The sequence below is a fragment of the Pseudoliparis swirei genome, chromosome 16 (assembly GCF_029220125.1).
Source record: "Pseudoliparis swirei isolate HS2019 ecotype Mariana Trench chromosome 16, NWPU_hadal_v1, whole genome shotgun sequence".
NCBI classification, from domain to species: Eukaryota; Metazoa; Chordata; class Actinopteri; order Perciformes; family Liparidae; genus Pseudoliparis; species Pseudoliparis swirei.
The window spans coordinates 23,468,825-23,613,003 of NC_079403.1; the positions used below are offsets into that span (position 1 = coordinate 23,468,825).

The 144,179-nt window shown below is 44.9% G+C and overlaps 8 protein-coding genes across 13 annotated transcripts in view; 3 read left to right on the plus strand and 5 right to left on the minus strand.

Annotated features, from left to right (window-relative positions):
- Nucleotides 1–2,556: 2,556 nt before the first annotated feature.
- Nucleotides 2,557–7,362, minus strand: fam210ab (family with sequence similarity 210 member Ab). Its single transcript, XM_056433410.1, has 4 exons — nucleotides 7,268–7,362; nucleotides 5,021–5,466; nucleotides 4,121–4,232; nucleotides 2,557–3,191 (listed from the first exon to the last, which is right to left on the minus strand). The coding sequence occupies exons 2-4, from the start codon at nucleotides 5,407–5,409 to the stop codon at nucleotides 2,877–2,879; spliced, it is 816 nt and encodes a 271-aa protein (XP_056289385.1). The 5' UTR covers nucleotides 5,410–5,466; nucleotides 7,268–7,362; the 3' UTR covers nucleotides 2,557–2,876.
- Nucleotides 7,363–18,347: 10,985 nt separating this feature from the next.
- On the plus strand, nucleotides 18,348–26,502 carry mc5ra (melanocortin 5a receptor). The gene is given in 5 exon segments (XM_056433403.1): nucleotides 18,348–18,442; nucleotides 18,444–18,513; nucleotides 20,021–20,127; nucleotides 22,293–22,481; nucleotides 24,841–26,502. Coding segments are annotated over 5 exon segments (1,032 nt in total). The 3' UTR covers nucleotides 25,412–26,502.
- Nucleotides 26,503–27,279: 777 nt separating this feature from the next.
- Nucleotides 27,280–46,070, minus strand: mc2r (melanocortin 2 receptor). Of its 3 annotated transcripts, none has more exons than XM_056433406.1 (4): nucleotides 45,982–46,070; nucleotides 30,054–30,227; nucleotides 29,418–29,813; nucleotides 27,280–27,945 (listed from the first exon to the last, which is right to left on the minus strand). In XM_056433406.1, the coding sequence occupies exons 3-4, from the start codon at nucleotides 29,768–29,770 to the stop codon at nucleotides 27,387–27,389; spliced, it is 912 nt and encodes a 303-aa protein (XP_056289381.1). In that variant the 5' UTR covers nucleotides 29,771–29,813; nucleotides 30,054–30,227; nucleotides 45,982–46,070; the 3' UTR covers nucleotides 27,280–27,386. The 3 variants fall into 3 exon arrangements, with proteins under 3 accessions (XP_056289381.1, XP_056289383.1, XP_056289382.1); XM_056433408.1 differs by lacking the exon at nucleotides 45,982–46,070 and adding an exon at nucleotides 43,624–43,705; XM_056433407.1 differs by lacking the exon at nucleotides 45,982–46,070 and adding an exon at nucleotides 30,364–30,422.
- Nucleotides 46,071–57,021: 10,951 nt separating this feature from the next.
- On the plus strand, nucleotides 57,022–72,985 carry zdhhc3a (zinc finger DHHC-type palmitoyltransferase 3a). Of its 4 annotated transcripts, XM_056433862.1 has the most exons (8): nucleotides 57,031–57,100; nucleotides 57,651–57,727; nucleotides 57,814–58,374; nucleotides 60,387–60,511; nucleotides 61,227–61,323; nucleotides 61,482–61,563; nucleotides 62,075–62,205; nucleotides 72,189–72,985. In XM_056433862.1, the coding sequence occupies exons 3-8, from the start codon at nucleotides 58,033–58,035 to the stop codon at nucleotides 72,393–72,395; spliced, it is 984 nt and encodes a 327-aa protein (XP_056289837.1). In that variant the 5' UTR covers nucleotides 57,031–57,100; nucleotides 57,651–57,727; nucleotides 57,814–58,032; the 3' UTR covers nucleotides 72,396–72,985. The 4 variants fall into 4 exon arrangements, with proteins under 4 accessions (XP_056289840.1, XP_056289837.1, XP_056289836.1 ...); XM_056433865.1 differs by lacking the exon at nucleotides 57,651–57,727 and having other exon boundaries at nucleotides 57,022–57,100; XM_056433861.1 differs by having other exon boundaries at nucleotides 57,651–58,374.
- A 496-nt stretch (nucleotides 72,986–73,481) lies between these two features.
- On the minus strand, nucleotides 73,482–75,007 carry LOC130206249 (transmembrane protein 42-like). Its single transcript, XM_056434121.1, has 3 exons — nucleotides 74,727–75,007; nucleotides 73,846–73,992; nucleotides 73,482–73,778 (listed from the first exon to the last, which is right to left on the minus strand). The coding sequence occupies exons 1-3, from the start codon at nucleotides 74,937–74,939 to the stop codon at nucleotides 73,635–73,637; spliced, it is 504 nt and encodes a 167-aa protein (XP_056290096.1). The 5' UTR covers nucleotides 74,940–75,007; the 3' UTR covers nucleotides 73,482–73,634.
- Nucleotides 75,008–75,263: 256 nt separating this feature from the next.
- kiaa1143 (KIAA1143 ortholog) lies at nucleotides 75,264–78,697 on the plus strand. Its single transcript, XM_056433749.1, has 3 exons — nucleotides 75,264–75,620; nucleotides 75,847–75,988; nucleotides 77,537–78,697. The coding sequence occupies exons 1-3, from the start codon at nucleotides 75,507–75,509 to the stop codon at nucleotides 77,794–77,796; spliced, it is 516 nt and encodes a 171-aa protein (XP_056289724.1). The 5' UTR covers nucleotides 75,264–75,506; the 3' UTR covers nucleotides 77,797–78,697.
- A 748-nt stretch (nucleotides 78,698–79,445) lies between these two features.
- Nucleotides 79,446–105,626, minus strand: LOC130206050 (dolichyl-diphosphooligosaccharide--protein glycosyltransferase subunit STT3B-like). The gene is given in 17 exon segments (XM_056433750.1): nucleotides 79,446–80,285; nucleotides 81,094–81,303; nucleotides 81,385–81,498; nucleotides 83,173–83,346; nucleotides 83,571–83,742; nucleotides 84,708–84,895; nucleotides 85,497–85,708; nucleotides 85,804–85,958; nucleotides 86,246–86,294; nucleotides 86,492–86,638; nucleotides 86,729–86,827; nucleotides 91,969–92,068; nucleotides 94,406–94,471; nucleotides 95,570–95,777; nucleotides 95,779–95,855; nucleotides 97,081–97,189; nucleotides 105,280–105,626. Coding segments are annotated over 17 exon segments (2,469 nt in total). The 5' UTR covers nucleotides 105,588–105,626; the 3' UTR covers nucleotides 79,446–80,204.
- A 2,795-nt stretch (nucleotides 105,627–108,421) lies between these two features.
- tgfbr2b (transforming growth factor beta receptor 2b) overlaps nucleotides 108,422–144,179 on the minus strand; it is a 39,334-nt gene continuing 3,576 nt past the window's right edge. Inside the window, exons 2-10 of the mRNA XM_056433741.1 lie at nucleotides 126,945–127,089; nucleotides 125,928–126,121; nucleotides 119,177–119,475; nucleotides 118,839–119,087; nucleotides 118,237–118,350; nucleotides 117,813–117,950; nucleotides 116,518–116,659; nucleotides 110,315–110,442; nucleotides 108,422–109,629 (exon numbers count right to left, since the gene is read on the minus strand). Coding sequence (XP_056289716.1) covers nucleotides 109,369–109,629; nucleotides 110,315–110,442; nucleotides 116,518–116,659; nucleotides 117,813–117,950; nucleotides 118,237–118,350; nucleotides 118,839–119,087; nucleotides 119,177–119,475; nucleotides 125,928–126,121; nucleotides 126,945–127,089 — 1,670 coding nt within the window. The 3' untranslated portion in view covers nucleotides 108,422–109,368. The remainder of the gene's footprint in view (nucleotides 109,630–110,314; nucleotides 110,443–116,517; nucleotides 116,660–117,812; nucleotides 117,951–118,236; nucleotides 118,351–118,838; nucleotides 119,088–119,176; nucleotides 119,476–125,927; nucleotides 126,122–126,944; nucleotides 127,090–144,179) is intronic.

A 144,179-nucleotide genomic window follows, 5' to 3' on the forward strand; every position in this document is an offset into this window, starting at 1 on the left:
CTGAACACAGGTGAACATGAGGCCCTGAACACAGGTGAACATGAGGCCCTGAACGCAGGTGAACATGAGGACCTGAACGCAGGTGAACATGAGGACCTGAACGCAGGTGAACATGAGGCCCTGAACGCAGGTGAACATGAGGACCTGAACACAGGTGAACATGAGGACCTGAACACAGGTGAACATGAGGACCTGAACACAGGTGAACATGAGGACCTGAACGCAGGTGAACATGAGGACCTGAACACAAGTGAACATGAGGACCTGAACACAGGTGAACATGAGGACCTGAACACAAGTGAACATGAGGACCTGAACGCAGGTGAACATGAGGACCTGAACGCAGGTGAACATGAGGACCTGAACGCAGGTGAACATGAGGACCTGAATGCAGGTGAACATGAGGACCTGAACGCAGGTGAACATGAGGACCTGAACGCAGGTGAACATGAGGACCTGAACACAAGTGAACATGAGGACCTGAACACAAGTGAACATGAGGACCTGAACACAAGTGAACATGAGGACCTGAATGCAGGTGAACATGAGGACCTGAACACAGGTGAACATGAGGACCTGAACGCAGGTGAACATGAGGACCTGAACACAGGTGAACATGAGGACCTGAACACAGGTGAACATGAGGACCTGAACACAGGTGAACATGAGGCCCTGAACGCAGGTGAACATGAGGACCTGAACGCAGGTGAACATGAGGCCCTGAACACAGGTGAACATGAGGACCTGAACGCAGGTGAACATGAGGACCTGAACGCAGGTGAACATGAGGACCTGAACGCAAGTGAACATGAGGACCTGAACACAGGTGAACATGAGGACCTGAACGCAGGTGAACATGAGGACCTGAACACAGGTGAACATGAGGCCCTGAACACAGGTGAACATGAGGACCTGAACGCAGGTGAACATGAGGACCTGAACGCAGGTGAACATGAGGACCTGAACACAGGTGAACATGAGGCCCTGAACGCAGGTGAACATGAGGACCTGAACACAGGTGAACATGAGGACCTGAACACAGGTGAACATGAGGCCCTGAACACAGGTGAACATAAGGACCTGAACACAGGTGAACATGAGGACCTGAACACAAGTGAACATGAGGACCTGAACACAGGTGAACATGAGGACCTGAACGCAGGTGAACATGAGGACCTGAACGCAGGTGAACATGAGGACCTGAATGCAGGTGAACATGAGGACCTGAACGCAGGTGAACATGAGGACCTGAACGCAGGTGAACATGAGGCCCTGAACGCAGGTGAACATGAGGACCTGAACGCAGGTGAACATGAGGACCTGAACGCAGGTGAACATGAGGACCTGAACACAGGTGAACATGAGGACCTGAACACAGGTGAACATGAGGACCTGAACACAGGTGAACATGAGGACCTGAATGCAGGTGAACATGAGGCCCTTAACACAGGTGAACATGAGAACCTGAACACAGGTGAACATGAGGACCTGAACACAGGTGAACATGAGGACCTGAACACAGGTGAACATGAGGACCTGAACACAGGTGAACATGAGGACCTGAACACAGGTGAACATGAGGACCTGAACACAGGTGAACATGAGGACCTGAACACAGGTGAACATGAGGACCTGAACACAGGTGAACATGAGGACCTGAACACAGGTGAACATGAGGACCTGAACACAGGTGAACATGAGGACCTGAACGCAGGTGAACATGAGGACCTGAACACAGGTGAACATGAGGACCTGAACGCAGGTGAACATGAGGACCTGAACGCAGGTGAACATGAGGCCCTGAACGCAGGTGAACATGAGGACCTGAACGCAGGTGAACATGAGGACCTGAACACAGGTGAACATGAGGACCTGAACACAGGTGAACATGAGGACCTGAACACAGGTGAACATGAGGACCTGAACACAGGTGAACATGAGGACCTGAACGCAGGTGAACATGAGGACCTGAACGCAGGTGAACATGAGGCCCTGAACGCAGGTGAACATGAGGACCTGAACACAGGTGAACATGAGGACCTGAACACAAGTGAACATGAGGACCTGAACACAGGTGAACATGAGGACCTGAACGCAGGTGAACATGAGGACCTGAACGCAGGTGAACATGAGGCCCTGAACGCAGGTGAACATGAGGACCTGAACGCAGGTGAACATGAGGACCTGAACGCAGGTGAACATGAGGACCTGAACGCAGGTGAACATGAGGACGTGAACGCAGGTGAACATGAGGACCTGAATGCAGGTGAACATGAGGACCTGAACACAGGTGAACATGAGGACCTAAACACAGGTGAACATGAGGACCTGAACACAGGTGAACATGAGGACCTGAACACAGGTGAACATGAGGACCTGAACACAGGTGAACATGAGGACCTGAACACAGGTGAACATGAGGACCTGAACACAGGTGAACATGAGGCCCTGAACGCAGGTGGACCCCGTGACGCCCTCCAGAGGCTCCGATGGAACACGCAGGTAAACCAACCTGGAGCTTCATGTTTTATTCTCCTGACAACCAGAACTCTCGAGTACCGCTCTCTCCCAAACACGTTTATTAGTATTTATTGATCTTTAATCTCTCCGCTCACACGCCGCTCGTCTCCGTCATGCATCTGTGTCAAGAGAAATAAGAACGCAGCTCCTCTTCTTCTTTTCTTCTGGCCCCCGAATCACTCGAGATCCGGACCGAGCCGGACGAGATCGGATCGGTCCGCCGAGCCGACGTCAGACAGACGGTTGACAACTTGAAATGTTTAGGGGACATGTTTAGGGGACGTCTCTCTTCTCTCAGAAAAGTCTGACAAGTGCCGCTCGCCGCCGCCGCCCCCCCACCGACCAATCGGGACGCCTCACTCTTTCTTCTTCCTAAAAAACGACTTGCCCTCCGTGACTCTGTCTTTGGTCTCCTGCAGCTTCTCGGAGAGCTTGTCCTTCGTCACTTCCATTTTCTCGGAGAAGAGTTCTTTGGTTTCCTCCATTCGCTCCGAGAACCTCTCCTTGGTCTCCTCCATCTTGCCCGACAGCTTCTCCTTGGTCTCCTCCATGCGGTCCTGGATGTACTCTTTGACCGGCGGCGGCGTGGACAGGTAGCCGTGCTTGCGGAGGTACTGCACGGACAGCGACGTGCCGCCCAGGGTCACCGTGTAGCGAGCGGGGGTCGCGATCTGGGGGAGGGGGAACCCCGAGGAAGAGGTCGGGAAATTAAAACAAAGCTTTTGATGCGGATCGACTTCAATAATAAAACAAGCAGAACGTTCCTGGAAGGAGAGACATTTACATATTTTTTAGGGGGCAATTTTTTTCCCCCACCGACTGAGATCCAGGAGCATTTAAAAATAAGTTGGGGGCATTTTTTAAAACTTGTGAAATAACATTTAACCTTTGTTCAAAAATAATAAATATACTTATTTAGTAATTGTCATAAAAATGGCATTAATAAGATTATTAGGCGATAATAAGACTATTAGGCAATAATAAAACGATTAGGCAGTAGTCTATCAGATTAAAATTGTATTCTTATTTCTTTGTGTTTGTTTCTAGTTATGTTTTTTTAAATTTGAACTCATTTATTTGTTTATTTTAATAATAATAAATATACTCATTTAGGCTTACAGTATATGAGCAATTGTGATAAAAATGACAATAATCAAACTATTAGGCAATAATCAAACTATTAGGAAATAATAAGACTATTAGGCAGTAATAAGACGATTAGGCAGTAGTCTACAGATTCAAAGTGTTTTTAGATTTTGTTGAACAAAATACAGAAAACATAAATCAGACAATAATAGTTAATTATATTCTTATTTCTTTGTGGTTATATAATTTGATTACAAATATATTTTTTAAACTATTAAGTATTTAAACATATTTCTTAGTTTTTTAATTATAAAAAAATTATATCTATTGATTTATTTTGTGTATCTACCTAGTACAGGCAATACGGATAGGACCCACACAACAAGGAACAAATAAGACACTATTAAATTATCATAATTATGGGCCAATTTTTGCATCAGGGGCAACATTATATATTTATTGGGGGCGGTTTCGCCCTGGTGTGTTTCCAGCGCTGCTTCCTGGGTTAAATTACCTTGTACATGGCGTACGCCGTGAGCGCATAGCCACTCGTCGAGTCTCTCAAAGCGCCGACCAGCGACTCGGGGAGACCGACCATCTCCAGGAAGGGCACCACATTCACACCTCTGAGGGGAAGACGGTGGACCACGATGAGATTGTGCAGCACATAAAGTAAACTTGGTCTTTCTCACAAAAAGACATGATATACACGACCGGTCAAAAGTTTTAGAACATCCCATTTCTCCAGTTTTTGTATTGAAATATAAGCAGTTCAAGTGAAGAATCTTAAATGGTACAAAAGGTCAGAAAGAGGTGAAACAAAAAAAGTTACGGTTACCAAAAACTGAAAAATAATGCACATTTCAGTTCTACAAAAAGGCTTTTTTCAGGGAACAAGTGATGAGTTAACGACTTGCAGCTGTTCAGTTAATGAAGCCTTTAAAGTTGACGCTAACGATTCCTCCAGGTGTCTCAACTTAAGTTGATTACTTACAAACCGTCTGTATCAAAGCAGCGTGGGAACAGACGGTCACTACGGCCTCTTCAGCATCATATGGACATTGTTGTACTGCAGGAAGTCGTATATTTCTCTTATAATTTTAAGAAAAGGGCAATTAACAAATACAGACAGACCACTATAACCCTTAAAAGTGAAGGTTTTTCCTTTAGAGAAATCGAGGCGTTCTAAAACTTTTGACCGGTAGTGTATACATATATAAATATATACACACATATATAAATATCCACATATATAAATATATACACACACATATATATATATATACACATATATAAATATATACATATGTGTATATATATACACATATATAAATATATGTATATATATATATTTTTTTTTTCCAGGGACAAATGTTGATCTATAATAGAAAGCCATGAAGACAAGACGACTCACTTCATAGCAGCGTAGTAGAAGGTTCCTAACCAGACTGAGGACGTGACGAGGTGCACAGGGATCATCACCTTCCCGTACTGTTTGAAGGTCCTCTTGAACCTCTGGACTAAACCAATGGAATTGTCCTGCAGGGGGTCCAGCTCCTCCACCACTTCAGGCCGGGCGTCCTTCGTCTGGACCTCCTGAGCGTGTGGCGTGGAGCCGGACGGCGGCTCCTGGTGTTTCGCCTTGCCGGGGGCCGAGGACGACAGCCAGCGGCGGCCGGCGGGCGCCGGGCGGAGGACGCAGCAGCAAAACGCCGCCGTTGGTTCGGGGACGGCGACGCCCGCCAGTAGGGGGCGTGCTGCCGCCAGACGCCGAAGGGTCCCCTGATTCAGGATGCGCTGCATGGTCACCCTCCTCGACTTCCACGCCGCCTCCCCTCTGCCGATGTGTTCAACCACAGGCTGAAGAGGACGAGACAAGGAAGACATTTATTTGTTGAATGTGGCAGATCACAAAAGTATTTAATCATCAATTAATCTCCCAATTATCGCATTGTGTAATCGATTACTCGTTTTGAGTCTGTAATATGCAAGAAATACAATATGAAATGTTCATTAAGAGTTCCAGACTCAAAGGAAACATCCTAAAGTACAGTAATATGTTATTAACACAGACCACTAATGGTGCGTTCACACCAAAAAGTGAATTTACACGCCGGATTATATCTGGTTTATTCGCTTTATTCGAGCCAGAGAGGGGGCGTGGCTTATCTCCGTGGAAACAGTTATCATCCACCATCGAAAAAATAGCCACGAAAACGTCGGAACACCCAACGCCCTCGTGTTTGGGTTCATAACATTAATAAATATATAGAAGTGTAAAGTAAGACAGATGAGTTTGAATCAAGGACACACAATCGAACGTGAAAAGTCTCTCCGAGGCCCCACTGACGTGTTCTCATAGACCACAGGCGTCAAACACAAGGCCCGCGGGCCGAATGCGGCCCACCACGTCATTTTATGCGGCCCCTGAGGCCTTGAAAGACACACTATCGCCTTTATATCCTGTGCTTTTATTTTGAAGGTTTCAAATGAAAAGGATTTGTGTTATAATACTAGAGAAATATCCATGTGTAGAATATTTCTACTCTCGAGTAAACAACAATCAAATGCAAAGAGAGTTTTTAACAATGTGTTCGGGAGTAGTTTAAGCAGCGCTTCAGTTACACTGGCCCTTTAAGAGGCGGCCATGACGCAGATGTGGCCCACAGTGAAGATCAGTTTGACACTTCATTAAAGTGGTTTGGATTAACTTCAAACTGTGACTAACTTTCCTGTATAGATAGATACTTTATTAATCCCCAAGGGGAAATTTGTCGTTACAAGTAGCAGCACCAATAAACCAAACACACAAGAATAAAAACAAAAACAAAACACAAATATAAAAAACAGGGATGAAAGATATAGAAGTAGACAAAGTAAACAAAACAAAATATATATGTACATATACAACACACATGCATACACAACACACAACATCAATGATACGGAGACAAAGCAGAAATATACGTTGATTGTTTTGCAAAAAAAAGCCTCTAAAATACATTTTAAATGCTCTGCAGTCGCTTCTATTTCAATTAGAACATTTTAATTATTAGCTTAATGGACGTAACTATGATCCAGTGGGACCACTCTTATCTTTAACCCAGCCTTCAATCACCGATACGGCTTCCGGAGCAGGTCGAAGGTCCCTGAACACACCTCGAGTTATTCTTTGTGTTTTAACAACAAGGAAACGTGACACCACTTCCGGTAAACGACTGGCTACCAACATGCTTGCTGGAGTCCAACAAAAGCGCCACAATTAAGACCGGAAGTCGTTCTTGTAATCTTCACAATAAAAGCACGGGGATGGAGATAAAGGGGCGTGGCTTATTTGACCGTTACCGACCGGAAGTGTCCAGCTAAATCGCCGCTAGCTTTACACGCGAATGTATTTTAGGCTAGTTGACATTGCCCCGCGTTCGTTGGAGGACAAGGAGGAAGCTGCGGGTTCTTTGGGGTTCTGGTCGAGCGGATTGGGTCTCAATGAAGTGGACGGAGTGTGTTCTGGAGGCTAGGGTTGGCAGCCGGCCCAGTTAAGACCACCACTCGGAACCGCTGCCAACTAGTAGCTTCAGACGTTAGCTTGTTAGCATTAGCTGTGAGTTAGCAGCAGTGCTCACGACACGTATAAATACAACATATTAAATAATGTACTCACGTGGACCGGTACCGCACGTCTAGCCCTCGGTGCGGAGCAGCCCTGGCTATGTGTCGTTCAATGACCACAGACTTGCGTGGAGAGCAGCATGTAACCCCGGCCGCGCAGAGGCTCATGGGAAATGTAGTTGGACCGTGTACGGAACTCATTTCCCAGGCTGCTTCGCGCAAGGTCAACTTCTTGAGTTTGTGTCCACTGCGTAGCGCTCGCGACCTTCATGTATAAGTTATGCTATAACCGTAACTATTAAGACACACACGTCTTAATACGTTGTGTTTTAACACAATATATATATATAAAGTGTGTTTGACAGTTCAAATAAAAACGTATTCATACATGTGTGTCTATATGTATATATATATTATGTGTGTATATGTACATATATATATATGTAAATATACACCCACACACGTGTATGTATATTTATGTGTGTTTGTCAGTTTCACTAAACAAGGCCTAACCTGTCTCTCTCCCCCCCCCTCTCTCTCTCTCTCTCTCTCTCTATATATATATGTATATATGTATGTATATATACATATATATATACATATATATATATATTGGTTACATATATATATATATATTGTCAATTGACAAACAGTTGTTTGACAGCTAAAACATAACTTATATACAAAGCACACTTTTGGACATAAACTTTTGCGCAAAACAAGGGTTTTTGTCCACTTTTTCCATCGATCCAGCGTGGCCGGCGGAGATCGTACGAGCGAACCACAACAACAACAGTGGAGCCGCTACTACGGGGAGACGACGAAAACATCGAGGGAAACGGAGCGGAATTCGGAACAGACTGAGAGTTCAAGCCCACCGTCCACCTCTGCCCAGCATCCTTCTTGCTAACGTCCAGTCTCTGGAAAATAAGATGGATGATGTTAGGCAAGGATCAGATTCCAACGGGACATGAGGGACTGTAACATCTTTTGTGTGACGGAAACATGGCTAACCCGCTGGTGCCGGATCGAGTCATATGCCCAACCGAGTCCTTCTCTGTTTTCCGTGCAGACAGAACGGAAGAGTCTGGTAAATCTAAGGGTGGAGGGGTTTGCTTCATGACTAACAACATGTGGTGCGACCCCAAGGACATTAAGACTCTTTCTCGTTCCTGCTCGCCGAACCTGGAACATCTGACGATCTCATGCCGTCCATTCTACCTTCCCCGGGAGTTCAGCTCGGTCATCACCACAGCCGTCTACATACCACCACAAGCGGACACCGACGTAGCACTATCGGACCTACATGATGTGTTATGTCGGCATCAGAACAAGTATCCCGACGCGGCTGTGGTGGTGGCTGGGGACTTTAATAGGGCAAACCTAAAAAAAGTCATGCCGAACTTTCACCAGCACATTACGTGTGCTACCAGAGAAAAGAAAGTTGGACCACTACTATACACCATACAAGAGAGGCTACAAGGCTGTCTCTCTCCTCCGTTCGCAAATCAGACCATGCCGCCATTTTTCTGCTTCCGGAGTACCGACAAAAGATCGCGGAAGCGGTAGTGACGAGGAACGTAGCGGTGGTCTGACCAATCAGAGGCTGAGCTACAGGGCGCTCTGCGTGTCGCCGACTGGGACATGATCCAATCCAGTTCCAGTGACGCCAGCGAGTTTTGGAAGTAGCAATGAGCCTCATAGCAACGCTTAGCGGACACCATCGTCCCCACGGTAAAAGTTAGGGTCTTTCCTAACCAAATGCGGTGGGTTGAGAGATCCAGCCGTGAAGCGGTGAAGTCCCGTACTGCTGCTTATAACTCCGGTCTTGTATCCTGCAACATGGACGAGTACAAGGCAGCGGTCTATGGACTGAGGAGGGCGGTGAAGAAGGCCAAGAGGAGGTACCGAGACAGAGTGGAATCACAGATGGAGCAGCGCGACACCAGGCGCCTATGGCAGGGGCTACGGACTATCACAGACTACCAGAGCAGACCCGCAATGGTGAGTGCCGACGCATCCCTAGCGGACGACCTGAACTCATTTTATGCACGGTTTGAGGCTAGCAACAACAGCGCTAGCTCGCCGGCTAACAACAACACCGTTAGCGTAGCCGAGGTGAGTTCTACCGCTGGGGATGAACACACACTCTCTGTGACCGAGCACAGTGTGAGGAGGGCTCTGTTGAGGGTGAACACCAGGAAAGCTGCAGGTCCAGATGGCATATCTGGGCGAGTACTGAAGACCTGTGCTAACCAGCTAGCTCCAGTGTTCACCACAATATTCAACCTCTCCCTGGCTGAGTCCGTGGTCCCCGCCTGCTTCAAGAGATCCACTATTGTCCCTGTGCCCAAGAATGCTTCTCCAGCATGTATGAATGACTACCGACCGTGGCCCTCACCTCGGTGGTCATGAAATGCTTTGAGAGGCTGATAAAGGACTACATCTGCGCCTTCCTCCCTTCCTCCATGGACCCGCTGCAGTTTGCTTATCGCCCAAACAGATCCACGGATGATGCTGTCTCCCAGGTACTGCACACCACACTCTCTCATCTGGACAGCCAGAGGGGGCTATGTGAGACTGCTGTTCATTGATTATAGTTCAGCTTTCAACACCATAGTCCCTCCAGACTGGCCGGCAAGCTGATTGAGCTGGGACTGAACACCCCTGTGTGCTTGGATCCTGGACTTCCTGACCGCCAGGCCACAGGTGGTCAGGGTGGGCAGACACACCTCCAAATCCCTCACCCTGAACACAGGATCCCCAGGGTTGCGTCCTCAGCCCCTACTGTACTCCTGTACACACATGACTGTGTGGCCAGGTTCAGCTCCAACACCATCATCAAGTTTGCGGATGACACAGTGGTGGTGGGCCTGATCTCCGACAACACGAGAAGGCCTACCTGGAGGAAGTTGCTGATCTGTCACTCTGGTGCCAGGACAACAGCCTCATCATGAATGTCACCAAAACTAAGGAGCTGATTGTGGACTTTAGGAGGGTACAACAACAGAGGACGACTCACCACTGGGGATTAACGGGACTACTGTGGAGAGGGTGAGCGAGTATAAATACCTGGGAGTCCACATCACCGAGGATCTGACATGGTCAACGAACACAGACACTCTGGTGAGAAAGGCAAGGCAGCGCCTACCACCTCAGGCAGCTGAGGAAATTTAAAGTTTCCCAGAGGATCCTTCAGTCCTTCTACTCTGGAGCTGTAGAGAGCGTCCTGACAGGAAGCATCACAGCCTGGTTTGGCAACTGCTCCGCTCAGGACAGGAAGGCTCTGCAGAGAGTAGTGCTCGGCTGAGCGCACTATTGGAACTACACTCCCACCCTGCAGGACTTGTACACCAGGAGGTGCAGAACCAGAGCCGGCAGGATCATGAAGGATCCTCACCACCCCAACAACAGACTGTTTCAGCTGCTGCGGTCAGGCAGGCGCCCGTAGTCACGCTGCAAGAACAGAGAGACTGAGACGGAGTTTCTTTCCTCAGGCCATCAGGACTGTGAACTCCGACCTCACCAGGACCCCACATAGACCCACACAACTGCCCTCTTAGGCACACACACACACACACACACACACACACACTTACTGTAAATATTGTGTTGTTTTTTATTGTAAATAGTGTGTACTTGTTGCCCTTGCACATTCCTGCTGAGCATTGCCACTTTCATTTCACTGCACACCCTGTGTGTGTATGTGACAAATAAAACATCTTGAATCTTGAATCTTGAATTTCCCCTTGGGGATTAATAAAGTATATATCTATATATATATATATATATATATATATATATAAGAAGATGATTTAACACCATTCACACGCGTAGAGTAGTAAATGCAGTACACCTATTCCACCAGCAGAGGGCAGGCTGGTTACATTCTCCCAACTACACTATTAATATTATGAACCGGGTTGTTTATGTTAATAAAGTAATATTATGAACCAGGTTGTTTATGTTAATAAAGTAATATTATGAACCAGGTTGTTTATATTAATAAATGCATTCTATAAACCAGGTTGTTTATGTTAATAAAGTAATATTATGAACCAGGTTGTTTATGCTGTTGATAATCAACACAGACACAGTATCTAAGATGATCTTTTTATTTTTCCATCTCCTGAATATTGTTCAGGATTTCCTTGAACTATTTTACAGTATTTATATTGCACAGGTTGAAGCTTTAGGGTGATTGTCTATATGGTTTATAGGTTTCAATGTGCATCCCGGGGACATGTTATGTGTATTAACTCCCTGTAGCATCTCTAAACGGACATGATGAAGAGCCCGTCTGGACCAATGGAGCCTGAGCGTTGAGGAGGCTCACTCTGAGGTGCAGCGCGGGGACAAGAAGAACAAGAAACATGGGATTGTTCTGCTGGTCAGAAGCCAACTGCTGATGCAAAGTGTGTTACTGTGTGCAGGGATTTGTAAAAGTGGACAATGAGGGTTCAGCTGAAGTCTGTTTGAGTGTTCATCCCTCCAGTGGAGGTCCGATAGGAAGCTGCACAGAACTGAACCGTTCAGCCGTCAGCATCTTCTAGTCTGGAGATGGTACGTCTGGCATCAGCTTACGTAAGTAAATATATATAAATCAATATGTATATGTAATATCTATAAATTTATATATATATATATGTCTATAGATATATATTTATATCTATCTATATATATTTATATATAAATATATTTATAGATCTATATCAATTTAGACCACTGAGCACCTCTCTCCTCTAGGATACACTGATCTCCTCTCTCCTCTAGGATACACTGAGCACCTCTCTCCTCTAGGATACACTGAGCTCCTCTCTCCTCTAGGATACACTGAGCACCTCTCTCCTCTAGGATACACTGAGCACCTCTCTCCTCTAGGATACACTGAGCTCCTATCTCCTCTAGGATACACTGAGCACCTCTCTCCTCTAGGATACACTGAGCTCTCTTCTCTAGGATACACTGAGCTCCTCTCTTCTCTAGGATACACTGAGCTCCTCTCTCCTCTAGGATACACTGAGCTCCTATCTCCTCTAGGACACACTGAGCACCTCTCTTCTCTAGGATACACTGAGCTCCTCTCTCCTCTAGGATACACTGAGCACCTCTCTCCTCTAGGATACACTGAGCACCTCTCTCCTCTAGGATACACTGAGCTCCTATCTCCTCTAGGATACACTGAGCACCTCTCTCCTCTAGGATACACTGAGCTCCTCTCTTCTCTAGGATACACTGAGCTCCTCTCTTCTCTAGGATACACTGAGCTCCTCTCTCCTCTAGGATACACTGAGCTCCTATCTCCTCTAGGACACACTGAGCACCTCTCTCCTCTAGGATACACTGAGCTCCTATCTCCTCTAGGATACACTGAGCACCTCTCTCCTCTAGGATACACTGAGCACCTCTCTCCTCTAGGATACACTGAGCTCCTCTCTTCTCTAGGATACACTGAGCTCCTCTCTCCTCTAGGATACACTGAGCTCCTATCTCCTCTAGGATACACTGAGCTCCTCTCTCCTCTAGGATACACTGAGCACCTCTCTCCTCCCCTCTCTCTACTTATGGACGCATTTTCATCTCTCCATCACACATTGTTGGAACAATGGAGCACAGCTGGAGAGGTTTCCTCCGTGTCGTGCTCTGAAGGAGACCCGACACCAGTCTAGAGGTCTCGTGCACAGAGAGCCGGCATCTCACACGCCGACATCATGCGTCATGCAGCGGCTTCCACTTCCTGTGATGTGCTCGCCGTGAACTCGTGACCACCTGAAGGCTGTGGGCCTGTATTAATGCACGCCATGCCGCTCGGCAGCCATCACTCAGGGTAATTGTGACGGGCCCCCAGGGCTCCTAGTTACTCACAGACGGCGTTAAGTGTTGAAGGCATGACTGCTCGACAGATGTTCTAGATGTAATGCACCTTTTTATTAATCTTTTTTTCTTCTTTTGTATTACTGTACTATCATAACGTGTGAAGTGATGTGTGCTTTCTATTTCACTCTGCTTGTATTCTTAAACTACATCAACCTGCCAAGGGACTACAGATGGAAACTAGCCTCCCGGCTATAATCTGGCATATTTACATGTACATTGTACTGTCTATCAATATGCACTGTCCCTTATTCTCTAAATAAATAAATAAATAAATAAATGTTTTAGTCTTGAAACCAAATTTCACGCTGGTCTCGTGGTGAGGAGAGACATAGAGATGACCTGTCAATCACCGTGTTCGCATCTGTAACCACGACATCGGAGCAGAAATCTAAAATCCACTCGAAATGTCGAAACGCCGTCCATAGAAGACGACCTCACCGCGGACCAATCACAGCGTGGCTCAGTGAGTGGAAGAGAGCTTTTCATTACTGCTGAGACAAAGGGGTCCAAAGTGCTCGGGGAAGACTCGGCATGATGACTCACCGAAGAACACAAAACAAAAAGACACAATGGGAAGTGGCTTTTAGATAATTAAATTGCTCCGGCGGCTCTTTTGGCGTTTAAAAAAAGAAGAATAGACAGATTAGTGGGAGCTCCGGCTGCAGGTCGCAGCTCTAATTGGCTCAGACGTGGTTACCGGAGCTCCCCGTGAGACTCCGTGAGACCCCCTCCCCGTGAGACCCCCTCCCTGTGCATCTTTCATGTCGGTGGGGACCACCAGTTGGGAGTGTTAACCTCTTAAAGTCGTATAAAACCCTCATTTTGGGCTGGTGATGTCGTCCGAAGGCTTTCATGCAGCCTCACTCCGTGTGGGATGAAGTGAGGCTGCAGCACACACACAGTTTCAGTTTATTACCCCCAATATGTAACAGAGCTGTTCCTCAACAGGAGGTTAAAGGTCACCGATTATGTAATTCACAGAGGAGTCGACGTCCTGGGCATAAATGACTTTTTCTTTCTTCCCGTGTCGAAATACAAATGTTTTTAATGCAGTAAAATCTTTAATACACACAGAACCATGAGGGGCCATCTGGAAGTGAACATAGTTCTTCAGAGTGACGTCCATAGAAGAACCATATCTGGTTCCTCAAAGAACCTTTCAAACCAGGGTTCTCTAATGAACCATTTCCCTAAAGAGTTCTTCAAAGAACCTATAAATGTGTCTCAAAGAACCTTCAAAAAATGTTTTTTTAAGGCACCATATCTGGTTCCTCAAAGAACCTTTCAAACCAGGGTTCTCTAAAGAACCATTTCCCAAAAGAGTTCTTCAAAGAACCTATAAAGGTGTCTCAAAGAACCTTCAACATGTGGTTATTTAAGGCACCATATCTGGTTCCTCAAAGAAACTTTCAATCCAGGGTTCTTTAAAGAACCAATAATGGTGCCTCAAACGAAAGAATGTTTCTTCAGTAGGCGACGGTTCTTCGTAGAACCACAAAGCCTTCTAAAGAACCATTTAAGAACCATTATTTATAGCTATGAGTGCTGAGGAAACACAACTGGATGATTCTGGCGTCTCGTCATGAAGAAAAACAACTGAATGATTAAAGTCACACGAGCTTTAAATAAATAAATATATAAATAAAGTCAGAGTTATTCTTTGTGCCCCTGAAGCTCGGCCTCCTTCAAGGGGATCATCACTTCATGTCCTCCCTTTCTTTTCTCAACAGAGTGACGTTTGTGTATCTCCTTCCCCCCCGACCCCCCCGGGCTGGACACGCGGCGCTTCTTAAAGGTCTGCGCGTGTTGCAGCCGCCGCCATGAAGTCCATTATTCATCCTCCATAATGTCTCCCTGGGGCCAACAGGTCGGCACAAAGAGCACAAAGAAGAACGAAAACGCCCAATGTATATGTGTGTGTGTGTGTGTGTGTGTGTCAGTGTGTGTGTGTCAGTGTGTGTGTGTGTGTGTGTGTGTGTGGAGCTTCTGAGGGAACCAGATGAATAGAAATAACCCACCGGCTGAAAGAGGCGGGAGTGGAGGACTCTGTGAGGATGTGTGGGCCTCGGTTCTTGTTGCTGCATGAGGGAGATACAGAACCGGAGGAGGAGGAAGAGGAGGAGGAGGTGGAAGAGGAAGAGGAGAACACAAAGAGAGCCGGTTGCCTCTGACTGAGTTAATTAGTTCACGCTGCAAAGCACCGACACAATGTTGTTTCTTTTGTGCATAACTTCCCCTTCATTTCATAAATGACATGTCGGCACGGTGTAGTTCCACTGCCGACCACCAGGGGGTCATCGTTCCATTGTTCTGAAGGTAAAACATGTTTGGTTGATCTGATGAAGATGAACTGGGAGGAGAGAGATGGTGACCCATGTGAGTGTGTGCGTGTGTGTGTGCGTGTGTGTGTGGTTTTGTTTGTGTGTGTGTGTACACTTTCAGAACAATAGCAAAACAGCTGGTATACTCTCAGTGGACTGACAGAAACATCGAGTGAGTTTACCCCAACACACACACACACACAGACACACACACACACAGACACACACACACACAGACACACACACACACACACACACACACACACAGACACACACACACACACACACACACACACACACACACACAGACACACACACACACACAGACACACACACACACACACACACACACACACAGACACACACACACAGACACACACACACACACAGACACACACACAGACACACACACACACACACACACACACACACACACACACACACACACACACAGACACACACACACACACACAGACACACACACACACACTACCGACGCCCAACGAGCTGAATTATTTTTAAACTCCAACATGAAACTTCATTGGGAGACGAAACACTGTCAGATCTGAAGGGGAATCCTCCCTCTTCCTTCCTCCCTCTCTCCGTCTCTCTCTCTCTCTCTCTCTGTCTTTCCTTCCTTCTCCCTCCCTCCCTCTCTCCCTCCTTCCTTCTCCTGCAATCCCTCCTTCCTCCTCTCCCTTTCTCTCTCCTTCTCTCCCTCCCTCTTTCTCTCTCCTTCTCTCTCTACCTCCCATCCCTCTCTCCCTCACTCCCTCCACCCCAACCCCCCATCGCTCCCTCTCCCTCCTCTCCCACTCTCCCTCCATACCACACACCCTCCCTCTCCACCCCCCTCTCTCTCCCTCCCTCCCTCTCTCTCCCTCTCCTCCTCCCTCCCTCCTCCCTCCTCTCCCCTCCCTCCTCCTCCTCCTCCTCTCTCCCTATCCTCCCTCCCCTCCCTCCCCTCCCTCCCCTTCCTCCTCCTCCTCTCTCTCTCTCCATCTCTCCTCCTCCCCATCCCTCCATCCCCATCCCTCCCTCTCCCTCCTCCCTCCTCCTCCTCCTCTCCCATCCTCCCTCTCCTCTCCCTCCTCTCCTCCTCTCTCTCCTCCCCTCCCTCCTCCCTCCCCATCCTCTCCCTCCTCTCCCTCCCTCCCCTCCTCCCTCCCTCTCTCTCCCCTCCTCCCTCTCTCCCTCTCTGTCCTCCTCCCCATCCTCCATCCCCACCCTCTCTCTCCTCCTCCCCTCCCTCCTCCTCTCCCTCTCTCTCCTCCTCCCCATCCCTCCCTCCCCCCCCCTCCCTCTCCCTCCTCCTCCCCATCTCTCCCTCTCCCTCCATCCCCATCCTCTCCTCCTCCTCCTCCCTCCTCCCCTCCCCTCCCTCTCCTCTCCTCTCCTCCTCCCATCCCTCCATCCCCACCCTCCCTCCTCCCCTCCCCATCCCTCTCTCTCCTCTCTCCCTCCTCCCTCTCCCCTCTCCCCTCCCTCCCCCCCTCCTCTCCTCCTCCCCATCCCTCCATCCCCATCCCTCCCTCTCCCTCCTCCCTCCTCCCCCTCTCCCCCCCTCCTCCTCTCCCTCTCTCTCCTCCCTCCCATCCCTCCATCCCCACCCTCCTCTCCCTCCTCCCCATCCTCCATCCCCCTCCTCTCCCTCCTCCCTCCTCCCCATCCCTCCATCCCCATCCCTCCTCCCTCCTCCCTCCTCCCCCTCTCCCCCTCTCCTCTCTCCTCCTCTCTCATAGAACCCACCGGTGCGATGCTCCTCAGAGTCTCAGCGGCTGCGTGAGGTGAGTCATTCTTTATTCTGTCTTCACCTCTTTTAAAAACATTGACTCAACATCTGAGGCGGCTGCAGCGCTCGACTCTTCCTCCTCATAACGGATTATTTATCCGGCCGCAGAGTCTCTTTGTGGTCGGTACATGTGGTGATATCTAGAAGGTAGAGTTCAAGTTTTTTTGAGGGGATATAAATGATTATATAATATGTCAAAATCCACTAACAGCGCCATATAAACCTGTAAATCATGTTATATGTGTATGAATATGTTTCTGTGATCAGAACCTTCTGGTCTCACTCTCGAGCCCAGAGGTTCTCAGATGGGGGTCCGCGTACCCCAGGGGGTATTTAAGATCTGTAGAAAATATATTTTAAATTAACATCCATCAAAAACATCATTTCAAATTAGAATACAAGCAGAAGTTCATGAGCAGAATTTGATATATTCTGTATTAAATCAGACAGCGATGCCACAGGTTGTGTGTTTAAACAAAAATGGTGAGTTAGGGGGTAGAAATATTTCATAGGGGGTAAATCACTGGACAGCAATAATTCATATGACAGTTTTTTAATATATTTTTCTCTGCATGGACTCGAAGCTGCTGCTGCTGGGACTCAAATGAGGGACTTTCTTTTTTTAAATTTAATTTAATTAAATTAATTATAAGACAAAAGACAATACATAGACATAACACCTAGAGGACGACGAAACAGTGGACACAACATCATAAAGTCAGAGTATTGAGAAAAAAAGAAAGAAAAAAGAAAGAAAGTAAGAAAGAAAGAAAGAAAAATGCATGTGTAGATGTGCGCTTGTGCGTGTGAGTTTTTTTAATTTGTTTTATTTCATTGAATTTTTCATTAAAAAAAATAAAATGCACTGATGATGGCAGATGTATATGTATGAGCGTATGCATGCACGTGGAATTGAATTGGTTTCCAGGCAAGGGAAATAAATAAAATGAATTATGATCAATGAACTAATCAATAAGATGAGTGGTGTTATGTTTGTAAAAATGATGGACTTAGAGAGACTATTGCCAGCTAAGAAATATAATATTAATACAAGCTTATTATATCTTCACAGAGTCTTTTTGTAAAATAAATGTTCCTGGAAGATGGCCTCCCCGGTGGAGCAGTGATCTGGACACAGCGGGATGAATCTGTCCGACGGCTCCTCCTTCCAAGAGGAGCTGCTGCTGGGTAACTTCACCCTGGCGTCCTCCTACTACCTCCAGAACTACACCCTGGCCCCCGCTGCACCCAGACAAGACCAGCGCCTCCAAACCGGCAGCATGCGAGCAGGTCCACATCGCTGTGGAGGTACGAACAACAACGTGTTTGTTTGTTTGTTTCTGACACTACAGGCGAACACAGTTGTAACTTATAAAGATCAACATGGAAGTATCAGTTATTATTTGGTAGTGCCGATTTCCAGAACCAAAATCTGAACATTGAATAAAGACAGGATGAAATGTTCGTTTAATTTTGTTGACATTTTGTTTTATTAGAGGAGCTTTTTTTTCACTTACATTTTTTTATTCGTTTGGACATATTAACATAAAACAAATACAAAAATGTCAGACATAAAAATATATATACACCCATATATACATATATACACATACATATATATACACATATACATAAATATATACACATGCACACACAAAACAGGAAACAATGATATATACACATATACATATATACATATATATACATATATATATATACATATATATACATACATACACATGCACACACATGAATACATACATAAAAACACACATACATACCCCAAAAAACAAAACAAAAACAATAAAAAGAAAACAGAAAAAGAAAAGCAACCGCTTAAATATGTATATACCACCCTGCATCTATATTTGCATTTACCTGACAACACAAATATAGATGCAGGGTGGTGTATACAAATTGTATCTTTTTTGTTTATCTTTTCATCACTACATACATCATGAGATACCATCAAACAGCCAAAAATAGAAGAACATAAATTGGCCATTTTTCAGAAGTAAAGAGTATAAATTAGGCTAAAGCTTCATAATATATTCATGAATGAAAGTGTAAAGTTTGGTGGATGTAAGAGTTGCTGAAGTAGAGATTTCTGAATCAGAGTCTGAGAACAAACTCTTTTAAAGAGATTAAAGGTGCATTACACACATGTTGAAGACTCCAAACATGACCTCATATCACCATGACACTTACCCAATCCAATAGTTAACAATCATTTCTCTGAAAGGTTATATTTAAATATGAAAGTTAAGCCCTATCTAATAGTAACTTATACGGTGCATTGTGGGGGGAAAGCAAATGCAAATAGACAACTATGTGTATTTTAAATGTTTTATTTCCACATGTCTTAAAGAAGACATATTATGGAAGCTAAATAACACATAATCTTAATTACAATGTCCCTTTCTTAAACTATTTAAATATCAAAAAATCAATTTCGTGCTCCATTGTAATCCATTATTTTCTGCTATACTCAATTATCCATTCACTATTCCCACACCTTTCTATTACCTTGATACTCCACTCATTGGTTCCCAGCCTTGACTTGGCCCTCTCATATTGATTATTTTTTACTAGTTTCAAAGGTCTGATGTAGTAAAACACTTCAGGAAAGTAGAATTTTCTTCTTTCCCGTCTTGCTAACCATCCGTCGTCCCTCAGATGTATCCTGTATGAATAAAGTGCATTCTGTGGGGCAGTGGCAACGTATTAATATTAACCATATCCAGGCCAACAGACTATTCTGCTGACCTTCACTCTTCACATTCTTCTGTCTCACTTGTAGTTCTGCTCTCCTCAGGTCTTCCTCATCCTGGGTATCATCTCCCTGCTGGAGAACATCCTGGTCATCACAGCCATCGTGAAGAACAAGAACCTCCACTCCCCCATGTACTTCTTCGTCTGCAGGTCAGCGGCTCAGCCGTGGGAACACACACCGAGGAACATATTATGTAATACAATGAAAACGGCTCACCAGGCAGGAGGCACCAGACACAGCCAGGTCCACCGGAGCCTCTGAGACGTGAAGGCACAAAGACTCCGGGGGGGAAGCAGAGTTAATAATGTGTGATGGAGAGATGAACATTCATCCATAAGGAGAGAGAGAAGAGGAGAGAGGTGCTCAGTGTATCCTAGAGGAGAGAGGTGCTCAGTGTATCCTAGAGGAGAGAGGAGCTCAGTGTATCCTAGAGGAGAGAGGTGCTCAGTGTATCCTAGAGGAGAGAGGAGCTCAGTGTATCCTAGAGGAGATAGGAGCTCAGTGTATCCTAGAGGAGAGAGGAGCTCAGTGTATCCTAGAGGAGAGAGGAGCTCAGTGTATCCTAGAGGAGAGAGGTGCTCAGTGTATCCTAGAGGAGAGAGGAGCTCAGTGTATCCTAGAGGAGAGGAGCTCAGTGTATCCTAGAGGAGAGAGGAGCTCAGTGTATCCTAGAGGAGATAGGAGCTCAGTGTATCCTAGAGGAGAGAGGAGCTCAGTGTATCCTAGAGGAGAGGAGCTCAGTGTATCCTAGAGGAGAGAGGAGCTCAGTGTATCCTAGAGGAGAGAGGTGCTCATTGTATCCTAGAGGAGATAGGAGCTCAGTGTATCCTAGAGGAGAGAGGAGCTCAGTGTATCCTAGAGGAGATAGGTGCTCAGTGTATCCTAGAGGAGATAGGAGCTCAGTGTATCCTAGAGGAGAGAGGTGCTCAGTGTATCCTAGAGGAGATAGGAGCTCAGTGTATCCTAGAGGAGAGAGGAGCTCAGTGTATCCTAGAGGAGAGGAGCTCAGTGTATCCTAGAGGAGATAGGAGCTCAGTGTATCCTAGAGGAGATAGGTGCTCAGTGTATCCTAGAGGAGATAGGAGCTCAGTGTATCCTAGAGGAGAGAGGAGCTCAGTGTATCCTAGAGGAGATAGGAGCTCAGTGTATCCTAGAGGAGATAGGAGCTCAGTGCATCCTAGAGGAGATAGGTGCTCAGTGTATCCTAGAGGAGAGGTGCTCAGTGTATCCTAGAGGAGAGAGGTGCTCAGTGTATCCTAGAGGAGAGGTGCTCAGTGTATCCTAGAGGAGAGAGGAGCTCAGTGTATCCTAGAGGAGAGGTGCTCAGTGTATCCTAGAGGAGAGAGGAGCTCAGTGTATCCTAGAGGAGAGAGGTGCTCAGTGTATCCTAGAGGAGATAGGTGCTCAGTGTATCCTAGAGGAGAGAGGAGCTCAGTGTATCCTAGAGGAGAGGTGCTCAGTGTATCCTAGAGGAGATAGGAGCTCAGTGTATCCTAGGAGATAGGTGCTCAGTGTATCCTAGAGGAGATAGAAAGACATAATAACACAGACCAACTAATTGGTTTCCTGCTTAAAACAATCTACATTTGTATTGTTTATACTGCATCCAATAATAGTATCTGTCCCTAATCGCATTTACAAAGTTTAGAGAGAAATAGAAACATATTTTGTCCCCAAGTCTGTGAACCATTAAACATTCTCATGGTTCTCCTTTAAGGGGCCGAAGATTGAGACACAGACAAAGTGAATTATTCACCCAGTAAAGATCTTTGTCTCACTTTATCTGATTCATATAAAATGAGCTCGCCGTTGTTGGATCAATGTGCCGCCCCTCCTAGACGGAGAGGTGATGTCTCTGGTTCATGCTGGTGACGTGGTCGACGGTCTACTCCTAAAAAAGATGACACATAAGAGAAAAGTAACCCTGGCAGTAAATGTAAAGAACAGTTATGACATTGTTTTTCAAAAATGTCACAAATGTCAGGAGATTAAATCCCATCAATAATCATATAATTGAGTTTACGTTAAAGGCCTTCGTTGGTATAGCCATAGAGACCCTCGTCTTATCATTCAAGAAGACTTTGACGTCTCTGTTGACCCAGACTCAAGGTCTGTTATCAGGAACACAGCTACAGTCTCAGTGAGAACAACTATATGTAAACATGGAAGGTCATGCACCCTCTTTATACTACCCTTGAAAGCATGACACCTATAGGGAGGGCTGGGTCAACTCCCTTTGGTTCTCCTGCACACATTTATGAGTCTCTATGCAAATGGTCAGAGCGTAACCTACCTTTTTTTTGGGTTGTTGCAGTCTGGCAGTAGCGGACATGCTGGTGAGTGTGTCCAACGCCTGGGAGACCATCATCATTTACCTCCTCAACAACAGGCAGCTGGTGGTGGAGGATCACTTCCTCCGGCAGATGGACAATGTGTTTGACTCCATGATCTGCATCTCGGTCGTGGCGTCGATGTGTAGCCTGCTGGCCATCGCTGTGGACAGGTAATGATGGAGGGAGACACCTGAATCGAGACTAAGGCCACATTTACACATAGCCGGGTATTTACAGAAACGAATATTTCTGCCCCTCCGTTTTCAAAAATAACGTTGTACACACAAGGTCGTTTTCAAAAAAGTTTCTGTTTATATGAACCCGCATAAATACGCCCCCGGGCGCCATCATAACTCTGCCAAACCTGTAGTCGGCAGTGTAACGAGAAAGATGAAGACATGCAAACCAATCTGAATTCTCAAAACCAACAACAACTACGAAAAACACGATCAACTTCCTTTTCCTTTAGAGTAAAAATACGGTTCGCCCTGGTCGGATCCAAAGCCGTCGGCGGCGACGTTGGCAGGCAATGTACATACGTCTTGGGAGTATAGAAAGCTGAAGAAGGACTGCTGACCTCCGTGCAGTTCTTCGCCTCTGCTCCTCGATGTAAAAAATCTGTTGTGTTTGTAAATACAAACAGGCCAAAAGGGTTTGCATTAATGCACAATTGAGCACTACCTTGACACCATCCATGATCAGCAAGCAAACTAACTGTAAACATCGGACGCTCACATGACGTGAAGCATTTTTAGTCGCATACTGTGACGTTTGACAACCTAAAACTCCGTTTGACTTAGTTCACACGCAAACACCAAAACAGAGTTTTCAGAAATCTCCACTTTGGCCGGAGTTTTTAGAAATGATCGTTTTCCGTGATAAAACCTCCGTTTTTGTGTAAATGAAAGGCCAAAACGCATGAAAATATATGCGTTTGCCCATCGTGTAAACGGGGTCTAAATCTTGCCCAAGACCAGAGCGTAGACCAAAAGTCTTGCGGGGTCAAGACCAAGGCAGTGCGAGACTAAGCCAAGGCCAGACCAGTACAATCCCACACTGCATGACAAACTTACAATAACATGTGGAACATGTCAACCTGAGGCACTCCTCAAAAAGGTCTTAAAGATCCACATTCCCATAAAAACACCCACAGAAAACAAATGAGGATTCAACTTCATTCACCTTTCTTATTGACATATAAACTGTCACTGTGTGAACCATGAGAACATATTCAAACGCCATTGCAAAGGGGAATTTGATGTGTGGGAATAACAAACATTTTATATTCTAAATAAATCAAGTTAGTGGTTGCGAATGAAAGAAAACATTTCATCCAATCACAGGAGCGATAATAAATACACACATATATATATATATATATTGTAATTTCAATTCAATTCAGTTCATTTTGTAGAGCCCAAAATCACAAATTCCAAGTTTGCCTCAGAGGACTTTACAATATGTACACATACGACATCCCTGACCTTTAACCTCACATCGGATCAGGAACAACCCCCAAACATTTCAGGCTGCCTTCAAAGAATCTTTCCAGGGACAACAGATGGAAAATTAGCCTCTCTGGCTAACTGTGGCTCACTTACATCCCCGGAGTTGTGGTCTTGAAATCAAATCCAGATGAATCTTTGACTGAGATCAAAACAAGACCAATCTCGAGTGACACGAGATTCATGAAATCCAACAAGAACACCCTTCAAAACAGTCGGTATGCATATTTGCATTGCTCACATAATCACTCACATAAGGTTTTCTAACAATAGTAGCTGTGCAGTGTAGTTAACTGCATCATTGATCTCTTTCAAACTTTCTTTTCGGAATTCTTTTCCACAAAATCCACAGGAAATCAATAACATCTCTCTCACCACTGCCCAATGAGAAACTACCATGTAATACACCAGTTAGTTCAGATATCAGGGTGAGAACAGCTCAGCCTGTGAATAATAAAACATCCCCCAGCAGCCTATCAGCCTATAGCAGCATCTCTAGGTCTGGACCAGGTGAACCTGATCCAGCCCTCACTATAAGACTATTAAAGAGGAAAGTCTTGAGTCTACTCTTAAATTAGGTGATAGGAGATAGGAGATAGGTGCTCAGTGTATCCTAAAACCGGAGCTTTGACATGTCTGGAAAAACAACCCTGAGGATATCATAGTATGACTGACTATATCTACTAGTAGTAGCTAGTATAAAAAACGGTACTCTAACCAGGAAGGGGATGGCGTTAAAAAACGATGCTATTGAGGGTATTATAGGAAATGTAATAGCAAATGTTCCAGAGATGGCCAACTGCAGTGCTAAAGTACCTCTGTACGACTGTAAGTGTACTGTAAAGTTATTTCCAAGAAGCTTTCTAGCAAATGAATAAGCAAAATGACAGAGATTCACCATAAAGCCCATTGACATCTTTACGGCCTCCGCCCTCATTGATTTCTGTAAAATTTCAGAAGCTATGCAAAGTTTCTAGAAAACCGTAGGGTACAGGTTACCTCAGAAATGTATTTATGTCTCCAGGTACGTCACTATCTTCTACGCACTGAGGTACCACAACATCATGACGGTGAGGAGAGCCGGATGCATCATCGGGGGGATCTGGACCTTCTGTACGGGTTGCGGGATCGTCTTCATCGTCTACTCGGACACCACCCCCGTCATCATCTGCCTGGTCTCCATGTTCTTCGCCATGCTGCTCATCATGGCCTCCCTCTACAGCCACATGTTCATGCTGGCGCGTTCCCACGTCAAGCGTATCGCCGCCCTGCCCGGCTACAACTCCATCCACCAGCGGGCCAGCATGAAGGGCGCCATCACGCTCACCATCTTGCTGGGGATCTTCATCGTCTGCTGGGCTCCCTTCTTCCTCCACCTGATTCTGATGATCTCGTGCCCGCGGAACCTCTACTGCGTGTGCTTCATGTCCCACTTCAACATGTACCTCATCCTCATCATGTGCAACTCGGTGATCGACCCGCTGATCTACGCCTTCAGGAGTCAGGAGATGAGGAAGACTTTCAAGGAGATCATCTGTTGTTACAGCCTGAGAAACGCCTGCACCAACATCTGGGCGATGACGGGTAAGTACTGAGGGACGCAGGCTCGGCAGCCCAGTGACAGCATTTGTGGGATGAACCATGAGAGACTCCGAGAACGGTTTCATTGCACTTTTCAGCCACGACCGCGTACGGTCCAGCACTTCTATCCATTATGAACTGGAAAAGAGACTCTCGCTGTTTGTAGGGAGGTTACGCAACGACCCCCTGATGTTGACGCCGTGTGCACGAAGCGGCTTGGTATTCGTATTAATTGTTCTGCTTTGACATATCTTTTTTTTTATCAACACTTATTGACAGGTGATTGACCTGATGAATTAGTTGGATAGTTGATGAGCATCTTTATGACATCTCTCATCACTCGGATGTTTTCATCGTATTTGGGCCGCTTTGATGTTCCTCCTGATATGTGATGTTTCTCATCTCGCCGATGGTTTGTAAAAAGTATGTAAAGATGTCATAAGTTTACACTTGAAATGTAAAACCTGGTGTACACACTGCTTCACAGTGCTGTGTGTGTGTGTGTGTGTGTGTGTGTGTGTGTGTCTGTTTTGCATCATCTCTTACTGGTAGATCGTAAACATTTGTTTCCCAGTGTTACATTGTCATATTTATTACACAGAAAAGAGCATAATTGTGTATTTAGACAGCGAGACAAGAAACATTCAGACAAAACATGAAGAAAACAGTTAAAGGATGTTTTGTGTTTGTTTAATCGCCTGAACGAACACGCTGATTGTATCAAGAACAGATCAAAACATATGGGAAAGTGTTTTTTTTAAATACAATGCTATTCTTTTCCCTTACAGGTTTATTTATTGGTAAAAACAACAACTGTGATTGTCATGTGAAACTTGACGGGGGGGGGGTGAAGGGGGGGAGGTGAAGCCCACACGGTGATTGCATGCTCAGCCCGATGTTCATGCACTCAGTCGCCATATTAACTGTCGTGTTGACATATCTTGGTAAAGTCGTGGCATGTAAAAAATAATGTGAGCTTCACGTTGCTTCTACTTTTTTTTCTACCATAAAAGCAAAAAAGATGAAGTGGTGAGATGTTTGTTGTTGTTGTTTAAGGAGGAGCAGCTGGAGGAGTCACAGCGTCAATAAATGAGACTAAACAGGTTCTGGGAAATGTTCCCGTGGTGAAGATCATTTAAGAAGAGATTGACACTTGGGAGGGAGGCGGATGATGGGGTCAGAGGAGGAGGAGGGGGAGGGGGAAGAGAATGACGAGGAAGAGGAGAAGGAGGAAGAGGAGGAGGGGAGGAGGAGGAAGAGGAGGGGCAGTCAAGAAGAGCAGGAGGAATAGGAGGAGGAGGGGGAAGAGGAGAAGGAGGAAGAGGAGGAGGGGGAGGAGAAGTGGGAATAGAAGGAGGACGAGGAGCAGGAAGAGGAGGGGGAGAAGGGGAAGGAAGAGGAAGAGGAGGAGGATGAGGAAGATGAGGAAGAGGAGGACGAGGAAGAGGAGGAGGAGGGGGAAGAGAAGGAGGAGGAGGAAGAGGAGGAAGGGGAAGAGGAGCAGGAAGAGGAGAAGGAGTAAGAGGAGGGGGAGGAGGAAGAGGAAAAAGGGAAGGAAGAGGAGTAGGAAGTGTGAGTATCACGGCCCCCAGGTGTGTGAGTACTGTTGGCCCCCAGGTGTGTGAGTATCACGGCCCCCAGGTGAGTATCACGGCCCCCAGGTGTGTATCATGGCCCCCAGGTGTGTGAGTACTGTTGGCCCCCAGGTGCGGATCACGGCCCCCAAGTGTGTATCACGGCCCCCAGGTGTGTATCATGGCCCCCAGGTGTGAGTACTGTTGGCCCCCAGGTACGTATCATGGCCCCCAGGTGTGTGAGTACTGTTGGCCCCCAGGTGAGTATCACGGCCCCCAGGTGTGTGAGTACTGTTGGCCCCCAGGTGTGTATCATGGCCCCCAGGTGTGTGAGTACTGTTGGCCCCCAGCTGCGTATAACGGCCCCCAGGTGTGTGAGTACTGTTGGCCCCCAGGTGCGTATCACGGCCCCCCTCTACCTGCACCTCTTCCACTCTGAACACAGCAGCATCTTCCTGAAGGTGCGCCTGAGCTCGGCGCTGCGGAAGGCGTAGATGGCGGGGTCGATGGAGGCGTGGCTCATCAGCAGCAACACGTGCAGCTGGAACAGCGAGCGGTAGCACTCGCAGTACGGGTTGGCGGGGCACACCATGATGATGACGAGGTGGAGGAAGAACGGCGCCCAGCACACCACGAACACCCCGAACAGGATGGTGAGGGTCAGGGCCCCTCGCGTGCCGCCGCCCCATCGCCTCCGACGCCGACACTTCCCGCCGCCGACGGCGGGCAGGGCCGCGATCTTCCTGGCGTGGATGCGCGCCAACATGAACATGTAGACGTAGAGGAAGCAGATGATCGCCAGGGAGACGACGAAGAAGACGACGAAGAGGATCATGATGAGCTTGGAGGCGAAGAAGCGCACCATGAGCACGGCGGACACGCCGCACGTCGTCCAGACGACGGCCAGCGCGGTCTTGGTGCGCCGCATCGTCATGATGTTGTGGTAGCGGAGGGCGTGGAAGATGGTGATGTAACTGGAGGGAAACAAATCATTGTTTACATCTGAAATGTCTGTTTCTATACAAGTAGCCAGCTACATTCGGTATATATACAAATATAATTTATATATATATATATATAATATATATTGATACAAATATATATATATATATATATATATATATATATATAATTTAAATATATAGAAAATATATATATATTTATTACAATATATATATATATGTATATATATCATTTAAATATATATAAATAAATATATATATTAAAATATATATATATATATGTATATGTGCATATATATGTATAAAGAAACTGTACATATAAGTATATATATATAGATTTATATACATATATATATACTGTTTATACATATATATATATAAAGATAGATATTTAGAAAGATATATACAAAGATCTATATATACATATATATATAACAATATTTATAGATAGATAGATATATACATATTTCTCTCTCTATATATATATATTCCTATATCTATAGATAGATATCTGTCTATCTATAGATATAGAAATATGCTGACATGACCTGACACGAGTGCTGCCGTGTACATGTCTTGCTAGAAAGCATTCGGAAAATTATTTTAATAATCTGTGGATCTACGAGTTAGAGCCCAGATAAAAAATGTCAGACGTTTTCAAATTCTCCCCAGAGTCCTAGTTAGTGAGACCTGATGCTTTGAATTTAAATATAAGCCGAGGATAATTAGTTATCGGGTCCACAATCTAGAGAGAATAACTTCAAACAGATCAAATAAATCCTTCAACTTTTTTGCTATACCCACCAGAATCGTTGTTTACTTCACTAGTCAGATTAAATGGAACCACATATAGCTTTAAGCATCATTATACCTGTGCTATGGGGATTCTGATGGATTGGGCTATGGTGGAATACACTAATAACATCACATTCAAAACTATCGCTGTAAATGTCCAGGTAAAACATTCCTGTGCTCCATGTACACTACCATTCAAAAGTGTGGGGTCACTTAGAAATGTCCTAACTTTTCAAAGAAAAGCAGTTTTTTTCAGTGAAGATAACATTAAATGAATCATAAATATACTCTATACATAGTTAATGTGGTAAATGACTATTCTCTGGTGTTTAATGAAGTCTCTACAGAGGTGTGTAGAGGCCCATCTCCAGTGTTCTAATGGTACATTGTGTTATCGCCTTAGAAGACTAGCGGAGGGGTAGAAAACCCTTGAAAGCCCTTTTTATGTGAGCGCAGCTGAAAACAGTTATTCTGGTGAGAGAAGCTATAAAACTGGCCTTCCTTTGCGCCACAAGCTTGAAGAATAACATTAATATTTCCAATAAAAATCATTATTTCTAAACTTTTCAATATCTTGACTTTATGTTCTTTTAATTTTTCAATTCATTTGATAAATAAAAGTATGAGTTTTCATGGAAAACACCAAATTGTCTGGGTGACCCCAAACTTTTGAACGCTAGTGTACGTACCGGTCTGCAGCAATGGCCATGAAACTGAAAATGGAGCCCACGAACGACATGCACAGCAGGGAGTCCATCACGTCGTCCAGGTTGGTCTCGGAGGGCCCTTTCTTCTCCAGGTGTCCCCCGTTGGCCAACACGATCATCAGGTTCTCCCAGGTCTTGGTGAGGCTGGCGATGGTGTTGAAGGCCGCCAGGCTGCAGATGAAGCAGTACATGGGCGAGTGGAGGTTCCTGTTGCGTATGACGGCGACCACGACCAGCAGGTTCTCCGCCAGGCTCACCACGCCGATGGTGAAGAAGAGAGGCACGGGGACCTTCACCTCGGGGCAGTCCGAGTGATTCGCCGCGGTGGCGCTCATGTTCACGTCCGGGTGTGGAATACGGTTAGCGTCGAAACCGCAGCTACCGAGACATCGATGTTCAGGTTACGTTCTCAAGACGCTCAGAGGAGTAACTTCTGTACTGGATGGCCTCAAGGTTAGAGTAGAGTAAGTTATCAGAGTATCTCCATTTTTCATTCATGCCTATAATCTGCAGTTGGACGATATGACCAGCAATGAACTAGCATGGTAGTGGAGGTGTACTTCCTCCACTTAGTAATCAGGAATGGTATCGTAACCTGTCACAAAATGTCCTTTTTACCTACTGCATGTCCTATTTCCACCTGGGGAGTGGGGGGGTTCAGGGTGTTGGCACAGCTCAGTCGTTATCTACAGCCGTCTGCCTTCCTGTGGCTGTTCCAGGCTGTGAGTTTGTCCAGGTCTGAGAGAAAGATGGTCAATTATTGCCCGTGAGATCTGGATTTCTGTTCTTCACCTGCGGAAAAAACGAAAGTGAAATTCATTAAATTCGATATAACCCGCAGAGTCAGTCACGCTGCTCTTGTTGAACGCTCACACGCTGATGTCGGTGTGACTCATAGAGCACTTGAAGTCCTTCGTTTGCAATGCACCTGTATTTTCTCTTTGATGAGTTTCACCTTTCCTCTCGCGTCTCACTGCTCATCTTGCCGTTCATTCAACTTGAACATGTTTGGTTCCTCCTTTGTAATTGGACAGTGATCAAAAAAAACATTTCGAAAGGAATATCATCATATTTATAGTGAACAGAACTACTCTGTGATTGGTGTTGGAGGACACCTGCCAGGCCACAGACTGAGCATGATTAGAATAATTATACCAAACTTATACCTAAACCCCTGAGCGGTCTCTGTGATTTCAGAACAATCACGGATTCGTTATTAAATCCAATGTTTAACTCCTCTGTCCCTTCATCTCCACATTTGACAAAAAACTTCAAATTTCTCATTATAGAAACGCAAAAGCAGAAAGTCTGAAATCCGTGGAGCATGAGACTCAAATGAGGCTAATTGAAGTGGTGAAGCTGAACAGCGTGTTCCTCGGCATTAGCGTTCACGAAAAAGCAAGAATCGGCTCAATCGATGAGTTTGTTGCCGACGACGCCGTACCCACCGCTCGACTTTCGCCGCGTACAGAATAAATAATGATAAAGAAGAGCAACAACCGAAGGTGTGAAAAGGCCTCTTCATTTCGCCATCCGCCTTGTCCAGAGTCTCAGAATGATTTATTGACCACATAATGACATGGAAGGGAATTATCTCCACCGGTGGTACAATCACTTCACTAAAGTACTAAATCATTTATTTGTGCCCGGTGTGTGTGTGTGTGTCTTTGTACTTCTGTGATATATGAGAAAAAAATCCTAACGGGTTATTTTTTAAAGTGCTCACGCTGAGAGGTTGAGTGGGCGATTAAAGAGCCAAGATGTCAAGCAATGATAGAATTATTTTTTAAATTATCGCTAAACACAACACATGTTGAAATAACAGAGACAAGTTTGAAGGGCTGGAAAATCCAAGAAACGTATATATGATGTGTTTACTGTTTCCTAGACAATGTGTGTTTGGCTGAACCCTTATCCCGAACCTCGTACTATAAATCTTCCCGACGAGCAATTCACAGACCCTATATGAATTGGCCAAAAAGGAGTTTTGCAGCACCTCGCCAGAAAAGGGAAAGGGAGGCCCCCCCAGACCAGGTCTCTCACCCTAGACCAGGGGTGTCCAAACTTTTTGCAATGAGGGCCAATTGTGATAAAGTCAAGATGCCCGAGGGCCAATAGTTCATTTAAACATTTTTTTAAACCACAAAAGTTACATGAATATAGACTGTTATAAAACAATGTATTTTAACTGTCACAATTACTTTTATTTTTTAAATGACAATGTAACCACATATAATAGAACCAAGTCTGCCTTTCATTCAGTCAGATAACAATGAAAACGCTGTATATAGAATACCTTACATTTCTATGAGTTACATAACGTTGCTTAATGAACATTTTAAACAGGAGTTATAAGTAATGCAAAGTGGTCTGTTATCATTACACTTACAAACTAATTAATTTTGCCCTTATCTTTGCCTAGATCTTTTCAGAAACACAATAGTTTGTCACATCTACAGGTTTTTCACTGTTAATGACATATGTTACCGTTCAACACACTTCACATTTAGCTTATTGTGGCTGCAATTAACCTGTTTTGCACTGAATACCTTTTCAAGATAATATCAATAAAGTGCAACCTGTGACAAATTAAACCAAATAAGATCAAGAATTTGGGCATTAAGAGTTTTACTGAGTGTTAATTACACTGCATATATTTTCAAAATAACAAAAACGCGCAACCTTTGAAAAACAAAACAAGTGCAGATATGTTTGAGTCATCACGTTTTACTCTGTGTGATAAAATGGGCTTTCCACTTCACCTCTTTTTAAAACGGGGTTGCAGGCTTGATACGGCCACTCTCAATCATGCTCAATGTTGAGCTCTTGTTTTGAAGGGCAACAGCTGGAACGCTGAGAGGTAACACCTGGCAAGTCGCCAATAATCTAGTATGTCACGCATGCGCAGCGTAACCGGTTAACGCTGTAACGTACACATTTACACGAAAGTAGGCGCCTGGCATTTCCCTCTTTATTTATGAATGACTTAGTTTTATGTCCGTGTAGTTTGTAATATGTGAAGTTCTCAAACAAGGTCTTGAAATAAAAGAATCTGCATTCACCCTCGCGCCCCACCTCGTCTCTGCTCTAGCAGAGAGCTACTCTGAGACGACGTGTCGGTCCGTGTACGTAATGTTATTTCGTTTTTTCGTTTCATTCCAAATACGGAATACGGAAATCACGTGGTTTTTTAGTTTTCCGTTTGAAAACCAAAAACGGAAAAACGGAATACCACCTCCGTATGTCCGTCTTCACCACCGTGGGAACGCAGAGGTATCGGTTTGCTGTTCCCGCGACATATTGGACGCTCTCTGCCGGCTGGTTGGAGCGCGCTCACCTGTATGTGCGCACCTGTCTGTGCGCATGGGGGCGGAGCTCCGCCGGGATACCGAGAGCCAGGAGAAGTGTGAACGCCACCACGTAGAGACAGAAATGACATGCCGCTGTGTCGATACGATCAATAATATACGACCGTTTAGTTGAATAAAACAACCTGACATTACTTATGTTGTAATCTGGCGCTATAGAGAACATGTCAGTGGGGCGGACCCCCACCCTGTTCTCATAGTATGGGAAACACTTGTAATTCCCACCGCTCCTGAAAGCGGCGGCCCTCACTGTCAACTTTTCTCCTTTTTTTTGCCGTCGCCATGGCAAATAGGTTTGGAGAAGGGTTCACGCCACGCAGAGCCAGATACATTAGAAAGGAGGAATTACGTCTTTCAAGTTTTTATGATTTATTTATTCTGACAGATCTGGCGGGCCACAAATAACACATTATATGACCGATGTCGCGGGCCATATGAAATCTGACCGCGGGCCACCATTGGCTCGCGGGCCGGACTTTGGACACCCCTGCCCTAGACCCATGGGGCTTGCTCGGCTCCTGGAGATGGAGAGGTTGGGGAGATGGAATCCAAAACATCATTTTGTGAAGGAGGCTGTCAAGCTGAAGACGGAAGCCTTTCTGGACTTGAATGGCCAACGGGGTCTTCCAGGTGCCAAGAGGGCCAGAAGGTACTGCATCTCTGACGGTTGCCAGAGCAAAAAACTGGGTGTGGGGGAAGTTCGGATAGACCTTTAGGATGTTCTTGGACTACTCAGAAAGGGAAAGCAGTGGGGTGTATTGTCCAGCGGTGGAAAGAGAACTTGGGCGAACTCCTGAACCCGACTGACACGTAGTCTGTGGAGGAGGAAGAGTTTTAAGACAGACGCTGGAGGTATTACAGTATATACCTCACCTGGCCTGGGAATGCATTGGTATCCCCCAAGAGGAGCTGTAACATGCTGCTGGGTGGAGGGACGTCAGGAATACCTTGCTCAGCCAGCTGCCTAAGCCCAAACCCCCAACACCCCGGACCAGAATCAGTACGTGAACAAAGGTGTCATTGGCTATATCGGGTTTTCTCCCTGCTTCATAACATAGGCCGACTGGATCACAGCTTCTATGGATCAGATGTGATATAAGACACATGTGACCAAATCAAACATGCCTTCATCTACACAACTACTTATGCAAACACTTTCTTCCCACCCCCGGCTTTTCTCTCCCCACTACACCGCACAGATCTGATCTCAACGGCCTTCCACTTCTCTGATTAAACATTTCGGCATATGTCTTCCACTTCATTAACTTCTGAGTTTCTCCTCTTTTTTTCATGTGCTGATGATCAAACAGCTGGCTTCACAAGGACGGACATTGTTATGCTATTGGATATGCCTCATGATTCTATAATCATCCTAATGAGGAAGATGAAGACCATTGGTATGCACACGGAGCCCTTCACTGATGTGTTTTTTGGCAGTGGCGGGCCATGCATTTTCTACCTAGGCCTTCAATGCCGTCTTTATGAATATATATATATATAGATACACTACTGTTCAAAAGTTTGGGATCACCCAGACAATTCCGTGTCTTCCATGAAAAATCACACTTTTATTCATCAAATGAATATAAAATATAGTCAAGACATTGACAAGGTTAGAAATAATGATTAATATTTGAAGTATTACTTTTGTTCTACAAACTTCAAGCTCAAAGGAAGGCCAGTTGTATAGCTTATATCACCAGCATAACTGTTTTCAGCTGTGCTAACATAATTGCACGGGTTTTCTAATCATCCATTAGTCTTCTAAGGCGATTAGCAAACACAATGTACCATTAGAACACTGGAGTGATAGTTGATGGAAATGGGCCTCTATACACCTCTGGAGATATTTCATTAGAAACCAGACACTTCCACCTAGAATAGTCATTTACCACATTAACAATGTAGAGAGTGTATTTCTGATTGATTTAATGTTATCTTTATTGAAAAAAACTGCTTTTCTTTGAAAAATAAAGTCATTTCTAAGTGATCCCAAACTTTTGAACGGTAGTGTATATATATATATATATGTATATATAGATACACTACCGTTCAAAAGTTTGGGGTCACTTAGAAATGTCTTTATTTTTCAAAGAAAAGCACTGTTTTTTCAATAAAGATAACATTAATCAAAAATACACTCTCTACATTGTTAATGTGGTAAATGACTATTCTAGGTGGAAACGTCTGGTTTCTAATGAAATATCTCCATAGGTGTACAGAGGCCCATTTCCACCAACTATCACTCCAGTGTTCTAATGGTACATTGTGTTTGCTAATCGCCTTAGAAGACTAATGTCTGATTAGAAAACCCTTGTGCAATTATATTAGCACAGCTGAAAACAGTTATGCTGGTGATATAAACTATACAACTGGCCTTCCTTTGAGCTTGAAGTTTGAAGAACAAAATTCATACTTCAAATATTAATCATTATTTCTAACCTTGTCAATGTCTTGACTATATTTTCTATTAAATTTTCAATTCATTTGATAAATAAAAGTGAGTTTTCATGGAAGACACGAAATTGTCTGGATGACCCCAAACTTTTGAACGGTAGTGTATATATTTATATATATATATATATATTTATATGAATGTGTATATATGTATGTATGTACATATATCTACGAATTTGTATATATATGTTTGTATGTACATAAATACTTATATGTCGGTGTATCGGGCATGTAATTCAGAGAATCTATATCTATTTTAAATATCGGATTTAACATCACATAAAATTATTGGAAATACGCCCAATATATTGATATCATAAAAAACTTGGCGATGTGACTTATGTGCGTGCACCTGGCTATGGAGGAGAGCCACACTGCGGCAGGGCTCTCAAGTTTTGAAGACAGGCAAGAGTGACATTTCCATCAGCACCCCCCCCCCCAGTTTAATAAAGACACTTACCCGTCTTCAAGTGGATCTCTCATCGAGAGTCCTTTCTCATCGAGCCTTCCGACAGCCCCTGGGCAGCAGCAGTTGTCATGGTTCTAAAAAAGATACGCAGCTGCCGACTCTGCGCTGACTATCGGCCTGTAAATGGGCTAACCAAGAAAGATTCATACCCACTGCCCCGTATTGATGAGTCTTTGGACCTGGTCTTGGGGTCCTCCTTGTTCTCTTCCTTGGACCTCCGCAGTGGATATTACCAAGTGCCTCTCGCCCCGGAGGCCCGGCCAAAGACTGCGTTTTGCACCGGACGGGGACTTTGGCAGTTCAAGGTCCTCAGTTTGGGATTTTGTAACGCTCCTGCCACCTTCGTAAGGTTGATGGACAAGGTATTGGAAGGCATTCCCCGTCAACAGTGTCTGGTATACCTGGACGACATCCTGGTTCATGGTAACTCATCCTGCATCACAGTAATCCACTGCTGTATATTTTTAGAAGCTCTCGGCCGCTGCATGCTACTGGTTCAACACACAGCCATGTTCTCTCGGTCAATAATTCATATGTAGGCCTGCAGCAGTGTAGTCACACAGCACGATTCAACATTTCCACAGACGCAGGACGCCAAATACCGCACCGGGTGAAACCACCGCGAGGCAGGACGACCAGCAGGCCGCACCATGAGGTGAGGGATCTACTCCAAATACGAGCTAGTTGATGACCTGCTTGTGTTTTAAAATGTCCTTCATATTGTTGTGTTGTTATGTGACCTGTCATTCTGTTGTTGTTGTTATTGTTGTTATTAATGAGGGAGTGGATGACATTAAACAATGTGTGATCAGGTTTACTACATGGGGGTTGATTTATAAATGATATATATGCTTATATAAAAAGTATATTTTCACTCAAACACAAATAATTTAAGGGGTTTCTGACAATATCTGTGACAAGTTATATTTCTTCATTTAATTTCTTCATTTCATTCGACCCGTTATATATGTTATCATTTATATAGGGCCTGGTGTTTCTTTCTGATGTAATTTGAATGTCCAGTGTAGATTGTGGCACAATTGCCTTGATGTTGAAAGTGTAAACTCAATGTCCAGGAAGTACTTCTGCTCTCCGAGAGCCCAGCCCTCCTTTACCACGGAGTACCAGGAGAGGTTCCTTCCCCCACACTGCCACACGACCCTCATCACTAGCTCCACCCAGAGGAACCCGCACCACGCGCTGAAGGGGCCGAGTGCTGAAATAAACACTCTGAGGTAATATACACAGTGATTGTCTTTGCCCACCTGGGTGCCTTGTGTCACTCTGGGAGATGTAGGAGACTGGCGTTGAGCAGCTATTTAAATCAGCACATTATTTCCAGAGAAGAAGGAGAATGAATATATTTGGACCTGTTTTTTAAAATAGAAAGAGAAAAATTCCCAACAATAACATGTGTTTCAGATCATTCGGTGTGACCAAAAAATGGGCAAAACAACCCCAACATAATGCCCCGCTGCGATCCCAATCACACAAACATCACCGGAGATGCAGCAGCATCACACACAATCAGATGCACTTTGGAGCGGACCAGATGGCTGCCATGGTGGAGGACTACACGTCGGTGTACAGAAGTAAGCACGCTTAACCAGCAGTAGTCGTTGTTTGCGGGAATAGAAAACAACACATATGCACACCCCCATTCAAATTCTCTCACACTCTCTATTTCTTCTCTCCATCCCTCCACCAGGAGATTTCCGGCGTGGAAAGTAAAGAAGCTTCTGCCATACAAGCCTGCTGAGAGCTTGACAGTCAACCAAGGATTAGCCGTCACAGGCCGTCCCTCCCAAAGTCCCTTCCAGAACACTGCGGTCCAAGTTGCAGCCGACTCTCTTAAATTCCCAGAGGTGCGAAAAGCACCGTTTGAAAGCGTCACCAGCTACAGATCAGACTACGTCACCCACCCGGTGCAGCCCAGACACAGGGTGAAGCTGACACGCCCGACCAAAGATCTGCTGGCGGAGCCCGATGTGCCTTTGAAGCCTCGGGTCGCCTGGGACCAAGACATTTGCGACGAGGCCAGCTCGTTCTTTCAGGCGTTCAAGGACTGGTCCATCGAAAACAAGATCCAGGGCAAAGGCCAGGCCAGAGAATCCGGTCCACCGCCAGACGACCGCGACGTCCTCTCCGCGGCACGTGCAGACGACACGGAACACGAGTGCCGGCGGGCCAAACTGGGCCCGCCGCCTCAGTGGAGCAGAGGCACAGCCAAAGAGCGCTCTGGTGCATGAGGATGCATATTTGAGCTTTTCCTGAATCCACTGTTGGATATGTATTAATACCTGGATGATTCCATCAGATACATTCTCATTCCACCTGTTTAACCCTCCTGTTACCTTCACATTTACTAACATATTTTACCCTCGGGCAATTAAAACCTCCAGAAAATTATTAGAATTAATATTGTTTTCCAAGTTTAAGTGTGAGGTACTTTATGTTTGTTTGTTGACTACCTAAATAGCCCTTTAAATATATAAAAAAGTTGATATTTCTTATATGTTTGACACAGTGAAAAACAGCCTTACGCCGTTCGCCTCCGTACGTTAGTTTATGGATGTCTTCGTCCAATTTGCTATGTGCCCCAAAACCTAACAAGCTAATGTGCAGTCACCTTCACTGGGCCACAATGGGGTTCCCCGTGTCCCGTCCCCGGCCGACTCCAGGTCCCCACCCTCCGCCCCGTCCGACGCCGGGTCCCCGCCGAGTCCAGGTCCCCGGCCCTCGTCACCGCCCCAGCCGACTCCGGGTTCCCCGTGTCCCATTGCCGGCCCAGCCGACTCCGGGTTCCCCGTGTCCCGTCGCCGCCCCGGCCGACTCCAGGTTACCACCCCCCGCCCCGGCCGACTCCAGTTCCCCGCCCTCCGCCCCATCCGACGCCGGGTTCCCGCCCCGGCCGAGTCCAGGTCCCCGGCCCTCGTCACCTAGAGTCGGCCTGGGGTCCTGGAATCGGCCGGCTGGCGCGACAACGGGACACGGGGAAGGGCCGGGAACCTGGACTCTGCCGGGAGTCCAGGTCCCCGGCCCTCGTCACCGCCCCAGCCAACTCCGGCTTCCGCGTGTCCCGTTGCCGCCCTGGCCGACTCCAGTTCCCCGCCCTCCGCCCCGTCCGACGCCGGGTCCCCGCCGAGTCCAGGTCCCCGGCCCTCGTCACTTAGAGTCGGCCTGGGGACCTGGAGTCGACCGGGGCGGCGACGGGAGGCGGAGACCTGGAGTCGCCCGGCTGGGGCGACAACGGGACACGGGGAAGGGCCGGGGACCTGGACTTCCAGCAGAGTCCAGGTCCCCGGCTCCCGCCCTGGCCGACTCCAGTTCCCCGCCCTCCGCCCCGTCCGACGCCGGGTTCCCGCCCCGGCCGAGTCCAGGTCCCCGGCCCTCGTCAGCTAGAGTCGGCCTGGGGACCTGGAGTCGCCCGGCTGGCGCGACAACGGGACACGGGGAAGGGCCGGGAACCTGGACTCTGCCGGGAGTCCAGGTCCCCGGCCCTCGTCACCGCCCCAGCCAACTCCGGGTTCCCCGCCCCCCGTCCCCACCCCCGCCGACTCCAGGTCCGCGTCCTGTCCGATGCCGGGTCCCCGCCCCGGCCGACTCCAGGTCTCCGCCCCCCGTCGCCGCCCCGGCCGACTCCAGGTCCCCGCCCTCCGCCCCGTCCGACGCCGGGTTCCCGCCCCGGCCGAGTCCAGGTCCCCGGCCCTCGTCACCTAGAGTCGGCCTGGGGACCTGGAGTCGCCCGGCTGGCGCGACAACGGGACACGGGGAAGGGCCGGGAACCTGAACTCTGCCGGGAGTCCAGGTTCCCGGCCCTCGTCACCGCCCCAGCCAACTCCGGGTTCCCCGTGTCCCGTCGTCGGCCCGGCCAACTCCGGGTCCCCGCCCCCCGTCCCCACCCCCGCCGACTCCAGGTCCGCGCCCTGTCCGATGCCGGGTCCCCGCCCCGGCCGACTCCAGGTCCCCACCCGACTCCAGGTCCCCACCCCCGCCGACTCCAGGTCCGCGCCCTGTCCGATGCCGGGTCCCCGCCCCGGCCGACTCCAGGTCTCCGCCCCCCATCGCCGCCCCGGCCGACTCCAGGTCCCCACACGACTCCAGGTCCCCGCCCCGGCCGACTCCAGGTCAACTCAAGGTTTTACCTTCTCAAAAGAAAAGGCGGGGAAGGAAGGATGTGGAGGGAAGATGGGAAGTGACACGACATGTGCTTTTCTGTGGTTTATTGGGGAGGGGGGGAAGCTTGGTGAAAGTGTGCAGGGAGTCATTGAAATTGTTCAACTGGACTTTTTCTTTTCTGATCCTTTGTGCCTTCAATTCCTTCTCCTCCAGGAATAACCTGTCGGCATCTTTCTGATCCTGAAGCCAGGCGGCATTGCTTTGACGCTCGGCCTCTTCCCTCTGCTCTCTCTCCTGGATCCTCTTCAACCTGTGGTCAGAGATGGACTGAAGAGCTTCAGCTTTCTTCTCAGCCTTTTTCTTCTGCTGCTTTTCCTGTTGGGCCCGTCTCTTTGCCAAACCGTTGACAACGATCTTCTCATCCCTCTCAGCTGTGGCAGCAGCTTGTTCCTTCTTTAAGAAGGCCATCTTTTCATAAGCAGTATGCGAAGACGAACTGTGTCTGCTGTACCTGACAGTTTCCTCAGCTTTTCTTTGAAGCAGTTTCCCTTCCATTTCAACGCAAGCAAGTTTGGTTTGCTCTTTCTCTGTCCTAAGTATCTCTGTGTTTTTCTCTCTGTAGGAGTTCATTCTGGAGATATCCTCAACAAGTCTTTTGTGTTCCACTTGCTTCAGCAAAGTGTGTTCATCTTCCTGCTGTATTTGTTCCAGTGGGTGAAGGCCATCCAGGTGTTTTGCCATTTCCATATATTTCTTGTTCTGCTGTTTTTTCTCTTGGGCTTTCTGCAGTTCCTTTTCTTTGATTTGTAGGAGGTGTTGTTTTGCTAAAACATTCCTGCAGAGCTGGGTCTGACAGTCCCTTTCCTGATCCTGTATAATAATTGTTTCCAATTGACTCTGCCTCTCCTTCACAATCCTACCGTCTTCTTCCGCTTCAGCCATTTGTTGTTTACAGGTCCTTAATTCAGCAAGCACCTGATTCTCCCTATTCAGATGACATCTTTCTAATCTGTGGTTGACAGACACAGCCTCAGGACTGCTGATCAACTTTCTAACCCGACTGGTTCTCTGGGAGTCTTTCTTCAGCTCTGCAGGTGGGGGAGTTGGACATAGATGCATTTCATGTAATTCAGGAATTATCAATGATTTTCTTTCCAGTCTCTTGCAATCCTGCTGCTGCTTCCTGTTAGCTCTGTCATCATGGATCAACAGGGTGGCAGCAGTGTCTGCATTGATGTCCCCCTTATTTTGGCTAAAACATACTCCTCCACCAACTGTTTTTCTTGTCGTTCTGCGGTCCTTCCTCATCGGTGTCTGCTGAATTTGAAGTTTCTCAGCGTGCAGGGAGTCATTGAAATTGTTCAACTGGACTTTTTCTTTTCTGATCCTTTGTGCCTTCAATTCCTTCTCCTCCAGGAATAACCTGTCGGCATCTTTCTGATCCTGAAGCCAGGCTGCATTGCTTTGACGCTCAGCCTCTTCCCTCTGCTCTCTCTCCTGGATCCTCTTCAACCTGTGGTCAGAGATGGACTGAAGAGCTTCAGCATTCTTCTCAACCTTTTCCTTCTTCTGCTTTTCGTGTCTCTTTACCAAATCAACCACTTCCATATCTGTCTTGCTCTGCCGTTCCTGTTGGGTTTTCTGCAGTGCATTTTCTTTCATTTGCACGCGGTGTTGTCCTGCTAAAGCATTCCTGCCGAGCTGGGTCTGAAACTTCCTCTCCTGATCTTGTATGATCATTCGTTCACATGTACTCTGCCCATTCTCATCAGTCTTACTGTATTCATCCATCTTTTGTTTCTTTTTCTTTGATTCAACCATCAACTGATTCTCCCTTTCTAGGTGACTCTTTTCAAAACTGTTGAATTTTCTGTCCATTCTGTTTGCCATCTGCATGCTGTCACAAGTAAATTGTCCAAATATCATAAATCCTTGAAGTCTTGGTTGGAAGTTGTTGAAGCACTGCGCCTGCGGTCAAATAGCTTTGAAAACTAGAGCTTCTATTGAGCCTGCTTAAAGACTGCCTTGTGACATCATCTGTGACCTCATCCATGCATGGATCAAAGGCGACATTCTGTAGGTCATGTGATCACTGTAGCTTTGTGGGGGCTTTGGATCAAAGGCGACATTCTGTAGGTCATGTGATCACTGTAGCTTTGTGGGGGCTTTGGATCAAGGGCGACATTCTGTAGGTCATGTGATCACTGTAGCTTTGTGGGGGCTTTGGATCAAAGGCGACATTCTGTAGGTCATGTGATCACTGTAGCTTTGTGGGGGCTTTGGATCAAGGGCGACATTCTGTAGGTCATGTGATCACTGTAGCTTTGTGGGGGCTTTGGATCAAGGGCGACATTCTGTAGGTCATGTGATCACTGTAGCTTTGTGGGGGCTTTGGATCAAAGGCGACATTCTGTAGGTCATGTGATCACTGTAGCTTTGTGGGGGCTTTGGATCAAAGGTGACATTCTGTAGGTCATGTGATCACTGTAGCTTTGGATCAAAGGCGACATTCTGTCGGTCATGTGATCACCGTAGCTCTCTTCTCTCTCTCTTCTCTCTCCTCTCTCTCTCTGTTCTCTCTTTTCTCTCTCTTCTCGCTCTTCTCTCTCTCCCTCTCTCTATTCTCTAAACATAACTAACGTCAGTAAACAGCTGGACGAGGCTTTGAAATCACGGATTTCGTGAGTTTTTGTTTATTTATTTTTTTCGGAAACGTCGGACCAGTTGTGACGTCATGTTTTCAGCAGCGCTAATGTTGTGGTTGATTCATCACAAAACAACGTTAGGGGACAAACGCCGTCATGATCTGTTTGTCTGATGCTGCGGGTCAGAGGAGAAGGAGGTGCAGCCGTTTCGTGGCGCGAGGAGCACTGGGCGGAGGAGGAAGTGGAGGAGGAGGAGGGAGGGGCACGGCGGGGGGAAGAGGAGGGGGGGGGGGGCTCGTGAGCGCCGCGGAGCATGTCGGGGCGAAATTCTCACAATAACTCGAATAAATGCCCCGTCGGATATTAAAACACATTTGGGGGGACTTGATGACCGAGAGAGAAACTTTTATTCTAAAATACGGATGAATGAAAAAAATGTGTCTCCAGCAAAAAGGGCATTTTTCTCATCCAGGGCAAAAGGGGAGGAGCTTGAGCACCACTAGGGCTCCATCTGTGCACGTGCCTGCTTGAGAGCCCTGCTGCGGTCTGTCCCCGGTCTCTGTACCTCCTTACATACATAAATACACACACATACATCGATATAAATACACACATACATGTAAATATTTATATCGATGTATGTGTGTGTATTTATGTATGTACATGTGTATATATCAGAGAATCGGCCCCCCCCTGAGACCAGTGCTTGAGCCTGCTCTATCCCCCCCCCCCCCTCCAGTCTACGAGTATCTAGGGTTCACATCCTGGTTTCCACCTTCTGGTACCAGGACTCTCCCAGATCCTCAAGTAGGCTTGAGACCAGTGCTTGAGCCGCTGTTGGATCTAATTGGCTGCTGCTGCTCTCGTGGCGCTGGATGCGGAAGTCATTCACGTCGTCGGAGTGACATTCACGGAGCTGCGTGCGCCTACGGGTGATGTCATGAACCCAGACACCAGGGCGCTAGGTGTTACGACGTGTGTGGCATTTCCACAAAAAGTAGAACGTAGAAAGAGTGGTTAATTATTCCGTGGCGGATGGCGGAAAATATTTTTCCACGGAGATAAGCCACGCCCCCTCACCGACGCGTATGACGCGGTTAAACCACAAACAGTCGGGCTAGTAAACTCACGCGAGTCAGCGCTGTCAGTCTGTTTGTGACAGGGTTCACACCAGGCCCGGGGTGGGTAATCGGGAGAATCGGGAGAGTTCCCGGTGGGCCGCTTCACTTCTGGGCCGGTCGAGAATTTTATTTGTTGACTTCTCTTAAAGTGGGCTACACACGTTCCGCATTCTGACAGCGCAGCCTCTGCATGGGTTGTACCATGCGAGGAAGTTCACCCCTCCCAGATATTAGAGTTGGTTCAGTCCATTATGGAACCAACCAACTCATTTTGGGAGAGGTGAACTTCCACGCATGGTAGGCTACAGCCGGTATACCATGCGAGGAAGTTCACCCCTCCAAAATAAAGTTGGTTCGGTCCTTAGCGGTCTTTTCCAAAAAGTTTTCTCAGCTACCGATAGCTGGGCCGGTCCAACCGCAACGATACGCGTCAGGGAGGATGGACGGGAGGAAGAGGGCAGGAGGGGCTGAAAAAGCCAGGTTGAAAAAAAGAAAGGCATTGGAGGAGGATGCTGCCAAATGTGCCAAGCTTACAGATTTATTTTCAAGAGGACAAACACAAGTGGCAACTGGTAAAGAGAGACAAAGGCCTAATGATTAGCAACATAACTATTCGGCTAACGTTGTAGCCTTGATTAATATCATTGTAGCGTTGTCAACCTATTCCCAAGCAAAATATTAAATTGAATTAAAATATTAGCCTTTTTATATCACCCAAAATATGGTGATCCATAGACTTTGCAAATATTATGCAAATATTGATATATACTATTGAAATTGAAATATGCAGTAATATGACTTAATTTTTCTTTGTAGCTTCGGAGCAGCAGATAAGACTGTCTCCTGCTGAAAATGATGAGCCCGACATTTGCAATGAGGAGGCCATGACTACAGGGACATGTAGAGAGGATAACAGAGGAAATTATATGAATTAAAGTTATATATTCTAAGAAAGAGCAGTACAATACTTGATGAACCAAGATGCATTGTTTGCTCAGAAGTGGGTGTAGTAAAGGAGTAAATCACCACTATATAATACTCATGCAGAAAAATGATAATGACCATGACAATGACCATGATAATGACCATGACAATGACGGCCCCCATGAGGTCTCACTCCAACAAATCTGGCCTACTGCCTAATCTGAGTCTGACACCCCTGCTACGCCCTTCTGCCTTTTTTAATGTTGTGCATATTTTGTTAACTTCTCATCTTAAGTGGATTATTATTGTTGTATTTAACCGTAACATTATTTGTTGGACCATGGTATTAATAAAAGAACTACAGGATAGTAAGAGCTGAACTGTTGCTTCATTTATCCAATTTCCACGATACCATGAAAAAAGTGGGCTGGTCTTGAGCCTGAAATTCCCGGGCTGAAAAGTGGCCCCACTCCGGCCCTGGTTCACACACATGCTGACCAGTGGATCTCCAGGACCTTTCCAGGACTTTAAATCAAATGTCCATGATGAAACATTTTGTGAAAACTGTGTATACATGACAAAGTGAGAAGATGTAGTATTTAAACTAACAATAAGAATTCCAAAGCAAACCGTATTGAAAATTACAGTTATTTCTTTTTTTATCCGATTAATCGATGAATCGAAAAAATTGTCAACAGATGAATCGATTATCAAAATAATCGTTCGTTGCAGCCCGAGTGTATATATGTAGTTTTTGGGTTATAGCAGCACCGACTGTCATTTGCTAGACCATATATAACTGTTTGTTCATTTAAATACAAACTTTCTGCACATTTACGATTGAAACTTTGTCCAGTTCTCGTAAAAGGGGGCAGCCGTATGAAAGCAATGTTACAACCATTAGAAATACTACAGTGGTTCAAGTGAGCCATGACGATGTAAGACCATCACTTATCGGTGAGTTCCCATTGAAAGATGATCAATGCCATATGAATCAGCCGGAGCTGCACACAGTGGGAGCGGCGATGGTAAAGTAAGAGTCTTTACTTCCATCCAGACGGAGTATCCGTCATATTCGCCTCTGCTTGCCGTCCTTTCATTACACGGACGACCTTTGTTGATCTGCTTGAATTTGAAGGTAAAATGTTACTTAGCGGTAGATTCTCCTCATGGTAACCCATGGTTTCTGTGATTAGTTAGCTCTCTTCTGCCCGTATGGTCAGATACAGCATTATGAGCATGGTATCATGTGACTACATCAGGCTTTAACCACTTAGAACCTCGGGTTCCTGCTGCTTACAGTGAGCATGCACTTACAGTAATGCACTCCTATAGTATATATCTATAGACAACACATAGACAAGTCTTTAGTTGGAGAGTCCCTTCCACATTTTTGATCAAACACTGTGAATGTAGAAGCTTGAATCATATAAAAAGCCTTACTTGTTCCTGCCAGCTGCTGAAACAACCTTCTGATTCAGAGGCCTTTCTCTTTAAAGATGATTCGTCATTTTTAGTTTTGTCATAATTCCCGACAAAAGGCTCTGAAGAGAGAGAGATAGATATAAATATAGAGTGAGCCTGTCCTCGAGGGGGGTTTGTGCTGGGGATTGGGTCCATATGGGAACACTGTTGCTGGAGCCTTGAAAGGCTGCCTCACCAAGGCTGTGACACATGTTTTTTCATCCATTTCTTTGTTGTTGTTCTTCCTTTTTTTGGGGTCAGTATGCTAATTTGAGACATCAGAACAAGGACACTGAACCTCCTCCTTTTTCTCTCGTTCTGGTACATTTGATTCATTCAATACGTTTATCAAAGAAGTGCAGCCTGTTCCTCCTTTTCTCTGCTGCACAGTACGGTCATCATAATCATCCGTGCGTTCTTCTGAAGCTCAAGTAAACAAAGAGACTTTCTTTGCCGTGGAAAGTTTGATCCGACATCCACCTATTTAATTGGTGCTGTGGAATAATTTGTTGCACGTCTATGGTTCGCAGACAGCATGTCCAGGCTGAATGTTATCAGCCTCATTCGGGTGTGTTTTCTTTTATATACCATTCAACAAAGATGAGTAAACATACAGCATAAAAAGCTCAATAGACGTGCCCTCTGTCCCCATCCTGCCCGGATAGGATTCACACAGCCTTGCTGAGTCTCCGTGGCGCTCGGCAGACGGATGTTATGACACGAGTAAATGCAAAAGAACTCACTGCTACATCAAGTCTCGCACCCGTCTGAGTGGACAGAAATGTAAAGCTACACTGCCATGTGGGAGCAGAGGGAGCTGTGTGTAGGTTTCCTCTTGTTGGCGGAGAATATGACAAATGTATTTGTGTTTTTCCCCGCTTTTAGCACCAGTATGGAGACTGTTAGCTTAGTTTGGGTGGTGCAGGTGCATATCAGTATTTTGCATAAAACAATAAGTGGACATACACCCACATGAGACAAAGAAAACATCGTATTTTTTAAAAATCTCATGGGAGGGGGAATACGTAAATTGCACTCATTCATTAATTAAACACCATGTCACCGAGAGACGGACGCACTTAGGTGGGAGGTGTAGAAAAAAAGACATTATGGTATCGGGGTGAAATGAAGGACATGGATGAAGAGAAATGCATATGGAAACTAGAATGGGCACTCGGTAGAGCGCATACCTTCGCATATCACAAGATTGGGCATTGAATTATGAACATGTTGGCATTAGTTGCATGCCAATTGGACAAAAATGTATTGTGCTATGGTAAAAAAAAGAGTTTGACCTTTCCATGACCTTGACCTTTGACCCGATTGATCCCAAAATCTAATCAAATGGTCCCCGGATAATAACCAATCATCCCACCAAATTTCATGCGATTCAAGAACATTTTGACCTGTTCATGACCTTTGACCTTGACCTTTGACCCGATCGATCCCAAAATCTAGTCAACTGGTCCCCGGATAATAAACAATCATCCCACCAAATTTCATGTGATTCGGTTCAATACTTTTTGAGTTCTGCGAAAACATTTGACCTGTTCATGACCTTTTATTTATTTATTTATTTTATTTATTTTATTTTTTATTCCTCACGAGTTTTAATATTGAAACAACCGTCTGAGTAAATTAGGCCAAAGTATAATTTTCTAATATAACTTGTGCGGTAAAAGGAGGCGATGGTTGTGTTGTGGGTAGGGCTGTCAATCGATTTTTTATTTATTTTAATTTAATTTTTTTAATTTCTTTATTTTAAGACAAAAGACAATACATAGACATAACACCTAGAGGACAATAAACAATGCAGACGACAAAACAATGGACATAACATCATAAAGTCAGAGTATTTCTGAAAAAAAAGAAAGAAAAAACAAAAACAACAACAACAACAACAAAAAAACATAATAATAATTAGAAGGAGAAGAAGAAAGAAAGACAGATGCATGTGTACATGTGTATATGTGTGTTTGTGTGCATTTATGAATTAACTAATAAATAAGAGGAGTGGTGTCATGTTTGTAAAAATATAGTGAATGATGACCAGATGTCGTGGTGTTCTGTTGTATTGTCAATGATAGATGAGGTGAGTTGTTCCATTGAAATATATTCTGACATTAAATTTTTCCAGTGTGAGATATGTGTGTTATTCCTTGATTTCCAGTTCACGAGGATTGTTTTCTTGGCGATAGTTAGGGCCACGAAGTATTTTGCAGTTTGTTTTGCTCAGGTTTATAGATGAGATGTCTCCCAGTAAACAGAGTGATGGGGATAATGGGATGAGGCAGCCCAGGAAAACAGACAGTGACTCAGTTATTTGTTTCCAAAAGTGTTGAACTGGTGTGCAGTGCCAGGTGGCGTGAATGTAACTATCCTGAGTATTTTGCATGCAATGTGGACAGATATCTGTAGTGAAACCCATTTTAAACATTTTGTGCCCAGTGTAGTGAATTCTGTGAAGTATTTTATATTGTATTAGTTGTAAATTTGTATTTTGGTCATAAAATATATATTAGTACAGATTTTGGTCCAGAAGTCGGCATCAGGAGTGATAGCCAAGTCAAATTCCATTTTATTATTGGTATGGTTATTATTTCAGAGTGTGATATTATGCTACATATTTTTGAGATTAATTTATTTGAGGAGGTGATATTAATTAACTGTGAGGTTGGGGGAGGTAATTCCAAATGTGTGGCCTTAATGTTGAATTTTGTTTGAAGGATGATTTAAGTTGTAGATATTCCAGAAAGTGATTTTTCCCGATGCCGTACTTCTGAACCAAATGGGGGAATGAAACCAGGGTATTGTGATTAAAGATGTGTTTCAAATGAGTGATGCCTTTAGTGGACCATGTGTGGAGATTTAAAGGCTTATTACTGCTTAGAATGTCCAGATTATTCCATATAGGGGTGAAATTTGAGGGTGCAAAAGTGACATTAGTGATTTTGTGGAATTTCCACCAGGCTGTCAGAGTTTCTGCTATTGTTACCATTTTGAAGCAAGGATGGCATTTGATTGATTGGCTGAGAAATGGTAGGTCTGAAATCTGGATGTCCTTACATACTGTCTGTTCTATGTCTAACCATGTGTTGTCTGAGTGAGTGGGGTGGATCCATTTAAGAATGTATTGAAGTTGGTTTGCTAGTGAGTAGTGAGAAAAATTTGGAGCTTCAAGTCCTCCTTGTTTTTTTTGTTTGTTGTAAAGTGGACAGTTTTATTCTTGGTGTTTTATTTTTCCAGTAAAATTTAGTAACGAGTGAGTCAAGAGATTTGAACCAGGAGTGGGTGGGTTGAGATGGAATCATTGTGAATAGGTAATTTATTTTAGGAAGAATTGTCATTTTAACTGTTGCTATTCTGCCCATGAGTGACAGTGGTAGTTTCATCCAGCGGAGGAGGTCGTCGGTTATTGTTTTAAGTAGTGGAGTGAAGTTGAGTGTGAACAGCTCTGACAGCCTGGAGGAAATATGTATTCCCAAATAAGTGATGACACCAGTGCAAAAAGGAATAGGTGGTGTGTGGCCTGCCCCATCCCGACTGTTACTGTCTAATGGAAGGATGAATGATTTGTTCCAGTTAATTGAGTAGTTAGAGATTTTGGAGAATGTGTCTATAATTTTAATAGTTTCCTGTAACGATGAATATGGCTTTTGGAGGAAGAGCAATATATCATCGGCATAAAGACTGATTTTGTGATGGGTATTGAGTGTTTGGATTCCTTTTATGATGGTATTCTGACGAATGGCAGCAGCTAGCGGTTCAATGAAAATGATGAAAAGTGAGGGAGAGTGGGCATCCTTGCCTTGTCCCCCTGTGCAGTGTGAAGCTGTGAGAGGTGTGTCCATTGGTGATGACGGTGGCTGTAGTTGCAGTGTATAGAATTTTGACCCAGTTAATAAATGACTCCCCAAAACCAAATCTTTTTAATGCACTTAAGAGAAATGTCCAATTTACTTTATCGAATGCTTTTTCTGCGTCTAAGGAGGCGATGATGGTTCGGGTTTGTTGTAATGATGAGTAGTTGATTAAATTAAACAGTCTGCGTGTATTAGTGTATGAGTGTCTACCTTTGATAAAGCCGGATTGATCTGGGTGAATTATAAATGGAGTGACTTTTTCTAATCTATGAGCTAGTGCCTTTGTGATGATTTTAATGTCTACATTGAGGAGGAAATGGGACGGTAGCTTGATGGAAGAGTTGGATCTTTGTTTGGTTTGAGGAGAAGTGATATACAGGCTGTATTCATGCTTGCTGGGAATTGCAAATTTTGTTTTATTTCTGTTATCATCTTGTGAAAAAGTGGAGCTATGATGAACCAAAAGTGTTTATAGAACTCTGCAGGGTAGCCATCAGGTCCGGGTGCTTTGTTATTGGGCATGAGATGGAGGGCAGTACAAAGTTCATCCTGTGTTAATGGGGAGTCAAGTGTGTTATTTTGTTCTTTGTTAATCTGTGGTAAATCAATGCTGTTGAGAAATGAATGGATGTCTTCTGGGTGTGGGTCCTTTTCAGATGAATAAAGTTTGGCATAAAAACTTCTGAAGATTTTATTGATTTCATCGGGTGAATTTGTTGGATTCCCTGTTGAGTCTTTGATGATTGTGATTGTAGTTTTTTCCTTATTTTGTTTAATTTGACTTGCCAAATATTTACCAGATTTATTGCTATGGTGAAAATGTTCTTGTCTAAGTCTGTGTATTAGGAATTGAGTTTTATTATTTATTATTTCATTTATTTGTAATTTATATTTTCTCAATTCGTTTTGAGTTTCCAATGTTGGGTTGCTTGCATTAATGATTTCAAGTTGGTTGATTTGTTGTTCCAATTCAGCTTCTTCTTTTTTTTCTTTCTTTTTTTTGTAGACGGAAATTGAAATGATTATTCCTCTTAAAACTGCTTTCCCTGTTTCCCATAGAAGGGTCGCTGATGACTCTGGGGAATCATTTATTTCTAGGAAGGATGCCCACTCTTTTTTAATCAGACTGTCAAACTGAGGGTCTTTGAGAAGAGACGTATTGAAACGCCATCTAGTGATTGGTTTATGTATGTTAATTCTATTCCATGTAAATGTTATGGGAGCATGGTCGCTGATAATTATAGGGTGAATCTTTGAGTCTGAAATATCCAATATAATTGAATTGCTGTTAAGGAAGAAGTCAATGCGTGAGTATGAACGGTGAACCGGAGAGAAGAATGAGTATTCTCTTGCGTTGGGGTTCTGTAATCGCCAACTATCGCCAAGACCACAATCCCTCATGAACTGTTTTATTGTTTCTGTGGATTGCCAGGTACGTTTATTATTTGTAATATTAGATCGGTCTACTGATGAGTCGATAACTGTATTAAAATCGCCTCCCATTATGACTGGACAGTTGCAAATGTTTGAGAGAGATGAAAAAAAATTATGAAAAAAGGATGGATCGTCATTTATTTATTTGTATGCGTGTTATTCGCAAAACTCAAAAAGTATTGAACCGAATCGCATGCAATTTGGTGGGATGATTGTTTATTATCCGGGGACCAGTTGATTAGATTTTGGGATCGATCGGGTAAAAGGTCAAGGTCAAAGGTCATGAACAGGTCAAAATCTTTCGCAGAACTCAAAAAGTATTGAACCGAATCGCATGAAATTTGGTGGGATGATTGTTTATTATCCGGGGACCAGTTGATTAGATTTTGGGATCGATCGGGTCAAAGGTCAAGGTCAAAGGTCATGAACAGGTCAAATCTTCTTGAATCACATGGAATTTGGTGGGATGATTGGTTATTATCCGGGGACCATTTGATTAGATTTTGGGATCAATCGGGTCAAAGGTCAATGTCAAGGTCATGGAAAGGTCAAAATCTTTTTTTTACCATAGCACGATACATTTTTGTCCAATTGGCATGCAACTAATGCCAAAATGTTCATAATTCAATGCCCAATCTTGTGATATGCGAAGGTATGCGCTCTACCGAGTGCCCGTTCTAGTTTATTTATATATTTGTATGCGTGTTACTCGCATAACTCAAAAATTATTGAACCGAATCGCATGAAATTTGGTGGGATGATTGTTTATTATCCGGGGACCAGTTGATTAGATTTTGGGATCGATCGGGTCAAAGGTCAAGGTCAAAGGTCATGAACAGGTCAAATCTTCTTGAATCACATGGAATTTGGTGGGATGATTGGTTATTATCCGGGGACCATTTGATTAGATTTTGGGATCAATCGGGTCAAAGGTCAATGTCAAGGTCATGGAAAGGTCAACATCTTTTTTTACCATAGCACGATACATTTTTGTCCAATTGGCATGCAACTAATGCCAAAATGTTCATAATTCAATGCCCAATCTTGTGATATGCGAAGGTATGCGCTCTACCGAGTGCCCGTTCTAGTTTATTTATATATTTGTATGCGTGTTACTCGCATAACTCAAAAAGTATTGAACCGAATCGCATGAAATTTGGTGAGATGATTGGTTATTATCCGGGGACCATTTGATTAGATTTTGGAATCGATCGGGTCAAAGGTCAAGGTCAAGGTCATGAAAAGGTCAACATCTTTATTTTACCATAGCACGGTCAATTTTTATCCAATTGGCATGCAACTAATGCCAAAATGATCATAATTCAATGACTAATCTTGTGATATGCAAAGTTATGCGCTCTACCGAGTGCCCGTTCTAGTTTTTATAATGTTATCACTGCTCAGTCAGTTAAACATCTTTGGAACCATCCTTTAAATGCAGATTCTGGACAATTCTGTCTGTTTCTCACCGATAACATGTATTCACAGAGTGCCGATAGTGACGGTGTGCATGGGCTCCAGTAGCTCTGGCTGCTTGGCGGAGCAGCAGTGGGAGGCAGCGCCTGGCGAAAGGTCAACGAGGCGGGAGTTCTCCTCGGTGATTGGTAACCTATACGACGCTATGCAGCCCAAATCAATGAAGCACCAGGATAGAATTAATCAATGTGTCTAAGAATAATAGGCTACTGACGACAACAACATGTTTCAATGTGTTCTCAAATGGAACCGTTCATCATCTACAATATGTCTTTGTTCACTGCAGACATTGTGATCGGTCAGCGCTCGAGCAAGAATTGAGATTGGGAGCTTTTCAATTGCTTCTTAACGCCTCTCAACATGTCGACGGCGAGCCAGCGAGTCATCGCTAACCGTGCTAACCATGCTAACTGTGCTAACAGCAATAACAGCAGCACATGCGGGCATGCCAGTGAGCCATGGCGATGTGACAGTGAGCCAGCATGACCTGTACCAGGAGGACCCAAAAAACTCAAGCATCAATAATTTTTATTATTTACACCATGTGTCAGAAGCCAGATATCACCAACAGATGAATAAGTAACGGTGATTGCCATTGAATATGTATATATAGGTGGGTATCTTAAATTGAATTAGCCATTATTCGATTTATTGCCATTTCACAGGGTGAAAAAGCCTATATGGAAGTATGTATTACAACAGTGGAACAGAAGACAAACAGTTGGATTAGATAATTGCTCATCTGGTCACATGACATCTAATTACTCCCCTCAGAGGGCTTTACAATCTGTACACATTATTCATTCCCTGACCTTTGACCTCACATCGGATCAGGAAAAAACTCCCATAAAAAAACATTAAAAAACCTTTTATAGGGAATAAAGGAAGAAGCAACAGAGGAGGACCCCTCTCCAGGATGGACAGAAGAACAGATGTCATGTGACCAGATGAACAATAGATGTCATGAGACCAGATGAACAATAGATGTCATGTGACCAGATGAACAATTGATGTCATGTGACCAGATGAACAATAGATGTCATGTGACCAGATGAACAATATATGTCATGTGACCAGATGAACAATAGATGTCATGTGACAAGATAAACAATATGTCATGTGACGAGATGAACAATAGATGTCACATGACCAGATGAACAATAGATGTCATGTGACCAGATGAACAATAGACGTCATGTGACCAGATGAACAATAGATGTCACATGACCAGATGAACAATAGACGTCATGTGACCAGATGAACAATAGATGTCACATGACCAGATGAACAATAGATGTCATGAGACCAGATGAACAATAGATGTCATGTGACCAGATGATCAATAGATGTCATGTGACCAGATGATCAATAGATGTCATGTGACCAGATGAACAATAGATGTCACATGACCAGATGAACAATAGACGTCATGTGACCAGATGAACAATAGATGTCATGTGACCAGATGAACAATAGATGTCATGTGACCAGATGATCAATAGATGTCATGTGACCAGATGAACAATATATGTCATGTGACCAGATGAACAATAGATGTCATGTGACCAGATGAACAATAGATGTCATGTGACCAGATGAACAATATATGTCATGTGACCAGATGAACAATAGATGTCATGAGACCAGATGAACAATAGATGTCATGTGACCAGATGAACAGTAGATGTCATGAGACCAGATGAACAATAGATGTCATGTGACCAGATGAACAATAGATGTCATGTGGCCAGATGAACAATAGATGTCATGTGACCAGATGAACAATAGATGTCATGTGACCAGATGAACAATAGATGTCATGTGACCAGATGAACAATAGATGTCATGAGACCAGATGAACAATAGATGTCATGTGACCAGATGAACAATAGATGTCATGTGACCAGATGAACAATAGATGTCATGTGGCCAGAGGAACAATAGATGTCATGTGACCAGATGAACAATAGATGTCATAAGACCAGATGAACAATAGATGGCATGTGACCAGAGGAACAATAGATGTCATGTGACCAGATGAACAATAGATGTCATGAGACCAGATGAACAATAGATGTCATGTGACCAGATGAACAATAGATGTCATGAGACCAGATGAACAATAGATGTCATGTGACCAGATGAACAATAGATGTCATGTGACCAGATGAACAGAGTAACAGAGTTACATAAACAATGGACATGCAGCATTCGGAAAGATACCTTAAAGCGTGAAGCTTTTCGAGCCACCGATTACTTCACAAACTGCAGCAAAACTACTTAAAATAATTTAAACCACATTGTAAAAAATAACTAATCTAATTCAAAATGTACTTAGAACACAAAAGTATTACAACATCTTCATGTAAAATAGTTGTGCACATGCCAGCAAGAAATGCAGTTTTTCTTCTTCTTTTCCCCCCCCTGGTTTATTTAAGTGTCAGTGCACATTAATAAACACATTTGTGTAAATGTGCCTGAGTTATTAGCCAAGAGGCTATTTTTCATCTGTAGTCCAGATGTCACGAAACAAACCTAAAGACAGAAGATTACACTTACAATGGTTGTACAATCTATACGCTTTCCAATGGGTGCACAAACAATTAATAAAGTTCTTAATTTATTGAAGAATTAAACAGGCCAAGAGAGTCTAGGTGGGGGTATTGCAGCGAGCAGTATTACTCAGCCAGGGGACTTCTAACATAAGGTATTTATATATATACATGCAGTACACAAAGGTGAAAGGTCAAGTGTGTGATGGTGGTGAATGGACAGGGGTCAGGATGAAAGGAAAAGAGGCAATGGTGCAATTTAAATGAAATTAGTTTTGGCCCAGAGAAGAGCAAAACAACTCTTTTAACTTTCATGTAACCTTCATTTAACTCACTCTTTACCCCTTAACTTTTATTTAACTCACTCTTTACCCCTTAACTTTTATTTAACTCACTCTTTCCCCCTACTGTATGCTGTTGGGTTTAACAGATGGAGCTGGTAAACGGGTCTTTCTTCATGTTTTTCTGTGCACATGCTATATCCTTTGGAGTAAATTCAACTATTGATCAATCCAAAAAAAAGCAAGAAAATAAATGATTGTGAAAAGTCCTGCGTGGCACTTCATGAGACACATTACAACCAATTAATATATTGTCAAGCTGAAACCACAGCAACGTTAATCAAAGCAGGCTGCATATAGGGATATTTGGCCGGAAGCCAAAAGCAATGAGTCCTACTCATGAGTTATCCTGTATGAATCTCCCCTCTAGTGACTGTGAGATGAGAGGGTGCGATAACGGATCTTCAAAGCTTTATTTTATTTTATTATATTGTATATGTCATGATTTATAAACAAAAACACATCATAATGGGATAAATGCTTAATTTATGGAAAAGATTAACCTTGTTGGCTGTATATATATATATTTTACAAAACTTTCACTTAAAGTATATTTTTCTTTTAATATATTTCTTGAAAGTATATACTACAGTATTTTATAGTGTGTTAAAAATTGAATTTTAAAAATAGGTGACTTTAGTATACTCTTTATATATTATCAGAAAGGGCATTTATTTGATAGTATTTTTGCAATGTACTTTTTTAATTTTCAGTATATTTAAAATACATTAAAGTATATATTTTTGTTCCGCCTGGGTATATATAAATACATATAAATATAGTTCAATACTGTGCTTAGGTACTGCTTTCTTACACTTCATTTGAGTATTTACAATTCACGTTACTTTCTACTTCTACTTTCAAAGGCCAATATTTACTTTTTACTCCTTAGCTTTACAAAAGTGATTCAGTAATATATAATAATAATAAGATAATAATAATAATAAAAAATAATAATAATTAATGTATTATTATTATTATAAAACCTTTTATTTGTATAGCACTATAAAAGGTCAAGGCCCTTGAATTACATTAAATAAATTACAGTGCATTAAATAAATTGCATTACATTAGATACATTACGTTACATTACATTAAATGAATTACATTACATTAAATAAATTACATTAAACAACTTGCATTACATTAAACAAATTACATTAAATTAAATAGATTACATTGCATTAAATAAATTACATTGCATTAAATAAATTACATTAAATAAAATAAATTACATTGCATTACATACTTATGTGATACAACTATGACGGACGAAAAGGCCGAAACCTTTTCCGGTGATCCCATTGGCTCGCTTCCTCTTACGTCATGACGTCCTGTTGTTGGTGAAGGTACGGAAGCCGCGCGGGTAGTCGAAGGGGAAATAACCGAGCGGCGCCGTCAGAGGAAGCCCCGAAGGATGCGCGTCTTTCAGGTGAGATTCAGCCGGAGGTAACGTTCATTCATCCGGCGGGAGGGCCGGCGGACTGCCGCGTCACCGCCGGACGGAAGCCCGCTAATCACGACAGACACGCGGGCTTCGTCTGTCTGACATGGGCGGCAGCTAGCTGTCTCATGGCAGCTAGTTAGCTGTCTCACCGCACACACATCGTCTCAGGCCTTGTAGTGGTGTCACCTACCGCACTGTCTCACCTACCGTACGGGGCTATAAACTGTCTCACCTACCGCACAAGGAGGTGAGACAGTGTCTAGCTCTGTGCAGTAGGTGAGACAACTTATAGCCCTGACCGGTAGGTGAGACATTGTTTAGCCCTGTGTGTATATATATATATATATAAACTGTCTCACCTACTGTACGGGGCTATAAACTGTCTCACCTACCACACAGGGTTATACACTCTCTCACCTCTCATGTCAGGTGTAAGTACCTTCCAGTTCTTATTGAGGAGGTCTTTATTTGAGGTTATGGCGGCTCAATAGATTTCCAATATTGCAATTTAAAATTGTTTTTGTAATCTCTGCAGGCACATTATTCAGTGTCCTGTACCAATAAACCATGCATGCTGCTGCACAGAGACCCGGCCGACACGAATGAAAATTAGTAAAAACTACAATTTTATCATCAAAAATCTTACTGCATTGCGATATCATTCACGGTATTGTCGATATTCTTTCTACCCGTTGCAGGTGGCGTTGCCTACTTTCACGTTCCAGCGTTCTCCGGCCGGCGTAGCGAACGTTTCGCCTCCCCTGTTGACGAAAGGTGCGTCCCGTCCCCTAGAGGCCCGATCGGGAACCTCGCCTCTGGACCGCCGCCCTCCCGCCGCTCTCCTCCGGCATGCGGTGACTGAGGCCGAGGCCCGACGAAGGCGCAGCGGATCCGGTGGCGCCGAGCTTAGATGAAGGATGAAGAGCCCGGTGCACAGATGCAGGGACGTGGAGCACGGGCGCCGGACCGGCTCCGGGTCCGGGACCGGCTACCTCCAGACGGCCGAGCGGCGCATCCCCATCCCCAAAGACGTCATCACCTCCTCCGCCGCCTCCGCCATGTGGTTCATCAGGGACGCCTGCGGCATCGCGTGCGCCGCCATCACCTGGCTGCTGGTGCTGTACGCCGACTTCGTGGTTCTGTTCGTGATGCTGCTGCCCTCCACGAACCTGACCTACAGCATCGTGAACGGGACCCTGTTCAACATCCTGGCCTTCCTCGCCCTCGCCTCGCACCTCCGGGCCATGTGCACCGACCCTGTAAGTGGCTCCTGTTTGGAAGTAGACACACAAATACAACTTTTTGGATTATTATTATGATTATCTTTTATTTAAATAAAACATGTGCAGTTGAAACATGAATGTCACCTTTTGATGCTCTGTATACCAGATTATAGCGATACAGCTAATTTGCATCTGTAGTTCCTTAACCCTCCTGTTACCTTCAAATGGACTAACATTGTTTACCCTCGGGGTAAATTTGACCCCAGCAATTAAAACCTCCAGAAAATTATTAGAATTCATATTCTTTCCCAAGTTTAGGTGTCAGGTACGTTATGTTTGTTTGTTGACTACCTAAATAGCCCATTAAATAAAAATAAAAGCCCCCACCCGCTACATCCGGAATACTTGTTCACGACGATGGCGAAATATGCAGATCACCATTAAAATCTCACTGATTGACCTCAAATTGGAAACAGATATCTTTTTGGTGTTTTAATGGCTTCATTTTACTTCTAAGTACATATTTTTTGTATCAAATTGACCCCAAAGAACACCGCTGCGTACAAGTTGTGTACTGACATTGAAAACATATCATGTGAGTTGTATGTTTACCCAGTTGTCCCCAATAAATTAGGAAAAGTCATGAAATATGAAGCCAAAAAAATGATGTTAGTAATTTTTTTTGAGACGTTAAACATTGAATGGGGTCAAATTGACCCCAAAGGTAACAGGAGGGTTAACAGACCATAATAAACATAAAACAATAACACACAGTACAAGTTAAGACACACTAATACAGTATATGTGGTAGGAAGAACACACAATACACACAAAGTACACAGCACTGTAACAGGATATCTGCGCTTCCATAACGTCTTCTTTCAGACTAGTGGAAAGAAAACATCCACAGGACACATTTTAAATGTTTATTTTACCACTTAGTCTGTTTGTGTCTGTTCCAGGACACGATGAGTCATATCGTATATATTAAAACACAATAATTCAGAACACTTGGAATCAGGGGAGGATATTTACATATTTTTTAGGGGGCAATTTTTTGCATTTAAAAAGGAATTGGGGGCACTTTTTGAAACTTGTGAAATAACATTTAACCTTTGTTCAAAAATAATAAATATACTTATTTAGGCTTACAGTATATGAGCAATTGTCATAAAAATGGCAATAATAAAACTATTAGGCAATAATAAGACTATTCGGCAGTAGTCTACAGATTCAAAGTGTTTTCTTATATTATATTCTTATAATATTTTTGTAACAATTAGAACTTATTTATTTGTTTTTTAAATATTTTTTGTGTACCTACCGAGTACAGATAGGACACGCACAACAAAAAACAAAACGCAATTAAATTATCAGAATAATATATATATAATAATGTGAACATAATAATATATATATAATAATGTGAACATAATAATATATATATATATAATAATGTGAACATAATAATATATATATATATAATAATGTGAACATAATAATATATATATATATAATAATGTGAACATAATAATATATATATAATAATGTGAACATAATAATATATATATAATAATGTGAACATAATAATATATATATATATATAATAATGTTCACATAATAATATATAATAATGTGAACATAATAATATATATATATATAATAATGTTCACATAATAATATATATATATATATAATGTGAACATAATAAATATATATATATATTATAATAATGTAAACAAAATAATATAAATATATATAATAATATGAACATAATAATATATATATAATTAGAGGACATTTTGTGGGCATTTTTTGCCCTGAGGGGCACATTTATATTTCTGAAAGGCAGTTGTCGTGTATTTCCGACGCTGCTTGATGCAGATTGTCTTTAATCAACCGGGGAAACTTCTCCTCTATTAGTTCCGATGTTCCCGAGACGCAGGTTACGGGTCTTGAGCTTCATGTCGTCTTTCATGAAATGACATCACTACGAGCCGTAGGTAACGCCACTGACATGGACTGTGTGGTTGTGTTTCTTTGGCCAGGGGGCGGTGCCTAAGGGGAACGCCACCAAGGAGTACATCGAGAGCCTCCAGCTGAAGCCGGGCCAGGTGGTCTACAAATGCCCCAAGTGCTGCAGCATCAAGCCCGACCGGGCTCACCACTGCAGGTGAGGACGACAGAAAGGTCACGACCTCCTCGTTGCTGTGGGCTACAGCTGCCGCGTCGCAGTGTCCGACTCTTCCTGAATCCTGCCTTTTGTTGGAAAAGAAAACGTCCTCGGGATGAAGTGCCCGTCGTTTTCACGTGTCACGGCCATTTGTCCAATAAATCAAAATAATAATAAATCAAATTACCACTGATGCATCATGGGAGTTTGTGGTCTACAGAGCCAAATTAAAGCGTTGTCCATTCAGGATTCAGTTATTCTGATCATTTATTTAACTAAAACAAAACAAACAAAAGACATTTCTGTCTCTGTCTCTCTCTCTGTCTCTCTCTCTCCAACTCTCTCTGTCTCTCTTTCTATGTCTCTCTCTCACTCTGTCTCTCTCACTCTCTCTGTCTCTCTCTCCCACTCTCTCTGTCTCTCTCTCACTCTGTCTCTCTCTCTCTATCACTCTGTCTCTCTTTCTCTGTCTCTCTCTCACTCTGTCTCTCTCTCTCTCTCTCTCCCACTTTCTCTGTCTCTCTCTCACTCTGTCTCTCTCACTCTCTGTCAATCTCTCTCCCACTCTCTGTCTCTCTCTCACTCTGTCTCTCAATCTCTCTCCCACTCTCTCTGTCTCTTTCTATGTCTCTCTCTCTCTCTCACTCTGTCTCTCTCACTCTATGTCTCTCTTTCGCTCTCTCTCTGTCTCTCCCTCCCTCTCTCTCTCCCCCAGTGTGTGTAAGCGCTGCGTACGCAAGATGGACCACCACTGCCCGTGGGTCAACAACTGTGTCGGGGAGAGCAACCAGAAGTACTTCGTGCTTTTCACGGTGAGTGTGTGTCGTGAACTCGTTTCCTGCTGCTCACGACGAGACGTTCAGGGTCACCTGGGCGTCGTAAACCTCGACCCCGATGTGTGGGAGGGGTTACTCAGAATATGACAGGAAGTGGATTTGAAGCCTTTGTTGTGTGTTTTGTGTTCGGCCAGATGTACATCGCCCTGGTGTCTCTCCACTCTCTGCTCATGGTGGTCTTCCATTTCCTCTACTGCTTCGAAGATGATTGGACGAGTGAGTCTTGTTTTTATTTATTATTATTCTCCTCATTTAGTTTCTAAGCTGACGACGTCGTTTTGAAATGTTTGTGTCAAAATGCACATTATTTATCACAGAAACTAACATACTCGTCTATATATGTATATGTATATATATTTATATATATTTGTATATATGTATTTATATATATATATACATACACAAGCACGAGGCGCGGAGCCGCACAGCTCGTGGATGTCACGCTCGGCTCAAAGCAGATCAACTTTAGATCAACTTTACATTCTGAAGATGTTCATTCTTCGGTTTATGTTGAAGAATATTTACTTTTTGCTAGTTTTTTATTTTTCTTTATCAACCGTCGGGTCAACGCAGCACCACGCCACCCGCCCTCCACCTCCAGCTCCACCAGCTGTGCATCCTCCCCGTGTTCTGTAGTTCCCTTTATGGTGGTGTTCTGTAGTTCCTCATACGGCCCTCTTCTTCTTCTTCTTCTTCTTCTGGCCCTTCACCCCCCCCCCCCTACTAGAGTGCAGTTCCTTCTCTCCTCCAGCAACAGTCATCCTCCTCATCCTCCTGTGCTTTGAGGCCCTCCTCTTCCTCATCTTCACCTCCGTGATGTTCGGCACCCAGGTCCACTCCATCTGTACCGACGAGACCGTAAGTGACCCCCATTCACAGTCCCTCCCCCCCCCCCTCTTATCTCACTCCTTCCTCCCGCTCTTCTCCCTGCTGCTGCCCACCCCCCCTCTTCGATGTTAACGTTCGGCCTTCTGACTCGAGTACAGCCTGATGACTGCACGTCTGAACTTTAACTGGGTCGCTGTGTGAAGTGAGTAACTGCCAAAAAGAAAGAAACGGTGATGGAGGTTTTTTTAAAAGAGAGATTAGTGGTGTAAACAAAAAGTAGAAGGACATTTGGTTCTTCTCCGTTTTCACTCTGGTTCCCTCCTTCTGGCAGTTACTCTCCGAAAGCTCAGTCCAAAAGGAGAAGAAAAGGTTTCCCCAACACATGTTCAAATTTACTTTCTGGAGAAAGAACCGAAAATAATTAAATCTTAATAGTAATGTTTTCTTATGCTAATTGTTTTTTTTTAGATTTTTATACCGGTTCTGTTTTAAAATGTGACAAAATGCTTTATTTTATGTTTTAGTCCATTTTCTTTATTATATAATACTAATTATAATAACTTTATTTATATAGCACTTTTTAAAAACAGTTTACAAAGTGCTCTACAAAAGATTTAAGGGGAAACAAATAGATCATAAAATACAAAATAAATAACAGACAAACTAAATTAGGGGAACCAACGAACTGCATAAAAGGACAACGTCACTTTAAAGCACTTCTATGAAAATGGGTTTTAAGAAATGATTTAAAAGAAATCATGTATATATATATATACACTACCGTTCAAAAGTTTGGGGTCACTCAGACAATTTAGTATTTTCCAGGAAAACTCAAACTTATATTAATCTAATAAATTGCAAAATGAATATAAAATATAGTCAAGATATTGACAAGGTAAGAAATAATGATTTTTATTGTAAATATTAATGTTTTTCTTGTGGCTCAAAGGAAGGCCAGTTTTATAGCTTCTCTCACCAGCATAACTGTTTTCAGCTGCGCTCACATAAAAAGGTTTAAAGGTTTTTCTACCCCTCTGTTAGTCTTCTAAGGCGATAACACAATGTTCCACTAGAACACTGGAGATGGGCCTCTACACACCTCTGTAGAGACTTCATTAAACACCAGAGAATAGTCATGTACCACATTAACTATGTAGAGAGAGTATTTATGATTCATTTAATGTTAGCTTCATTGAATAATAAGGAAATTGCTAAGTGACTCCAATGAATCAAGACCCCCCCCCCCCTCCCTCTGTGCAGTTATAGGAGCATCCTAAACCCGTTCATCCCGCTGTGTGTATCGCAGCTCACCAAACTGCTTTCAACTTCTTTTTGTCTGCAACTCTGGGTCCGATAGACAGGAGACATGTGACCTCCTGACCCCGGAGGAAAGACATGTAGGGAACCTCACGAGGACCCGAGCAGCCACAATATGCTCCGAGACCAGGGTGTCAAACTCATTTTCACCGTGGGCCAGGTCAGCGTCATGGCCGCCCTCTTAAAGGGCCGGTTGTATAAACTACTCCCGAAAAGTATTGTTAAATAACTCTTTTTATTTGTATATTTGTTTATTTGAGTGAAGAAATATGGTACATAAGAACATTTCTCTAATATTATAACATAAATCCATTTAATTTGAAACCTTCAAAATAAAAGCACAGGATATTTTTCTTACATTTCTTGAAGAAAAGGTGATCGTGTGTCTTTCAAGCCGTCAGGGGCCACGTAAAATGACGTGGTGGGCCCGATTCGGCCCGCGGGCCTTGTGTTTGACATCTTCGGTGTAGAAGGAACCACTGGAATACTGGGTTTCTGATTTTAGAAATGGTTTTCTTTTCTCTTTATGCAGAGAAAAAAAAAGTCTGAATTTGGTCTGTGTTGCTAACCGGGTCGCAGGCCAACTGAAGTTTGGTTGTCTCTCATTTTCAGGGCATAGAGCAGTTGAAAAAGGAAGAGAGAAGATGGGCTAAAAAAACTAAGTGGATGAACATGAGGGCGGTATTCGGACACCCGTTCTCCTTTTTGTGGTTTAGTCCGTTCTCCACGCCTGACCACGGGAAGGCCGAGACCTACCAGTATGTGGTGTGAATCGAGGCGGACGCGAGTGGGAAGCCCCGCCCCCCCCAGTAGAGCTCAGCTGTGGCAGCCCAGTGCTCCCGGTGCTGACCACGATCTCCCCATTGCATGTAACATTAGCCACGGAACAGCTTCCCCATCTGCCGCTTGGTTTTTTTGCCGTCCGAGTGCGCTTCACCTCTTTATTTTTTTGTGTTGCCTTGTGGAGTTGCAGAGAAAAAGAAAAGCACTTTTATTTTTTGGACGATCCTGTTTGAAAACACTGTGATGAATCAGTTTGAGTCTCTTGATCCGTTTCTGTTCTTGAACTTTGTTTCCTTTGCGTTGGCTCAGTTAAATTCCAAAGAAGACGTCGTCTCACCGATCCCTGGTGAGGTCTGGCCATGCTGGGAGTTTTAGCCCCTCCCCCTCCCAACATTCAATGTAGAGCTGCCAATGAGGATTCATTTCATTATTGAGAAATCTGACAAACAAAATGTGTTATTTTCTTAATCGACAAAATATCAGAGATTTAGTTCAAATAAATCCCAAACTATCTGCATGGTTACAAACCACGAGTGGGAGGTGGAGCGATGTCTCTCTGCAGCGGGGACGAGTCGAGCCTTTTTAAAGCATCCGCTGGTCAGACCGTGATCCAAGAGAACCGTAGAACCTTAGAACCTTAGAGCTTTAGAACCTTAGAGCTTTAGAGCCTTAGAGCTTTAGAACCTTAGAGCTTTAGAATCTTAGAGCTTTAGAACCGTAGAGCTTTAGAATCTTAGAGCTTTAGAATCTTAGAACTTTAGAGTCTTAGAGCCTTAGAGCTTTAGAACCTTAGAGCTTTAGAATCTTAGAGCTTTATAGTCTTAGAGCCTTAGCGCTTTAGAGCCTTAGAGCTTTAGAGTCTTAGAGCGTTATAGTCTTAGAGCTTTAGAGCCTCAGATCAAGGGTTTTAGAGCTTTAGAGCCTTAGAGCCTTAGAGCTTTATAGTCTTAGAGCTTTAGAGTCTTAGAGCTTTATAGTCTTAGAGCTTTATAGTCTTAGAGCTTTATAGTCTTAGAGCTTTAGAGTCTTAGAGCCTTAGAGCTTTATAGTCTTAGAGCTTTAGAGCCTTAGAGCTTTATAGTCTTGGAGCTTTAGAGCCTCAGATCAAGGGTTTTAGAGCTTTAGAGCCTTAGAGCTTTAGAGTCTTAGAGCTTTATAGTCTTAGAGCTTTAGAGTCTTAGAGCTTGAGAGCTTTATAGTCTTAGAGCTTTAGAGTCTTAGAGCCTTAGAGCTTTATAGTCTTAGAGCTTTAGAGCCTTAGAGCTTTAGAGTCTTAAAGCGTTATAGTCTTGGAGCTTTAGAGCCTCAGATCAAGGGTTTTAGAGCTTTAGAGCCTTAGAGCTTTAGAGTCTTAGAGCTTTATAGTCTTAGAGCTTTAGAGCCTTAGCGCTTTAGAGCCTTAGAGCTTTAGAGTCTTAGAGCGTTATAGTCTTGGAGCTTTAGAGCCTCAGATCAAGGGTTTTAGAGCTTTAGAGCCTTAGAGCTTTAGAGCCTTAGAGCTTTAGAGTCTTAGAGCTTTAGAGTCTTAGAGCTTTAGAGCCTTAGAGCTTTATAGTCTTAGAGCTTTATAGTCTTTGAGCTTTATAGCCTTAGAGCTTTATAGTCTTAGAGCTTTAGAGCCTTAGAGCTTTAGAGTCTTAGAACTTTATAGTCTTAGAGCCTTAGAGCTTTAGAGTCTTAGAGCTTTATAGTCTTAGAGCTTTAGAGCCTTAGAGCTTTAGAGCTTTAGAGTCTTAGAGCTTTATAGTCTTAGAGCTTTAGAGTCTTAGAGCTTTATAGTCTTAGAGCTTTAGAGCCTTAGAGCTTTAGAGTCTTAGAGCTTTAGAGCCTTAGAGCTTTAGAGCCTTAGAGCTTTAGAGTCTTAGAGCTTTATAGTCTTAGAGCTTTAGAGCCTTAGAGCCTCAGATCAAGGGTTTTAGAGCTTTAGAGTGCTTTAGAGTGTTAGAGCTTTAGAACGTTGGAGCCTTATGGTGTGTTCACACCGGACGCGTCGAAATTTCGACGCGCGTCGAGATTACATGCAAAGTCAATGCACAGCTGCGTAGAAGCTGTGTAGCTGCGAATTTTCCAGCGAGCAGCGCGTCAGACGCGTTTGAAGCAGCACGAACAGAGCGTTTGCCGCGGGGCGAACAGCGCGAACAGACGCAGCTCGTCGACGCGCGAGTTGAAATTTCCCAACTCCGGCAGCAAAAACGCGTGAGTCATAGTTGCGTCAGCCAATCAGCGTTGAGCAGCTCCGCTCGTCATTGTCCTGCCGGTTTAAAAAATGGAGGAAAAGATTATTGTCGCCGTTTGTGGGCAACCCGAACTTTATGACACGACTCTTTATGCTTACCGAAACCGTAGCTTTAAAGATGAAGCGTGGAAGAAGGTCGGAGAAGCCGTGGGACTACCTGGTAAGTTTTGAATGTATGTATTTGCTTTTATTCTCGCTATTTGTTGTACTTTACTATCAACCAACCGCCGGCATATGTGTTTCATGGCAGAGGAGATCTGCCGTCGTAGGTGGAAAAGTCTCAGAGACACGTATCAAAGAGAGAAGAGAGAGAGAGCAGCGCAGTGGGAGTGCAGCTCAGTCCACTAACAAGTGGAAGTACTCTGCGGTCCTGTCGTTCCTCGACCCATTTATACTCCGCCCCCGACGCGTCTGGTCTGAACACACTTTTTTCGACGCGCGTCCAGAATTTTTTCTACGCGTCCGGTGTGAACGCACCATTAGACCTATGGGCTTTAGAGTCTTAGTGAATTAGAACGTTAGTGTTGGAGCTTTAGAAATTTAGAGCTTGAGAACGTTAGATCTTTGCGCTTTAGGGCTTTGGAGCGTTAAAGATTTAGAATGTGAGATCTCGTTCTTGAGTTTTCTTCCCGTGAAATGCTGCGAGTGAGTTCCAGTTCCTCTGTGAAACCGTGAGGCAGTAATTCTCGTCCTGGTTCAGAGCCCCACTCGTCGTGACTGGCTGATGCTTTGAATCGTGCCGTGAAAGCTCAGAACAATTGTCCCAATAATGATAACACACTCTGCATCATATCCTCATTCTGTGAAAAGTATAAATATATGTTGTACTGCCCCCTGGTGGGTAAAGGCCTTCTAGGCTGACCCTTTTTAAATGGTGTCAAATGCAACACCTAAAGCGACTGTGTGCCAGCGTTATCGGGGATGTTTGGTATATTAAATATATCACAAAGTAATTTGACTTGTTCCCCCATTCATAGACCACGCCCATCAGCTCAGGGCCTCGGCCAATCGATTCTCCTTAATGCCGGTGCTCTGTTTACCCTTGGATCATGTCAATGCTGTACAATAACCATTCTGTATTGTAAATATTGAGTTCCCTGTGAGGTCCAGGAGATGTCTGACCAGCAGATAAACGGTGTTGTATTTGAGCCTCACGAGGCCCAGAAGGTCCCACTGCCACTTTCTAAAGACTCTTAATGCCTCCATGTGGCCCAGGTGTGGATCCTCCCTGATACATGCCCGGCATGAACAAAGCCTTTTGTTCCCGGGCGCAGATGAATCTGTTTCCCCCATAAACAAAAAACCAAAATGTCAGCGTGCTGAATCATTCTGTTTCTGCTTTTTATGAGGACGCAAAATGGTTTCACTTGATGCGGATGTCGACCTCATCGTGTCTTTTTTTTTTTTTTAAGAACCAAAACATTGTTGTGTGTGTGTTGACGTTGTGAGCGCATGCCATATTCAGTGAAACTTACAAATACATGAATATTTGGGAAAGCTTTAACATGTAAAAAAAGTAAAAGTATTGAAATGTAACTCGTGTGTGGAGTCGAGGGGCCGCGTGAACACGCTGAGCGGCGTGGTTACGGGAGCGAGTCCCGATACCTTCTGCATCTTTTGCACTTCTGGTTTCCTCGTCTTCATCAAGTCGATTTATTATGTTCTTCCATGTGGTTAGTGGCGAGCTGCGTGACGCATACGAGACGTTGACGTGTTCCACCACGTTAAAACTCGTCGGTGGATGCATCCTCGCCGGAGCGCTCGTCTTCCTTTTCGCGTCGATGTGGAGACGTGAAGTCACGTGACCGCGTGGAGCTGTATCGGCTTCTTTAAAGCCCCATTATGTCGTTTTTCCCTTTTAGCGCCCCCTTCAGTTTTTGAGGTATTTAACGTTTACTTCAGTGTCGTAAATACCCAGTTACAATAGACGCAGCCTCGCATACACTTGTATTGAGTTGGGATCATGTGTTGTCCTGTATTATAATTATAATTATTGTTATTATTTGTACGTGTCACGGGTTATAAAAGGTGACGAGGGGGAGGTGACGCGAGGTTTTTTTTGTTTGGAGCGCGCTGACATGCTGATGGAAATGTCACTCTTGCCTGTCTTCAAAACTTAAGAGCCCTGCTAATACGAAGACTGCGCAGGAACACTGTGAACTGGGCCAGCACCGACCGGACTAGGGTGAAGGAGCGCGGGGATTGAACGCGGCGCCTCGCCATGTTTCCGCCTGGTCGGTCAGCTGTTTGCCGGCTTTGGGCGTGCAGTCATTTACTTTTGTTTTGGGGGACTGCAAAGACTTTGGGACTGTCGGGATCTGGGGATTATACTTCGTTTTGAGTGGGTTTGATTGTTTGTAGTGTATGTGTTCATTTTGGGGGCTTGCAGATGCATTGAATTTGATTTAATATAATAACATTTGGGTTTCCGCATATCGACTGTGTGTTTTTCTTTTACGACCATTTGAGCAGAGAGAGTTAACACCAGAACTCGCAGATCCGCCCATTCCCTTTTTTTAGCGTATTGTACCTTTTCCCCTTGATTGAGTTGCTAAGGGCGAATTGTTACAACATAACCAAAAGAATGACAACATTTAGTTTAGATGAAATACCGATCGCGTTTTCAGCCTATATACGTTGTTTTCTAAATGTTTGAATGTGGAGTACGTGTGATCGAATACAATATTGTTGACAACACCAAAAAGCTACATAAAAAAGCTCCCCTTATACTGTAGCTGCGAGCGTGGAGTGGCACTATATGACACTCAGTGCGGTTACATGCAATCGAATTATTGGCTTAGTCGGACTGAAATCGAATTATCCGTTTCATGTAAACACCTTAGTCGGACTATGTGCGGTCCGACTTCGGTCCGATTAACACCCTGGATAGCTCGGTCCGATCCAGTTGATAATTCGACTCGCGGCATGTAACTCTGAATTCGATTGAACTGGACTTTGCGTCTTTGCGCATGCTCGAGATCCCGCCGCCCTCCTCCCTCCCTCCTCCCATGTCGTGACCCGGAAGTCGAAAGAGACGATAAATTAAATTCTCCGTGTACCTTCGACGGCGTCTTCACTCCGTTATCAACTCAGCCAATAGCGCCATTTGCATTCGCTGTACCCTATTCACACCATGGAAGAATAGTAGAGGATGTAGCTTCGCCTCGCTCTCTGTTCGCCATCTTTCTCCAAATGTTGTTGTTGGTGGTGGTGAAGAGGTCAAGCGGAAATGGCTGTATCACCACGAATTGTAATGAAAACAGCGCCACCTATCGTATCGGATATGACATGCTTTCAAAGGCCAATGATTCTAATTACTCACTGCCATGTATATTGGGATAACAGCAGATCCCCCAAAAGATAGCATAGTCCGACTAAAGCAAGATTCGAATTATACCATCATGTAAACGCACTGATTGTGTAATCACTGCCAGAAAGCAGGTCGAAGTACATCCGCCCCGGAGCGGGCGGCTCCAGAATCCTACATAGCGGAGTTATTTCCCCACAGACCCCCGATGGCGGAGCCGCAAATCGCCATATTAAAAGTCATTGTAATGGCACAATTTTTTTCAAGCTGTTATTTTAAGGTACAATTGTTACATAATGTTACTTTAAGAAGAATTTATTGCGGAACGATATATTTTAAGTACCATAAACATTTGCTGCGGAGCTTATTTCTGCAATACCTCCAGAAGCCAATAGGGGGAGCAGCGTGACGTTGCCTGGAAACCAACAGACGTCAACAGATTCCCTTTCCTCTTTCACATGTGATACAAATTTATTGTATTTGTTATTATTATTTCTTAACGATATTTTCCTCCCGTGTGAACTTCTCTTCTGTGCACTTTTATTCTCCTGTTCTTTGTTTCTGTTCTTTATCCTTTTTACTACCCGGATGTACGAGTGGCGGTTTACCGTAGGTCGCTATGACAACGCCACGTTTTATTTACGGGAAATTGTAATTGTTTCGAAATATTCCGAAAAATCTTTCGGCACGTGCGCGGGAAAATAAAAACTTTTCTCAGTCGCGATGCACGAAGAAGTGTTTGCTTGCTGTTCCTCCTCATTGCGTCGACCTCTCTCTGAATGTGAGGCTCCGCCTCCATAAGTCAAGCTGAAGGTTCCAGAAGGTTCTAGAAGGTTCTCCTCTGCGAACGGCCGTGTTCTCTCTCTACGTGGTGCGTTTGCTTCGGTCGGTAACTCTGAAGCTGACGGCTCTCTGTGGTCGCGAGGAGAGGTAAGCGCTCAGCGGAGGGGCCCCCGGGGGCCTCGCACTCACCAGCATGCAGATTTCACCTTTTTTATTTTATTTAAGGCCGAAATCCGCGTCATTTCAACTTGTTTCAGATTCGACAGAAACGTTGTGACTGAATGACGCATGACCATTGTGACCATGTGACTCGTTTGCTTCCCCCCCCTTTTTTATGTTCTTTTTATTTTTTCAAAGTGCATGCGAGTCATTTTTTGTACGATGTTTAATTAATTTTGGGGGAATGTTTCTGAGAAAACAAATGAATCAAAGCTGACTTTAAAAAAGGAGAGACTTCTTCCCGTCTTCACTGGCCTGGGAGGACAGAGTCCAAGCCGAGCTACGCTAAGCTAACGCTGCTACACAACGCATCGCTACGATGTGACGGGTTAGCGAGGTGAAGTCGTCCACTAGAGCTGAACTGTGTGCTTCACTCCACGTCAGGGTTGCCAGGTCTGTGTGACAAAACCAGCCCAATGGCCAATAAAACCAGCCCAATATCAGAACTCAAAATATGCCCGTGCCAAACCATATACAGTGCTTTTAAAGTCCAACAGCATTGCTATCATTGCCAAATGTATTGTAATATCTACAAAGTAACACCACATGTTTAGTATGTCAGCATTAAAAGCAGTTTTCCCTAAACAGTTATTTCACCAAGGTCCTAAAATGGCCTTGTGTAATTAGATACAGTATATTATCATAAATAGGGAGACAGAGCGTGTGTGTATGTGGGCGTGTCCCATGTCCATGTGTGTACGTGCTGATCTGGAGTCAGTTTGGTAGGATTTGGGTATAAATAAATTATTTCATTTAAAATATGGATTTTTATTTAAAGATATTCATGTAATTTGCATGCAAAATAGGTCTACCCGTGGCAACACTTCAAAAGTAGCCCAATTCCGCGGGAAAACCGTGGACCTGGCAACACTGCTCCACGTCCTAAAACTCACAAGCCAGCTTCACGAATCAGATGGAGGGTGCAGCTTGGATCCGGTTCTCAACTGGATCCGGTTCTCGAGTTGTTATTCGAGAAGGTTCAGAGTCGGAGTCGGACCCCCGGTCTGCAGCCGAGTCCCCGTCCCATCGCAACCTCGAGGACCTGACCCCCGAACTAGAGCCGAAAGAGGCCGACACCTGGACTAGAAGCGCCGTGTGAAAGACCCCGTGACTCCTCGAGGAGACTCCTTGAGGAGACTCCTCATGGCCAGTGAGGAGGGAGGACTGACGAGTGGCCGCTGACTCCTTCAACACACTAAGTCTTCTAGAGGACCCCAAACTATCCTGTATTTAAATCTAAAAAGGCCGTATTTGTGTCTGAGAAACAGGACCTCAAGCCCAGTGTTGTTGTTGTTTTCTTAGTGCATGTACACAGACATCCCGACGCTCATGCTCCCCCTCAGAGCCTCACTGTCGTCTCTCCTCCAGGGGATCGAGCGGCTGAAGGGCGAGACGGGCCGCTGGGCCAAGGTGCCGCGCCGGGAGGCCGTGCGGGCGGCGTTCGGCGGGCCGCCGTCGCCGTCGTGGTGCAGCCCGTTCGCCGGGCTCAGCTGCAGGAAGGGGCCGCCGCCGGAGCACGAGGCCGTCCCCCAGGGGCCCATCGTGGAGGAGGACGTCATCGAGATGCCCCTCTAGAGCCGCTGGACATTTCGGAGTTGCGGGACTTCAGACGTCACCGGGGGGGCTTTCTAAATATCTAATCGACCTGGAATTTGTATTTATATATATTTTTTCTACCTCGACAAATTTGTACAACGTGCCCCTCCTGTCGACGTAGACCAACCTTTTATAGAACCAGCATTGCGGTCCTGATGGAGGAGGGGAAAGGGGAGGAGTCTAAACGGCATGGTTACCGAGAGGAGCGCTCGAGTGTCACTGAAGCGCGAGCGGTTGCCTTTCACCACTTTGTCGTGTTTTTTTAATTTTAATTCACTTTCTGCCTTAACATGGAAGCGTAGCGGGGCGGGTGGGCGCTCAGCCGGGCGTAGCGGGTTGTTGTGGGTGGGGTAAACCACCGGGTGGGGGGGCTTTAACGAGGCTCGTGTCTATCACATCTACAGTATTTTAACACATTGTGGGTTTCTTTTTTAAGTTCTTAGCATATTTCATATATCTGTTCATTATAATCAGTTTATTTGATGAATAAAGATGTTGCTGTTAATAATTTTTAAAAACAGCATTAAAATGTGTGACTTGTATTTACAATAAAATGTATGAAATTCAAACTTGACGAGCCACCGCAAGCTTTCAGGAATATATTTTCTAAATGTGTCAGTTTCTCTGCGTTGCTTTCTACGTGTCATTTGGGACACATTCTAGATTGTGCCAAAGTCAAAATGTCAGATACCTTTTTTTTTTTATTCTGAAAAAATATATTTATATATACTTCTTCCCCTTCACGCAGTTCTGTGGATATCAACATGGTGGCAATAACCTAAAAACAGGAAATTGCTGGAAAACAAACACATATTTATTTACATATAAATGTGTATATATATAAATACATATTTATATATAAATATATATACACATAAATATGTAATATATACACACATATATATACACACATACATTTATATATACATACATTTATATATATACACATACATTAATTTATATATATATACATGTGTATATATATACATATATATATATACACCCATATATATATAATATATACATATATACTATATATATATATATACACCCACACACATATATATATATATAAATTGCAGAATCAGTGGCGCTCTGCTCCGTGGATACGGAGCGATCGGCTCCTTCAATGTGCCGCATCGAGGGTCCGGTGTCAGTTGGTTTCTCCCTGATGGGATGTACCATCGCTTCTGGGACACATGGCCGTCTCTCTGTGGGCTACCGGTCCTTCTTGTCGTCCTCCGGCGCGGCGGTCTGCGGCGCGGCCCCGTGCAGCAGCAGCAGCCCGAGCAGCGTGAGGCCGATGCCCGCCCACCACAGAGCTGCGTGGCGCTCTCCAAACACCAGCCTCCCCAGGACGGCCTGGACACGGGGTCACGGGGTCACGGGGCGTGAGACGACTCGTCCTTCGCGTAGAGGAAGTTCTTACCGAGGAGATGAAGTTGGAGGCGGCGGCGGTGACGGTCGCTCGGGCCGAGGAGGAGCAGTGCCGCAGGGCCTTGGAGAAGAAGGTCCACATGACGGCGTTGCAGGCGACCAGCAGGCTGCCGCACAGCAGCCGCAGAGGCAGGTGGAGCTGCAGAGTCAGAGCGCCGCCGCATTACACGCCATGTGCACCGTGACCTTTGACCCTGATGTCTGTCAGGATCAGGAACTTCCTTTTGGCATACTGCATTTTACGTACTATGTAACTGGACATTTACACACGAGTCAGGAGAGAGAATGCAGCTTTAACACATGAAGCATAGACTTCTATACAACCAGAGGAGTCGCCCCCTGTTGGTTCGTAGGGAGAATGCAGCTTTAACACATGGACCATATACTTATATACAACCAGAAGAGTCGCCCCCTGGTGGTCAGTAGATAGAATGCAGCGTAAAAACATGAAGCATATACTTCTATACAACCAGAGGAGTCGCCCCCTGGTGGTCAGTAGATAGAATGCAGCTTTTACGAAGGACACAGACTTCTATACAACCAGGGGAGTTGCCCCCTGGTGGCCAGGAGAGAGAATGCACGTCTGAGACAGTAACTTATTGGCTTCATTCAGAACTGGAGGTTGCCTCCTGAAGCCATTACGCTTTTCTGGCTATTTTGACCCACAATCCTTTGCACAGCAAATATATAAGTAAGTACATCATCGTTCAAGGTGTCATGTCATGAGGAAGTACAATGCAACAACTAAATATACATTGCGCAACAGTCGTACTCTGTCAGCTGCAGTATGTACTGCGAGTACAAAGTAAAAGTACCAGACTTCTCCTGGCAAACTACCCAGACACCGAGGCATTGTTGAGAAGTTGATCTCACCCAGTCACAGGCCGAAGCTCCGGCGTGGGTTCGAGTCCCGCCGCTGAGCCTCCCCTCACACATGTCCCTCAGGTAGTCCGCCCCGAGGGACAGCTTGGCGGACAGCGAGGCCGCGGACCCCAAACAGCCCGCCAACAGCGCGCAAACGGTCCCTGAAATCATGTCGGAGGGACACACAACACCGGAAGAGGAGGCTGTGGTAGTTACACACATCAACACCTCAAGCACGCGGACGCGATACCGAGATTTCCAAAATAAAATGCGACCTGAAATCGATGACTCCGTAGGATAGACTTTACAAAGCAAATATATATTTATACTATAAATATATATTTGCTTGCTATTATTACTAAATACATTTATTTGTATTAACATATATATATATACAATATATAATGTTTATTTATTATATATATGTATTATATATACTTAAATATCGTAAATGTATTTAGTAAAAATAGTAAGCAAATATATATATATATATATGTATATATATATTAATATATAATTAATATGGTGTCAAAATTCATTTAACTTGTATTAGTCATTGACGTAAATCTCAACAATAATGTTCTGGTTACGATCATTTCGGCCTTTTATTTTGAAGACAACTCCCGGTCACATTTCATCCATTGTCGTGACTTCCTCACATGGCCCAATCGCAGCGGCGTCTGAAGTCACGTGTCCCTCGGCAGTGTCCCGTCTTGATGACGTAGTATTGTGTGTGTTTTGGCTAAACGTCTCTAGCGTCGGGCCTGCTCTTCACTTCCTCCTCTCGCGATGAACAGAAGCAAAGCCAGCGGCGTCTCGTGGGTGAAGCCGGCGGAACCGAGCTTTCTGAAGAAGTTTAAAAATGACATCGGCTACAAAGAAGGAGCGAACGTTGACACGAAGGTACGTGGGGTCCACTTCTGGCCACACGAAAGCCTGCAGCGCACAGCGGGACTGTCTCTTCCTCCCGGCCTGGCGTTTTATGGGTTTTTTAGTCAGTCAGCTGGTTAAATGATTCATGCACAGCGGAACAAGACACGAGCACGCGCATTTGAGCGCGCGCCGGGGGGGTTAGTTCCCTCGGTCTCCTAAAGATCTTTGTCTGTGTTACCCCCCCCCTTCCCCTCAGCGGCAAGCGATGCCGACACTGGATGACGACAGCGGGAGCGATCAAGAGGACGAGTTGCCTCAAATAGTGGTTCTGAAAGGAGGAGACATGAGCGCAGAGGAGGTGAAGAAGATGAAGGGCGACGTGCTGCCTGGAGAGAAGGGTGAGTTTGACTCGACGTTTGAATCCCATCACTGAGGCAACATCTCCACATGCAACATCTCCACATGCAACATCTCCACATGCAACATCTCCACATGCAACATCTCTACATGCAACATCTCCACATGCAACATCTCCACATGCAACATCTCCACATGCAACATCTCCACATGCAACATCTCTACATGCAACATCTCCACATGCAACATCTCCACATGCAACATCTCTACATGCAACATCTCCACATGCAACATCTCCACATGCAACATCTCTACATGCAACATCTCCACATGCAACATCTCCACATGCAACATCTCTACATGCAACATCTCCACATGCAACATCTCTACATGCAACATCTCCACATGCAACATCTCTACATGCAACATCTCCACATGCAACATCTCTACATGCAACATCTCTACATGCAACATCTCTACATGCAACATCTCTACATGCAACATCTCCACATGCAACATCTCCACATGCAACATCTCTACATGCAACATCTCCACATGCAACATCTCTACATGCAACATCTCTACATGCAACATCTTTACATGCAACATCTACATGCAACATCTCTACATGCAACATCTCCACATGCAACATCTCTACATGCAACATCTCTACATGCAACATCTCTACATGCAACATCTCCACATGCAACATCTCTACATGCAACATCTCTACATGCAACATCTCTACATGCAACATCTCCACATGCAACATCTCTACATGCAACATCTCCACATGCAACATCTCTACATGCAACATCTCTACATGCAACATCTCTACATGCAACATCTCCACATGCAACATCTCCACATGCAACATCTCCACATGCAACATCTCTACATGCAACATCTCCACATGCAACATCTCCACATGCAACATCTCTACATGCAACATCTCTACATGCAACATCTCCACATGCAACATCTCTACATGCAACATCTCTACATGCAACATCTCCACATGCAACATCTACATGCAACATCTACATGCAACATCTCTACATGCAACATCTCTACATGCAACATCTCCACATGCAACATCTCTACATGCAACATCTCCACATGCAACATCTTTACATGCAACATCTCTACATGCAACATCTCTACATGCAACATCTCCACATGCAACATCTCTACATGCAACATCTCCACATGCAACATATCTACATGCAACATCTCCACATGCAACATCCCCACATGCAACATCTCCACATGCAACATCTCTACATGCAACATCTCCACATGCAACATCTCTACATGCAACATCTCCACATGCAACATCTCCACATGCAACATCTCCACATGCAACATCTCTACATGCAACATCTCCACATGCAACATCTCTACATGCAACATCTCCACATGCAACATCTCCACATGCAACATCTCTACATGCAACATCTCCACATGCAACATCTCCACATGCAACATCTCCACATGCAACATCTCCACATGCAACATCTCCACATGCAACATCTCCACATGCAACATCTCTACATGCAACATCTTCATTTGACTCTTCTTCTCCCCAGAGGACAAACCTCCGGCTGACGGTAAAATCCTGTTCAAGAAACCCGCCAAGCGTTCCTCTTCCGACAAATTCCAGGGCATCACCGCCAGCTCCAGCAAGAAGAAGAAGAAGAGCGACGGGGCAGAGGAAGAGGAGGAAGAGAAGGAGGAGGGGGATGAAGGGGTGGAGGCTGGTGAGGAGGAAAAGAAGGAGGGGAAGTCTGGAAAGACGGTGAAGAACAGCCTTCTGTCATTTGGAGACGACGAGGAGGACGAGGACTAAAGTTCACCGTCACGACCCCGAGACCAGGAGTCACAGGACATTTACATATGGGGGCGGGGCTTCATCAATGCAGCCTGTCATTCTGTCGGTTTTAGTATTTGTGACGAGCGCTCCGTTCATTTCAGTCCTAAAACATCGAGTCGAAGATTACATTTGTCTTCCGATGCATTTTGACTCGTTCAGACGGGAAAACACGAAACCGCCCGGCAACAGACGATGTCATGGTGACCTACCTCAGACCAGCTCACAGCCCTCTGGGACCGTTTCCCTTTTTGTAAAGTTGAGCAGAACCGGTAAAAGTTCTCGTGAAGTCGATTTTGTTTCAGGACTGAAATGAACGGAAAGAAAAGTTTTTGGTCAACAGAATATTTTTTTAATTTGTCGTCAATGGGCTGAAACACAAAAGGCGCCTGTCGTCTCCTCAGACTGCAACCTGTGAGGTGGAAATCGAGCTAGTTTCTTTAAATGAGTTCCAATAAATTTGACTAGTCATCACTTTTTAATATTTTATGATAAATAAAGTCGTATTCTTGAGGCTGAATCCAAACCGAGACACTTCCTGTGTTCTTGGTTCCTTCCACAAAAACAACAACGCTCCAGAGCCCGTTAAGAGCATACGCTCGGCCCCCTTCAGGGCCCCGTTGGTCTCCTTCAGGGCCCCGTTGGTCTCCTTCAGGGCCTCGTTGTCTCCTTCGTGTCCCCGTTGGTCTCCTTCATGTGTTTTTCGGCTCCTTGTAGACTTTGATGTGGTTTCTGGTCGTTTGTTCTCTGAATGTTTGAAGAAACTCGTTGATGTGGCATTTTGTCTTTTAAAATGTGGATTTGTTTTTATTCTGTGTATTTTATAGAGGCTGTAACATTTTAAACATATTAAAAACATTAAATCAACTGTCAAACATTCTGTAATGTCAGCTCGTTAAAAAAAATGTACTGTAAGAAGCACAACACTAAGTACCTCAGTGTGGCTGAGCTTCCCTTTCCCGCCAGTAGAGGGCGCTCTCACTATCTCAAACTAACTAGTAATGGTTCTTTTATTTTTGTTATGTAACTCGTTACTCATACTTATGATGAACTATGTCGTCATCTGGGGAGATACAGAGCCGTGTATAATCTATAGTTTATTAGCTGTAGGCTAATATTAATTATACCGTTTGTTAAGTGTTCAAAAAGTTGGTAAAGAACCACACAGACTTTATTTATTACCATTTTGGATAAATAAACCAATATTGTATTTAGGGTATCAGGTATGATATTTATGGAAGTTATAATGTTGGTATGACGACCCCGAGGAGAAAGAAATAAAGACTGCAAGGAAAGGACTCAAATAGACATAAATAAGTATACATAAATACATTTAAATAAATTTATAAATATATATACAAAAATATATAAATAAATATACACAAATAAATATGTATAAATATATCTTATTATTGGGGTGCGAGCACTGAGTGGAGGACCTCTTGTTAAAATGTGTATTATTATGATGATATTCAGATGAGTTTACAGGTTGTCAGAATAATCAAAAGACCGTATCGTTATATAAGCTTCAGGTTTTGTGGCGACCCCAAAAAAATCTAACTCCTCCCCCCCGAGCTTTTCTCCCCTCATGAGTTTGCAGGTGTGTAAAAGAAGGAAACCATGCGGCGTCATTTCAACCTCTTTATTCAGAAAAGGGCGCGTCTCATTCTCACCTCGTCCAGATCTTTACAACTGATGGAAGAAACCTCGACCGATATCAAAAAGGACCGAATGGATCCGACGCTCCGGCTCGAGAACTAGTGGCGTTCCTCGGGACGTCGTCGAGAAACGAGAACTAAAGACGATTTGGAAGAAACCGTTTAACCAAATTACAAAGAACGGATCACTAGTCGTATGAGAAGGAAAACAAAGACGACGTGTCGAAGTGGAAGAGCTCGAGATGCTGCTGGGCGGTTTAAAAAGAACACACACACGGAACTAACGAGTTTTGTAGTTTAGATGTAACGTTCAGGAGCAACGGGACAGAACGGTAGCAACTCAGTGACCCTTAAATATGAATAAACGCAGGTCACCGCTGGACGGGTTCTGATGGACTGAGCGCGCGACACGCCCCCCCAAGCTGGCAAAGTGCAGACTCGGGGGCGTTCGTGGCCTCTTGGATATGAGATGTGCGATATGTGTTGAGGTACCTGAACGCCTCTCGTCGTCTCAGACGGATTAAATGGACGACTTGTACCAGTTGTCCATTTAGGAATGGCGTGCAGTCTCGTGGTTGGCGTCTGCTTCCTGTCGCCTGGGGGGGGGGGGGGGTCACATTTCCAGGCTCGGTGACCGTGTTCATCGGTGGATTCACTGCTGCTGCTTTTTATTTTTGTTGAATGTTTTGTTGTTGTTGTATGATTTTTTTGGTCTCCTCCCTCTCCGCCCTACAAAGATCTCCTGGTGAGCTTCTTGCCCTTCTTGAGGGAGAGCGTGTTCCTGATGGAGCCGCGCTTCCTCTTGGCCGTCTGCGGGGGCACAGGAAGTAAAACACAGGAAGTAAAACACAGGAAGTAAAAACGAACAAATACAGAGAAGTTTAAGACATCAGGTGTGCAGGGCAAAATAAATAAATATATAAATAAATGTATATAAATAAATATCTATTCATACATAAATATATAGACATAAATATGAATAAATAAATATATACATACATATATAAATATGTATAAATATAAATAAGTGTATAAATAAATATAAATGTATATAAATAAATATGTATTTATAAATAAATATATAGACATAAATAAATATATAAATAAATAAATATAAATATATAAAAAATAAATATATGTATAAATAAATATATACACAGAATTAAATATTCTAACCACATGCATAAATTAATCATGTAAATAGAACATGACTCACCTTCAAAGAGAGTAAAGAAATAAATAGAAAAGAATGTCATCACATCATCATCCAGTCACCCCATGACACATGTCTCATCATCAGTGAGTTTCGTGAGGTCACTGACCTTTGACCTCTTAAATCAAATCTGTTCGCCTTTGAGTCGGATTCTCTAAACGCCGCGTTGTCTTTTCCTAACTCCTAACTCCTCGTGAACTCTCAAGGACAAGTGGTTAGGAAAGGACTTTAGTGGGTCATCTTTGGACTTTTGGCCTCGACAAAAGTTCTAAAGAGAGGAGGTGACCTCGGGGTCGAACCCGACCTCTCGGCGCCGGTCCCAACGCATCGTGGGAGGAGCTCGGGGAGCCGATCTGAATCCCTCGCTGTAACCACACCTGAGCATGACGTCGACCCCTCGCTCACCTTTCTGGAGGTGAACTTCTGCCGCGTGGCGTCGGCGCCCCTCAGCTGGCGCTCCACGCGGTCCCGGTTCTCCGGCCGCTTCACCTTGTAGATCCTGACCAGCCAGTGCTCCGAGGTGAAGGCCTCCTCCAGGTGCTTCAGCTTGATGTCCTTGTTGCCGATCTCGGCGTTGCGCGTCCGGTCGAAGCCGGGCGGCGTCCGGAAGTCCAGCTGAAGGGAAGAGGGGGGGGGGGGGGGGGTGAGGCCGCGGCGCTCCTCTCCAGGCTCTCCTGTGATTGGTCGTCGACTCACCTGCATCTCCCCGAAGCGGTAGTACGACATCTTGTACATGAGGCAGTTGAGGAACGTCGGGGAGCCGGCTTTGTCCACCCTGAACTCGCCCTGAGGGGTGAAGTAGTCGCTTTCCTGGAGTAGAGGAGGGAGGAGGACAGAGGAGAGAGGACAGAGGACAGAGGAGAGAGGACAGAGGACAGAGGAGACATCCAGAAGAAGCTCAGAGTGAATATTAACCACTTACCCAGAAACAACACTGTGTGTGTGTGTGTGTGTCTCACCCTGATGTCCGGGGTGTGTGTGTGTGTGTGTGTGTGTGTGTGTGTCTCACCCTGATGTGTGTGTGTGTGTGTGTGTCTCACCCTGATGTCCCGGGGGGGTGTGTGTGTGTGTGTGTGTCTCACCCTGATGTCCCGGGGTGTGTGTGTGTGTGTGTGTGTGTCTCACCCTGATGTCCCGGGGTGTGTGTGTGTGTGTGTGTGTCTCACCCTGATGTCCCGGGGGTGTGTGTGTGTGTGTGTCTCACCCTGATGTCCCGGGGGTGTGTGTGTGTGTGTGTGTCTCACCCTGATGTCCCGGGGGTGTGTGTGTGTGTGTGTGTGTGTGTGTGTGTGTCTCACCCTGATGTCCCGGGGGTGTGTGTGTGTGTGTGTGTCTCACCCTGATGTCCCGGGGGGGTGTGTGTGTGTGTGTGTGTGTGTGTGTGTGTGTGTGTGTGTGTGTCTCACCCTGATGTCCCGGTGTGTGTGTGTGTGTGTCTCACCCTGATGTCCCGGGTGTGTGTGTGTGTGTCTCACCCTGATGTCCCGGGGGTGTGTGTGTGTGTGTGTGTGTCTCACCCTGATGTCCCGGGTGTGTGTGTGTGTGTGTGTGTGTGTCTCACCCTGATGTCCCGGGGGTGTGTGTGTGTGTGTGTGTGTGTGTCTCACCCTGATGTCCCGGGGGTGTGTGTGTGTGTGTGTGTCTCACCCTGATGTCCCGGGGGTGTGTGTGTGTGTCTCACCCTGATGTCCCGGGTGTGTGTGTGTGTGTCTCACCCTGATGTCCCGGGGTGTGTGTGTGTGTGTGTGTGTCTCACCCTGATGTCCCGGGGTGTGTGTGTGTGTGTGTGTGTGTGTCTCACCCTGATGTCCCGGGGTGTGTGTGTGTGTGTGTGTGTGTGTCTCACCCTGATGTCCCGGGGGTGTGTGTGTGTGTGTGTCTCACCCTGATGTCCCGGGGGTGTGTGTGTGTGTGTCTCACCCTGATGTCCCAGGGGTGTGTGTGTGTGTGTGTGTGTCTCACCCTGATGTCCCGTGGGTGTGTGTGTGTGTGTGTCACCCTGATGTCCCGGGGGTGTGTGTGTGTGTGTGTCTCACCCTGATGTCCCGGGGTGTGTGTGTGTGTGTGTCTCACCCTGATGTCCCGGGTGTGTGTGTGTGTGTCTCACCCTGATGTCCCGGGGGTGTGTGTGTGTGTCTCACCCTGATGTCCCGGGGGTGTGTGTGTGTGTGTGTGTGTGTGTCTCACCCTGATGTCCCGGGGGTGTGTGTGTGTGTGTGTGTCTCACCCTGATGTCCCGGGGTGTGTGTGTGTGTGTGTGTGTGTGTGTCTCACCCTGATGTCCCGGGGTGTGTGTGTGTGTGTGTGTGTGTGTCTCACCCTGATGTCCCGGGGGTGTGTGTGTGTGTGTGTGTGTCTCACCCTGATGTCCCGGGGTGTGTGTGTGTGTGTGTGTCTCACCCTGATGTCCCGGGGGGGTGTGTGTGTGTGTGTGTGTGTCTCACCCTGATGTCCCGGGGGTGTGTGTGTGTGTGTGTGTCTCACCCTGATGTCCCGGGGGTGCTCCCCCTCTGCGATGCGAACCATCCACAGGAACTTGTTGATGTCGTCTCCCGAGTATCCGATGACGCCGCCGAAGATGATGAGCACGTAGTCGACGTCCAGCGACCGCATGATGTCGTACGCCGCGCTCTCATTGGACGACATGGCTTTGCCCACCTGAGGGGGAACTCGTTACCGTCAGGCACAAAACCACGTGTGTAATACCACGCTGTGGCCACCAGGGGCTGCAAGTGAGGGACGTTTCGACCAACTGCTCAGATTCGTTTGTAAACGTTACCTTCCAAGGTAATAGGACTCAAGTGTGTGAGGCGTGTTTGGCCATTAGCTACAGCGCCACCTTGTGGCCAGTCACAGCAGACATTCAGAGCTCAGACCCTCACCAGCGCGATGTGGCTGTTGTTCCACGTGTTGTTGTCCACCAGCGTGGTTCTGTTGGCCATGCCCGCGATCTGGTAGCCGTAGTCCCACCACGACATCACCCTGGCGTGCTCGTCCGTGTTCTGCCTCAGCCAATAGTACGCCTCCCTGAAGTCGTCCAGGATGTTACGCGAGCTGGAGGAGAACGCCGCGGCGAGGAGGAGAAGGCAGGAGGAGGCGGACGTTAATGAAACCAGCATCACCTTAAAGGGCCAGTTCACAATTGTCTGTTGTGAGGCACAGTTTTGGGGCCCCTTGATTTGCTGCTCTCAGCATTTATTGTAGTTAAATTCTACTTTACATTTATTTTAAATCCTGCTGTCCCTCTGCTGATACCAATTCTTTAAATGTAGGCTTTACGCTTATGGAACCGTCTCCCTGACCCCGTGACCCTGGACTCTTTAAAACCGGCCTATCAAAAACCTTTTATTCAGTTTTTGACTTTTACTCAGCTCTTATATTTTATTATTATAATTTGTTTTAATTATGTTGTTTTTGTTGTTCTGGGTACATTTGAATGAAAAGTGCATTTCAAATAAAATGCATTATTAGGTCTTATTGTTATTCTAATTTTTATTATTAGGGTCCTTGTGACTATTGTATTTCGAAGATTTATCGTTAATATCATCATTCCGCTTTGTATCTGTGTACATTGGGTGCATTGCATTGTGGGTACTTGCTATACTCCAAAAGCCTCCACATTTGGCAAGCTTGTCAGGCTTGGTGAAAATAGCCATCTATATATCTATATATATATCATATATATAGATATACATGTGTTTCATACATGTCCATCTCCACAAAAGGCCTCAGAGCCATAAGCTCCGCCTACTTAATTTAGTGAAAAACACATTATTGGCCCCTCCTCCTACACGCCGGTCCGATTCATCGATCATGACAGTTATATCACATGTATGAATCGCTTTTTAATAAACATATGATATATTATATTCAGTGCATTCGAGACAACGTCTTTATTGCTGTGGGAGCAAACAGAAACCCCACAGTGGGAGACTAAAGGACGACACACACACACACACACACACACACATGTACCATCACTACTGTATAAATGACCGTGTCCGCGGTATCGTCCTCACCCGTCGTTGTTGTAGGACGCCAGCACCACGCTGGGGCTGGAGTAGGCGTTGCTGGTGACCCAGGTGCAGTGCACGGCGAACATCATGAGCAGCATCAGCATCAGCATCGTGACGATGGACTTGACGTTGGGGCCGAGGCCCTCCTCGGCCTTCTCCTGCTCGGACACGTGTTTACGCACCTTACCGGCCTGCGGGGGGAACGCAGCTTCAACACAGGGCTTCTATACAACCAGAGGAGTCGCCCCCTGGTGGTCACTAGAGAGAATGCAGCTTTAACACACGAAGCATAGACTTCTATACAACCAGAGGAGTCGCCCCCTGGTGGTCACTAGAGAGAATGCAGCTTCAACACATGAAGCATATACTTCTATACAACCAGAGGAGTCACCCCCTGGTGGTCACTAGAGAGAATGCAGCGTCAACACATGAAGCATATACTTCTATACAACCAGAGGAGTCTCTCCCTGGTGGTCACTAGAGAGAATGCAGCTTTAACACTCGAAGCATAGACTTCTATACAACCAGAGGAGTCGCCCCCTGGTGGTCACTAGAGAGAATGCAGCCTTAACACACAAAGCATAGACTTCTATACAACCAGAGGTGTCGCCCCCTGGTTGTCACTAGAGAGAATGCAGCTTTAACACATGAAGCATAGACTTACATACAACCAGAGGAGTCGCCCCCTGCTGGTCACTAGAGAGAATGCAGCTTTAACACATGAAGCATAGACTTCTATACAACCAGAGGAATCTTTCTGCGTCACGTGTTCCACTGCAACAGGAGGCCCACCTTGTCGTAGAGGTTGCCGGCGTTCTTGCGGTCGTCCTCGTCGCTGCTGTCCTCAGCCGGCGGGCTCTGCCTCTTCATGTCGTCGCCCAGGTAATGCTCGAAGACGCTGGAGAACGCCACCGCCGACAGCATGCACACCACCGGGGTCAGGGTCAGCATCAGGCGCACCATCACGCCGGCAAAGTAGACGGCGCTGATGGCATACAGGGCCACTGGTGTGAGGAGGGGGAGGGGGGGATACCAGGATGTTAAGCTCGGTGAGTTTCATCTCATTATTATGCGACGGCGTGCCCGTCGGCTCGGTTACCGAAGACGCGCTCGTCGTTGATGTTCTTGATGCAGAACCAGAGGCCGGCTGGGAAGGTGCAGACGAGGATGTGCAGGTCGAAGAAGAAGGACACCCAGGTGGTGGGCTGGTGCTCCGAGACCGACGCGATGATGGGGATGTGGATCTTCGCGTAGCTGCGGAGGACCGAGCGTGAGAAATATAATGTCCATTTTATTCCACCGTCTCTAAAGAACCGCTCAGATCAGAAGCTGTGTTTATGAAACTGTGGACTGAATCAATAGATGGACTTAAGTTGGAATAATAACATCAACAAGCAGACGAGCTGGAAAAACTCTTTACAAGGAACTCTCCTCCTTTCTGTTTCTCACGGATTCATAAGAAGATCTGTTACTCACATAATTAAAATATAATTATCATCAGCGCTGCTCTAAGGTGTGAGATGTGAGCCGAGAGGACTCACCCCGTATCCCAGAGGGAGTAGAAGCGCCCGCTCCACGGAGCGATGTACCCTGAGGGTGAAACACACACACACACACGTCAACGAGCGAACGGCCTCGGAGCAGCGGAGGGGGCGGGGCTTCAGGGGGCGGGGCTTCAGGGTGTTTTATTCTCCCGTGAACAAACGGTTCATTTCACTGCATCTCAGCGGTCACGACGTGAGGTGCAGACACGGGGAAGAGGCCTCCGTCGGGCGGCGTGAACCCACCTGTGTACGTCAGGTAGATGACGGACATGAACACCGCTCCGGCGGCCAGAGACACGGCCAGGAAGAACAGGGTCTGGAACTCCTGCCGGGTCAGCCGGTCCTTCAGGTACTGCAGGAAGGCGTAGATCTGGAGCAGCACGAACACGCCTGTGGGGACACGGAGACGGCTTGGAAATGTTCCTCCTGCCCACCCGGCGGCAGTAAAACCCAAATCACCGGCCAGACCGGGTCACTGACCTGCTGCCGCCATGTGTTCGCTGGTCCTGATTGGCTGGAAGCCGACGAAGGGGATCTGCATGGACAGGACCAGGCCGATGATGTAGAAGGTGCTGTAGGCTGCGGGGAGAGAGGAGCGAGTTAAGCCACGGCGAGATTGAATCACTTAAAAATATGAATGAATTGAACATGATGTCATCATTTGGATCGGGGTCGCTTCTCTACGCGTTACACCGTGATACACCTGGAGGTGGATGCAGCGTCTTTGCTAGCAAGTCTTTATTCTACAGATTTCTTGAACAAATCAATAATGATCCGATAATCTCAATCTTCTAGTTGCAGCTGAAATCTCTAATAAGCAAGTTACCAGGGTTTCAAAATAAACTACCTGAATTTTCCCAGTTTTATTCTTTAAAAAGTGTGCAGTTTGTGAACGCTACTCAAACAGGTGGAGAGTTTGTTGATATATTTTCAGCCTTAAATTAAGATTACAGAACTTTTTCACTTTTTTTCCCCATAAGTATTATTTATAAAACTAGTTTTAAGGTTTTAATTGTGATTGAAATGTACGTATATGAAAGATGTTTGTATATATATATATTAATTATTTATTTTCTTTTTCTTTATTTCATAATAATTATGTGATTTATTTGATAATAATAATTTAGGATAGACCTTTTCAGTCTTTAAGCATTTTTGCTTCTACCTTTACCTTTTCAGTCTTTCTGTGTTGTATATTATATAGAATAATATTGTATTGTATTGCAAAGATTGACTGAATAAAATACAACAAAAAAACAACAATATAGAAAAAGTGTAGCTCAAGTTAAAAAGTCCACTTTGCCGAGTTAAACGCTGAAGACGCCAAACATCTGGAATAATCCTAAATGGTCATTTCTGTAATTTAAGAGGTTCCTTAAAGCAGTGGTCACCAACCTTTTTGAGCCCAAGATCACTGACCTCCACCTTCATGACCGGCAAGCCACAGACCATCAGCCCACCCTCCCCCAGCCCATCAGGGGCTCACACCTCTGGAGCACCCTCCATCAACTCAGCGACGCCCCTCGTCATCCTGGAGAGAGCCGTCAACAGGCTGTTTAAAAGCAGAACCCCGCAGCAGCGGGCCCGGACTCGTCTCCCTCCACCCTGAAGCACTGTGCTGACCAGCTGTCTCCGGTGTTCACCGCCATCTTCAACTGCTCCCTGGAGACATGCCACGTTACAGCCTGCTTCAAGGCCTCCACCATCATCCCCGTCCCCAAAAACCCAAGATCACAGGACTCAATGACTACAGGCCCGCCGCCTGACCTCTGTGGTCATGAAGTCCTTTGAACGCTTGGTCCTGTCACACCTCAAGACCATCACCGACCCACTCCTGGACCCCCTGCAGTTCGCCTACAGAGCCAACAGGTCTGCAGACGATGCAGTCAACATGGCCCTTCACTACATCCTCCAGCATCTGGACTCCCGAGGAACCTACGCCAGGATCCTGTTTGTGGACTTCAGCTCTGCTTTCAATACAATCATCCCGTCCCTGTTGCAGGACAAGCTCTCCCAGCTGCACGTGCCCGACTCCACCTGCAGGTGGATCACAGACTTCCTGACCGACAGGAAGCAGCACGTGAGGCTGGGGAAACACGTCTCAGGCTCCCGGACCACCAGCACGGGTTCCCCCAAGGCTGTGTTCTCTCCCTCTGCTGTTCTCCCTGTACACCAACAGCTGCACCTCCAGTCACCAGTCCGTCAAGCTCCTAAAGTTCATGGATGACACCACCCTCATTGGACTCATCTCTGGCGGGACGAGACCGCCTACAGGTGGGAGACTGACCACCTGGTGACCTGGTGCAGCCAGAACAACCTGGAGCTCAACGCCTGAAGACAGTGGAGATGGTTGTGGATTTCAGGAGGAATGCAGCCCCACCCGCCCTCTCATCCTGTGTGACTCCCCCGACGCTGTGGAGTCCTACCGCTTCCTGGGCTCCATCATCTCCCAGGACCTCAAGTGGGAGCTGAACATCGGCTCCATCTCCAAGAAGGCCCAGCAGAGGATGTTCTTCCTGAGGCAGCTGAGGAAATTCAACCTGCCAGGGAAGATGATGGTACAGTTCTACACGGCCATCGTTGAGTCCATCATCTGCTCCTCCATCACCGCCTGGCACCCTGCAGCCACAGCCAAAGACAAGCGCAGGCTGCAGAGCATCATTAGCTCGGCCGAGAGTGTTATCGGCGGCAACCTGACCTTCCTCGAGATCCTGTTCACTCTCAGGTCACTGAAGCGGGTCAGAAAGATTGTCGCCGACCCTCCCACCCTGGACACTCCTGTTCGAGTCCCTCCTCGGGAGGAGGCTGCGTCCATCATGACCACGACCTCCCGCCACACCAATAGCTTTTTCCGACGGCGGTCGGGCTCATCAATGGACCCCGGGACTGACTGACTGTCACCCCCAGGACTACCACCTCTTCTTCCACCTTCCTCTCTCCTCCTTCTTCCCGCTCCTTCCTCTTCCTCCTCCTCCCTCTTCCTCCCACTCCTCCTCCCTCCTTGCGTTGATTGTTGTTTGTCATGTCCAAATGTTGCACCTTCCACCAAAAAAAATTCCTCGTTTGTTTGTGAAAACATTCATTCTTTGGCAATAAACCTGTTTCTGATTCTGATTCTGATTCTGAAGATCTACCTATTGAGGCGTTGAGAGAAAACGACGGTCCAGACTGGATTTATGACTTGAGGCTTTTTATTTGGCCTAATTCTAATTGAATGAAATCAAAACACATTGGTCCAGCTTTCAAATTGATGAGACCAGGAACACAGAATTTAAGTGCAATATAAAAAGTAAGATATTTGTTCACCACACACAATATGAACAAGAAAAAACACATTTCAATGAGCAGCTGGATGAACTACCAATATAAATGTTGTATTTATTTACATTACAACACGACACTGACAACATGATCAGTCAGTGCAACTCATGTAAGTTCAGCTCTCACCATAATGCCATCAAGTCATGTGACTCCAGTCAGTGTGATGGCTGTGACTGAACTCTGTCTGTGAGCTTGTAGTTAGTTCATAAGCACAGAGTCTGAGGCCGTCTGTGAGCTGCTGTCAGTAATCCAGCTCCTGGTCTTTGATTTGGTGATTTTCTCAACTTCACTGACGAGTTTTTCGGGGCAAATGTGGTATTCATGAAAGTTTTATCATCTGGGACTGGTTCTGAAGTCAGTCCGTTGGTGAATACATTCACATCAGCTCTAAAGACATCCTCAGATTTAAATAATTATAATAATAATAAATATGAGAATCACCATTTGTGACTCCTGCATCTGTGCTTTTTCAAATAATAGAATAAATATAATTGCAATCACTTTCAAGTAAACCAGATTGCTCCATCAGACAAGAAAAAAAAGCTCAATGTTGAGCTTTTGTTTTGAAGGACAAAAGCAGAAAAGCCGATCTCACGGAGGTAAAACCTGGCAAATCGGCAATAATCTCGGCAGTTGCGCATGCGCAGGCGTAATCTGTAAATGCCGTAACATAAACATTTACACTAAGGTACAGGCATTACAACATTTATTTATTGATGACGTAGTTGTATGTCCTTGTACTTTGAACTTGTGTAATATGTAAAGTTATGAATAAAGGTCTTTCTGCATTTCCTGCGCCTCACTTGTGGTACGCTCCCCTCTTTCGGGGAGCACAGCTGACAACACGGCTGTCAGAGAACCCGCTTTCAGGCGTTCATTAAAATCAGGTGGAGATCTTTTCTGACGTCGATCTTCCAGTCAGGAAGAAAACGTTTCAGAAGACACTTCAGAAAATGTTCGAGAACGAGGAACAATGTGTTTCTGATTTTATTTTCATTTTATTTTGGAGATCGACAGGGAACGTCTCCGAGTTCGACCGGTCGATCGCGATCGACGGGTTGGCGACCACTGCCTTAAAGCTACCAGGACCGAGCGGGGCAGACTGTCAGACCCTGCTGCAGTAAAATTAGGTTTTCTAAAAGGCACCCTGGTTCTGGCCCGCCAGAATCTACACAGAATTAAATGAAAATGGGTCCAAACTAAACGACGTGGTCCTCTACGTCTCCAAAAGAAGGCTCATCAAGTCGAATCGAATTACATTTAACCGAGACTTTGTTAAAGTATCCCGGTAGGCGGCACCTGAGAGCTTGATGCTGGATCCGGATCGGTACCGCGACCCAGCAGCCGAGCCGATGCCCACTAGAGAGTCCAGGCCTCCATCAGAGTGGTGATGCTCTATGCTTTCTATTCCGCTGGTGAGATTATTCATTACGGTAATCGACGTGGGGGGGGGGGAAGAGGGTCACAGACCGGAGTCAGAATTGAGGCCGAGGCATCCCGGAGCACTGAGCCGGTACGACTAAGTGCTGGTCTTCAGACGGAAAGGAGGCGAGGGGGGGGGGAGGAGTCGGCTCGATGCTAAATTATTCATGTGGCCAATAATCCTGAGTGAGAAGGCAGAATGCGCCGCCGCCTCGTCTTCCTGCCACGGACCAAAGTTCTCGCGGTCCTTTGATTCCACGCTTTGTGGACTTCAGTCTTGTGAGGTTATTTTCACTCTGACCTGGTTCTGTGTGAGTGGGTTGGCTCTGACAGAAGGGTTCGGTGTGGAGCAGTGCACCCTGGGTGTGAAGGAGAGTTCAGAGAGGCGAGCTCTTTGAAGGAACTACAGCTCTAATCTTCTTTTTCTTTTCTGCTTCCTTCCTGCGTTTCGGTCTCTCCATCTCAGACTTTTATCTCCTCGCTTCTCTTTCTCTTCTCCCCTGGGCGGTTTGTGTAAACCTGATATCTGAATCAATAAAGATGCAACAATCGGAGGCTAATATTTATTATCAGTAAATATATAAATACAGTGCAGAAATGACAAAGAATAACTAGCTACTCTGTCAGTAGCCACTGCATTAATATGCAGGGCTTTGGGTCTTTTAAAAGTAGAGAAAATGTGTGTGTGTGTGTGTGTGTGTGTGTGTGTGTGTGTGTGTGTGTGTGTGTGTGTGTGTGTGTGTGTGTGTGTGTGTGTGTGTGTGTGTGTGTGTGTGTGTGTGTGTGTGTGTGTGTGTGTGTGTGTGTGTGTGTGTGTGTGTGTGTGTGTGTGTGTGTGCAGCCTTTTACCGTGTCTGTTTATCCTGGATGCTCTACACTGAATGTTAAATCAGCAAAATTGTTGTCCCCCAGCCTCAATTCATCTTTCCATGTCCTTGAATTAATGTCCACATAAAAGGTGTGTGTGTGTGTCTCACCTATGTAGAGCCTCCTACTGAAGCGCTGCATGAGAAGCAGGACAAATACGTGAAGGGGGATGAGGTTGATGATGAACACGTAACCGCCCCAAGCCGACACCTGTGGGACACATGAAAAAAGAGCATCGTCAGGTGAGCTGGAGCTTCGGCCACATCGTTAATGAACGGGTCCAACACTTAGAATATATGAAGCAGCCTCTGGTTCTGAAGAGTGAAGCCAATGTGTCCTGCATTCTCTCTAGTGACCACCAGGGGGCGACTCCTCTGGTTGTATAGAAATCTATGCTTCATGTGTTAAAGCTGCATTCTCTCTCCTGACCACCAGGGGGCGACTCCTCTGGTTGTATAGAAGTCTATGCTTCATGTGTTAAAGCTGCATTCTCTCTCCTGACCACCAGGGGGCGACTCCTCTGGTTGTATAGAAGTCTATGCTTCATGTGTTAAAGCTGCATTCTCTCTCCTGACCACCAGGGGGCTCCTCTGGTTGTATAGAAGTCTATATAAATGACTCTACTTCTCTCTTGATGTATTCCCTCAGTAAACATTGTAAACATGAGTTTTTGTCTCAGTCTCTAGTTTCAGGTCTTCTTCTATACAGCATGATGTCATCATTTAGATGATGTATTATGAGTCAAATGAGGCAGGGTGTGCTTTAGGGCGGGTCTACAAAGTGATTGACACGTCATTACCACGACCACAGACGTATGCGGCGTCTCTACGTAAATCTTCGGCATCCCAAATATGGTTACTTTCGTTCATTGGTTGCTTTAAAAAAAACACATGGCGACGGTCGTAATGCAAGATGATGAAGAAGTTAATAATAACAGATGATGGACGACAGTGAAGTCTCGACAAAGTGATTGGGACCATGAATCAGGGCATACTTTAGGGCGGGGCTACAAGGTGGTCGGTACCCCATTACAGACGAATCCGGCATTAATCCTCCGTCAAAATATGGTCACTTCCACTTCCTGGTTGCAAAAAAAGCCAAGATGGCGACGGCCAAATTGCCAAAATCCAGGCTTCAGAACATCACTCCTCAAACGTGTGAGGTTTCAATGACTAAGTCCACTTCTCATATCGAGTCTCGGGTATGCACACGCACACAAATGCAAAAGTCACGTACACACAGTTTGTTTCCTGCGTCTCGTCATCGTGGGATTATGATCTTTTGCAGCGTTTTCAGCCGCGGTCGATAATCAGCATTGTGGCTGTAGGCTGGGAACTGAAGGGCTGCTGTGCTCCCTCTCTTATTCACAACACACACACACACACTTCTATCATGAGTTGCAACAGGAGGGAGGGTGCAAAGCCACACGGCCCACCTGAGAGCTGTGAAATCATGACGAGCTACAGCGCCAACACCATGACGATGTGCTTTGTGCTCCTCGTCTCCAGGTGTCGCGTGACGCCGGTGAGCGGCCGCCGGAGGACGTTTGCTCGATAATCGATGTTCACGGCACGGTAATACCTTTTTTGGCTGCTTGCATTTCATAAATCGGTGCGTAATGTACTTCCTGCTCATCGAGTTTATGACTCACATTTCCAGTTTGCGTCAGGGTTAGGTTTAAAGTGTCACGTTAGGAGAATAATGTGGTAAGCCGGTCAGAATAATGACTTTAACTTTGTTTTTAGACCCAGAAATAATTTAGATAATTGTTCTCGTTTTGTTAAGAACATCCAATTCAAATGATTTATCGATAATGTTATCGCATTATAATGGTCAGGTCCATATATCATACAATACATAGATAACGTAATAATGATCAAGGTCAGGTCCATGAGGTACGTAGATAACGTAATAATGATCAAGGTTAGGTCCATATATCGTGCGATACGTAGATAACGTAATAATGATCAAGGTCAGGTCCATAAGGTACGTAGATAAGGCAATAACGATCAAGGTTAGGTCCATATATCGTACGATACGTAGATAACGTAATAATGATCAAGGTCAGGTCCATAAGGTACGTAGATAACGTAATAATGATCAAGGTCAGGTCCATAAGGTACGTAGATAAGGCAATAACGATCAAGGTTAGGTCCATATATCTTACAGTACGTAAATAACGTGATAATGATCAAGGTTAGGTCCATATATCGTACGATAAGTAAATAACGTATTAATGATCGAAGTCGGGTCCATAAGGTACGTAGATAACGCAATAACGATCAAGGTTAGGTTCATATATCTTACAGTACGTAAATAAAGTGATAATGATCGAGGTCAGGTACATATATCGTACGATAAGTAAATAACGTGATAATGATCGAGGTCAGGTCCATATATCGTACGATAAGTACATAACGTATTAATGATCGAAGTCGGGTCCATAAGGTGCGTAGATAACGTGATAATGATCGAGGTCAGGTTCATATGTCGTACGATACGTAGATAACGTAATAATAAGAGAACGTAATGAATGTGTATTCTCACCATGTAGAAGTAGGAGAGGCAGCATCCGATGGACCAGAAGACGGATCCCGTCTTCACCGACTTCACCTGTAGTTTACAGAGGACAGCATTACGCAACATTCACATACACACTCATACTCACACACACACTCATACTCACACACACAGAGTCTAATTTACATCATATGCTTCCACTGAGCTGAGCTACTATTCCTTGAAGATTTACCACGTTGCTCTTACCAGACACGACTGTCTGACTTCCTCGTCACGTTTCTCTCGTTAATGACCACAAAGCGAAGCGTCTTACACGTCTTCACCTTGCACAAGGGCAGCTAACGAGGGCAGCTAACGAGGGAAGCTAACGAGACCTGACTCATTGAATGCCCGGGTGGGAGACGCTGTTCCTGGCTGAAGGGGCGTTGGATGATTTGGAGGAGCCGAGCCAATCAGATTGAAGGAGAAAAGGTATAAAGGGTTGAGGTATGGATGCAGCCACTAGACTCATTCTGTCTGGTGGGATATATTCAGAGTGATTTATTACCGATACACAGGATAAAAAACAGCTTTAAAGTTAATCTAAATCAGGTTATTCTATTCCTTTAAATAACTTCAGCCATGCACAAACCACTGAAGACCAGAGGGATGAATGAATGTGTAGAAGCAGAGAGAAAAGGTAAAATCTGTGTGTGGATCATACGTCTAAAATAAATGATGTTTAAGTAAGCTGAGCGGCGGGTCTAATTTTGCAGATGTGAGGAGTAGTTCATGTGGATTTTCAAAAAAATGACTGATGAATATTTGAAACGGTCTGAAAAGCCAACATGAAACGGAATTGCAATAAGATTGCGGATCCTGACTCTCGGTGAGTCTTGGCCGACCGAAAAATGTCAGAGTTTAGGATATGCAACCTGATTATTTCGCACTATTCCCAATTTTATCCAAATATAATATACTTTGATCCAAAAGCAACTCACAATCCTACTCCGTAGAACAGCGATGGGGAGGAATTCAGGGTTAAGCGTCTTGCTCAAGGACACATTGACTAGGGGGGGCAGAGCCTGGGATCGAACCGCCGATCCTCTGACAGACGGACCTCCTGACCACCGACCCACAGTCGCCCCTAACAGTCCAGCTGCGTAACGGAGGGCCAGGACAGCTGCCTGGTACAGCACGTGTCGGGCGTACCCAGAGGTAGTAGGTGAACTGCAGGGCGAAGATGGCGATGCCCTCGTTGTCGAAGGATCCGGCGACGGAGCGCGAGATGTAGCCGGGCACGATGGCGATGAAGCACGCCGCCAGTAGCCCCGCCCCCTGGTTCCACAGCTCCTTCGTGAGCAGGTAGGTGGAGATGGAGGTCAGGCCGCTGAACACCGGCGCCAGGAACACGCACATCCCGGATGTGGACGGTGATGTGCAGCAGGTTGAGCACGTAGTGGATGAGGCCCGCCGTGACCATCAGGCCAGGGTACACCTGGGGGGATGCATTTTAAAATGCTGCTTAAAACATAATTTACAATTTGAATGATATCCCAAAAGTAGAACAAATAAATAACCATCACGCGCTTTCATCACCTCGACAACCGCGGTTCGAGACGGCGATTGTTACAGGGAACAATATCTAAAGAAACCAAAAGCCTGTTTGAGTTTTCTTTACATCGCCCCCTCTGGTTTGCATGTGAACTACATCCTGTTGAACACAATACCTCAAAAACAGGGACGAGCAGAAGAATATAGCTTCTTTAATCAGGAATTAGTTTAGTCCTTTTCTTCTTTCCACTGACGTGATGAAAAGGGATGCCGAGCGATCGGGATTAGTCCTGAAGTTAGCTCCAACTTTGGCCCACACTTAAGGTGGACTGACATTTAAGGTGGAGTTTTGTTACTCTCTCCTTAGCGGATAGCGGCGGGATAGAAAACCTTGTTTTCTTTAAAACGATGGCTAAAATTACACCGTTTAACCTACGGGGAAGATGAAAAAATAAAACGTCATCATCGCCAGATATTTTTTATTTCCGACAGTCTTTGAACACACCATCAGAAAAAGCAGCCAAAAACAAAGCTGAAAATGTTCAACCAGATTCTGGAAAACCATTAACATCTACGTTCCTCAGCACAACTAGGAGTCATGATCGAAAGAAAGAAAATTAAATATACTTAGCGAGTGTAGCATCAATGCTTCCCTCCCAACATCGGAAATACTTGAAACTTGTTTGTATAGGAAGATTCCAGTCTTACAATTCTTGGAAAAATGTATTAAACTTGCGATTCAGTCTTTGTTTATGTGTGAAATTGGCTCTATGTTACATGTAGTTCTAACCGTGGAAGCGTTTCCAGAGAGGTGGAGGACTTACATGTCGCAGTGACGCACTAATGTCCGTACAGTAAGGCCAACCCTCTGGTGAACGGTTAACCCGCGACAGCTCTCCCTCCATCAACCCCAAATGGAGAGATCACACAGAGTGCCGCCAATGGAGGAGGAGGGATAAGCGTTCAGAGGCGAGTCGGGGGGGTAATGACGTGTTGAAAGCGACCCTGGCCGCTGAAGAGGCTGACTGACGATCCGTCACGGTAATGTGACTCATGAGGACATGGGAAAGGGCTGACGCACCCAGAACTACACACATCTACACAATCGGTCCTCAGCCGCCTGACACACTGAACACCACATGTGCACCGCCCCACCGACAAACACTCACCGTGCCCCCGACGATCCTACCCAGAGGGTACCAGGCTCTTTCGTCAAACCAGTTGAGGAACTCGTAGAAGCCATTGGTGGTGAGGTGGTGAGTCGCCCTGTAGTTGAACCTGCAGCAGGGAGAGAGGGAGGGAGGTTGCTGTCAGACACAGGAGCGGATACGGAGGACATCATACCTCAAGCCTTCTCAACAAGCTTCATTTCTCCGAGCTTTTGCACCTTGAATAAAAGCATCGACCAATCACGTTGTGCAGAACGGGTCGAGTTGTGTTCGTTCGCCACCCCAAAAGGCCTCAAATTAAGTGTGAAAGCTCAGAAAAATCAAGCTTGTTGAGGACCAACATGCTGCCGTTGGGTTTGTGTGTGAAGGCCTTCACAGCAGGTTTCAGTCGTTTGTCGATTCCTCGTCCTTGGAAGACTAAAGCTCGCACAAACTTCTCTCTTCCTTCCACACAAGGTTTCATTGGCATTCACACAAAGAACAAAAGTCACCAGGAATACAACGGACCTTCCTCCCCCTCCTCCAGGCGGCCATGAGGGCTCAAACAGAACCGTTGACGACTCTCAGCCCCCTCAGGAGAGTTATTCGATTGAAGAAGAAAGAACGAAAGAAAGAAAGACTTACACTCTTTTAATCGCAGCCCAAGAAAGCCGGCGGTATCTCGAGGCCGAGCGGACAGAAGAGACGCTCTGAACGTCTCGGGCCGATGGGCTCTTCAACCTTTTCCAGCCTGAGTCTGAGATGCTCTCAGGATCCAGGAGAAGACGCCCCCAGACAGAAGTAGGGTACCGGGTCTTTCTCGAACCAGGTAAGGATACGTAAATGACTCGCAACTGCCAAACAAAGGGTTGGTAAACGTGTCTGTCGGTTTCCACTGTGAGACCCATCAGAGATGGTTAGATGACGATGGCGTTTCCACGTTCTTCTCTAAATGGAAATTGGCGCCTCCTGGACGCCTCCCTTTAGAGGTTTTCCAGGCACGTCCAATGGGAGGAGACCTCTGGGAAGACCCAGGACCCGCTGGAGGGATTACATCTCCCGGCTGGCCTGTGAACGCCTCGGGATCCCCAGAATGAGCTGGAAAAGGTTGCGGGTGAGAGGGAAGTCAGGGTCAGCCTGCTGGGTCTGCTGCCCCCCCGACCCGACCCCGGAATAAGCGGATGACAATGAATGGATGGATGGACATTTTGTTGCGTGGTTGGACCTGGACTCGTGCCCAAGGCAAAACAAAAAGGGTCCAGAAGCAGCAACCTGAGGGGGAAGATGGTGTCCCAAGGATTTGAAGCAGCTGTTCTGCACTCTAGTGATTCTCTAAATGCTTGACCTTTGACCTTTTAAGCCCGCAGGCCAGGAACAAAAAGACACTCAAACAAAACTGATGAAACGCAGAGTTCACAGGGTTTGGTTTGAGCTCGTCTTCGGCGCCAACGGCCCGACAACACTCGCCTCAGCCTCTCTGCAGGCGTGATGATTATTTAATGAGGAGACGCTTGGCTAGCTGTCGGGAGGCGAGGCTGCAAACATCGGTTTACTGCTGAGGAAAGGAGACAAGCAGCCAGCTGACCCCCCCCCCCCCCACGCAGGTACCAGGTCTGATGTTTGGCTGTTGGAACTCATGTTGGGTAGAAGCCACATCTACATAGAGCTTTACATTATTCGGTCTACAGCCGCTAGCTGAAGGTGCATCTCCCAAAATGTGCTGCATCATAAAATAATGATCCCAGCCACTTCCACACAGCGAGGCACACAGCGGGACCAGATCTCTGCTCGCCATCGAGCCCAGGTGTCTGCACACACACACACACACACACACACACACTCTCCTGCTGTGGCTGCAGGCAGAACACACACTCCTGCGGTGCTCGGCAGTTCAAAGTCCAAACGGAGACTCTGTGCGGCACCACAACCTCCCGCCGAGGGCCAAACGACTCAAAGACCGACCTCCGTTGAGCCCGGTTGGCTCGGCGCCATCACTCACCCTGTGAGTCAGAGTGGGTTAGCAACCCTTAGTACGCAAGCGATGCAGTGCATAAGCTCTATTTACTTAAAAAATACACTTTCTGGGAACATTTAGGAGCAACTTGCCGTGCTATGCCATCAGCCTGTAACCACAGTGAACAGTGATGTCATCGGGGGCGCTTCTCTCCCCCCCCCCATTATGTGACTCCTTTCGGCTTGTGACCTAGCTCTTAGCTCTTCATCCTTTCGGACGTCCCAGTTCAGAAAACGGCATCTAGCGGAGCGAGGAGACTTGCCGGAGGAGCGACGAGCGAATATCACAGAACGCACAAACAAGACCAGCTCGACGTACCTTTTTACAGTCAATTATAAACCAGTATAAATACAGCAAATGGCACCACGCATCTAGTCAGCGTCCCTATAACGTGATTAGATTACTGCGTAAACTAATGTGTCGGCGGCTCGCTGCCAGGAGGAGAAATGCTGTCGCTCATAAAGAACTCGTTAACGGCGGCCAGTCACTCGATTTTTAATATTCACATTCAAATCATCTCCCGTATCGGCACGAGCGGAAAACAACTCTTTTCTCCTCTTACTGCGGCGGCTGAATGGAGCTTTGTTAGAAAACAATAGTTTCCAATCAATTCTGGATTTTTAAGATGAATTAAATGTAATTGCTGGCAGATGAATATGAGCTTCTCCGGCTGACTTACAGCGTCACTGCTGATTGGTGGGCATCGTCCCCGTCGCTTGGTGCATTTACTACATCATAAATCATGGGGAAAAAGTCAAAGAATAGCTCGTTAACAACCAAACAGCCTCAACCACGAGACAGTAGTCCAAATGCTGAGACATCCGACGGTTCACTACGGGTCTCTCTTTGGGCGTGACCAACCGGCGAGATACCAAGGACCAAACATACATGTTGAAACCAAAAGGGACTTTTCACCACCAGTTCATCTCATTTGACAAGTCAAGGAACGGAGATGGTACGGGACTTCAATTTTAAACGAATGTCCCAGAATTTTATCTAAAAAAGACATTGTTGGATGTAAAATGTCAAACATGCTGCTTTTCTCTGTTGTGCGTCATTGTGCTTTTAATAGCGTTGGGTTCGGGGCTTTCGGTCCGACAGGACCAGTGTTCTGAAAAGGTCACCCGACTCCTGGATAAGACCACCACGGACATGGAAGTGGAAGCAGCGTCCGGGGCGGTCCACTTCTCTGAAGGTGAGAGATTTGAAGAATTGTAATAAATCGGATTTCAACCATTCATCTTTAAGGGCCAAATTATCGGTTTACACCGTGCCTAAAGACAACGGTGCTTCATTATATAGAAAGCGGAGATTGTTCTGCAATGTTTGATGTATAAAATGTGGCTATGTGTCAAATGCAAGTGCCTTTTTAAAAAGTGAATTTCAGAAAGTGTATAAAGTCGAGACAAAGACCTGGGACCCGAGGGTTGACGGCTCGATGCCGTCGAGGCCTCGATGTGACCCGGTTGGCCATAAAGAGAATCACTTCCCGTCATCTTCCCCCTCATAAAATCCAATTTACAGGAGTAAAACTGTGCAGTTAAATCGTTTGGGCCACTTCCCCCGACCCATCTCAATGAAGGCTTGAAATGACTCGTCCCCATTCGGGATGGGTTGCTAATGAAGAACCAGAATGTGTGACGTGTGTGAACAAAGAGGATCTCCCACATGGACACGGTGGGAAGTTTTTCCTGGAGGAAAACAAATGTGACAGAAGTGGGCTTTAACGCTCAGATATGTTATTAACAACCTTTTTCTGACGCGTCATCATTAATAAGCACCTTGACGACAGCTCCATGCGATCCAATGGGGATGTGACACGGCAGCCATTGATGGGATGTTGCAGCTCTGCAATCAACATCAGTTACTTTTCTGAATGCCCATCGATCCCTTTTTCAAAACACACAAAAAAACTCTGAATCAGATCTGCTGCACAGAAAATACCTCACTTTTAAAAGCGGGTTCGCCTTCGACTCCGGTTATTTAACTTCCTCCAAAGGCAGCGGTGAAGTTGACCATGTGACCGGCTGCCGTACGTCCTCACTCGCAGACTTCATGTCACAATGAGGGCTAAACGCAAAACCCACTTCAGGGTCTATTTCTAGATCTCCACCTCCATCTGCCTGATGCATCGTGGAGATCCGGATCGTGGAATATGTCGACTACCAACTCTTCATCCACTCTGTCGTATTCATTGTGTCGTTACTGTGTTTTAATGTGTGTAATGATTCCTTCTGGTCACATGACGTCTATTCTTCTGTCCATCCTGGAGAGGGATCCTCCTCTGTTCTCTCCTGAAGGGTTCTTCCCTCGGTCAAGCTGTCGGCCATCGAGTAACGGGTCTCATCTCTAGGGCTGGGTACCGAAAACCGGTGCCAAGACAGTCCCGCTTTTCAACCCCATCAGGACCAGACCCTGCAGTCTGGAGGTGGATGAAACACCTTCAAACACACACCTGTGTGTAGGGCTGCAACAACGAATCGATAAAATCGATAAAAATCTATTATTAAAATAGTTGGCAACGAATTTCATTATCGATTCGTTGTGTCGCGCGATTATTACGGCGCTCAATAAGTCACGGGGTATAAACAAAGTTGAGTTGAGCGCAGAGCGGCGCAGGAGAAACCAGAGGGAGGGAGAGACGGAACGCTGCGTTGTGAGAGCCAATCAGCGCTGAGCTGCTCCTCTGTTGATGAATCTAATTGGCTGCTGCTGCTCACGTGGCGCTGGATGCGGAAGTCATTCACGTCGTCGGAGACATTCACGGAGCTAAGTGCGCCTCCGGGTGACGTTATGAACCCAGACACCAGGGCGCTACATGTCACGACGTGTGTGGCATTTCCACAAGAGTATAACGTAGAAAACGTGGTTATTTATTCCGTGGCGGATAGCGGAAAATATTTTTCCATGGAGAAAGGCAACGGAGATAAACCACGACGCTGTGAGCGCTGCGCGTGCAGACAGCGTTTAACGGAGCGGAGCAGCGCGTGCGCTCTGATCGCTCTTTTAATGAAGTATCGATACTAAAAATATGCTAAATCACATCGTTTTTAGCGTACGGGTACTTTGTTAGTATCGCTACACCGTGCAGCGTGACAGCAGCAGATGTAGCGGACTAACATTCAAGCTAACCTAACTTCCCAAACGCTGTGGACATCTGAAAGCTGATTGGCCGAGACGCGACACGTCCATCAAAGATGTTTTATTGTGAAGAGCACCCCATCACATTTTTTCCGCGTCTCACTGCAATCTCAACGGCAGCGGGCCAGGTGAACAAAATAATAAATCGTAACGCGTCTCTGGTATTGTTCAGGGTGCCGGTCCACATGGGGACCACTGCTCAGGAGAGGAGAGCTGTCAGTCTGTTTGTGACGGTTCATCACCATGGTGACCAGTGAACAGGTTCATTCACATGCTGACCAGTGGATCTCCAGGACCTTTCCATGACTTTAAACCAAATTTCCATGATTAAACATTTTGTGAAAACTCTGTCTACGTGACAAAGTGAGAAGATGTCGTATTTAAACTAACAATGAGAATTCCAAAGCATACCGTATATATACCGTGTATAGTAAAATTTGAATAAAACACATTTGCATTACTTTTCCAAATATTTTGGGATTTTATTTTTTTCAATTACTTTTCTAGGCATACTAATAGCCATTTAAAAATTCCATGACTTTTCCAGGTTTTCCATGACCGTACGGACCCTGTTTTGAATAAAGGGTTGAAAATTAAAGTTTTTTTGTTTTTTTATCCGATTAATCGATAGAATAATCAACCGATTAATTGATTATCAAAATAATCGTTAGTTGCAGCCCTACCTGTGTGCCCAGGCCTCATCGACACCACCAGGCACCACCCGAGAGGGTTTTTAGCCAGAGAGGCTAAATATGCTCTTATTTCTGTCCACAGAGTGTTTTGTATTTATTTATATTGATTTAAATATACTGTAAACTGTTGTTATTGTTCATAGTTTGAAGTTTGAAGCCAGAGATTTTGTATTATTTATATTTCTAGGATACTTTTAAACAGTAAATATGTTGTTCAGGTTGAAGAAAGAAATATACCGTGGCAATATAAAAATTAAAAAAAGTCTTTCTTTAATGTCGTCAATCGTTGTTTTTTTAATTTTAGTATCGGTTAAACACCGGTATCGTTTTAAAAATATCGGATTAGCATCGGTATCTAAAAAAATAAAATATACGATACCCATCCCTACTTAGAACTTTGAAGTTGTGTAAAATGTCGGTTAAAGCCGAAATGATCTGCTCGAAGACTTCTGGTGATGTCGATCACGATGACAAGGCCCCGCCCCCTCCAGGACGTCTCGGTTCATGTCTGCCTCGATGTAATTCTTCCTAAAATAAAGTAGTGGCCACCGAGTGACGCTAGTTGCATCTAAACTCCCTCTGCGACCGTTCTTCATGAAGCTGGAGCTCCGGGCGCGAGATGACGGCGGATCACACAGAGACACGAGGCCGAATGAAGCCGCGTCACTCCGTTTCCTTCGTTCCGGTTCGTGATTCACAGCCAGAGCTCGAAGCCACGAAGCGTGACCGCGAACCGGGCCGCCCGCCTGACACCGGGCCGCCGTCAGATCTCCTGGCCCCCGTCTGTCGCTTCTGAAGGAAAAGGACTAATAACGATCGGCAGGAGGGGAAAGGCTAGAAAGAGAAGAAACAGGGGAGCAGGAGGAGGAGGCCTCTTTCAAGAAGAGAAGGACCAGCACATTGCGAGAGCGTGAGGGATCGGTCGTGAAGACGTGGGCAGGACGAAGGCCGTAAAGTCCGCAGCTTCTACGTCCTTGAACGCACCACAACCTCGAGCTGTCTTCAGTGCGGCCGAGACTCCGTCCGCACCTTTGAGAGCAAGTTCAAAGTCCAGCCCGTTGTTCATGAACAACAACTGGCCAAAGACACACACACACACACACACACACACACACACACAGGGTTGAAGAACTCTCCACCCAGCCACAGCTTCCAGGCCTCCTTCTTTTATTCAGCAGACAAGAGAAACTGGCAGTTTAATCCGTCTCGGAAGCATCGTTAAAATACTCAGTGATGCAACGCCGTGGCAACGGCCCCCCGGAGCGCCGAGACTAAATAATAAATAAATAAAGCAACTCAGGATTGGACAGAGTCCTCCAGACTTCACGCCGGTAGAATTTTCATTCAAGTATTAAAGGCGATGGAAACTTTCAAGAGCCGGATCCGACAGCCGGGTGGAGTCACGTGGAGTTAGGAGTTAGGAGTTAGGCCTTAGGGGCCACAGAGACAAACACACACGGGTTCATACACACTTCAGACACACTGCACCCTGCAGCGCCAGTGTGCAGGGAGAGGGTGCACCGAGGGAGAGGGGGCACTGAGGTCACATGACCAGGTGACCCCTCTAATCGGGTCCCCGAAGGTGTGAGTAAACAAAGGAGGGAACTCTGTCGGGGACTTTGCTCACGAGCCGCTTCGTCTGCTCCGGGTTCAACATGAACGCTTCATTGTCCTCGTTTATAATGTGACCCCCCCCCCCCCCCCCAAAAAAAAAGAAGCAAGCTGTCATTGTGTGTGTGAGTGTGTGTATGGGTGCATGTGTCTATGTATGCATTTGTATCTGTGTGTGTATATATATATATATGTGTGTGTATGTATGTACGTGTGCATATATGCATGTATGTATAGATATATGTGTATATATGTGTACACATGAGTACATGTGTGTATCTATGTATTTGTGTATATGTGTATTTGTATGTGTACGTGTAAATATGTGTGTATATGTATGTGTGTACATGCGTGCACATGTGTGTATATGTGTGCATGTGTATACGTATGTGTATATGTATGTGTGTGTATATGTCTAGATGTGCGTGTATATGTGTGAATGTGTATACACACACATATATATGTGTGTGTGTATGTCTGTGAATGTTTGTGTGTATGTATATGCGTGTGTGTGTGTGCGTGTATACGTGTGTATATGTGTGTGTGTGTATGGATACGTGTATGTGTGTTAGTGTGTAAATGTGTGTATGTGTGTATATATATATATATACACACATGTATATGTGTGTGTTTGTGTGTGTATGTGTTTATATATGTGTGTCTGTGTATATGTGTGTGTACATGGGTGTGTTTGTGTGTGTGTGTGTGTATGTGGGTATGTGTGTGTGTGTGTGTGTGTGTGTGTGTGTGGACCAGACTCACCAGGGGTCGAACTCGTGGATGATGCTCTCGAAGCGGATGACGGCGAAGAGCCTCGCGCTGAAGCCGGCCAGCCAGGCCAGGAACAGGATGGTGACGGACAGCAGCGACTGCCACCCGGCCGGCTGCGACAGGCCGCAGGGCAGACCAGCTGCTCCTCCTCCTCCACCTCCTCCTTCTTCTTCCTGCCCGGCGTCGCCGCCTCTCTCCGTCACCGCCGTGCTGCTGCGGCCGTTGCCCGAGTACGACGCCGCGGAGTTCAGCGAGGCCCTGTGTTTGTTGTCGGTCACCGGGTGATGAGGCTCCGCCATATTCTACGTCGGCCCCGCGGTCTGGTATCAGACAGGAAAGACCCCCCCCACCCTCACCTCCTCCTCCTCCTCCTCCTCCTCCTGCTGCTTCGCTGCCACGCTCCTCTCCCCGACCCACTTGCACCACCTCCCCTTTTAGCCCACGTGCCCCCACCCACCCCCCCCCCTCCCCGGCTGTAACGGCTAACTTTCAAACCGACCGCGAAACCAGCTAAATAATCCCGCGGAGTGACATGGCAGCGCGGCTCTGCAGCAGAAGAGTCACATGGAGCGCGAGCTGTTCCTCCTTGCTTCCTTGGAGCTGGTGGAAGGGGGCGGGAGCTGCGCGCGGAACCAGGAAGTGCTTGTCAGCCTCTCACAGAGAGACAGGTACGTCCGAGAGCGGGGCCACGGTGCCGGGTGGCAGCCAATCACACGAGCGAACGCGTTTGACAGACGGCCAAAGCGACCAATGACGAGAGAGCAGCCTGAAGACGTCGGTTGACGGACAGCCGCACGCGCGTATGGCGCGCGAACAGCGCAGGGCCGCCGCGCTCGCGAGATCCAATGAAATAAATGAACGTTAGAAGAGAACATTAATTAATCAATATAAATAAATAAACCTGGATATGTTAGCAACAGTAGTAATATTCATGTACACAGCAATAATCAACTTTTAAATTAATCATTGTATTCTTTAATGCAGCACAGTTCTTCATATAGTTTAATCAAAGTAGTGAGTGTTTAGAGTTGTCACTGTTATTATATTTATATGTCCACGTCATTGTGTTGTTTCTTGAGTGAACGCAGCAGCCTGAGGCAGAGTGAAGAGTTCACCTTTCTACCGCTAGATGGCAGTATACGTCTAATTACCTTCGCATTGAAAATGCCGGAAGGTTATGTTTTGATCGCCGTGTATTTATTTATTTATTTATTTATTTGTATGCGTGTTATTCGCAAATCTCAAAAAGTATTGAACCGAATCGCATGAAATTTGGTGGGATGATTGTTTATTATCCGGGGACCAGTTGATTAGATTTTGGGATTGATCGGGTCAAAGGTCAAAGGTCAAAGGTCATGAACAGGTCAAAATCTTTCGCAGAACTCAAAAAGTATTTAACCGAATCGCATGAAATTTGGTGGGATGATTGTTTATTATCCGGGGACCAGTTGATTAGATTTTGGGATCGATCAGGTCAAAGGTCAAAAGTCATGACCAGGTCAAAATCTTTCGCAGAACTCAAAAAGTATTGAACCGAATCGCATGAAATTTGGTGGGATGATTGTTTATTATCCGGGGACCAGTTGATTAGATTTTGGGATCGATCGGGTCAAAGGTCAAAGGTCATGAACAGGTCAAAATCTTTCGCAGAACTCAAAAAGTATTGAACCGAATCGCATGAAATTTGGTGGGATGATTGTTTATTATCCGGGGACCAGTTGACTAGATTTTGGGATCGATCGGGTCAAAGGTCAAGGTCAAAGGTCATGAACAGGTCAAAATGTTCTTGAATCGCATGAAATTTGGTGGGATGATTGGTTATTATCCGGGGACCATTTGATTAGATTTTGGGATCAATCGGGTCAAAGGTCAAGGTCAAGGTCATGGAAAGGTCAAACTCTTTTTTTACCATAGCACGATACATTTTTGTCCAATTGGCATGCAACTAATGCCAAAATGTTCATAATTCAATGCCCAATCTTGTGATATGCGAAGGTATGCGCTCTACCGAGTGCCCATTCTAGTTAAACTATACATTTAGTTAAATATACCCGCGTCTCTGTTAATTCAATAGGTTATTGATGAATCTGTATTTAATGCAGTTTATTTCCTCTGATATTTAATGTTCATGATTAATTTGCAGCATCGTTAATGTATTTACTTGTTATATTTGTGTTATTTTAGAACCGAACATTCCTACATGGAAGAGTGAGCATGTGATGATCACGGGGCAATACATATTGAAAATGTAAAAATAAAGAGACAGCTGGTTTATTCTTATTAAGCAGCCTTTCAGTGGACCTCTCTTGAGTTACCCCACAGTCAGAGCACCACCTGAGCTTCACCTTTGACCTTCATTACTACGTCATCAGAGTGAACATGTTTGAGTTGACTATATGAGTTATTGTATCAGACTGAAACATGGAGAGCACAGATACTCTCTAAGATGTCTCACATGTACATTTAGATAAGTCATATGTATTGAATGTGTACACACTTAAAGCTGAGTTATTTCGGTGTGCACACACTGTAATTTTGCAATGCAGTACCACTTACCGCCACCAGCTAGCAACCCAATCAATGTGTTGTATTGTTATTGCTGTCAAAGCAAGAATTTTCTCTGAGTGATAAATGTGCAACTAATTTCCAACAAACAAAATTCTGGACAGGAAAGCTTTAAAAAATAAGTGCTGCATTTAAGATAAATATGACATGTTTATATATTATATACAGTCTATCATTTATTTACCTATATTTACCCATCTTTGTTGTCCTTGTTCCTAGCTGGTATTTTTTGTTAAGATGCACACAAAAAAATTAGAATTCATAGTATGCACAAATATTTGGCCATGTGAAATTAAACTTTAAAGCAAAAATGACGGTTTTGTCAGATCAGTCTGCCTGTCATGTGTGTTTCTGTCCACCAGAGGGCGGACGGTGTTGGTGTGAGTTGTTGTGAGTCAGGAACAACAGACGTTGAACATTTAAATGTTGTTTATTTAGCACATATGATGAAAATAAAACATGTTTTTTAATTCCTCGTTAGCACTGAAATGGTACTATCAAGTACCCAAAAGTAACTTTAATACGAGAACGACAAGTAAGCCAAGAACACAGAAGGAGTGAGAGCCTCTCAGTATCCAGACGGATCTTTAATTTCATAAAGAGATTTACAAATATTTTACAAAAGATATTAAAACAGATGTTCCACACACCCGTTGCTATAGAAACACAAACGTTAACATACATCTCTATGAAGTTAACCTACTAGGTTTCCCTTTTGTTTGGGTCGATTCGTCTCTTATGTACAAAACTGCCAATATTTACATTTACATTGTGCTTATTGTGGCAAACAAGGTTTTAACACACACACACACTCACACGCACCCACACACACACACACACACACTCACTCACTCACACAGCAAAAGCGTTGCGAATTTTTTGCGCGAGTAGATCCCAGTCAACGTCCAGACGCGAGAGGTTATATATATATATATATTTAAAAATATATATATATCTTTAAAAAAATATATATATACGTATATATATATTAATATATATATATAAATATATATACATATATACATATATATAATACATATATATATATATTATATATATATATACACACACACACTCACACATTACCACACTCACTCCTTTGGATTCCTCGCTGGTTGTGGGAGGAGTCATAGCTGGTTGTGGGTGGAGTCCACTGAAGGCCACACCTCCGCTGAGTGTCACGGTAAAGTGCACATTACATGTCTTTGGTGTAACCGCTGCGGCGGCCATCTTTGTTTCTCCACCTTTTTACTCAGAGAAGCATCAAATAAAAAAAAACTTCTTCTGTGCATCTTCGGAAGCTTCCAGTTAACTTTTGTTTTCCCGTTGTCTCTTTATCTTTTCAGCTGATGAAGGTTAGGTTGTGACGTGTTTAGTCCCAACGCGTCTCCCAGAGTCTCCCGTGTAGTTTTTCGTGGGCTAGAATAAGAAGCGACCTCCGGGAGCTCAACTCACCGAAGCGGAACAGGCGCCCTCGTTGGGGAATAACATTCCGTAAAGTCCGGTTCCGCCTCCTCACTTCTCGTCGCTCACGGAGCAGTCGGCGGCGGGCGCGTCCTGTATCTGGGAGATCTTCACCTCCTCCCCGGGGATCCCCACCTCCATCGGGATCTTCAGCTCGGCCGGGATCTTCTCCGCCGACGAGCTGCGGCTGGACATCTTGTCCATCTCGTCCTCGAGCTCCGAGAGGCGCTCGGCGACGCAGTGGGCGGTGAGCCGCGCCTCGGGGTCGTGGTCCCAGCACTCGGTGATGGTGGCGCAGATCACCGCCACGCCCTGAGGAGAAGGAGACAGCTTCATTTCCCTGCCGAGTTGTTTCTCCGTCACGAGGTCAAACGTGTCCGATACCGATCGGAGCGTCGGTATTAACACGGTAAACTAACACGGTTATATAATCATATATAATGATGATAATATATCATATAATAATTATAATAATGATAATAATAATAGTAATAATAATTGTATACGTGATATAATAAAAATAATAATGTTATATAATATAAAGTCATAAAATAATAATAATGTTATATAATATAAAATAATAATAATTTCAAATAGTATAAAGTCATATAATAATACTAATAATTAATAATAATATGTCATATTATATAAAGTTAAATAATAATAATATTAATAATGTCATTTAATATAATGTTTTATAATAATAATAATAAATAATAATATGTCATATTACATAAATTCATATAATAATAATATTTAAAATGTCATTTAATATAAAGCTTTATAATTATTATAATAATATGAATGTCATATAATATGAAGTCATATAATGATAATAATAATAATAATATTAATAATGATAATACTCATAATATAAAGTCATATAATAATAATTATTATAATAATAATAATAATGTCATATAATATTGACGACCAGATCAATGTTAACAAGGAAATCTCTCGGAAAGTGCTGGCTCCCGATTGGTTGGCGTCTCACCTGATGCCGGATCCAGGTGTCGGGGATCTCGGGGCGCCCCCTGTCCCTCAGCACGCTGTCCTTCATGCTCTCCACACAGGGGTGCTCTCGCACCTTGGAGCCGTATGCAGGCTCGTAGTCCTTCACCTCTGTGGACACGCAACAACAGCCAAATATTATTAATAATGCAGAGGGAGGAACAGGTGAATAAGAAATGTAATACATAAAGAAACAAATAGAGACGCTCGCTCGTTATCTTTTTCTAAAAAACAATAATCGGCTTCCACAAACAAGCAATTAGTCACAAAGACTCCGAAATAACGATCCCTAGTTTTCACTATGCCGAGGAACATGGGCAAAAACATCTAAATAAAAATAGAGAGAGAGAGAGAGAGAGAGAGAGAGAGAGAGAGAGAGAGAGAGAGAGAGAGAGAGAGAGAGCATGACATCGAAAAACCATGAACTTTTCAAACCAGAGTTCCGGGACCGGGTCCAGACCTCATGAAGCAGCTGCTTCACAGTTGCTGTGAAATGAGTCACGAGCTGCTGTCCATGAAAATGATCCGATTTGATGTATATATTATTATTATATTATATATTATCTAACAAACAGCCTGCGGGTCGTGTTCTATGTACCTGATGTTCTTACGGTTCATCCAAAAACTGAGGATTATTAACTTGTTATTTTTAAAATTCTTTTTTCATGAGATGTATTCTCTGGGCATGTGAATCTAAATGTATTTAATGTTTCCTGTCATGGGAAAGCCTCGCTGCAGGACCACAAGCAGTCAACAGAAAGGTCCTTAAACCGTTGCTGGATTCCAGGAAGGAAGCCCGAACTCACGAGGCAGCGCGACGTTCACCAAACCTGCTCAACGCTCGCTCGCCAAGGTGTCGTTTGGGACGTTAGAGGCGGGATGGAGTGGACAGCGGAGGATGTCCTCACTCCTTTGATTCCTCTGGTTGTATAGAAGTCTATGCTTTAGGTGTTAAAGCTGCATTCTACTACTGACTATAAGGGGATGAGTCTCTGGTTGTATAGAATTCTATGATTCATGTGTTGGAGCTGCATTCTCTCTCCTGACCACCAGGGGGCGACTCCTCTGGTTGTATAGAAGTATATGCTTAATGTCCTAAAGATGAATTATGCAACTGACCACCAGGGGGCGACTCCTCTGGTTGTATAGAAGTATATGCTTCATGTCCCAAAGCTGCATACTAAGACTGACCATCAGGTGGCGACTCCTCTGGTTGTATAGAAGTCTATGCTTCATGTGTTAAAGCTGCATTCTCTCTACTGACTATCAGGGGGCGACTCCTCTGGTTGTATAGAAGTCTATGCTTCATGTCTTAAAGCTGCATTCTAATACTGACCACCAGGGGGCGAAATAGACGTAGCATTGCAAGTAGAGGAGGTCACGTTGGTGGGCAGATTATTTTCTTATGGCCATAATCTGACTCAGCAGCTGCACGTCAGTTTTGAATAAGGTGTGTCGTACATGCTTATTAGCGGTCCGGTCTGATGGAATCTCGGAAATGTTTCATTGAAGTGGTCTCTGCCGCTGTGTCCTCAAATACAGGAAGTGGGAAGGTTGGAGTGGAGCTCCTGGACAGGAAGTTGGGAGGTCTGGGATTGGGACTGTGAGCAGAGAAGCTGACTCTACAGGTCCACACTTCCTGTTTTGTTTTTTTACATGTGGAAACTTCCCCGAACGTTTTTAGCGTTTTTAAAAGTGGATCCAGCCGGGCGGTGCCCGTTGCCCTGGAGGTTATTTATGACAGCTTCTCTCTGCTGTTTAGATCTCCTGCTGTGGAGCTGGTATAAATACCACACATTTTCCTGGACTGGATTTCGGCTAAAAAACTCTGATCCAAAAATGAGAACGCTGGAAACAGAAATAAAAAGAGGTGGAGTGTTCCTAAACATCAAGACCGTGGCAGGAAAAGGGTCCAATTTTATGCTAGGATCTCGATTTTTGGCTCCTACAGCCTGCACTTGTCCTTCTGGGCAGCATCTGGGAGACAGAGAAGTGTACAGACAGAGGCCATACGAGACAGAACAGCTCTGGACATTTAAAAGGTCTCTGGTTTGAGAACATATATTACTTAAGAGACTGCAACCAGAGCCTCGGTCTCACTGTCCTCCCTTTCACTGTCTGGGGGCCCATGATTTAAAGGCCGGGTATATCCAATCTGAGGGGGCGGAAGGCGGTTTACGACAGTTTCCTTTACAGATTATTTGTCTGAGACCTTCTGTGGCCCGGAGGTTAGCAGGAACCACTGTGGCTGGAAACGCTGTCTGGAATTTACGATCTGGAAAGAAACACAACTCTGAAGTTTTAGCGCTCAAGATATCCAAAACTCTCAACGGGCGTCTCAACAGCAGACGGCGGGCGAACGACATCGTCAGAAGTGAACCTGCGTTGAGCTAATGAACCACACCCTCTCGTCAAAAGTCTTTTCGACATCCAAACCAAGCATTGGCCAAAGTCCAGGGGGAGTTGTGGGTTGAATTTCTGTGGCGTGCCCATTGGGGTGTTTTTTAATGTCCTCGTTTGATGGTAGGCGAAAAGCAAAAGAGGGTGGTGCCTCCAGTAACAGTTGAATCTATTTGTATCGGTGTCCAGGCCTGAAAACAAATTCCAGTTGCTGGTTAGAAACGTGTGGAAGGGCTCGACTACTTCCAATCTTTGGTATGTTATATGATAAGTTATCTCGCGTCGGAGACATGACAGTTAGCCTAGCTTAGCATAACGACTGGAGGTAGTAGAGACAGATTGACTCGCTACGCAAATACGCCCCCCGACACGTCCGCTGTCCTCAAAATCATTATATTCCCTTCCCTCCAGTGGGCCCAGCAGCGTGGTGTAGGTGTCGGCTCCTAGCGGGGACCGGAGGAGCAGCGAGGAGGAGCTCTGCTCCTGGCCGGAGGAGACACTGCTGACCCTCTGCTAACCTCCGTTACCAAAAGTAATCCTCTGTTACCCCCTGAAACTCTCCGCTAACTTCCGCTACCCGCCGTAACCCAGCGTAACCCTCCGCTACCCAGAGTAACCCTCCGTTACCCGCGTAACATCTGCTACCCCCGTAACCCTCCGCTAACCTCTGTTACCCCAAATAACTCTCCGTTGCCCAGAGTAACCCTCCGTTAACCCGCGTAACTCTCCGCTAACCTCCGTTACCCCAAATAACCCTCCGTTACCCCGTGTAACCCTTCCGTTACCCCACGTAACCCTCTGCTAACCTCCGTTACCCCAGATAACCCTCTGCTAACCTCCGTTACCCCAAATAACCCTCCGTTACCCCGCGTAACCCTTCCGTTACCCCACGTAACCCTCTGCTAACCTCCGTTACCCCAAATAACCCTCCGTTACCCCGCGTAACCCTTCCGTTACCCCACGTAACCCTCTGCTAACCTCCGTTACCCCAGATAACCCTCTGCTAACCTCCGTTACCCCAAATAACCCTCTGTTACCCCGCGTAACCCTTCCGTTACCCCACATAACCCTCTGCTAACCTCCGTTACTCCAGATAACCCTCTGCTAACCTCCGTTACCCCAAATAACCCTCCGTTACCCCGCGTAACCCTTCCGTTACCCCACGTAACCCTCTGCTAACCTCCGTTACCCCAAATAACCCTCTGCTAACCTCCGTTACCCCGCGTAACACTCCGCTAACCTCCGTTACCCCAAATAACCCTCTGCTAACCTCCGTTACCCCGCGTAACACTCCGCTAACCTCCGTTACCCCAAATAATGCTCCGTTACCCAAAGTAACCTTCCGTTACCCGCGTAACACTCCGCTAACCTCCGTTACCCCGTATAACCTCCGATACCCAGAGTAAACCTCCGTCCTGACGGCTAAATCCGGACGTGTAAATGAAATGCTCCACAAGACAACGTGCTCTAACTGACCACAACAACAATGACGTGTCGGGGGTCGTATTTTTATCCAGCATTCTGTCCCATGGGGTGGAGGCAGAGGACAGATGGACACACACACACACACTTAAATGTGGGCAGGTTCAGGGCGTTTGTCCAGCACCTCCCTCTCCCTTTCTTGGTTTCTACGATTCTGTGTCCGAAATAAACACACGCGCACACACACGCACACACACGCACACACACACACACACGCACACACACACACACACACGCACACACAGACAAACACACGCGTGTTGGAATGTGACTGTCTGGTTCTAAATGTCTCAGACTGTCTAGATAAAAAGCCCAACTCGGCAGAGGGAATGAGGGAAGGAGGGAAGGAGGGAAGGAGGGAAGGAGGTGGACTGGAGTGAGTCCATCTCTCAGACGGGGAGGAAACAGAAACAAGTTTTCATTGTGCTTCTATCTGTGTGAGATTCGACAGACACCGAGACTGAGATTCGGGATTCGTCAGGGATTCGTTTTTTAAAGCAATAAAAACAATTTACTTCATTTATCAGCGTCCATCAAGTAAAAAATACTGATTTGTAAAATACCCCAAAACATATTTTTAGATGCTGCAGTGCGACTCAGGGCCGGTACTTCTTAGAAGAACTCATCCATGTTTTTAGTGAGTAAAACACAGTTTTAACGCCATAAAATCATCATAAACTGGAATACCTTTCATAATTTATAATAATAAATAATATTTTATTATTCTTTTGAGGTTTCTGAATACATTTGAGTTCTTTTTACAGTATAGATTTTAGGATGTTTTAATTATGTTAAAAAAATGTCTTTGAGTAGCTTGAAAAGCGCCATATTAATTGAATGCAGTATTATTATTATAATTATTATTTATTTTGGAATCTATTTGTCTAACATTTTTTTGCCCATAATTGTGACCAATATTGGGAAAAAATAATTGAGGCTCCACGTGCTAGTTCCAAGGCTTCAGAGGATTTTTTATTTGGTTTGTGCAAACGGCCGATGTTTGAATAAGTAAAATTAAGGGGTTTAAAATAAAATATAAAAATTGCCAAATGAAAATCAGTTTCTGTGTATACGGTAGTTTTTATTTTATTTTTGATGATTAAAAAAGAAAGAAAGCCTCTTTGGGGTCCCCCCCCCCCCCCCCCACACACACACAACCAGCTGAAGCATGTACAGTATCCCCTCATGCTCTCTCTCCCTGATTTCCTGCCCAAAGAAGGGCAACAGCAGAGTTGGAGATTGTCTCCTTCACATATCAGACATTCCTCAGATTCCTGCTGCAGAACCTGGAGCTGAGGTCGAGGTGCAGTCGCCCCTCCCCCCCCCCCCCCGATTCCTCGCACAACAGGAAGCAGTTGAGCCTCATCCTGCTCTCCGTGGGTCCCACATGGCCGGATGGTGGGATGTTGTATATTTGGACTCTCGGATTGCAGCAGTTTGCACAATCATGTGCGATACAGTAATGTATTCTTCCCTGCAGGACGTGGAGGAAAGCGCTCCTCAAAATGTGATGATCGAGATCTTGAGAAGAAGAGTTGCATAACTAATGGAACCCGTATATATTTGTACATGTGACATCAGCACCGGCCAATCGGATCGCCCGATTGAACTTGTCGTGATAACCGCACAACGTACGACGCCAGTTGTCCCCGTTGAGTCACCTCAGCACAATCTGTTTGGTTCTCTACACACAGAAAAATAACGGTTCCTAAATGGTTCTTTAGAAGGCTTTGTGGTTCTACGAAGAACCATCACCTACTGAAGAACCATTGTTTTGATTTGAGGCACCTTTATAGGTTCTTTGAAGAAACTCTTTCAGAAAATGGTTTTTTAGAGAACCCTGGTTTGAAAGGTTCTTTATGGAACCAGAAATGGTGCCTTAAAGAGCCATGTTTTAAAGATTCTTTGAGACACCTTTGTAGGTTCTTTGAAGAACTTTTTAAGGAAATGGTTCTTTAAAGAACCATTTTTTGAAGGTTCTTTGAGACACCTTTATCGATTCTTTGAAGAACTATTTAATGAAATGGTTCTTTAGAGAATCCTGGTTTGAAAGGTTCTTTGTGGAACCAGATATGGTGCCTTAAAGAACCATTTGTTTAGGTTCTTTGAGACACCTTTATAGATTATTTGAAGAACTATTTAAGGAAATGGTTCTTTAAAGAAGCCTGGTTTCAAAGGTTCTTTGAGGAACCACAAATGGTGCATTGAAGAACCATTTGTGTGTTACATGACATCATATTTCCCACGGCCAGAAACATGTCATTAATGTGTGTGTTGTGTGTGTGTGTGTGTGTGTGCACTGACCTCCGACGGCCTCACACCTGGACGTCATCTCCCAGAGCACCAGGGCCATGGAGTAGATGTCGGTCTGCTTGAAGGACTCGATGTTCTCCAGGTTGAGTCGGGCCTCCAGCACCTCCGGAGCCATGTAGCGCGCCGTGCCCACCTGCGGCACAGAGACACACCGGGCGGGTGAACACGCCGGACTGGACACACCCGGGTCGTCCAGTCCCAAGTGTAAAGCAACAAGTCCCGCCCCCCCAGCTGGTGGGTCTTGTTCCACCCCTCTACAGGTTTTTAAAAAGCATGTATTGTATTTTTACAAACCCATATTCTGTCGACATGATACCTAATCTTTAAAGTTGTGAATGGACAGAAGGATACAGACGCAGAGAATCACCACCCGGTTCCTTATCTGCTTCTTTTGAGGATTCTGTATGATCATGACCATAAAATAAAAACCCTAATTTTAATAATGTTTTTATTAAATCCTTTAAAGGTAGAAAAAAACATCTAAATTCAGAGCATCTCTACCTGCCCTCCTCAGCTATCAATGCTATGTCTATCTCAACCCCTGGTGGTCAAAGTAGAGAATGCAGCTTTACAACATCAAGCATAGACTTCTATACAACCAGAGGAGTCGCCCCCTGGTGGTCAGGAGAGAGAATGCAGCTTTAACACATGAAGCATAGACTTCTATACAACCAGAGGAGTCGCCCCCTGGTGGTCAGGAGAGAGAATGCAGCTTTAACACATGAAGCATAGACTTCTATACAACCAGAGGAGTCGAACCCTGGTGGTCAGTAGAGATAATTCAGGTTTACCACATGAAGCGTAGACTTCTATACAACCAGAAGAGTTACCCCTGGTGGTCAATAGAGAGAATACAGCTTTAACACATAGACTTCTATACAACCACAGGAGTTGCCCCCTGGTGGTCAGTAGAGATAATTCAGGTTTAAGGCACTTCAGGATTTGCTATACTTTTCACAACCAGAGGTTGCCGCTTGATTATCACATATTTGATATGATAGGTTCAGGTTCATAATGATAATTTTGGTGGAGTAGCTTTGTGGGACGGGCTGTCAGTGATGCTGACTCTGCGACTTTTCTTTTTTTGGTTGGGTACATTTTGTTAATCTAACATGCTCTTGCTGGTGTTACCTTTACAACTCGAAGCACATTGTTTGAGTACTTCTTCCACCACTGGTACACGATGACTATGGACAGGTTGCAGTTCACTCTTTTTGCTGCTATCGGATCTCGAGAACTGTACCTTACTCAAATGTCACAAAACCAGAAGAGCTTTGTTCTCTGACCTGTCCACTGTTGGCCAAGTCATCCACAGACAGATTGCTGTCCAAACGAAGTCCCAGCCCAAAGTCACACAGGCACAACGTCAGGTCGTTCTTCACCAGGATGTTGGAGCTCTTCAGGTCTCGATGGACTATGGCCACCTTTAGGGTACAAAAGAAGGACGGGGGACAGAAGCATGTATTGAATAAACACACCAAAATATACTTGTGCATAGAAAATATATATAAAGACATTTTACACTTGAGGAGATAGCTAGTAAGTACCACATATGTCCATGTTTCAATGTTTACTGTGTAACAAATCAAGAGAGAAATCGGGTCATTTGTCTCATAGACTTCTATACAACCAGAGGAGTCGCCCCCTGGTGGTCAGGAGAGAGAATGCAGCTTTAGTGACCATCACTTGGTCATATTCACACAGTCCTACCTTGGGGCGCCCACAGAGGAGGCGGTCACTGTGCAGGTGGGCGACGCCCTGGGCCAGACACAATCCCAGCACCTGTAGCTCCTCCCAGCTGATCACTTGCCGAGTCAGGTGCTCCTGGAGGGCCGAGGGGTTGAAATCATCAGTTTAACAATAAAACTTCTGAATAAGAAATTTAAAATCAGTAATTGTGACGGGAATCGCGGCTCGACTCCAAGATCCCTCCTCATGTTCGAGCTCCTTACCTTATCTCTAAGGCTGAGCCTGGCCACCTTACAGAGGAAACTCATCTCCTTACCCTATCGCTAAGGCTGGATCCAGCCACCCTACAGAGGAAACTCATCTCCTTACCCTAACTCTTAGGCTGAGCCTGGCCATCCTACGGAGGAAACTCATCTCCTTACCCTAACTCTAAGGCTGAGTCCTATAGAGGAAACTCATCTCCTTACCATATCTCTAAGGCTGAGCCTGGCCACCCGACGGAGGATACTCAGACAGTAGCTGTGTAAAGGGGTTAGTTACCCTCGAAGTGCCTAAATACTGCTCCAACACTGCAGTCAGGTCATAAGGCCTTCTGTTGGGTTACCTCAAAGTGGCGATCTCACCTGGAGGTTTCCTCTGTGGTGGAAGGCGGTGATGAGCCAGTACTGGTTCTCCACCTTCCTCTCCTCAGCCGTCAGGAAGTGGAGGATGTTCTCGTGCCGGAGGTCCGAATTGGAGAAGATGTCCTTCTCGTTCTTCCAGGAGGCGTACTCCTCGCAGGGGAAGATCTTCACGGCCACCGTCTCGAACTGATCCGATGTGGTCTGCTTCAGCTTGGCCTTGTACACCTGGGCGAAGCGTCCTTTTCCCACCTGGGATGGGATCAAAAGCAATGACATTGGTTAGAATTGAAGTCGGGGCGGCATAGAGCAGAACAAGTCTGAAGTGGACGGGTCAGTACCAGCATGTCCAGCTCTATGGGCAGCAGCTCGGTGTTGTGGTTCAGGTGGTTGGCGTGCGTCGAGCTGCTGTCCGACCCGTCGTCGTCCATCATGATGGCGCAGGCGTCGGTGCAGTCCAGCCCGCCGCCGGCTTTCGGCTTGCGCTTCTTCATGCTGTTCTCCCACTCTCGGCTCATGCGTCGCCGGTGGGCTCGGTACCAGAAGAACATTCCCACCACCACGACCCCCATCACCAGCAGGGGTAGCAGGCTCACCAGGATCACCGACACCAAGGGGTCGTCCGGGGTCGGATCCACGGCTGGAAAGAACAAGACGGACGATGAGGCGGAGCCGATCGGAAGAGGTCTTTGTAACCGAGAAACACCGGGACACGGGGAGTGTTCGAGGAGCTCCAGTGGAGCTGCTGCCAAACAGCTGACTACTCGCCTGTGAGAGTGCGAACCGAAAATTGAAAAGTAATTCCAAGTATTTGGACACGTCAAGGGAAAACAATTGAAGACTTGTCCAAAACGTTGAGGACTCCTGTGCAGGAGATTGGCTGAGGTCGGTTGGGATCACCAGAGAAGATGGTCTGAATCTACTTTTCACTTTATCGCTGTTGCCCGGGAAACTAGAGGCGGGGGCTGAGTAGTTAACCTCAAACAAGGACACTTGTTCCGATGACGCATATGGCCATTGATAAACCTGCTACGTGTTACCTGTAACACAGTAGCCAGGATTCAACCGACTTCAGCCTGGTTGATTCGGTGACTATTGGCATCGACTTGAGGCTGACAGAAAACCAACACTGCCATGAGCAAACGCAATATCAAGTTAATATTTTCTATTTCTTGCGAGTTTTTCTGATCCGATGTGAGGTCCTGGGACAGGGATGTCGTATGTGTACAGATTGTAAAGCACTCTGAGGGAAATTTGTATTTTGTGATAATGGGCTCTACAAAATAAACTGAATTGAATTGAAATTGAAAATTGAAAACTGGTTAGCTGTCAGATAATAATGCCCAGAATGACGTGTTGTGTTTCTAGATGCGACGGTGTTGGTGATCAGTGCTATCCTCGCTTTACATCCGCCAAGCAATGTTCCTTTGCGGCGTTTAGCAGAACGGCTGCCAAGCAGAAGCAGAGGAAAGCATCCTAATTTTAAGGTAATATATTAAATAAGTCATAGTTTTTACTGAAGTAACACAAGTTAACACTCCATAACAGCCTCAAATGGATTTAGGCAGACGGAGAATACTTTCCGGACGGTAGAATGAAAAACATAGAATTTATTTATTTACTATTGAATGTATTATTCTAGTAATGCATGGAGCTTAAAAGAGCAGCTTTCTCTCAATATGCTCAGCAAACTTTTTTTTTAAAAGTTCTTGCATGAGTGAGTTACGTAACATGCGGATAGGACGGCGATGACGTCTTCCGTTGAATCACATGTTGAATGATAACAGACCGTCTGTGCATACGTACGCTGTATTTTTTTAAGCTCGCTTGGAGGTTTAACGGGTATTTTTGCTCGCCCTCTTTCTGCCGTGATTAGAACGAACGACTATGTTCATGTGATCAGACGCTTCCAACTCAAACCAGTCTTTTCCATTCGGTGTACCAGCGTGTTCTCATCCAGTGTTCATGGAGGTTTGACACATCCTTCCAGCTAATGGAGGGATCCTCCCCTCTGGCCGGCCATGTGTGTGTGTGTGTGTGTGTGTGTGTGTGTTTCAGGATGTGAATGCTGGCTTTTCAAGCACTGCCATCTGTGACTCAAGCTCTTAGATGCTCTAACCGGTTGCTAATTTCTTTCATGGTCTCAGTGTTTTGGCGAATAACAAAGTTGTGTTAGATTTACACATAGAGGAGGAAAATGACACAACCAGACGTGATTTCATGTTCCCAACAGGTGATGGGTGGAGAGACGGAAGCCTTCGTAAACACTGAGGAGGTCGTGCCAGTTCGTCCAATGAGGCGTTGGGTCTCATTGGTCAAACATACCTACTTGAACTTTGTGGCTGAGAATCCACACTGTGCTATGACTTCTCCTTCATCTTTTTCAAATCTAATGAATCGCTGAAGTTGACTCCTGGTTTCAACTGTGACGGTGATATGGAGACGGGTGAGGTCACGTCTAGCAGCTCCCTGATGTCTACAAATAGCAGCTGATAAGATGCTGCCCCAGCGGAGGCACCAGCGACTTCGTGTCCATCAACAGAGGAAACACGTGTTCATGCCCCAACTAAATGGTCCACGCTGACTTTTTATTGAAAACACTTTTTGTGACTCCTCCATCGGTGCTTTTTCAAATGATAGAATAAAGAAAATTGCAATCACTTTGTTAGAACAATGCAAATAAAGTTATATATGTACAAAACAAGTTCAAATATTTGGCATGTGCAATTTGTGCAAAACAAAATTAGTGTCAAGTTGTATTAGCATTGGTGGCTGCAATGATCCTGCTTTCCGCTACACATCTTTTTTAACGGGGTTGCAGGCTTGATACGGCCACTCTCAATTCATGCTTAAAGTTGTGCTTTTATTTTGAAGGTCCACGGCAGAAAAAAAACTATCTCAATTCATGCTCAATGTTGAGCTCTTGTTTTGAAGGGCAACAGTGGAAAAGCAGATCTCAATTCATCCTCAATGTTGAGCTTTTATTTTGAAGGGCAACAGCGGAAAAGCAGATCTCAATTCATGCAAAATGTTGAGCTTTTGTTTTGAAGGGCAAAAGCGGAAAAGCCGATCTCAATTCATGCTCAATATTGAGCTCTTGTTTTGAAGGGCAACAGCTGAACAGCCGATTTCACAGAGATCGGCTTTTTGCAAAACGGCAAGAATCAGCGATCGCAAGTGCAACCCGTTAACGTCGTGACGTAAACATGTACACGAAGGTACAGCCATGTCAACATGTATTTATTAATGACTTAGTTTTATGTCTGTGTACTTTGAACTTGTGGAATATGTAAAGTTCCCAATAAAGGTTTTTCTGTATCTCCTCCTGCAATACCACTGCGCCCCACTAGAGGGGCGCGCACCACAGTCTGAGAACCACCGCCTCACACTGAGGAAAATGAAGCGTTTCTCTGGGGCAAAGTCAGAAGATTATTCCATTAGAACATCAGCATTGGAGCCGAGAGCAGGCTGAAGAAGTGGAAGTAGTCCCTGTGATTAGTTTTCTGCCAAAGCTTTTGAGGCTTTTGAGTTGTCGCCATCTTTTTTTTGCAACCAGAAGATAAAAGAGTGGAACTTTAAATATGTGTGTATTCACTCATCTTGGTAACCGTCCCCTCCCTCCATCATCTCTGCGTCTCCATCACATCTCAGTGGTCTCTTGTTTGCTTCTTTCCCCTCTTTCCCTCCGTTTCATGCATCTCTCGGTTGGCCGGCGTCCCCATGGAGCGCTCTGCTGTGTGACTGACGCGTTCACTGAGAGACATCCAAGATTCCACAGTGAAGGAAGAACTGTAAAAAAAGGAGGGAAAAAAGGAAAAATCTTGCAACGGAAATTTTTCCTTTCTTGGTCCATTTCCATCTTGTCCTCTTTCTCTTTGTCGGCCGCTCCAATAAGTGTTTTTAAATATATTCTTCCCCTTTTCTTCTTTGTAATCTCTTCCTCATCTTCGCCCCAAGGCGTCACAAAATGAAGATATCATTGTTCGCGAAGGATCGCAAAAATAAAACCCCTGAAACGACTTGAGGGCGATCCGGAGACGTTCCAGTGAAGGAATCCATGTCGGAAGTGGATTGGCTCCGCCTCCAATGTCATTCCTCACATAGCGGGCCTCCTCCGAGAATGCTCGACGGACTTTGAAGAGAGCACAGCTGTAAATACAGCGCTGAAACAAATAGCACGTTACTGTGACAAGGCGCTATTATCATACTTTGGATGTCTTCGCTTTCTTCACGAAAACGATGATCGCGAGCTCTGAACATGTGACACTGGCTCCGAGTCCTCTCACAGGATCCTAATTAAAAACAACTGCCGTGTCAGAGAGGCCCAGGTCCCTCAGAGTGAGAGCACATGGACCCCATGCATATCAAAGTGCGCTCCCTGATCGACGATCATGCTGATTGGCTGCGACGGACATTGTTTTTGTTTTTTTAAATACCTCAATTCTGGCCCAGGCTTTGTTCAAAATTGATGAAGTAGCTGAAAAGAGAAAATGTGTTTCTGCTTCCCTGCTTTGGGTTAGCAAACAAAAGTAATATTATTCAACAGACGTGAATGATTTCCTTCAGTTACTCGTGCCAGACGACGACCTCCGGTGGTTCTGAAGAATGAAGTCGATGCTTCATGTGTTGAAGCTGCATTCTCTCTCCTGACCACCAGGGGATGACTCCTCTGGTTGTATAGAAGTCTATGATTTATGTCTTAAAGCTGCGTTATCTCTCCTCACCACCAGGGGGCGACTCCTCTGGTTGTATAGAAGTCTATGCTTCATTTGGTAAAGCTGCATTCTCTCTCCTGACCAGCAGGGGGCGACTCCTCTGGCTGTATAGAGGTATATGCTTCATGTGTTAAAGCTATACTTTCTCTACTGACCACCAGGGGGCGACTCCTCTGGTTGTATAGAAGTATATGCTTCATGTGTTAAAGCTATACTTTCTCTACTGACCACCAGGGGGCGACTCCTCTGGTTGTATAGAAGTATATGCTTCATGTGTTAAAGCTATACTTCCTCTACTGACCACCAGGGGGCGACTCCTCTAGTTGTATAGAAGTCTATGATTTATGTCTTAAAGCTGCGTTATCTCTCCTGACCACCAGGGGGCGACTCCTCTGGTTGTATAGAAGTCTATGATTCATGTGTTAAAGCTGCGTTCTCTCTCCTGACCACCAGGGGGTGACTCCTCTGGTTGTATAGAAGTCTATGATTCATGTGTTAAAGCTGCGTTCTCTCTCCTGACCACCAGAAGGCGACTCCTCTGGTTGTATAGAAGTATATGCTTCATGTGTTAAAGCTATACTTTCTCTACTGACCACCAGGGGGCGAGTACTCTGGTTGTATAGAAATCTATGATTCATGTGTTAAAGCTGCGTTCTCTCTCCTGACCACCAGAGGGCGACACAACCGAATGATGCCAATGGAGGAAAAACAACTTATAGAGCGAAAAGTGTTGTTTCTTTACAACACACACACGAGAGCGCCCGCATCAGTCGAGGAGGCGGTCCCTCAAAGTGTCCGAGACCGCCTCCGAATGTGGTCGAAGCGATCGGATCCCAAAGCGTCCTCAAAGCCCGTTGGGTCCGTTTTACCCTTAAAGACTCCTCCCCTGCCAGGTGTGAACCTCTGATCGATGGATCACGTTTTCTCCCTCGTAGGACATTTGTATAATTTTTTTAAAGCACGTCACCATGGGAACGCTGAGCAGAACAATGTGAAGCGTCCCGGAGGAGCGAGACGAGGCCGGGGTCCAGCAAACAAACAACTTCCTGCTGCATGCATCCTCAATGGGAGGAAGGAACCACAACCCTTACCCTCAGGGCTCTGTGTGTGTGTGTGTGTGTGTTTAGATGCACACTGACAGACACCAATAGATCACTATTTACACAAACCACTCCTTTGAGCTTCTGAACTTGAATTTAGGATGAAGCGCTTCCTTTTTTCCAGTTCGTCTTGATGCTTATTGATCAGGAAGTGATGCTGACCGAGCCTCATTGGCCCCGCCTCCTTCACCCTGCCTCCTGCCTAATGGGCCCGGCCTCCTTTGCCCCGCCTCCTTCACCTTGCCTCCTGCCTAATGGGCCCGCCCTCATTGGCCCCGCCTCCTTTGCCCTGCCTTAAGGGTCTGCCCTCATTGGCCCCGCCTCCTTCAGCCTGCCTCAAGGGTCTGCCCTCATTGGCCCCGCCTCCTTCGCCCTGCCCCCTGCCTCATTGGTCCGGCCTCCTGCCGTGGCCCTGCTGATGCCCACCCCCTCTCCTCTCTTCCTCCTTTCCTGGAGTGTGGAGGTCTGGATCGTCGTCAATGCCTCCTACTAATTATTCATAATGTCATATTCATTGAATGTTTATGTAACTCTGTCCATCTGGTCACATGACATCTAAGGGATCTTCACTTCTTTACCTGCCAAAAACAGGGGGGAGGGAGAGTTTTTTCCTGATCCGATTGGAGGTGAAAGGTCAGGGACGTCGTCTGTGTACAGATTGTAAAGTTTGTAATTTGTGATTTTGGGCTTTACAAAAAGCAGCGTCAGACGCCGTCAGCCGCGACGCAGGTGTTCTCCGTCTGTTCACCGCGCTGGAGATGGTTCTGATTTCCGTTAAACAGACAGGAAACCATGTCTGGTCTACACACACACACACACACACACACACACACACAGATGCCGAGACAGACGCTCATCTTTTCTTCTCAGCTGCCTTTTCTTGAGGATGTTCTTCAATTTCTTCAAGAAAAGCTGTTCACGTCTTTAAAGCCGCCACGGGCCACATAGAACGATGCGGCGGGCCGGATTCGGCCCACGGGCCTTGTGTTTGACACCTGTGCTCTAGAGTATATATTTGTAGTTTCCTATGTCATGTTAATATGGTCGTTTCATTGAATGTGATATATATATACAATGCCGGCCTTATCCCTTCATCTTTTAACACGTTAATAATTGATTTTGGACTCCTTATAGCTGTTATCTCCAGATACGAGCAGAGAGACGTATCCAGAAGTGAAACCAAAAACGATGAGACGAAAGATGCTAAAAATGCCGAGTTCGTCATAAAAAGTGACCCGGCGGCTTTCCCCTCGGGAGCAGGCGTCGGCTTCACTCACCGGGCGTGAACAAGAGTCGGTCGTTGCACTCGTCCTCGTCGGTGCAGGAGCAGACGTGAGCCGCGCCGCTCGTGGTGTTCTTCTCCTTCATCACACAGGTGGAGCTGTTGTAGTCGTCCAGCATCACGCCGTAGAGCGGCGTGGACGGGTCGTGGCACAGCGTCTCCACGGAGAAGTCCGTCTCGTTCTTCCTCCTTGAGAGACGGAGGCGAGAGGTGAGACCGTTAAGACCGGGGGTCCCCAAACTTTTGCCTGTGAGGGCCACATCACTTTTCTCTTCTCTGATGGGGGCCGGGGTCAGTGTGACGACCGCATGGTGCCTAAATGTAAACATTTGTTTTCCAGAAAGCCACATAGCAAAATATTAATAACCCTTTCCGGCATCTTCACAGAAAAAAAAAGAAGGAAATAAATAACACTATTTATGAAATAAATAATAACCAAATAACCCTCTCTGGATATTGTTGCATTTAAAAAAAAACATTTTATTGTATGGACCATTATATTCTGTTTTTAATTTTTTTTTTATTCTCCTAGAGAGACGGAGGCGAATAAATTTTTTTTTTAAGTCTACAAATGATTTTAAAAAATAATTTAAACATCTGTCGCATTGAACGTCTTTTTTCTCGATCTTCAGTGCAAAAACGTTATTGAACATTAACTTTCTGTCTTAACAGGTAAAAGTTTAGCTTAGTTGTCAGAGCAGAATCTCTGACTCAAACGTCTCTCAACGTTCTCGTGTTCCTTGCAGGTTAAATAACATTTAACCTGCATTCTGAATCAATGTTTCTCTTACCTAACCTTTTCGCCATTATTCCGTTCTATTTGACAGCGGCTAGTCTAGGATTTGCGTGGCCAGACTGAAAGAAAAATCATAATGCGTCTCTGGTGTTGTTCAGGGGGCCGGGCCCAATGTGGAGGCGGGCCGTATCCGGGCCTGCGGGCCTTAGTTTGGGGACCGCTGGTTAAGACGGATCTGGTTACGTCCCGTTCTGCTCTGGGGGGGGGGGAACCTACCAGATGGAGACGCAGACCTCGTGGTTGTCCATGCAGATGGAGGTGATGGAGCAGTTGGACCTGCAGGTGCCCGTGCCGCTGCAGGAGGAAAGCTCCACGTCGCAGAACATACAGAGCTGACTCATCGGGAAGTACGAGGGCATACCTGCAGAGCACACACACAACCTCTCCGTCAGGTCACCTGGACACACAGCCATTTAAATACCACCCCTCAGGGGCAGAAGTCTGAAGCCGCGTTCCGTTTACTCGCTGGACCACTCGCGTCATTCGGTTCACTCGCGCGAGGGGCGGGGCTTATCTCCGTGGCTACACTCCGTGGAAACCGTTATCATCTCCTTCATCCACCATGAAGAACTCACCACTAGTTCTGCTTTATACGTGTTGAGGACGTCCCACAAATGTCTGAACATCTGACGCCCTCGTGTTCAGGTTCATAACATTCATATATATTTATATATATTTATTCATGACATCACCCGTCGGCTCACACAGCTCGGTGACCTTCACCCCTACGTCTGAATGTCTCTTTCAGCTCCACTAGAGCAGCAGTTAGATTCACCGGAGCGTCTCAACGCTGATTGGCTTTCACAACTCGGTGTCGGGCGAATTATTTTCGCCAAAGTTTAAATATTTCAAGTTGAGGTGAATATTCGCAAATCACAATTTGCGTCAAACGCGGCGCCCCGGCAAAAATGTGCGTCTATCGCAACCACTGGCGTCTGCACCTTGACTTTGCTCATGGGAATCTCCTCGCACGAAAAATTCGCAACGCTTTTGGTGTGAATGCACCTTTAATTCTAACTTCTTCATTGACTCACTCGGCAGAACTGGAGGTGGTCTGGATGCACCGATTGGATTTTTCAGTCCCGAGACCGATACCTGGGCTCTGGTGGCCGATACCGACGCACTGAGATCGTCCTTTTTGTGTAGAGCAGTGGTTCTCAAACTTGTTTTGTCACGCACCACTTCGGAGGAAGAAAGATGTTCGCGCCCCAACAAAATGCTCAATTTTTATTGGAAATAACAGTTTTGTGACTCCTCTATCTGTGCATTTCAACAAATATAAATACTTTGCAAGCAGACTTGATACGGCCACTCTTAAATAATGCTCAATGTTGAGCTCTTGTTTTGAAGGGCAGCAGCAGGAAAGCCGATCTCACGGAGCTAGCATGTGGCGAGTCGCCAAGAATCTCGTCCGTCGCCCATGTGCAGCGTAACCTGTTCACGCCGTAACATTTTGCAAGTACAGGTATTTCGCTCTTTATTTATTAATGACTTAGTGTTATCTCTGTGCACTTTGTAAAATGTGAAGTTCTAAATAAAAGTCTTGAAATAAAAAAATCTGCATTTCCCCTTGCACCCCACCTGTAATGCCTTAGCGCCCCACGAGAGGGGCGCCCCCTGCAGTTTGAGAACCACTGATGTAGAACAACACCAAGTTTATCTCAAACATCGCTTTCAAACCACATGTAAGAAATAAATACAAAGATATAAATCTGTTGGTGCATCCTGACTGAACTCGATACTGGACACCACCGCAGGAACAACAGCAAAGTATCAGCTGCCTGAACGTCACGAGGCCGTAAACCTGTGTCGACGCAGACATCGCCAGCGAGGGGAAACACCTCCACCGGGCTGGATGAGGCCAGATGAAACCAGCGAGCCATCCAGAAATACACTGAATCACCAACACGGGCAACCACAGCTGAGTCAATAAGAAGAACTGGCCCAAGCTATAGCAATTTCTTTAAAACCACTTTGGATACATAAACCCCAAAAACCTCATGGAATTAAAAAAAAATGCCTTGAAAACACTGTGCACATGGATTTCCTGAAAGACGCAATACATTTGTTTTTTTAGATTCACTCAGGCATCACAGAAAGAAGTGTTTTCTGATCTGTCCGCTAGACTTTCAGGATGAGCGGACAGATCAGCTTCCTGCAGAAAAAATGACAAACGCGGCTAATCCTAAACTTTTTATTTGCTCTTTTGATGTTTGACAGGCTAGAAATCTGCATTCGTGATCCATAATTCTTCCAGAGATACAGTCGCGTAGTTTGATACCGTCGCCCTGGGCTGGTTGGAAGGCGTTGCATGTGGTCGCCGTAATCGGCAGAATCTCACCTGTCATTCTCCTACGTCTCCTTGATCTGCTCAGACCAGCTCAGACCTGTTCAGACCTGCTCAGACCTGCTCAGACCTGTTCAGACCTGCTCAGACCTGCTCAGACCTGCTCAGACCTGTTCAGACCTGCTCAGACCTGCTCAGACCTGTTCAGACCTGTTCAGACCTGATCAGACCTGTTCAGACCTGCTCAAATCTGCTCAGACCTGCTCAGAACTGTTCAGACCTGCTCAGACCTGTTCAGACCTGCTCAGACCTGTTCAGACCTGATCAGACCTGTTCAGACCTGCTCAAACCTGCTCAGACCTGCTCAGAACTGTTCAGACCTGCTCAGACCTGTTCAGACCTGCTCAGACCTGCTCAAACCTGCTCAGAACTGTTCAGACCTGCTCAGACCTGTTCAGACCTGTTCAGACCTGCTCAGACCTGTTCAGACCTGCTCAAACCTGTTCAGACCGGTTCAGACCTGCTCAGACCTGTTCAGACCTGTTCAGACCTGTTCAGACCGGTTCAGACCTGTTCAGACCTGTTCAGACCTGCTCAGACCTGTTCAGACCGGTTCAGACCTGCTCAGACATGTTCAGACCTGTTCAGACCGGTTCAGACCTGTTCAGACCGATTCAGACCTGTTCAGACCTGTTCAGACCGGTTCAGACCTGTTCAGACTTGTTCAGACCTGTTCAGACCGGTTCAGACCTGTTCAGACCGGTTCAGACCTGCTCAGACCTGTTCAGACCGGTTCAGACCTGCTCAGACCTGTTCAGACCGGTTCAGACCTGTTCAGACTTGTTCAGACCTGTTCAGACCTGTTCAGACCGGTTCAGACCTGCTCAGACCTGTTCAGACCTGTTCAGACCTGCTCAGACCTGCTCAGACCTGTTCGGACCGGCCCGTCTGACTCCAAGCCCCCTGACAGATGGTCTCGGTAGGCCGGGCTGTGTTGGAAACCCAGGTAAGACGAGAAGTTTTATAGCCTAAACATGCAGAAAAGAGCGTTTCTCCGCGTGGCTTTTGGAGTTCACGTAAGGGTGGCTTGGAGGCGGTGTGTCGTACCCCAGGTGTTGTGGTGCAGAACAAAGCCTCCTTCAGCCGAGAGGTCTGACTCTGGTCCAGCTCAACCGCGCAGAACGCTAGAACTCCTTCCGGCTCTGCGCCACACACACATCAGCTTTTCCAACACTTCTGGAGTAAACAGCAGCGAGCTGTTTGCAGCTGTTCCCCGAGCGGCTTCAGCTCGACGCAATAATTTGCTGAGTTATTCTTTTCTTTCGGTCTTTCAGGAAAAAAAGAAAGTGCGCTTTCCTGTCCCGATTTGTTGTAAAACAAATGAGATAGCTAATTTGAGCCCTCTATGATTTGGAACGATTCATTTGTTAGCATCCAAATAACTCGTCACGGGTCGCTGTTTCTCCGTTAGCTAACGCTCCTCACACTTGACTTTTACATTAGCAGCTGTGTCCCTTGTAAAAAGTTATATTTGACGGATCTGCCCTTCCACAAACCCACTGGGTGACGTCAGGGTGACTACATTACTTTCCCAGGTTTTTCATGACCGTACGAGCCCTGTTCTTATTTACATGTGCGAGTAAATATACAATCCACGACAACAGCAGCGGCCGCCTCCCCCACACGTCCAGAATCCAAGACGTAGTCAAATCAACTGCCGCATAGCAGTCCTTGTATCGCAAAATCATTTGACACGCAGCGATGTCTGCGTGGGCCGAGCGGCGAAACCCGAGCGGAGGCGTGACTCCACGAGTTCCCCTCGGCCTTCCCACGCGTCGTCAAACTCCTCCGAGGCTACGCTGCTGTGCGGTTCGTGTGTCTCCGCGGTGGATGTTTGCGTGTTGGGTGTTCATTAAAAGCAGTTGATATTACTTCGGAGACGTATCCCGTCTCACGGTAAGAGGGTAGTTTGGGGACACGGGGGCCCGAAGGCGTGAAATAGCGGGGCGCTCACACCCACGCACGACCTCAGAGGCAAATAAAACCTGCTGATTTAGTGCAGCTAAGGGCCGCGGAGAAGGAATAAAGCGTGAATGAGTAACGGGGGTCGAGCTGCACCGGGCGGCCGAGTGAGCTCAGCGGGTGTTTTTATGGCGTTGATTAATCTTTATTGCACTGTTGCGTAATGCTGATTGCACATTAAGTGCAAATTCGCATTCAGCTTTTTTGATAGTTTTTTTGCATGATAACGGGTTCACTTTGAATAACTGTTTGAACCCAGGCCATTGCTGCTCGGCTGTCTCTCTTTCCTGCCCTGCACTGTGTTTACCGTCTGTGGGCATACTCGTCCGTTTAAAGGTCTCGTCTTTTATGTCGAGCATTTTTTGAACTGAACTTTTGAACTTCTTTTTCAAAGAGTGAGATGAGAAGGGAAACACCGATCTGTTGTCAATGGGTAAAAAGGGTTCTGTGCACTGGATTCAGAGCATTGAAGTAGCAGCAAACCATCGTTAGCTGTGGAGTAAGAGAGTGTCGTAAGGGCGCGATCGCACCAGACGCGACTTTTAAAAGCGCTTTCAAAAACGCTGTCATCAAAAACTACTTACAATAAGTGAATTAACCACGAGTACAAACACAGAACAATAAGAATCTGGAAAGTAACATTTACCATAAGTAATACCATGAGTAGGACCATAAGTAATACCATGAGTAATACCATGAGTAATACCATGAGTAATACCATGAGTAATACCATGAGTAGGACTATGAGTAATACTATAAGTAAGAAATGCCATTGATTATCATGGTCATGTTATTGTCATTTAATTTCTGGATATATTGACTGTATTTACTCAGAGATGCAGGTGTGTCTCCATACAGATGTACCAGGTGTGTGTTTATGTGTATATGTAGACGTCTGGCTCCGTAAAATTAGGTGTTCTCTTTGTATATATTTTGATGTATTTATGTTCCTGTACTCTAGGTGGGTGTACCAGTGGGAGGGGCGGGTTTGTTAGCAAAAAGATGAAAAACAATGGATGTATCAGTTAAAGTATATGTTTACTGTCTTATGTACCTGTCAATATGTCCAAATATAAAAATACATTTAAAAAAAAGAAAGAAATGCCATTGACTAGCACGGCACTGCTTCTATGGTACATGTTTCAGGATACTTTTATGACATGGCGATTATTTTTTTCTGATCGTCTACAGGTTTTTTTTCCAAATATGTTTATTTAACCCTCCTGTTACCTTCACATTTACTAACATATTTTACCCTCGGGGTCAATTTGACCCCAGCAATTAAAATCTCCAGAAAATTATTAGAATTATTATTGTTTTCCAAGTTTAAGTGTGAGGTACTTTATGTTTGTTTGTTGACTACCTAAATAGCCCTTTAAATATATAAAAAAGTTGATATTTCTTATATGTTTGACACAGTGAAAAACAGCCTGGGGTCAAATTGACCCCAAAGAACACCGACGTTAAACATTGAATGGGGTCAAATTGACCCTAAAGGTAACAGGAGGGTTAAATAAACAGGACATCATGTTCATGGGTATTAATAACACCAAGCTATCTTTACCAACAACGACTACCAATCGAAAGAGTTCTGCCAATTGCAGTAAATGTGTAAAATAAATGTAAATGGATAAAGTAAATGTCCCTCTGTAATGGCTGTAGGAAGAGGAGACATCTTCTATGTAATGGGACAAAGGGTTCCAAGATTAAAGGAAATCACCTTTCAGAAAAACTCCCCAATTCTAGATCCATGACGAGACAACTATTGATCATCGATAGTGAGAAGCGTCTCTACTTTGAAATCCCGCCACCGGAAAGTGAGACGGTTCCTTGTGCTTGCAGGTCTTGACTGGTATGTGGGTCATTGCTCCAGCTGCTAAAACGCTTCGACTCTCTCTTTTTATTACGGCTGCACTTTTTTCTCTGCTGCTACTCCAAGTGCAGGAATTACAGTATGAAAACACGGTGGAGCTCGCGTGTGTCACAGGAGAGCGCGGACCGCCATTAAGCGAGCTCCTGGCTCCTGGAGGGGCCGCGGCGGTGATGTGAGGTCTCTTTGTGAGCGGGGGAACCTTCGTGCTTCTGCGAGCTGCCTCCGTCTGGCTGTCAGGCCCACGAATTACATCCATTAATAAAACCTGTGTTTCACTTGTTGGCACCGGAGAGAGTGAAGAAAAAAACACACATTCACATTGAGACAAAGATCCTCCAGTAAATAACAAAAAATGCTGTTTCGGCAAATTAAAATATAAAATGTGTTCTGTCATGTTGTGTTAACTTTGAGTTTCTTTTAACTTGTCTTTTATTTTTGTAACTATGTGTTTCGTATGTTGTTGCCTGTCTTGTTCAGGTCGCGCTCGAAAAAGAGATTTTTAATCTCAATGGGATTCACCTGGTTAAATAAAGGTTTAAAAAAAAATGTATGTGGCAAAAAATGCTAAGCTAACCGCGGTTGCCTGTGACAGCCAATTAAAACAGTGTCATCTTAATAATATCTTTATATTCAATATCCCATCCAGCTCCTCCAGCCCCCCCCAGCCCCTCTCCTCACATCCTCAGCGGTTTGGAGATCCACTGAGGATGTGAGCTCACAGCGGAGCGACAGGAAACGTGACGGACGTTTATCTTATGGTCACAATTGGAAATCCTTCTCTGCACCGCAGAGGATTTATTTAGTTTGATCCCTGTGTGTATATATGTGTGTGTGTGTGTGTGTGTGTGTGTGTGTGTGTGTGTGTGTGTGTGTGTGTGTGGGAGACAACTGGCAAAGAGGCTGTGCGTTGCTGAATAACTGCCCCCCCCCCTCCCTGTAATGTATCCTCCCACCTCCTCAACTCCCTCTTCGTACGACTCCCTGCGACTCGTCACCCTCTCATTCCTCCACCTCCCTCCCCTCGACTTGCCCCGCTTCCCCTCCGTCTCTCCGTCCATCCATCCTCCTTTTCCCTTTGACCCGGGAGTCGGCGAAGCGAGTCGAGAGGGGGAAGTCGACTAATATGGTAAGAAATCAAAGGAGGACGCTTCAGTGAGGTCAAGTGGGCGTCAACAGGGACTCTGGGCTTTGTGGGATAGAACTGATACTGATACCACATCTATTGTTCATCTGGTCACATGACATCTACTGTTCATCTGGTCACATGACATCTATTGTTCATCTGGTCACATGACATCTATTGTTCATCTGGTCACATGACATCTATTGTTCATCTGGTCACATGACATCTATTGTTCATCTAGTCACATGACATCTATTGTTCATCTGGTCACATGACATCTATTGTTCATCTGGTCACATGAGATCTATTGTTCACCTGGTCACATGACATCTATTGTTCATCTGGTCACATGACATCTATTGTTCATCTGGTCACATGACATCTATTGTTCATCTAGTCACATGACATCTGTTGTTCACCTGGTCACATGACATCTATTGTTCATCTAGTCACATGACATCTATTGTTCATCTGGTCACATGACATCTATTGTTCATCTGGTCACATGACATCTATTGTTCATCTAGTCACATGACATCTACTGTTCATCTGGTCACATGACATCTGTTGTTCACCTGGTCACATGACATCTATTGTTCATCTGGCCACATGACATCTATTGTTCATCTGGTCACATGACATCTATTGTTCATCTGGTCACATGACATCTATTGTTCACCTGGTCACATGACATCTATTGTTCATCTGGTCACATGACATCTATTGTTCATCTGGTCACATGACATCTATTGATCATCTGGTCACATGACATCTATTGTTCATCTGGTCACATGACATCTATTGTTCATCTGGTCACATGACATCTATTGTTCATCTAGTCACATGACATCTATTGTTCATCTGGTCACATGACATCTACTGTTCATCTAGTCACATGACATCTATTGTTCATCTGGTCACATGACATCTATTGTTCATCTAGTCACATGACATCTATTGTTCATCTGGTCACATGACATCTATTGTTCATCTGGTCACATGACATCTATTGTTCACCTGGTCACATGACATCTATTGTTCATCTGGTCACATGACATCTATTGTTCATCTGGTCACATGACATCTATTGTTCATCTGGTCACATGACATCTACTGTTCATCTGGTCTCATGACGTCTATTGTTCATCTGGTCACATGACATCTATTGTTCACCTGGTCACATGACATCTATTGTTCATCTGGTCACATGACATCTATTGTTCATCTGGTCACATGACATCTATTGTTCACCTGGTCACATGACATCTATTGTTCATCTGGTCACATGACATCTATTGTTCATCTGGTCACATGACATCTATTGTTCATCTGGTCACATGACATCTATTGTTCATCTGGTCTCATGACATCTATTGTTCATCTGGTCACATGACATCTATTGTTCATCTGGTCACATGACATCTATTGTTCATCTAGTCAAATGACATATATTGTTCATCTGGTCACATGACATCTATTGTTCATCTGGTCACATGACATCTATTGTTCATCTGGTCACATGACATCTATTGTTCACCTGGTCACATGACATCTATTGTTCATCTGGTCACATGACATCTATTGTTCACCTGGTCACATGACATCTATTGTTCATCTGGTCACATGACATCTATTGTTCACCTGGTCACATGACATCTATTGTTCACCTGGTCACATGACATCTATTGTTCATCTGGTCACATGACATCTATTGTTCATCTGGTCACATGACATCTATTGTTCACCTGGTCACATGACATCTATTGTTCATCTGGTCACATGACATCTATTGTTCATCTGGTCACATGACATCTATTGTTCACCTGGTCACATGACATCTATTGTTCATCTGGTCACATGACATCTATTGTTCATCTGGTCACATGACATCTATTGTTCACCTGGTCACATGACATCTATTGTTCACCTGGTCACATGACATCTATTGTTCATCTGGTCACATGACATCTATTGTTCATCTGGTCACATGACATCTATTGTTCATCTGGTCACATGACATCTATTGTTCATATGGTCACATGACATCTATTGTTCATCTGGTCACATGACATCTATTGTTCATCTAGTCAAATGACATCTATTGTTCATCTGGTCTCATGACATCTATTGTTCATCTGGTCACATGACATATATTGTTCATCTAGTCAAATGACATCTATTGTTCATCTGGTCTCATGATGTCGATTGTTCATCTGGTCACATGACATCTATTGTTCATCTGGTCACATGACATCTATTGTTCATCTGGTCACATGACATCTATTGTTCATCTGGTCACATGACATCTATTGTTCACCTGGTCACATGACATCTATTGTTCATCTGGTCACATGACATCTATTGTTCACCTGGTCACATGACATCTATTGTTCATCTGGTCACATGACATCTATTGTTCATCTGGTCACATGACATCTATTGTTCACCTGGTCACATGACATCTATTGTTCATCTGGTCACATGACATCTATTGTTCACCTGGTCACATGACATCTATTGTTCATCTGGTCACATGACATCTATTGTTCACCTGGTCACATGACATCTATTGTTCACCTGGTCACATGACATCTATTGTTCATCTGGTCACATGACATCTATTGTTCATCTGGTCACATGACATCTATTGTTCACCTGGTCACATGACATCTATTGTTCATCTGGTCACATGACATCTATTGTTCATCTGGTCACATGACATCTATTGTTCACCTGGTCACATGACATCTATTGTTCATCTGGTCACATGACATCTATTGTTCATCTGGTCACATGACATCTATTGTTCACCTGGTCACATGACATCTATTGTTCACCTGGTCACATGACATCTATTGTTCATCTGGTCACATGACATCTATTGTTCATCTGGTCACATGACATCTATTGTTCATCTGGTCACATGACATCTATTGTTCATCTGGTCACATGACATCTATTGTTCATCTGGTCACATGACATCTATTGTTCATCTAGTCAAATGACATCTATTGTTCATCTGGTCTCATGACATCTATTGTTCATCTGGTCACATGACATCTATTGTTCATCTAGTCAAATGACATCTATTGTTCATCTGGTCTCATGATGTCGATTGTTCATCTGGTCACATGACATCTATTGTTCATCTGGTCACATGACATCTATTGTTCATCTGGTCACATGACATCTATTGTTCATCTGGTCACATGACATCTATTGTTCATCTGGTCACATGACATCTATTGTTCATCTGGTCACATGACATCTATTGTTCATCTGGTCACATGACATCTATTGTTCATCTGGTCACATGACATCTATTGTTCATCTGGTCACATGACATCTATTGTTCATCTGGTCACATGACATCTATTGTTCATCTAGTCACATGACATCTATTGTTCATCTGGTCACATGACATCTATTGTTCATCTGGTCACATGAGATCTATTGTTCACCTGGTCACATGACATCTATTGTTCATCTGGTCACATGACATCTATTGTTCATCTGGTCACATGACATCTATTGTTCATCTAGTCACATGACATCTATTGTTCATCTGGTCACATGACATCTATTGTTCATCTAGTCACATGACATCTATTGTTCATCTGGTCACATGACATCTATTGTTCATCTGGTCACATGACATCTATTGTTCATCTAGTCACATGACATCTATTGTTCATCTGGTCACATGACATCTATTGTTCACCTGGTCACATGACATCTATTGTTCATCTGGTCACATGACATCTATTGTTCATCTGGTCACATGACATCTATTGTTCATCTGGTCACATGACATCTATTGTTCATCTGGTCACATGACATCTATTGTTCATCTGGTCACATGACATCTATTGTTCATCTGGTCACATGACATCTATTGTTCATCTGGTCACATGACATCTATTGTTCATCTGGTCACATGACATCTATTGTTCATCTGGTCACATGACATCTATTGTTCATCTAGTCACATGACATCTATTGTTCATCTGGTCACATGACATCTACTGTTCATCTAGTCACATGACATCTATTGTTCATCTGGTCACATGACATCTATTGTTCATCTAGTCACATGACATCTATTGTTCATCTGGTCACATGACATCTATTGTTCATCTGGTCACATGACATCTATTGTTCACCTGGTCACATGACATCTATTGTTCATCTGGTCACATGACATCTATTGTTCATCTGGTCACATGACATCTATTGTTCATCTGGTCACATGACATCTACTGTTCATCTGGTCTCATGACATCTATTGTTCATCTGGTCACATGACATCTATTGTTCACCTGGTCACATGACATCTATTGTTCATCTGGTCACATGACATCTATTGTTCATCTGGTCACATGACATCTATTGTTCATCTGGTCACATGACATCTATTGTTCATCTGGTCACATGACATCTATTGTTCATCTGGTCACATGACATCTATTGTTCATCTGGTCACATGACATCTATTGTTCATCTGGTCACATGACATCTATTGTTCATCTGGTCACATGACATCTATTGTTCATCTGGTCACATGACATCTATTGTTCATCTAGTCAAATGACATCTATTGTTCATCTGGTCACATGACATCTATTGTTCATCTGGTCACATGACATCTATTGTTCATCTGGTCACATGACATCTATTGTTCATCTGGTCACATGACATCTATTGTTCATCTGGTCACATGACATCTATTGTTCACCTGGTCACATGACATCTATTGTTCATCTGGTCACATGACATCTATTGTTCACCTGGTCACATGACATCTATTGTTCACCTGGTCACATGACATCTATTGTTCATCTGGTCACATGACATCTATTGTTCATCTGGTCACATGACATCTATTGTTCACCTGGTCACATGACATCTATTGTTCATCTGGTCACATGACATCTATTGTTCATCTGGTCACATGACATCTATTGTTCACCTGGTCACATGACATCTATTGTTCATCTGGTCACATGACATCTATTGTTCATCTGGTCACATGACATCTATTGTTCATCTGGTCACATGACATCTATTGTTCATCTGGTCACATGACATCTATTGTTCATCTGGTCACATGACATCTATTGTTCATCTGGTCACATGACATCTATTGTTCATCTGGTCACATGACATCTATTGTTCATCTGGTCACATGACATCTATTGTTCATCTGGTCACATGACATCTATTGTTCATCTGGTCACATGACATCTATTGTTCATCTGGTCACATGACATCTATTGTTCATCTGGTCACATGACATCTATTGTTCATCTGGTCACATGACATCTATTGTTCATCTGGTCACATGACATCTATTGTTCATCTGGTCACATGACATCTATTGTTCATCTGGTCACATGACATCTATTGTTCATCTGGTCACATGACATCTATTGTTCATCTGGTCACATGACATCTATTGTTCATCTGGTCACATGACATCTATTGTTCATCTGGTCACATGACATCTATTGTTCATCTGGTCACATGACATCTATTGTTCATCTGGTCACATGACATCTATTGTTCATCTGGTCACATGACATCTATTGTTCATCTGGTCACATGACATCTATTGTTCATCTGGTCACATGACATCTATTGTTCATCTGGTCACATGACATCTATTGTTCATCTGGTCACATGACATCTATTGTTCATCTGGTCACATGACATCTATTGTTCATCTGGTCACATGACATCTATTGTTCATCTGGTCACATGACATCTATTGTTCATCTGGTCACATGACATCTATTGTTCATCTGGTCACATGACATCTATTGTTCATCTGGTCACATGACATCTATTGTTCATCTGGTCACATGACATCTATTGTTCATCTGGTCACATGACATCTATTGTTCATCTGGTCACATGACATCTATTGTTCATCTGGTCACATGACATCTATTGTTCATCTGGTCACATGACATCTATTGTTCATCTGGTCACATGACATCTATTGTTCATCTGGTCACATGACATCTATTGTTCATCTGGTCACATGACATCTATTGTTCATCTGGTCACATGACATCTATTGTTCATCTGGTCACATGACATCTATTGTTCATCTGGTCACATGACATCTATTGTTCATCTGGTCACATGACATCTATTGTTCATCTGGTCACATGACATCTATTGTTCATCTGGTCACATGACATCTATTGTTCATCTGGTCACATGACATCTATTGTTCATCTGGTCACATGACATCTATTGTTCATCTGGTCACATGACATCTATTGTTCATCTGGTCACATGACATCTATTGTTCATCTGGTCACATGACATCTATTGTTCATCTGGTCACATGACATCTATTGTTCATCTGGTCACATGACATCTATTGTTCATCTGGTCACATGACATCTATTGTTCATCTGGTCACATGACATCTATTGTTCATCTGGTCACATGACATCTATTGTTCATCTGGTCACATGACATCTATTGTTCATCTGGTCACATGACATCTATTGTTCATCTGGTCACATGACATCTATTGTTCATCTGGTCACATGACATCTATTGTTCATCTGGTCACATGACATCTATTGTTCATCTGGTCACATGACATCTATTGTTCATCTGGTCACATGACATCTATTGTTCATCTGGTCACATGACATCTATTGTTCATCTGGTCACATGACATCTATTGTTCATCTGGTCACATGACATCTATTGTTCATCTGGTCACATGACATCTATTGTTCATCTGGTCACATGACATCTATTGTTCATCTGGTCACATGACATCTATTGTTCATCTGGTCACATGACATCTATTGTTCATCTGGTCACATGACATCTATTGTTCATCTGGTCACATGACATCTATTGTTCATCTGGTCACATGACATCTATTGTTCATCTAGTCACATGACATCTATTGTTCATCTGGTCACATGACATCTATTGTTCATCTGGTCACATGACATCTATTGTTCATCTGGTCACATGACATCTATTGTTCATCTGGTCACATGACATCTATTGTTCATCTGGTCACATGACATCTATTGTTCATCTGGTCACATGACATCTATTGTTCATCTGGTCACATGACATCTATTGTTCATCTGGTCACATGACATCTATTGTTCATCTGGTCACATGACATCTATTGTTCATCTGGTCACATGACATCTATTGTTCATCTGGTCACATGACATCTATTGTTCATCTGGTCACATGACATCTATTGTTCATCTGGTCACATGACATCTATTGTTCATCTAGTCACATGACATCTATTGTTCATCTGGTCACATGACATCTATTGTTCATCTGGTCACATGACATCTATTGTTCATCTGGTCACATGACATCTATTGTTCATCTGGTCACATGACATCTATTGTTCATCTGGTCACATGACATCTATTGTTCATCTGGTCACATGACATCTATTGTTCATCTGGTCACATGACATCTATTGTTCATCTGGTCACATGACATCTATTGTTCATCTGGTCACATGACATCTATTGTTCATCTGGTCACATGACATCTATTGTTCACCTGGTCACATGACATCTATTGTTCATCTGGTCACATGACATCTATTGTTCATCTGGTCACATGACATCTATTGTTCATCTGGTCACATGACATCTATTGTTCATCTGGTCACATGACATCTATTGTTCATCTGGTCACATGACATCTATTGTTCATCTGGTCACATGACATCTATTGTTCATCTGGTCACATGACATCTATTGTTCATCTGGTCACATGACATCTATTGTTCATCTGGTCACATGACATCTATTGTTCATCTGGTCACATGACATCTATTGTTCATCTGGTCACATGACATCTATTGTTCATCTGGTCACATGACATCTATTGTTCATCTAGTCACATGACATCTATTGTTCATCTGGTCACATGACATCTATTGTTCATCTGGTCACATGACATCTATTGTTCATCTGGTCACATGACATCTATTGTTCATCTGGTCACATGACATCTATTGTTCATCTAGTCACATGACATCTATTGTTCATCTGGTCACATGACATCTATTGTTCATCTGGTCACATGACATCTATTGTTCATCTAGTCACATAACATCTATTGTTCATCTGGTCACATGACATCTATTGTTCCTCTGGTAACATGACATCTATTGTTCATCTGGTCACATGACATCTATTGTTCATCTGGTCACATGACATCTATTGTTCATCTGGTCACATAACATCTATTGTTCATCTGGTCACATGACATCTATTGTTCATCTGGTCACATGACATCTATTGTTCATCTAGTCACATAACATCTATTGTTCATCTGGTCACATGACATCTATTGTTCATCTGGTCACATGACATCTATTGTTCATCTGGTCACATGACATCTATTGTTCATCTAGTAACATGACATATATTGTTCATCTGGTCACATGACATCTATTGTTCATCTAGTCACATAACATCTATTGTTCATCTAGTCACATGACATCTATTGTTCATCTGGTCTCATGACATATATTGTTCATCTGGTCACATAACATCTATTGTTCATCTAGTCACATAACATCTATTGTTCATCTAGTCACATGACATCTATTGTTCATCTGGTCACATGACATCTATTGTTCATCTAGTCACATAACATCTATTGTTCATCTAGTCACATGACATCTATTGTTCATCTGGTCACATGACATCTATTGTTCATCTGGTCACATGACATCTATTGTTCATCTGGTCTCATGACATCTATTGTTCATCTGGTCTCATGACATCTATTGTTCATCTGGTCACATGACATCTATTGTTCATCTGGTCACATGACATCTATTGTTCATCTGGTCTCATGACATCTATTGTTCATCTGGTCACATGACATCTATTGTTCATCTGGTCACATGTCATCTATTGTTCATCTGGTCACATGACATCTACTGTTCATCTGATCACATGACATCTATTGTTCATCTAGTCACATGACATCTATTGTTCATCTAGTCACATGACATCTATTGTTCATCTAGTCACATGTCATCTATTGTTCATCTGGTCACATGACATCTACTGTTCATCTGATCACATGACATCTATTGTTCATCTAGTCACATGACATCTAGTGTTCATCTGGTCACATGACATCTATTGTTCATCTGGTCACATGTCATCTATTGTTCATCTGATCACATGACATCTATTGTTCATCTAGTCACATGACATCTATTGTTCATCTAGTCACATGACATCTATTGTTCATCTAGTCACATGACATCTATTGTTCATCTGGTCACATGACATCTATTGTTCATCTGGTCACATGTCATCTATTGTTCATCTGGTCACATGACATCTACTGTTCATCTGATCACATGACATCTATTGTTCATCTAGTCACATGACATCTATTGTTCATCTAGTCACATGACATCTATTGTTCATCTGGTCACATGACATCTATTGTTCATATGGTCACATGACATCTATTGTTCATCTAGTCAAATGACATCTATTGTTCATCTGGTCTCATGACATCTATTGTTCATCTGGTCACATGACATCTATTGTTCATCTGGTCACATGACATCTATTGTTCATCTAGTCACATTACATCTATTGTTCATCTGGTCTCATGACATCTATTGTTCATCTGGTCTCATGACGTCGATTGTTCATCTGGTCATGTGACATCTATTGTTCATCTGGTCACATGACATCTACTGTTCATCTGGTCAAATGACATCTATTGTTCATCTGGTCACATGACATCTATTGTTCATCTGGTCTCATGACATCTATTGTTCATCTGGTCACATGACATCTATTGTTCATCTGGTCACATGACATCTATTGTTCATCTAGTCACATGACATCTATTGTTCATCTGGTCACATGACATCTATTGTTCATCTGGTCACATGACATCTATTGTTCATCTAGTCACATGACATCTATTGTTCATCTGGTCACATGACATCTATTGTTCATCTGGTCACATGACATCTATTGTTCACCTGGTCACATGACATCTATTGTTCACCTGGTCACATGACATCTATTGTTCATCTGGTCACATGACGTCGATTGTTCATCTGGTCACATGACATCTACTGTTCATCTG

What these genes read in the sequence shown, in the direction of transcription:
- fam210ab (XM_056433410.1), bottom strand. Translation starts at nt 5,409, where the DNA reads ATGCAGCGCATCCTGAATCAGGGGACCCTTCGGCGTCTGGCGGCAGCA. An exon ending in TTCTACTACGCTGCTATGAA is followed by an intron (nt 4,233 to 5,020) that starts GTGAGTCGTCTT and finishes TCTTCCCCTCAG; the next exon opens with AGGTGTGAATGTGGTGCCCT. An exon ending in CGGCGTACGCCATGTACAAG is followed by an intron (nt 3,192 to 4,120) that starts GTAATTTAACCC and finishes CCCCTCCCCCAG; the next exon opens with ATCGCGACCCCCGCTCGCTA.
- mc2r (XM_056433406.1), bottom strand. Translation starts at nt 29,770, where the DNA reads ATGAGCGCCACCGCGGCGAATCACTCGGACTGCCCCGAGGTGAAGGTC. An exon ending in ATGGCCATTGCTGCAGACCG is followed by an intron (nt 27,946 to 29,417) that starts GTACGTACACTA and finishes GTTTCCCTCCAG; the next exon opens with TTACATCACCATCTTCCACG.
- zdhhc3a (XM_056433865.1), top strand. Translation starts at nt 58,033, where the DNA reads ATGAAGAGCCCGGTGCACAGATGCAGGGACGTGGAGCACGGGCGCCGG. An exon ending in GGGCCATGTGCACCGACCCT is followed by an intron (nt 58,375 to 60,386) that starts GTAAGTGGCTCC and finishes TTCTTTGGCCAG; the next exon opens with GGGGCGGTGCCTAAGGGGAA. An exon ending in AGTACTTCGTGCTTTTCACG is followed by an intron (nt 61,324 to 61,481) that starts GTGAGTGTGTGT and finishes GTGTTCGGCCAG; the next exon opens with ATGTACATCGCCCTGGTGTC.
- LOC130206249 (XM_056434121.1), bottom strand. Translation starts at nt 74,939, where the DNA reads ATGTGTGTAACTACCACAGCCTCCTCTTCCGGTGTTGTGTGTCCCTCC. An exon ending in GAGCTTCGGCCTGTGACTGG is followed by an intron (nt 73,993 to 74,726) that starts GTGAGATCAACT and finishes CTGACTCTGCAG; the next exon opens with CTCCACCTGCCTCTGCGGCT. An exon ending in CCTCCAACTTCATCTCCTCG is followed by an intron (nt 73,779 to 73,845) that starts GTAAGAACTTCC and finishes CCCCGTGTCCAG; the next exon opens with GCCGTCCTGGGGAGGCTGGT.
- kiaa1143 (XM_056433749.1), top strand. Translation starts at nt 75,507, where the DNA reads ATGAACAGAAGCAAAGCCAGCGGCGTCTCGTGGGTGAAGCCGGCGGAA. An exon ending in GAGCGAACGTTGACACGAAG is followed by an intron (nt 75,621 to 75,846) that starts GTACGTGGGGTC and finishes CCTTCCCCTCAG; the next exon opens with CGGCAAGCGATGCCGACACT. An exon ending in CGTGCTGCCTGGAGAGAAGG is followed by an intron (nt 75,989 to 77,536) that starts GTGAGTTTGACT and finishes TCTTCTCCCCAG; the next exon opens with AGGACAAACCTCCGGCTGAC.